General features: G+C 40.4%; 1 protein-coding gene across 2 annotated transcripts; it reads right to left on the bottom strand.

Annotated features, from left to right (window-relative positions):
* Positions 1 to 773: 773 nt before the first annotated feature.
* On the bottom strand, positions 774 to 89,233 carry ACTN2 (actinin alpha 2). Of its 2 annotated transcripts, none has more exons than XM_054022266.1 (21): positions 88,813 to 89,233; positions 56,385 to 56,499; positions 54,144 to 54,263; positions 46,852 to 46,938; positions 44,848 to 44,935; positions 43,505 to 43,583; positions 38,278 to 38,359; positions 35,960 to 36,045; positions 33,155 to 33,247; positions 31,302 to 31,532; positions 29,915 to 30,062; positions 26,919 to 27,069; positions 21,117 to 21,225; positions 20,058 to 20,198; positions 18,438 to 18,620; positions 16,616 to 16,750; positions 15,878 to 16,057; positions 14,158 to 14,304; positions 6,108 to 6,173; positions 4,269 to 4,427; positions 774 to 2,135 (listed from the first exon to the last, which is right to left on the bottom strand). In XM_054022266.1, exons 1-21 carry the CDS (start codon positions 88,936 to 88,938, stop codon positions 1,977 to 1,979), a joined length of 2,685 nt encoding a protein of 894 aa, XP_053878241.1. In that variant the 5' UTR covers positions 88,939 to 89,233; the 3' UTR covers positions 774 to 1,976. The 2 variants fall into 2 exon arrangements, with proteins under 2 accessions (XP_053878241.1, XP_053878240.1); XM_054022265.1 differs by lacking the exon at positions 35,960 to 36,045 and adding an exon at positions 34,196 to 34,281 and having other exon boundaries at positions 88,813 to 89,232.
* Positions 89,234 to 108,979: the final 19,746 nt, after the last annotated feature.

A 108,979-nucleotide genomic window follows, 5' to 3' on the forward strand; every position in this document is an offset into this window, starting at 1 on the left:
CCTGCTGCCCTCTCCAACCCCTCCTCTCCTTCCTCACTGCCCCTTGGATCCCCTGCCCCATCCAACCATCCTTTCTCCCTGACCGTCCCCCAGAACCCCTGCCCCTGACTTCCCACCGCCCTCCCCATCCAACCCCCCATTTCTTTCCTGACTGCTCCTGCCCAAGACCCCTGCCCCCATTCAACCCCCCGTTACCTGGCCTCTGACCACCCTGACCCCTATCCACACCCCCGCCCCCTGACCACCACCCCAAACTCCCCTGCCCTCTATTCAACCCCCCCTGCTCCCTGCCCCCTTACTGCGCTGCCTGGAGCACCGTTGTCTGGTGGCGCTACAGCTATGCCGCCCAGAGCACCAGGTCAGGCCGCTCTGCAGCTGCGCTGCCGGGCAAGAGCTCACAGCCCCACCACCTAGAGCATTGCGCCGGCGGCGCAGTGAGCTGAGGCTGCTGGGGAGGGGGAACAGAAAGGGAGGGGCCACAGAAGGGGAGGGGCCTGGGGCTAGCCACCCGGGACAGGAGCTCAGGTGCCGGGCAGGAGGGTCCCGCAGGCCATAGTCTGCCCACCTCTGCACTACATCATAGCTGCCCCTCACCAATTAATTTGTTAGCCAGCCAAGACACTGACTCCAGCAATGTTGTGTGCATTGTTCCAACTGGGATAATGAATGGAATGTTTACTCTTTTAAGCAAATGGAGAAATCTATTTCATGCACAGAAAAATTTCTGGTTCTTTAGAGGAAACACTAGATGAATCTCAATGACTGAACCTTCATGAAGTTTCGAAAAGCAGAGTTTATTTAGTAGGCACATCATTGCTTTAGTAGCACTCGATTGTACAGTTCACAACTTCACCATTTGTGAATGTTTTGTTTGGTTACATTGCATTTTTCAGTGTCAGTTAGGATTCAAGTAAAAAAGTGATTGCTTTACTTCTCTACAGGTTGTCAAGATGGAAACATGACTCCGGTAAAACAAACTAGCATATGGTAGCAGAACTGCCATTCAACAGAAGTGAAGACAAACTATAATCTGAATTCTGTATGTGACATACAGTTAAAACTGCAACACAACCATACTCAGCTAGTTCAGATAGGATTTTGCATCTCGTGGGATGATGCAGGTTGTTCACTAAAACAAAGAACTGGCTTTCACACAGTGGAAAACAAAGAATCTATTCAAAATAGACATGACTGAGGGTTTCAAAATAATACAACTTACATGTATTAGCTTCCTTACTATTTCCTGATTGTGAAAGTTGTGCTCTCTCAGCTGCAAAGTAAAAGGCTTAAAAGGAAAAGTACTGCTTGTTGATTTATTACGATTATAATTATTATGAGTTTGCAGGATTATGCTTCTGATGTTACAGCTCTGTGTTAATAGAAAACAACCTTTAAAAGATATAAAAATACAGTTTGTGATTATTTTAGTGGTTAAGTATTTTACTTGATGGGTATTTTTCTTCTCTGAAAAGTTGCATTGTTCATTTTATTAAACTCCACCTGTGGAAGCATATAAAACCGTAAAATCTGTAAAGTAATATTTTTATATGAAAGAAAAAAGTATGACTTCTAACATGGAGCTCTATGAACATAGTAAAAGCAGCATATATAGGATGAAGAATTTTTGAAAATGGCAAAATATTTTGTTAGTCTTGATAGTTTCTATTTTCACAAGCTTTAATTTCTTTTATCTGAATGGGTCTCAAATTTAATACATTTTTTAAATTAGGGATTCACCTTTTCTTTAAAATACATTTTAATAATATATAGGCCAGATAAACTAATACCATCAATTCAGATACCTACTAGTGCTGCACACTGAAATATATGCTAGTTATTTGCATTCCTAATATTCGACACTGAATGTACCTACTATATTAGTAAAAATCATTTTGTCAAAGCTTTCAAGAAGCAAACTGGGAAATCAGGGTTGTTGTTTTTTCCAACGCAGACAATGAGTACAGCCAATTACTGAATTACAGGTCACTTTCTCCATACAATGCTGATGAAAATGAGGTATAATCCAGAGCTCCAGGAACAGCACCTGGACCAGAGTAGGCAGGCATTCTTCTGATGCAATACTGAGCTTGTTCAGAAGGCAGTTCTCTCCGCAGCTCCTCGGCGAGAATATAAGGCTGAAAAAAAAAGTTATTTTTTAAAAAACCCAGATACAGAACAGATTATTTAACAGATTTTTATTTGTGTATCTTATAGAACTAATATTAATAAACTAGGACTTCCTGCCTAACCAAGAATATTTCTCCTGCTGAGTCGTAACTTCAACCATTAGCTGGTAGGAATAATCCTCTCAGCAAACAGGCAGGGTCAAAGTCTAGCCTTAGTTATACACCGTTGACTTCAATATTATAATAAGTTTCTAGACAAACATTTTTATTATAATAATTACTGCTTTCAATTTAGAATGACATAAAAAAGCACCTATTTGCCACTCTGGACACCTGTGACATTATTTAAAACAACAGCAAAATGTCCATATCTCGCTTTCTTGGGAATTCGGTTTGATCTTCAGCACAAACTCCTATTTGAAATGTGTTTGGAATTCAAAGTCTAGTCCTTATTAGTCGAGATCACAAAATCAGTATCAGGGGCCAGACTGAGTCTGCCCCATGGTATTGCAGTCCTGTTCTCGCCTGAGCACAGAACTGCTTGCTGGCAGCACTCTCTGGGACACAGTCACAGACTACTCCAAAAGGGAGTGAGTTATGAAACACTTTTCTTCCCTATCACACGTTCCTCAACTCCTACTCTTGCATTGCCCTGGCCAGCAGAGCTGGCTGTGGAGAGGAGAACATGCTCCACATTCCTTGGGAGATGTGCAGCCATTTCATTCCCTGTATGTGCCCAGTGGCTGAAGGAAGGATAGTGCTTCCCAGAACTCTCCTGGGGGAGGCAGCTCCATATCACCCCATGGTATTTTGCTCAGCCAAAATTCTCATCTCAGCCACATCCAGGCAATGCCATGGAAGTCAGAAAAGGGTTTATGAAGAGGATTTTACCCCCTTAAATCAATACTGTTCCATGGATATGCATGAGCAGAGCACGACCACTGTATATGCAGCTGTGTCAGCTGAGCAAAAACTATTCAGTGCATCTTATCTTATCAGAGAATCACAGAAGTGTAGGACTAGAAGGGACCTCAATGGATCATCTAGTCCAGTCCCCTGCACTCAAGACAGGACTATATAATAACTAGACCACCCCTGACAGGTGTATGTCTAACATGTTCTTAAAAATCTCCAATGATGGAGATTCCACAACCTCCGTAGGCAATTTATTCCAGTGTTTAACCACCCTGACCATTAAGAAGTTTTTCCTAATGTCCAACCTAAACCTTCCTGGCTGCAATTTATGACCATTGCTTCTTGTCCTATCCTCAGAGGTTAACAAGAACAATTTTTATGCCTCCTCCTTGTCACAACCTTTTATGTACTTGAAAACTGTTATGTCCCCTCTCAGTCTTCTCTTTCCCAGACTAAACAAACCCAATTTTTTCAATCTTTCCTCTTAGGTCATGTTTCCTAGACCTTTAATCATTTTTGTTGCCCTTCTTTGGACTTTCTCCAATTTGTCCACATCTTTCCTGAAATGTGGCACCCAGAATTGGACACAATACTCCACTTGAGGCCTTATCAGTGTGAAGTAGAGCAGAAGAATTACTTCTTGTGTCTTCTTACAACACTCCTGCTAATACATCCCTGAATGATGTTCATTTTATTGCAACAGTGTTACACTACTGACCACATTTAACTTGTGATCCACTGTGACCCCCATCCCTTTCCACTGTAATCTTCCCATTTTGTATGTGTGCAATTGATTGTTCCTTCCTACGTGGAGTACTTTGCCTTTGTCCTTATTGAATTTCATCCTATTTCCTTAAGACCATTTCTCCAGATCATTTTGAATTTTAATCCTATCCTCCAAAGCACTTGCAACCCCTTCCAGCTTGGTATCATCCGCAAACTTTATAAGTGTACTCTCTGTGCCATTATCTACATGTTATGTTAGTTCTTTGTGATGTGAAGGAATAAAGACCCAGCTTTGAATTCCACTCACGTTCCTGTTAGAAGCTTGGGTCAAAGTACAAACCAGTACCACAAGAATGAATGGTGAGCGCTTTAGTCTTCTTAATGAAAAACAGACCCTAGATATACTAGGCATTTTGTGCAAGACTTTCATCAAAGGAAGGTTAAACAACACTGCTATTGAAATACAGGGAATTCCTTACAGCTAGGAACAAAAGGACAGACCTTATCTGAAGCTAGGATTCTGAAAGAAGCTATGACTTGCTCAGCTGTGTCTGTGTCCGCAGTCTCCCTGGTCATGAAGTCAATGAAGGACTGGAAAGAGACGGTTCCCTGTCCATTGGGATCAACCAGGGACATAATTCGGGCAAACTCTGCCTCACCCTTTGATGAAATTCAAAAAGAAAAAGACAGTAACTGTAAAACCAAACTTCAACATAATGTATCTCTATGACATACTACTAGAGGCTCTGGGTAAAAATTATAAAAATACTTAAGTGACTCAGAAGCCTAAGTCTCATTTTCAAAATTTATTTAGGAGCTTAAATGTGACTGAAAGTCAATAGGACTTAGGAGCAAAAGTTCCTACATCACTCTTGAAAATGGGATTTAGGCACTTTTGAAAATGTCCTAAAAGCATGGTATGTGCCCTTCAATTAACTTTCTGCTTCCTGAAATATTTTCTACACTAAATCTAAATTATTTTTAATAGATCACTAATTTCCATCTTTTTCAAAAATAGTGACATGATATAGTTTTGACTTAATCCTTTATTTAAAAAATCTTCTCTCTGTTTTTAGCACTCTATCAAGCTCCTCTCTTACTAGCGGCTCAGTCCTGAAAAGAGCTGAGCACTCTCGCCTCAGTCCAGTAAAGCACTTAATCAGCATATGCTGAACTTAAGTTGCACTGAGTCCTTGGCCTTGACCAGGGTAAGTGAAGCTGCCTGGGTATATGATACACATTCATACACCAGCGTCTCCCTTCTTACAAATGGAGTGAAAAGTTTGTTTATCTTTTCCATTTCTCTTCCTTTGTATAGTATGACTAGTCTCCAGAGGTTTCACTTTCTCTTTATAATTAGTATCACTTTCTGCACTACCATAACAAGGCTGTTGCATTTGGGACAACATTGAAGAGGAATGGTTAAACATATTCAAAAGTAATGAAAACATTTTGATTCTTATTACATTTGAAAAGTGCCCTCTCACACATTTTTTCAAACAGAATCTAAATTTGGGGCCTAAACTGAGCTGTTAGGTAATGCAAAGTGTTCAATTCATGTTCAATTCTGCTCAATGTCATACTGGTTTCTCTATTCTGTTCAAAGATATGTTAAATTCACATGTTCAAAGAATAAATTGATACTATCATCTCTTCTAAATCTGATCTTGCTCCCACTGAAGTATATGAATAAAAATTAACTCTGCACAGATGGACCCTTGCATCAGTGTGGTACGACAATGACATTAAAGAGGCTTTGACCCACACAGAGCAGCTTGCAGGATTCGGGCCTTTCTTAGCAATTAACATACACTTTGTTATTATGGTATCTACATTTGGCAGAAACAATTATTAAAATAATCTCCCTAATACATGGCAACAATTAAATTTATTCCTAAGATTTTTTTTCAGTAACAAGGGAATGAAAAATGTAGAGATCTTAAATAAATAAATCTCAACCCTGCAGTTTGCTTTCAAGAATTAGGAGTATTAAAAAGCCTCAGAATAATTCTCTCTCATGCAGACAAAAAGCTAATTTATACATCAATAAACTGAAAGGACTTAATTGTATATTTATTTGATACAATGTAAATTTCTTGGAATATACTTCATAAATCAAAGCTAAATGCATCAAACCATAAAATAGGTGTCTTCAGGGGGTATATTTTTACTTTTAATGTTTTTTACCTTTTTAAAGTATAGAAAAAAATTGGAATTGATAGGCAAAGTGTAAATATTATTGTTTGTAGTATGTGCAAACTATAGTAACCTTTAATGCTGACGGGGTTAGCATTATTACCGATATGCAAAACCAATTTCATTGTATCTTAAAATTCATACCAAATCATAACCCATTGAAATTAAGCAAGCTCTGAAATCATCATGGTCCATCAGCCCATTCTTCTTCTATTGATCCAAGTAGCATCAGGAATATATGAGGGAAGGTTTGAGATATCAAAGACAGGCAGGAGACCATCACCATTTCCATACAGATGACAAATGTGCATCATCAGAAGATTGGATCCATGGAACGAGAGGATGTTCATTGGAGGTATTGCCAAAACAGGTCATGAGGAGCACCATCAATTTAAAGGAGGAAGAAGTAGCTAACACATAACGCACATGAAACAGACACACCACAGAGAATGATACCAAAAAAGGGGTGGGTTGAGTACAACATATGAACAGACAGCGCACAACCAGAAAGGAGAGAGAGGCAAGGAGAAAAGTTTGTCACTGAACTAGCCAAAGTCAGGAAAGGCAGGCTGGTTCATTGTGATACACCATACTTTTTAGGTTTCAGTGTTGGAAGGTTTATTAGAAACTATAATACTTTTTAGTGACTAGCAGTCTAGAAATGTTTGCATTTTGAAAATACTGTACTCGTGAGCCAAGGCACACTGAGCTGTGTGCTGCCACATGGGAAGCGAATTCAAGAATTCTCTCTCCTCTGATCTCTAGCTAATGGGACTCTGAGTACAATAGAGATATTAACCAGTGGGGTCGATGGAGGAAAAGTGTACTGTTTTGTATCCAACAGAAGTTGGTCAATGGCAGATCTCTTGTTAAAGGAGGATGTCCATATTCTCAGCAGCAGGGTGAGTGGGGCATTCATGGCTAATTGCACAGAGTGGACATTAAAATGGGGTAGTGGTAGAAGACATGGGCAAAGGTCTATGTGTACTAAGAACACCCAAACAGCCAGTGAGGAACCCTGGTGTCATGGGTCCTCCTTGAGGGAGAGGGAGGGCTCCTGCTTGGAAGTATGAGCAGGAGACAATGGGCAACATGAACGTGTGATGGAAAAGGCAGCAGTGACCCACTGTGGCTCATTAGAATCCAAGTAGACTACCTTGGATCACACAAAAGCAGCAAAATGCAAACATTTTTTAAATCAGCTACATTTGAGTTTAAACCCAGGTCTCTTTAGGCTAGTATTATACCAGTCTATTTGAAAATAGTAATATGTTAGTTTTCTCTACCTGCAGGTCATTTCCAACCTGTCCTAGACTGATGAGGCAGGCTTTAAATGCATCAGGCTGTAGATCGCCAGATTCATCCTAGTATCACATCATGCATGCAGAATGTGCAAGGAGGAGGGAAAAGTCATAAAGTGGGTTAGTTGGCTAGTAAAGAACTCTGCAAAGTCATATCAATAATGAGTTGTTAAGATGGAATCTAACTAATAAAAAAAGGAAGATTCATTTTCATTGTTTACTTTTTTCAGGAGATCTTAGCTGTTGATATTATGTGGCTTGATCCATAGCTTGTTGAAGTCAATTGAAAGGCTCCCATTTGACTTTAATGAGCTTTGGATCAGACCCACTGTGTGCTTGTTTACTGGTGTATTATTTTGAATGATTTGATAGCCTCATTGGTTTCATGAGTTTGGGGATTTGTTTGTTTGGTTTTTTTTTTTACTCCAACTACAGTGTTGAAATGTTGCTTTTATACAAATACCATTATTTTTATTTTTTTCTGCATTTTCTCCGAAGAGGGATTTTTTGTTCTGTATTCTACCATTTTCATCCTTCATTTTCTGTTGCAATACAATTTGTGAGAGATAGTCAATGGATAACTTGATCTGGACAAAACTATTTTCCCACTGGATTAGGGTTGCTGCTTCTCCCTTGATCTGATAATATTTTTAAAAATTTGAGTAAGCATATCTTAGATAAAAGAGAAAAGAATTATATACTCATTAATTCATGGCCTAGATCAAAAAGAAAACCCTGATCAATGACATAACTTGTTTTAAACATTTGTCTTCTTATGACCCATTAAGATGAGGATCTTCTCTGAAAATTTATTATAAAAGTAAAACCATGGGATCCCACGTTTATTGTCTCCCAGTGATGCCAGATCAAATTTGCTCATTTTTTTCCAAGTACATTTTGTTTCTTTAATTACCAACCCAGCAAACTCACCCAGCATTCTCAAAACCAGACTGTTTTCTTTCCTTCCTGTTCACACCTCACCCATAACCCTGACCCAGCTGAGGCATATTATAGATTTAGTTAAGGGGCATGCAATTAAGGTCTGTCCCTAAAATCTGTAAATTGTTTCCCCTGCTGGTCTGACAAAGCCAGAGTTTGTACAACTTTAGATCACAGTTCAAGATCCAACTTTTTTCTGTGGCTTTTACACAAGAGAAAGGATCTCGGTCAGCTGATGAGTAATTTAAAAGGCGGGAGCCAAGCCTTTTTTTTTTTCCGACTCTTGTATAGTTATGTGTTTTGTTAATCATACATGGTATTAAGAGATGTACTGGGTGCATTTTATAAATTAAATAAATAAATTGGTGCCATAATCAGTTCCTGACCACCAACATTTTAAAGAGATAAGTAGGCGATTATGTTGGCTCTCTCTGCTGTCAACCTCCCACAGCTCCACTGTGTGAAGGTGAGAAAGAGCAGTACAATGCCGATAACCAGAGATAAAGCAGGATGAAAATTTCGAGGGGGGTTGTTGAAACTAGTAATTACCAGCAAATCCTTCCCTTAATTTCAGTCAGATTTTATGGGCTAGTATTTGCTGGACAGAATCAGATTTCAAACAATTCACAGAGCATTTCTCTTAGCATGTCAATCAGTGCTGGCTCATAACTCTCCAGACTCACCCCCCGTCAGCTCCAGGGCCAAGTTACACCAGGGAGCTGAGCTCATTTATTTATAAGGGCACAAATCACAGTGTTCCTTAAATCAAAACAATATGAAAATAGGAACGAACGGCCAAATCCAGTCCCTCTCTCTACAAGCATAAAGGATCTGGCCAGTGGAGGAACTAGGCCATTCGACCACACATGGTTTGGTGGGGGACAAAATTTGTGCAGGCACTCCTGCATGGTGTACAACCCAGCTGTTGCTGTGCAGCAGCTGTGTGGGGGCAGATTGAGGGAGGGGAAGTGTGAGGCTAGTGGATTCACTGCTACATGTATCTATCAATCATTCCTTCTGCAGAGGACAGGGAGAAGGTTGTACAACAGCTAGTATCCACTTCATCAGCTGGGTGGGATTCCCCAGTGTACGGCCCAGTTGCTTGTGCTATGTACTGGGGCAGGATCCGAGGCTTAGTTAATTTTGTAATATGCATCAGTCCTGGTCCAGGAAAGACATATCTGCCTCTGCCATACACCAAAGCCACATAACTGCATGGGATATGAAGATACTTTACAATTAAGTCATAGATTTCTTTATATTGCCTTCTTCATTTTAAAATAAAGTGCAAGGGGTTATTCACAGAGAAAAAGTTCTTTGTATTATTTATATTTTTGTTATGGGACAACATTAAATATTTAATTATGTTTTTAAAAGGATATAAAATAACTTTTCCTGTTCATCCTGTTTAGCCAACCCAGAAAAAACACACTGACGTTCCCCATCTAGTTTCACTACTAGCCCCCTGAAACTTGTCCTTTTCCCTCTGTAATTTATACACAGCTTTACACAAATACAAACTTCCAAGCCACAGTAATGCATTCTCAAATGTGTTCTTTGGTATCCTGAATGTTAATTTATCTATATAAGCTTGTTGATGTGAATCCTTTTATAGGGAGCTGTTGTTTTTACTGTTAGATAAACCTATACAATCATATCTTTCTACTGTTTTCCATGCAGAGCTCCCATTTGAAATCAATGGTTTCACAAAAATCGAAAGTAGAATATGGCCCACATTTACTGACATTAACACGGAACACAGCCAATTCAATATTTATGATATTGCAGGTGTAGCTGCAGTAGATATTTTATCATATGCTTTGCAATTAGGGTTTATTAAAACATATTGAATCTGAAAAAGTAATCTGGAAACCATAAAGGGATTGAGAAGCACTGATTGCCAACATACACATTTCATCTGTGCATGATAAATCAATTAGACACCATTTGGAGCATCCAAAAAAATCTTGTTATATTTCAAATAAATTGTACCCCATATCTCCTTTATGTCTTTCTATTGCAGTACAAGGAATATAACAGTTTGGCAGCAGATTCCTATATTATACTTGGAGCTTGATTGTGTCTTTAGTCATAGCCCTGAGCAAGGAGTGGTGTGCCTTCTCGGGTGCCCCAGGAGGTACCATGCCACAACAACAACTGTCTGAGACAGTAAATTATGACCTCTCCTGTAGCAAGGGGGAAGCAGGGAGGGAATTAGAAATAAATAAATTTATTTTAATTTATTTATTTCTAATTCCCTCCCTGCTTCCCCTTTGCTACAGGAGAGGTCATAATTTACTATTGGCCTATAGCTAAGGCAATTTATGACACCTGTATGGTTCAGCTGTGCTGGTTGATGCACTGGGGATGGATGGAAACTCTCTCTGCCCCTTTGCTTCAAGTGCATGTGACACACCTTACGCCAGCACACCCAGACCCAAAGCTCACTATTTCAGCAGACGTCTAAAGGGATAACTCACTTCTCCTAACTCCCCTGTGTGAGTCTGTAGTCCAAGACAAAATCTAGTCCTTTGCATTTTAAATAGTATGCAGTTTCTCTTTCCAATAGTCAAGACATACAGAGGCCACTTAAAATAATATGGGCCTGATCCTCATGCCCTTCCTCAAACAGATCAAGACTGGAGACTCAGGCCCTGTAATAGTAATGGAGTTTGAATGGTAAGATAATTATGATTTTGAATATTTGCCCTTTTTTTTTCTCCTGGAGAGGAAAAAAGGAGTTCCCCTCTCAAATTTATATCTCATTGAAGCGGTTCTTGGCAGTCATCTATAAACTGTTTAGTTTCATGCAGATCAAAATGAACTATTAAAAGTGGAGTTTTTAGTGATTCTGCACATTGATACTCTATTATATTCACGCACATGTGCACAGTTCCAAACATTAAGATCTGATTTAAACTGGAAAAGTGCCAGGAAACTTAGAGCTCAGGCATCCATAACTGACCCTGTTGTGTTAAAATAGTTAAAATCTACTTGTCAGGAATGGTTTTCAGTTTCTGGATTCTTGCTGATTGTTTGTCACTGAACTGCACTCTTTAATTCTATTTATTTTTCTAAATGCCCCATCCATTCAGTACCACGGTTAGCAACAATAGTCGATTACAGTAGTTATAAAGCTAACAACAAATCTATACTGTAACTCTTTCTTAACGGGAAGGAAAATACTGGCAGTACCTGTTTCAAATATGCACGTGTTTTAAAGATTTAGAAGCAAATATATTCATTTAGCTAAAGAAAATATGTCAGCAAACCTCAGAACATAATGTTTATTTTAAAGATCTCTACACCCATTTCTGCTCTCTGCCTCACAGGGGGAATATGATGCCTTTGATGTTACAGAAATACATTTGGATGATCCAATTTCATTCACCCCGATTCCAGATTTCATAGCAGAGTCCAAATCTGCCTTATCGCTGTAAACAGCCAGTTTAGAGGATTGATAATTGTGTGTACTTGAAGAAACTCTGAAGCAGAGTTGATACATTTTACTCTCTGACATTGAATGTTTAAGTTTGGTAGGATGAAGGGAAGGTATAAAATTGAAAAAGAAGCTTCAGTCTCTCACATGTGTTTGTTCAATGAAAAAGGTTTGCCTCCTTCTAGTCTGTGTAGACTGAGTCACATTTGCCCACTATTTTATACCTTAATAAGGGCTGGTCTACACTAACATTTAATTCACACCAAGCTGAGGTGTGAATCTAGCCTGAACTAGCCTACTGCGCACTAACTGTCTGTGTGGACCCTGCTACTGCGCATTAACAATTCTTTAGTGTGCTTTGAAACAGCTTCCCTTTTAGCACTATTTGTTGCACACAGGAAGCCTGACTTAGTAGCTGAGTTTTCAAATTTTGCCTCCTTTTCTTAAATTTGTACACTGGAGAATGTTAACTACTCTCTAGGCCTTCGGCCTTACCTTCTTTCTTAGGGTCACATGCTCCCCACCCTGACTAAAGTTGCGTGGAAGCACCACCTCTCTCCTACACCCTGTTATATAGGCTTTTCTACACTGCAGCTCTGCTATATTGTTTCCTCTGGGACCTGGGGGTGTCTCTGCCAGTTCATGGAAAGACTGCAGATCCATGAGAACAGGGCCAGCTGCCATAGACCTTAACTTGTGCATATCTAGGCCTTCTGCAGCACCAGAAGCATGACAGTCCATTCTGCTGGGCTGCCGCTGCCTGGCAACAGTACCCCCTCCATGGAAAGTTAAAGCCACAGAGCAGACATTCCTGCTCTGAAGGATTGAATAAAAGTTACGGAAGTGCTGGAAATGGCTACACAGTGTGAGTTGTACTATGGCATAGCCACCTTTATCCCTTACTTGCCATACCTCTTCCAAACCTTCTCCACGCTGCGTGAGGGGAGAATATGCTCTTTAAGGAGCTGTCGAATCTTTACACAAAGTTCCTGCTTCCCCATAATGGATTTTTCTGAATTGTAGGTTGTAATTTTTTTGTGGGCCTGATGCTCTGTCTGCTTTTAATGGCTCTAATTGCTCAATTATCTGCTCCAGTGCATTGGGAAAGCCTTTCAGCATATTACTTCTTTCTCACCCTGGGAAAAGCATCTCTGTCTCTATGATATTGTCTTCTCCTTCCTTAGTGAATACAAAGAGGAATTATACTACACTACAATTACATTTAGGGTCTCAATAAAATGAAGTACATCTGTCACTGACTCCTGTGGATCTACCCTCTCCTTGCTTCTATTGTAGATATATGAAAATTCTACTTTTTGTGTGAAGTGCCAGATAACAAATGTTGACTCTCAGGATCCAATATACACCAAGCACAAATCTAGATGCATGTAGCCACTTTGGAGTTGGGGAGCTAAGAAACGGAATATCAGGATGGAGATGAAAGGGAGGAGCTAGCATTGGGCATGGGGTGGACAGAGTCAGGCTGGGAGTCAGTGAAGCTCTCTGGAACCCAGGATAGTTTTCAGGGAATCCAGGTGGTAAGACGGAGAAGGTGAGGAATTCGTACAGAAAGAAGCCAGGGGAGGAGGGGGAGGAGGAAGGAGCAGACTGGTTCTATATTACAGCAGCCATTTTCAGTATTTAAGATTTGCACTGGATTTTGAAGACAGATTTGTATGAGCATCTACCCAGCAAAATTGTGTGTGAATATAGTTTTCCAACTGGGAATGTCATTCACATCCCTATTCTTATGTATGAAAATAACTCTGTTTGCATAAAATAGTTTTGTTTTGTTACTGCATCCATACCTATCTCTTTATTTACCTTTTACACATGCATTTTGATTACTCCTTTAATTTCTTTGATTGCACTGAGAATCACCAGTAGAGCGTGTTACATTCATCCATAAGGATATTTTCTTTCCTACTTTATTCATTTCTAACTAAGGAACTGAAACACACAATCCCTGTGCATAGAAAGGATTTTCTTTGAAAATGATCGCTGCCCCTACTGAGTTGCTTCCTTGAACAGAATATTTCTAGGGGGAAAAGTTATTGATTTTTTCCTTTTTTTCTTTTTGTTATAATGCAGGAGAAATCAAGCCTTACTATGTGACAGCAACCACTGTTGAGAGTGTGTAACAGGCCACTGCTTTACAGTATGGGACCACATCACTTTGTAGCATACACAAAAATATCCAGTCAGTCTCCTGCATTATTTTAACAGGTTGTTACAAGCACTCAATTAGCTGTCATTCTCTCTGAATTTTAATTCCACAGCAAAATTGAAGAGCAGAAATTAATCTTTAAATCATCTGCATAATAAATACTATAGTTTAAAAGAATATGCCTCCTCTTTTTATTTTAGCTTTTTTACTTCAAAAAAATTATCCATTTTTTAGTGCATCCTATTTTTTTTTTTAAAGAGACACTGGTATTTGGAATGCAAAGAAACAATGTTATACTGACTTGCTTTTGGAGAACTGTTAGATGAGAAAGAAGTTGGAGTACTGTACCCTATCAAAGTGATTGAACGATGCTCTGAATTCATTCATTTGTTCTTGGGTGATACCCTTGGCATCTCTTGTAAGGATCTGCGTCTCAATCTCATTGATAGTTCGGGCAATGGTGGTCAGTAAGAGTTCCCATCCAACACGGATATGCTATAGGAGAGAAAACATGGATTCTTTAGCCTGGTAATGAAACCTGAACTCCTAGCATGATAACAAAGACAGTAAGAGAGAAACCAACAATGCAATCTGAAATTATTTATATATTGTTATTGTTATTTGGTGCCACCGCCTGCATGCTACGATTATGGGTACTACAAATATAACAGCATGGGCAGTGGGTATCGTAGGCAGGGGGAGGCTGTGCCTCCCCAAACAGCCGGCGTGGCCCCACCCACAATATGCCCCCAGGCCTCCTTCTGCCTGCGGTTCCCTTCTGTGGCCAAGAGGCTGGGGCAGGCAGGCTGAGGGCCACGGTGTGCACAAGACTCCTGGGCTGGGTCCACACTGGGGCTGCGGGCGCTCTGGTTGCGCCACCTACATGCCCAGTGCCGGAGCTGGGGGCGTTCCAACCATGCTGCCTGCCCACTCGCCCAGCACTGGGGTTGGATGAGATATGGCTGCACCACCAGTGTTGGGACAGAATGCAATCTGGCCATGCCACCCGCCCAGCACTGGGGCTGGGGACGTGGAGGGGGGCAGTGGCCATGGAGGGGTGGGGAGATGTGCTCCAGGCTCCGGCGGGGGAGGGAGGCAAAAGGGGCTGGGCCTCGGGCAGAGCGGGAGGGGCTGTGGGCTAGCCTCCCCCAAGGGCGTGCTCACCTGCCGTCCATGTATACCAGACATGCAAAAAATATCAAATTAGTTCCTAAACTGACACTTGTTCATACCCTCTATTGGTTCTTGATCATAGTGTTCATGTTAGCCATAAAGTCTGATGTTGGCTTAGATGTCAACACTTGGATTCAAGAGCTGTTGTATTTTTGAGCATCAGTTTAATTCTGGACAGTATTTGGCTGACCCAACATGGTTCCCAAGCTTTCCAGTTATAGTCACTTTCCCACCTTGGGCTCCAACTCTTTGAACATTTAAAATCATGAGTTACTTTATACATGTGAGCAGTCTCATTTAGTTCAATGGGACTACTCCTATGTGTCAAGTGACTCATATATATGTGTCAACAGGATTGGAGGCTTGGTTGATAATCTGTCATGGCAAACATGCGGGAAAAGACATGGCTTTATCATGACAAAAATGCGACAACAGTCATAAAAAAAAGGAAAAGTCGTGGCAAACTATATTTAAGAGGAAATTAAGAGGAAAGTCAAATAAATATCTTTTTGTTCCAATTAAAACAATAATATTTAACAGTTCATACCCATATAACAATCCATGTTCCACCCTCCATGAACATATACAGAGTCCACAACGTAAAATGTATAAAGGAGTTTTATGCTCTGATCTTGCAATCAGCTCCATCCAGGACCGGGGTCTTTCTCAGCAGCAGCTGACCAGGTGACAAAGGCCATAAGGCTTCATAATAAAGACCAAAAGTCATGGTTTTGTCACAGGAGTTACAGCCAAGACAAACGGAGCCTTAGTAATGTATATCTTCTGCTGCAAATAAACTAGGAAGTCTGCCAAATTCTTTCCTCTGTTACAACTCCCTCAGACTGGGGGAAGTGGATACATGAACCTAAGAGCACAGAACTGAATTCATAAGTACCTCCATAGTATAACTTGTGTGCTTGTTATCAAACACCAGGGCTTCTTGTATAAGCTGATGGTCTCCTTCCAATTTGTCAATATTGGTTTTGTAGTTGATGATATTGTGTTCATGCTGCTTCAGTTGATTCATCTGGTCCTCCAAGGTCCCTGTCAACTCAATAGAGCTGCGGGCAATTTCCTGTCACACAAAAAGAAACAAAACAATCTAAGCTCCAGGTTTGTTAGTTTGCCACACATTTACATGGAAAACGTAAACTTTTTACACTAAGAATCAGTGGCAATCAAAACTTCCTCCAAACTAGAGAATGTTGTCTGTTGCACACTCATATCTCAGGACAACATTGGGACAATGGTATTTATATAGAAAGACCACAACCAAACTAATATTCATAATCTAGGAGAGGATTTCAAAGGTCCAGCTCCCATGGACTGTTAATGTGAGTCAGGTGCCTATCTGTTCTGTGTGCCTTTGAAAATCACCTCTCTAATGTCCCCATTCACTTCTCAAAAACCTATTCCGAAATGATTTCACCTTGTTAGACAGGTTTTTATTTGCTTTTATAAGCTCTGATTATTTTAGAACCCTTCTTTAAAAGACTTGATTACATTAATGTTGGAGTGCTGGTGCAGGGCACTGAAGGCCACTGATGTTCTGTGTGTACATCAGGGAGTATTCTGAGAAAAATGATATGTGTTCTATTCAACAGCCTCCTCTTGATGCCTCAGTGATACTTGCCTCCATCTTGGTCTGGATCCATGGCCCAACGACATTGGCCTGAGCAGCAAATTGGCGACGCAGACGTTCATTAGCATGCTGACGGGCTAGCTCCTCCTGCAAACATTGATCCCTCACGGGCACAAGTTGTTTCACCTGCCCGTGCACAAAAGAAATGAGGGTTGATAAGATTAGATCATACTTGTAAAAATAATGTAGCACAAACTGATGGTTTCCTAACCTCAGTTTCCCCCGCTTCCTCTGTCACCCCCTAGCGCTATTTAGTGAGCAGGTGTATTTCATTATCTGAAATGCTTATTTGCTTTCAATCATGAGAAAACTTTGTGGAGTCTTTGACTGTTTCAACTAATGTTTACATGTGGCCTGTTCTGTATTTCTTACTTGAATTTTTGTATGGTTCTTTAGGTAGTAGAACTATTGAAATGAAGAGATGTGCTGTACAATGAAACAACAGGTACTGACTTCTCTTTTTTAGTGAATATTAAGCATTATTGACCCACAAAATAAATACTGACTGAGGTGAAGCCATGCCCTTCCAGCTTGACTGTGAACCACTGATAACTGCTCTCTGGGAATGGTTTTCCAACTAGGCATGCACCCATCTTATAGTAGCTCCATCTAGGTTGTATTTCCCTAGTTTGTTTATGAGATGGTCATGTGAGACAGTATCAAAAGCCTAAAGTCAAGATATACCACATCTACCACTTCCCCTCTTCCATGAGGCTTTTTGCTCTGTTAAAAGCAAGCTGTTAGGTTGGCTTGATATGATTTATTCTTGACAAATCCATGCTGTTACTTATCACCTTATTATCTTCTAAAGGTGTTTGCTAACTGATTGCTTAATTATTTGCTCCAATATCTTTCTGGGCATATGCTTGAGCATTTTGAAACCAGTCAGGCTGGAAGTGTGACCAGAAAGAATGACTTTTAAGGAAAAGAAAATCTAATTTCTGACTAGATTTAAATTTCAGACTTTTTAACCTTGATCTAGTTACTACACTGTTTCTCCTGTTGAAAAAAAAAAACAGGCTATTTTAAGCATATTCAATTCTCTATTAGTCTCACTTAGCTTTAAACAGTAATTGACAGGCAACATTACATTCAAGCAGAGCCATGAAGGTAGATTCAAATGAGATGTGTTAGACCACCTCCACAATGTGGTTCTAAAAGCTTCAATGGGAGCAGAACTGGTTCCCTGACCTGTGTACTTTCAGTTATTAATTATATAGTCACGTGACTGGGAAGACCAGTTGCAATTCAGAGAACTGTAATGCTATTGTATAATTAAAATTAATATAACCCCATGAAAAACATTTAAAATGTTTTAAATATATCATAGAAACTAACACTGGGCCCAAATTTTCCTTGCAGTTGTACATCAGTTACCCCACAGACCTACTAAATATTGAGTTGAAACTTATTTAAAATGTTAAATGTGGCTGTAACTGTCATTTTGTATTTTTTCAATATCCTTCCGTACTACGTTTCTCCATAATACATAGGTAGGCTTTTTTTCTACACAAGCCATAATGATAACCATGCTTCTTCTAGCCAATAGCCTAATTTTATGTTGACATACCTTTCTGCTATCCAGACTAGCCAAGATTTTTAAGAAAGAGCTTTCATTATGGGGCTGTTCCTGTTTTTACTCATTGATTGCAGGGAGAGTTTTGCCTGAGTGAATGCTGTTGGATCAGCCCAGATATTAGACTTTTTTTCTCTTTTTGGTAATTCATGACAACTTCTGGACAGTCAGAGTGGGTCTCTGTTCCAACCAAAACATTATTCCTGCAATGTCATTTCCACCTTTAGCATACAATACCTTATCCCACTTGGCACGGATTTCATCCATAGTGATGGTGCTGTAAGGATTGCTTGCACTTATTCTGATGTTGTAACTCTGAATAACCTTCTCAACTTCATTCTGGATCGACAGGATAGCCTGTCTTTCACCGTCTGCCTCTGGCAGAGTGGCTTTAAACTGATCATGGGCAGTGATTAAACTCTGGAATCAGAAATAAAGGGGGAAAGAATAAGGATTTTTGTTGTAGTGTCAGTTCTATGATCTTGAGGACCTGATATAAATAATTGTATTTCCTCCCCAAATACATTGCACACATGGGGTGAAACCCTGACCCTATGGAAGTCAATGGCAAAATTCCAGTGGAGACAGAATTTCACCTATAGGATCACCTCAAAAAAGACAGAACTTGCAATAAGGTGATTTTTGGGGTAGCAGACCATATTTTGCTGGTTTTGAAGTATTTAAGAGACAATGTGAAGATGAAAATGATTCATTTCTGAAAAACATTTCTTTACCTGCGTTTCTAACAACATACGATATTAAGAATGCAAATGAAAAAAACTAATTTAATTTTCATACTGTGTTGCACTTCACTCACTCTGAATAGTAAAACCTGACAGATAAGTTTCACTTTGTTTTTCATGCTTCTTTTGATGGTTTTCAGTACTGTGCTATTTGGGTTTCCAATACTGCAAGTGAATATTATCCTCTTTCCTTTCCCCCACTAAATTTAAAAAAATTGACAAGTTTTCTACTCACCCTAACTTCGCCCTGTTTAAAAGTAAAAAGTAATTAGAGCCCTGACACTTCTTTGGAATGCTCTTACTTGGAGCCCTGTGTCCATATGGAGTCTCAATGAAGTCAGTGTGACTCCGCATAGGCAAAGGGGTCTGCCCTAGCGGTCATGATACAGCATCTGGGCCTAAATACTTGAGAGCATCCCTTTAAATACAACTGCACAAATATACCACTAATGTTGAATGCAACTGAACAAATGACAAAATTAATTCCTTTAATTACTTTCACAACAAGCCACCATGCACAATGAACAGCCTGATTCTCATTTATACTAAGACCCTTATACACTAATCTGGTAATATAAAGTGGTCTTAAAGTGGGTGGAAATGTAAATTATGCCTTGCCTTTAATGAGACACACCAGTAAAGTGTCAGGTTCCACAAAGTTGCCTTTATTATTAGGTTAACATTAGTGCAGTCAGATATGACTGTTCTGGGCCAAATCCCATACACTGTGACTACTCAAGGCCACCAATCCCACCTAGCTAGTGTCATAAAGCCCCAAACAACCACCAAGCGCCATATAATGAGAAATGCAAAGAGACACTGTGTTCCCAAGTTCTGCTTTCCACATGGTTTGCCTGCCTTCTTATCTCTGGCTAAGGGCTCCTTCCAAGGGGAGAAGTACTGCAGCCAGTTGCCTTAAAAGGCCATGTCTGCATATAGGTTATCACTTTTATGCTCACAGATGAGTGGGAAAGGACATTCTCTGCCAGAAAGATAGCTTATAGGCAGGATATGTTTTCATCTACACATGTTGACAATGTCCATTTAGTGAGAGGGAAGGCTTCCCTTTCTTGACTTCCTGAGGATGGCAAACCAAAAACATACTACCATTTACCTGAATTTCCTCTATGCTATGAACAATAAACATGTCCTGTAGGTCTTCCATAGCACCTTCCATCCAGTTGTTGAATGGAGCAGCTCTCTTGGCAAACTCCAGGTGAAGCTGATCAATTGTTTCCAGCAATTTCTCTGTCCTCTGTTAAGTCCAGTAAATGCACACAAACAAATTCATTGTTACCAAGTTGAAAGCTAATTCTATGCACATACAGATAGTATCCCTGTTACCTTGGGCATACATTTTCAAAAGTGACTGATGATTTTGGACGCCTTATTTGCTGGCTGCCCAACCTGAGATATCTTAAAAGATGCCACTGAAGTCAGTGAGACTACTCACATTAAAATTATTTTCATGTTAAACTTACATAAACTTAAGAATGTGCATAAGACTGTGTAGGATCAGGGCCTAAGTGCTTTTTTTTGCCATTTATTGCATTTTAAATATTTTCTGATAATCTGATCTATAAAATGAACAAATTAAATTGCACTAATTGTAAATGAATGGCCTGCTTTAATAATTTCTTTCATGTATGAAATGGAGCAGTAACATATACATGTCACATTTGAGCCCAGAGATGTATGTAGGTGGCTTCCACTGATCTCAGGGGAAGCCATGAAGATACATCCTAGGGCTTTTAGTAAATTGGATCTCACTGCTTTGGAACCTCCATCACCAGAGAGACTGGCCACTGGCCTACTGCTCAAACTGAGTTTTGCTGCAGTGAATAGGACAAGACAGCTTCCTAATTATATCACTGTTATGCATCAAATCCCCAAAGGGTGGGATTACAAGTCAACTCTTGATGACCAAATTCATTCTGCTGCTGCTTTATAGCTTCTAATTGCACCATAAACTTCTAAGAAACAAAGCACCATCCAGTCTATTACTGAGCAATTCAACCTATATTGCAAATGAACTCACAGCAACCTGAAATGGAGAGCTGACAAAAGGGTTTATTGCAGTCTGGATTTCAGGAATTAACACTCAACAATGTCTGTCATAAATCCCAAAGGATTCGTTTTTTAAAATGGAGCAGCTTATTGATATCAATTTTACCTCCAGTGCCTCTCTTCTTTTCTGAGTAAGTGTTCCCAGTTTGTCCCATTGGTCACATATCTTCTGGCATCGATCATTGACATTTGCAGCATCATAAAAGTCCAGTTCACTAGGAAAGAGCGAAGACAAAAACTGCTATAGCTTCTGAACAAACAGACAGGAAAACACTGTACGTTCTGCACCTGTGTACATGTTGCACTGGCCCTCAGTAACTATTCCTCCTCTTCTTTTTCCTCCCCTTGCTAAAAAAGTCAACTTGCAATCAGTTAGGCAGGGTAGTGGTATTATAATGTGTGGGATCTAGGCACTAAGGGCGGGATCCACAAAGATACCTAGGTGCTTAAACCCCAGATTTAGGTGCCTAAATTCCCATTTTGGTTCCATTATGATCTACAAAAGTCCCCCCTTGTAGGCACCTAAATTCACTCGGCACTTAAGTTTCCAGTGTAAAGGTTATCTCAGCACCTATGTTTCTGCTTCTAGGCATGCACGCTGCAGACTCCCTGTATGCATCTGGATGGCTATCTCCCAACTAAGCTCCAGAGTGATTCATGAACCTCAAGGAAAGACATGCGTTCAGCTACCTAAACCACCTGTGGGGCTTGACTGATAGGCACGCTCAGAGGCTGCCTACTGGATTGGGTCCCATTCAAAATCCGGCGTGAGGTAGTGGTGCTTAGCTTGTAACTTTTAGCCCAATGGTTAGAGCACTCGTCTGGGATGTGGGAAATCCAGGTTCAGTTCCCCCCTTAACTAGAGGAGGGCAAAAGGATCTGAACAGAGGCCTCCCACATCTCAGGAGAGTACCCTAGCCACTGAGCTATGGGATATTCAGATGTGGGGCACCCTCAATCTCTCCTGTTGAAGCTGTTGCACTGTAGATAAATAATGAAAGAGTGACTGGTGTAAGGGGATTGGACCCAGGGCCTCCAACCTACCAGGTAGGTGTCCTAACTACTGGTCTACCAGGTTCATTTTCACTCTCTCTGTGGCCTAATGACTGTTCCACTGTGGATAAATACTTATAGTCATTGGGACACAGAGAGTGTATGTGTGTGAGAGAATCACTTTGCAGTGGCTATGCAGCAAGAACCAATGAACTGTTGGAAACTAAGAGCTTTTTTGATAAAAGTGCCCTAATCATCAAAAAGTTAGAAAGAAACCATATGACATCTAAGCACATTATTTATATAAAGGAGAGGGAGCTGCTAGCAAGGCATTCTCCATGAGGGCCCTTTGATTCTGGAACTACTCCACACTTTGGTCTAAATCATTCCAGATTTGTTGACCTTCAGGGTATGCAGTAAAAGCTATCTAATTAATTAGACTTTGGGAGAGGTCTGAGGGTATGGGGCTGTGGGTGGAGTGGGATGGGACGTAATTTTGCTGTTTTGATGTACTGGCGGCAAGTTAATTTTTTGTATGTTATACTCCTACTGATAGATGATGTTCATACATGGATTGAGAGTTTAGTAAGGTGTCAGGGCACCAAGAGTTTCTGTATCAGTATCTTTTTGCACAATAAATACATACAAAGTGTTTTCCAAGTGGAACCTCTGAGACTATTGTGAATTTTATTTTTAGTCCAATTGATTGTCACTCATTTTTTTAGGATAAGGGCAAATGTCACTTTTGTGAAAGTTAGGGACTAATTGTACTGGCTATGGGTCAGTACTGGAAGATACTGTACTAACTTCGCCAAACAGCTCTTCCAACGTACCTGTCATGACTTGCAATATCCCTGCTATCCTATTCCTGGGCTTTTATTAAGCATAGACAGTTTATGTTGCATGTTTGGAATATGGATAAATAGGGAAGAGAACGAGATTATCAACGCTAATTTTAAAGGGGCACCTACAGTTTAAAAATAATAGGCCGGATCCTCAGCTAGTATAACTCAGTGTGACTCCAATGACTTCAGTGGAGCTATGCCAGTTTATCCCACATGAGGAGCTGGCACTATAAACTTCTAAGAAACAAATTTCCTTTAAAAAAAGTCACATTTTACAGGGAATTATTAAAAGGGAAAGAAATGTAAATACCTAGTTTACTTTTGCACTACTTGTGCTGTTTGCTTTTTGTGATTCTCTCACTATTATAAGTAAAAATGAGCCAAATTTGATCTGACAGTAGCTTTGATCCAGCAAAGCACTTAAGCATGTGCTTAACTTTAAGCACATGAGTAGTTCCATAGAAGCCATGTTAAGCGTGTACTTAAGTAATTCCTGGATCAGGGCTGGCCTCTTTGAAACTGTGCCCATAAACACAATTTGAACCCAGGTATCTAGAAGCAAAAGACTTTCTAGTCCATCTATGTTGGAGACTAATATAGCTGTTTGCCTGGCTGAAAATAAGTTTTTACACAAGGGGCGATAAATATTTTTAAAAAAATACATTCAGAAATTTTGATCCTGATTAGTGAAGATCTTGGAATTAGTGCATGGACCATAAATGAGTATAGTACCTTAGAGCACAATTTAGTCTAATTCTTTTTAGCATTTACAATGTATTAAATGGGAAATCCCTGATTCCTTCCCCCCCCCCCGAGGTTTATATAGTGCCCCATCCAAGATTTATGATGTCTCACAATCTGGCATACAATGACAGCATAACAGCTTCCAAACTGGAATGATCCTGCTCACACACACACACAAATCCTTTATCCAGACACCATCAATCAACAAGCTTTTAACAACTTTAACCTTTATGCTCTTAGTGGGCTCAGCTGCTGTAGCAGAAAATATCAGCGCTGACACTGAACTGTAACCAGTGCAGCTCAAGGTCACACAGCAATTGTTCTCCTTCAAAATAGCAACTGCAGACTACCAAAAAATATAGGGTGTGCTGACCTGAAGCACAGTCATACTGATCTTTTTAAGGACCTGATCAATGGCCAAAGAAGTCAAGAGAAAGATCCTTATTTATTTCAATGAGCTCTAGATCAGCTCCAACTACACCTTTCTTAGCATGAAAATTTTTACACAATCCTAAAAAAATATCACTGTCAAGAGGAACTAGGACTTTTCACCTCTAATTTCTATAATTTTGTGAGGAACTGTTGGTAAAATTATTAAAATCAATATCCAAAGGAGGCTGTCCATTTGCTTGCAGCTACTAATACTTGGCATTTATATATAGCGCCCTTCATTCAATGTCCTCCAAGGGTTTTAAGACTAATTGAGCCTCACAACCGCCCTACGCAACCGGGCAGAGATTTCTCCATTTTATAGGTAAGCACATGGAAGTTAATGCAGAGCACCTCTGAAGTCAACAGGTGTTCTTAGGGAGAAAAACTGTTCTCCTTAACCTCTCGATGTCCCTTCCAATCCTACGATTCTATGATTCATCACCTCTGAAAATCAGGCCACAAGTAGCTTGTCCAACATGACACAGCAAGTCAGTGGCAGAGTTCTCTCTCCCATCCAGCCCCATTCTAACCACCTGGCTATGTTCCCGTCAAGTTGGCAAAACACAGACTTAGAGGATGTAGCACTGACCCTGCCTGCATTAAGAATGCTATTTCAAAAATCTCACTTTGTTGCTAACACCAGTCCAACTTAATTGATGTTAACAGTGTTTGGAGCCGTAGTGTAGATGGCCAACCAGCCTTTTAAGGATTGTGTTCATTAGCCTGATCTGAACAGAGGTCAATGACACCTCTAAAACAATGGTGGTAATTGCCAGGCTGTCCGCACTCTGCTCTCAATGCTGCTAATATTGGTGGAGCTCAACCAACGTTAGACATTTTCAGAAATTGTCTCTAGAGAGAGCCATTGAGAGCTTCTGTACAAACAATTACACAATAGAAAGTCATTACCACCATACAGGTCAGGGTGAAAAGAAAGGCAAGTGTTTTATCAACTGATGAATTCACTGATATGTGCATCCTTTTAAGTTTCATGCTTTCTGGCATTAATTACTTCATCTTTTTTCCTCTAAATATACACATTCTCTCTTAAATAAACTGGAAAAAATAGACTTTTTCTATAATCTTTTCCAGTTAAAGTAATCTTGGGTGTTACTGCTAACAATAGTAGGTAAAACATTTTCAGAAAGTGCGATTTATAACTTGATGGATGTTTGGATTTATTTCTAAACAGAGGAGACTTCCATTGGATGAGGTGACAGAACTGGTGCCTGTGCTAGCCACATTCTGCCCCAGCACAAGAATGGAAGGCTCATGGCAAAGCTGTAAGGTCCCTCCTCCAGAGACATAAGTTAGGGTAGACTCCCAGATGCTCTAGACTGAGGCCAGGCACTACAGAATCACAGAGCCACGATTAAAGAAGAACAGGAGTACTTGTGGCACCTTAGAGAGCCACGATTGGAGCTAGTGGAGAATTAAGACCCAGGTGTTTCTGAGTTGTAGCCTTTTTCAAAAAAAATTGCACAATATTCTTTTGCAGTAGGTATTTAATCCATCAAAGAAATAAAGAACCTAAAACATGGAAAGGTAATAAAGGGTATATCTATACAGCAACTAGATACCCAGAGCTGGCCCATGCCAGCTGACTCAGGCTCTCGGGGCTCAGGCTGGAGCCCGGGCTCTAGGACCCTGCGAGGTGGGAGAGTCATAGAGCCCAGGCTGAAGCCTGAGCCCAGAAGTCTACACAGCAATGAAACAGCCCAGCAAGCATGAGTTGGTTGGCACGGGCCAGTCGTAGGAGTCTAGTTGCTGTGTAGACAAAGAGATTCGCCACAGGTGACGCAGAGAGTCAGAGACAGGGATGGGAACCGTGCTTAAATGTCCTAACTCCCAGACATCTGTTTTAACCACTAGTCCACACTGTCTTCGCTTAGCTTCATAAATGTATACTGTAAGTCAGCAATGCACTTAAGCACATGCTTAACATTAAGCACGGGAGTAGTACCACTGATTTCCAGTATAACAACATTAAATTCAATGGGACTTATCCAAACTCTTCAAATTAAGCATGTGTGTATGTATTTATGTATTATGTGTTTATGTGTACTGCTGAACTGGACCCTTAAGCTAATTTGTATTCTCTCTGTGTGTGCGCGCGCATGCATGTGTGTCTGTGTGTGTGTGTGCTGGTCCAATGGTTAAGGCATTGGTCTTGGTCGACTTGGTTTCAGGTCCATACCCTGCCACAGATTTCCTGTGTGACCTTGGGCAAGTGTCTGTGTGCCTCAGTTCCCGCTCTGTAAAACGAGGCTAACAACACGTCCTCACCTCACAGTATGGCTCGTGAGAATAAATACATTAAAGATTGTGAGGTCCTCACACACTACGGTAATGGGGGCCTGACAAGTACTTTAGACAGACCGAGACACACCGCTATACAGAAAAGGAATAGGAATTAGTTTTTTAAGTATATAAAGTACTGTGGGATGGGAGAAGTGATGCAAATGTAAGGAATTATTTTAGTATCAGCTTGTGATACTTGATCTATATTATACTCACATGGGTAAAATGAACGAAATAATTTTTATGAGAACGATTTCACATCTAGCATCTTGTAGCAGAACACATGAACTGGCAGACTAATTCCACACACCCCCACCCCGCCAGATACACAATTTACCCACCAGTAGATCTACAGAAACAAAAGCTTACTGTTAAGTCAATTTTGAAATGTTTGCCCTCAAACGATTGAATTCAGTTGCACGTCTATATTTAGTTCAATAAAAAAAAAGGAAAGGTGTCAATGACTAGCTCAGATAATATCCTTACGAAGCTATCTGTGGAATTCTTACATTGTACCTATGACACTATTGAATTCATTGGAAAGAGTTTATCAGTTAAATGTCAGCAGCTGCATGCCTCTAAATGGAACATACTTCAGCTCCTGGGCAATGGCTGCGATCTGTTCTACTCTGTCCTGGTGGGCAGCCAAGTCACTCTCAAAAGCTTCATGTTTCCTCAACATAGCGCGGAGTTCAGTCAGAGAAGCAGATTCATAATCCTTCTGGAGTAAGATCTGCTCTTTGCCTGAAAATAAAAACAAAAATATCAGTAATTCATTACTAATTCATTAATTACAACAAAAATGCACTCAAGTCAGTCATTTAAATTGGGGACCAGCTTTGTGGTGCTTTGATCAGTATCACCCACCCAGCGTGAAATCTGGCCCCACTGAAATCAATGACAAAACTCCCATTGATTTACTTCAATAGAGCTAAGATTTCATCCCTAGTGTAATGCCTTTATTAACAACTCACTGGAAAAGTCCTGTGGAATTTAATAGGGTGAAACAATAAATATTATATAGTAATAATTGTTTAAACCTGTAGAACGTAATAAGATCTTTTTTGTAGGTTGCTGAAACAATCCTATAGAATTCTATAACTGGGATGTGATTCTCTATAATGTTCCATGGAATCATTCATAAGCCTGTCTAAAGATTACTTTCTGTTCATTTCTAAAGGATTTTTCCTTGTGGGAATCAGCCTGTTTCACACAGACACATTGCAGTATTACATGGAATAAGTAGCAAGGTAATTCAGGCTCATTCCAACACAGGGCCAGATTGTCAACTCCCTACTTGCACTAGTGAAGAGTTACTTAACGAGTAGTTATTAACTTCAGTGGGACTACTTGGGTGAGTGACTCCTTCCCAATCTAAGTAATGGGGTTCTCATTACTTCGTTAACATTTAATTTATAAACCCAAAGATGTAATAAAGCAGAAACATCTAGGTTGCTGGTATGTTGATCAATGTACTGGTTATTCTTGGCTCAGTGAACCACTATCTGTGATGGTTTAAGGCAGGCCTGGTAACTCTATTTTTCGGTTCTTTATCTTTCAGGGACTGACAAGCACTTCAATGGCCTTTTTCACACCTAGCATTGAACTGCAATTTATTCTCACTGTCTGTGGATGTGTATGAATTTTGAAACTTTTGGTTTTGTTGTTGCTGTTTAGTTGTTATTGAAAGAGGAGGAGAGTAGAAAAACAAAAATAAGAGTGTGAGAAAGGGACACAAAAGAAGAAAGGGATGGAGGCAAAAAGCAACTATTCCCCTAAAAGGGTTGGGAAAAAAAGGGTGGAAAGAATAACTATGATTATACCCTCTCAAACCTCACACAATTCTGACCCACACTCAAAACTTTTGCCAATATAGCAATGTTGGCTAGGAGTATAATTTTTTGAGACATTTCTGTACCAAAAGAGGCCCTACTATAGATACAGTTATACCAGCATAAAAGTCCTTTTTCTGGTATATCTTATTTTGCTCAGGGAACTGGTATAAGTTATATGCCAAAAACAATTTTATGCCAGCACTGGGCAGGGTGGCTGGCATGGCTACACTGGCAAACCTTTTCTAGTGAAGACCTGGCTTATGTAGCCAGCAATCAGACCACTATGTTCAATGTAAGTTATGTTAACAATACTTTATCTTCTTTGAAATTTTGCCTTCAATCCATTATTCACTTTGGCCTCATGCCCAAAACCTCCACAAAAGGCTGAGATATGTGGCAGCCTTTTCAAACACTCTTGGTTTTTAAACAGAAAATGCCAAATCCTTACGACCCTATCCTAACTTACCAAAGGTTACAAAAGCAAGCAAATAAAATGGGAAACTGAAAGATTACCTCTCACTCATCAGGAACTCTTACCATTAGGAGAGAAAACTGAATTCATAAACAGCCACTTTAGCTTCAGTTCACCACATACTATTTCCTAGATTTTAAGGCCAGAGGGGACCATTATTTCTCTTGCTATATATTATCCTGTATCTGTCATGTATAATTTTTCCCTGTGTCATAGCTACAACACGTAGTCAGAGTAGCACATGCTCAGTAAAGAGGCTTTCAGAATTATCACAGCTTCACTTCTGGCATTTACTTGGCAGCCATTTACTGATTTGGGTGCTTCCAACCAGCTCACTATGGGCTTGACTCTGGTTTGAAACAGCCAGCACAGGGGCTGTGGTGGAGTGTGAGGGGCATGGTGGAGGCAAGCTAGGAGCATGGTGGGGTAGAGCTGTATTACGTAGATTCTCTACTGTGGTAAGGTCCTGAAAGAGACCTGATAGCAGTGCTGTGTGCGAGAGCAGCCCCTCAGCTGTTCTAAATTACAGTGGGGTTGGACTAGCAGTAGCACCCCTCCCCCTGTGCTAAAGTTTAATAAAAGCTGTGGCCTGCCGCTTAATTCCATGCAAGTGTCTGTCCTCATTTCGCTGCTGTGTCCACATCAAAGCAAGCCAGGTTTTTCATTCCCATCTTCTCCCTGAAATTCTGGGGAGGTAAGCTAAACTGTAGGATGTTGTTTGTTGAACTTGGCTAAGGAGAGCCACAATTTAATATAACTAGTTTTGGGACTTGGCTGGAACAAATCCTGGTTGTATTTATGTGTCATCCTTAAAGTGGAAGGATGCTTTTGTCTTTGCTGCTGTTCAGTAAAATCACTCTGCTGAAATCTGCCTTTTACCTAGATTCTTTCCTGGACTTACTGTAGCTCTGACTGGTTGGTCACAAGAACTGGATATGCAAATAAAACCATGATGCAATCTTCGCAAAAATGCTGGATGATACATTAAACCAGAAGCATGACATTGTTCTGCGGATCTTAAAAAACGGTAACAGGATTTCAACTTATTTCTCTATTGAATGGTCAGCCAATGTAGTTGAAAGATAAATCTCATTAACTACGTGGCCAAAAAGTTAAGATGAAGAGTGTAGGGGAAAAGGCTAGAAAGCTTGCAGAGTAAATGTTGTTAGTTTTAGGTTTATACAACTGTCCAAATTATTCAATAGCTGGTTTTGGTTTGTAAATACCCAGTACTGATTTACAGATAGATTTATCTGAAACACTTTAACCAAGGTCTGCTTACCATATGCCCAGGTTTCATGAGTAGAAGCCTTCTGTCTAAATTTCTCAGCCAGATGTTCAAGTCGTTCCAGTCTTCGTATTTCATTCAGCAACCATTCCTCATAGCCCTTCTCAGCTTGTTCAAGTCTCTGCCAAGCGCCAGCAATATCCTATGAGAAGTTTGGGGATGAATGAGGGAATGAGATTTTAATCATTACTCTGTATCTCCTCTGACTTTGCCCAAATTTGTGAACTCTACAAGAATTTACAATCTTGCTCCAAAAATGGAAATTTAGGTCCAAATTTTTCAGAAATAGGCACCTAAACTACACCAGACAAAATATGTGTAGGTGAGTGCAAACTGGAAACAATGTATACAAAATGTTATTGTCCATGCAAAGCAGTTATCTATTCACTGCCTCCATGCATATTTTATACTGTATCTTGTAATTTCAGTGAAGGTGATTTATAATATCCTTAAAGTGTACTGTTTTGTGCATCCATTATCAAAATAAAAATGTTTTGGTCTTAGAAGCTGGCAGTGATGGAACAACCAATATCAAAAGCAATCCAGTGTGCACTTTTGCTGGAATACGATGTCATTAAGCTTTCTGGTCTACGTACAAGGCTGACAAATAAAAAAAGCTTGATGCCTGTTGTGTGATCTTTGCAGAATATTTTGAACTTTTACAGATGCACAAAGGCACCATTTATAGCCAGTACTGCCAGGATCTATGATATTTGTAAGCCAGATAGATTTTTTTCAGCTAACAGTACTGCCTGTTTATAAAACCTAAACAGCTTAAAAACAAGATTACAGCACATTTGTTGGCTATATTCAACACTTAAAACACGTAAAGCTCATGACTCCAAAACTCTAATCAAGAGCTGAGAGTTAATTTGGAGGAACTATTGTTTGTCTTCACAGATTATAAGGCTCCATTCAATTAAGAACAATCTACTGCAAACTGAAGCTGAAAAAGGTACTGAAACTGTGCCAGGGCCAATCCTGGGCCAAATTCCGAGGTCCTGTGTTGAAGAAAACTCCAAATGAAATCAATGGTAGTATGCTTCAAACACAATCACACAATTTAGCTCCTTCAACAAAGCAGTACTGATCATGTTCCAAGAGAGGGATTTGTCTCTCACTCTCATGTCTGGAGAAGAATTACTGAAGTGGAGGCAGCCTTAAAAAGAGGAAGGACCATTGGTAGGGAGAAATGGTCCTAGAATGAAGTACTGAATAAAATAAGTATTGTTGATTTAGCACCGCTGATACTTAAGAACTAGATGTTGCAAGTTGAAATGAGTGAAGATGTTTTGGAATAATAATTGGATCCCATCTATTCACATATTACTGAGCATTTCCGGTGAAAGAAGAAAAGAGACTGGGCCCGTATTTTACTTACTGAAACCATTTTCCCCTCTGATGGCATGAAAGCTGGCCTATTGCTGATCCTCAGTTTTGTCTGCAAGGTGTTGAAATTGATCTCCAGTTGACATTTTTCCTGGACTTTGGGAGGCTTGTGCTTGCGGCGGTAGTCTCGGAAGTCCTCTAGCTTCTTCTGCATGGCCTGCATTGTTTTCTCGGGCGTTTTGTCTTCCAGCCAAGGGATCGTGCGACGAATCCATTCTAAAAGCTATCACATGCAGACACAAACAATTAAAATCCAAAGGAATGAAAAATGGAACCAAAAAAAGAAACCGATAATCCTGAATGTACAGACTCCAGTGTCTTTTCTTTAACAAGAGTGTCATTGCCAAAGTCAATGACTTAGTGACAACTAAGCACAAGATTTTCAAAAATGACTAGTAATTTTGCATACCTCAATTTATGCCTAATTTGAGATGCCCTAAAGGGCCCTGATTTTCTGAAGGTGTTGAGCACTTGGCTTTTTGAAAATCGGGTCCCTTCAAGGTATCTCAAGTTGGGTACCCAAAACCTGAGTTACCCCAAATCACCAGCTACTTTTAAAAATCTTGGCCTTAGCAACTCAAGTAGTCAAGGCCATGGAAGGAGTGCAGACACCAAGTATCTGACTCGTCACTTACAAAACTCCACACAAAAAAAACGGTTAGTACCAATACAGCATGTTTCTCCACAAAGCTATTTTGGTATCTAGGGAACGCCATATGTTATTGCAAGGTGTGCATTATTAGCATGGGCCAAACCCTGCTGTCCTTATTCACGCAAATTTCCCGGACTGCAGGATTTGACCCAGAATGTCTACAATATATTCAAGAAACTAACTAATATCACATGTAGTTTTAAAACAGAAAACCTTATGATAAGAGTCCATTGTAATCTAATCAGTAAAAGACTTGGGAAAGACAAAAAAAACAACATTAATTCAATTAACAAACAAAATATTGCTGTAGTTTATCTGATAAAATTCACATTTCAAATTCAGGGCACAGTTATAATCTGTTTCTCTTTCTAGGTAGGTAATTTCACTGCAGTATCTGAGAGCCTCACAATATTATTGGATTTATCCAGCAAAGGATCATTATCCCCCTTTTCCAAATGGGGAACCGAGTGGCTTGCCTCAGATCACACACAAAGCATGTGGCAGAGTTGAAAACTCTGATCTCCTGAGTCTCAGCCCTTCCAGAGATGCAGGGATGCATTATGATACACCTTGAAAAATACCTTTCTCTGGCCTGCCTGTGAAATATCTCAGACTTTATACCCTCATATTTCAGTTTGAAATAAAATCCTTATGGACCACTTTATACTTAAACATCTTATTTTTATCACTTAAAGATGTGTTTGTATTTATCTATCATGTTACTATTTTTGGCTGAGGGGAAAGAAACTTTTTTTAAACTGGAATTATGGAAAACAGTAAGTGAATTTAAGATTCCTTATTTGTGCAAGCAGTTATAATGTATAAACCCTCAAAGATCTCTCCCTCTCTGGTACTTAGATGGCCTCCATTACCACAGTATCTGAGTGCCTCACTAATGTGTCTATCCTCACAACACCCCTGAGCTATTATCCTCATTTTCCAGATGGGGAACTGAGGCAGAGAGAGGCTATGTGACTTGTTCAATGTTGCTCAGGAAGCTTGTAATGGAGAAAGGAATTGAGCTTGGCTCTTCCAAGTTCTAAGCGAATGCTCCAGCCACTGGACCATCCTTCCCCTCTGATAAAGATGACTGTGAGCTGTATGTGACTTTAATTTTGCTTTATTTTCATTGTAAATAATGCACTGAATTTATCATCATCCGTGTTCTATGAACCTCACTTGCTAGCCTTTACCTCACTTGCTAGCCTTTCATATTCTTCCATCAACTTTTCATTTTCTTGGTTCACAGCAAGCACTTTACATATCCTGTTAGCTGCAGTCTCAGCCTGTAAAATACAGAAAACAAACAGGACATAGCTGTCATCATGTTCACAAGCCGATACAAACTTTGAGTAAGCTGAATGTGACTGCTGAAAATAAAAATTGCATTTCTCATCACTGTTGGTTAGTGCTCATGACTCACATGTAAGTTCGCCCTTCTCAGAGTTATTCGGACAAATTCTGCAGTGAATCTCCCTGTAAAACTCTACTAACTTCAGTGTGCTGCATAGAGTATAAATCAACACAGAATTCATTCTGTTAAATGTTAAAGCCTTATTATATAGGCGGTAGTTTCATACTAATGTTAGGGTCATTTAATAAATCTTTACTTTGAAAGTGACTTAGACTATTGTTCAGGTTATGGTATTAGGTTAAAAAAATCATACTAGAAATCTATTAGGTTTGTTAGGAACATGCAAAAGAGGACCCAAGCAAATTAAGAGCCCAGTTCACACAGTTTCTACAAGTCATTTGCATTTATAACAGCCAGAATGTACACAACTGGTCAAAGTCTGCTCTTCTATGCAAGTGTAAATCTGGAGTAATTCTAATGAGTCAATTGAATATTGCATATTTATTCTGATTGTGCACCTGAGATCTGCTCCTGCAAGGAAAGTTGTGTATCAACTAGGCCTAAGGTCCATATGCAAAACAAGGTCTCGCTAAACTTACTTTTCCTGAAAATAGCCTTTTATAACCACTGAAGACCCTCAAAATAGAGATGTCAATAGTAATGCCTTTTGGAACCAAAAAAAAAAAAAATCCAATTTGCTACAGGGCTTTTAACTGAATCAGGATCAGAAGTTAGTTAAAAACAAGCATTCACATTCAAATAATACCTGGGAATGTTAATTAAAACCACAAAGATCTATATTCAGGTGAAAAAAATCCCATGGAAATGTGAAACAACCAACCAAAAAGCACAGCAACTCAAAGGGACCATTGATTAATACCTGCTCTGCTCCAGCAAAAGCATGGTAGAAGCAGGAAACATAAGTCATGATAGCTCTTTCATCAGGTTTGGGAGTGTTCACAATATCTACAAAAGGAAGCGGGGGAGGAAAGGAAAGAAAACAAAACAAAACAAAACAAAAATAGAGGAGTAGAAAGCAGGCTGAACAAAGAGAAGCACAAAATGGTTGTTACCCTGCCTTGTTTTCTGTATGCTAAGCAGCTGCTGGCCCACAGCTCTGTACTCTGGAGACAAAGCTGGAATAAACTGTGTGTGAGATTTATTGGTGTTGACAGGAAAAAAAATCGATATGCTGAAACTCAAACTGAGGTCTTGCAGACAATGAGGTGGAATTTTTTTTCTTTGCTGAAGGCTGGATCTTGCACCCTTATTCATGCACTGTAACTCACAGGAGTAAGCCCATTAACTTCAGTGAGCCCACCTGCGTGCATAAGGATTACTCACAACAGTAAAGGCTGCAGGATTGGGCTCACATTTAACAATTTAAAATCTGCCCTGTCAACTAAGATATGGAAAAGACAAGCTACATAACTCACAGAATTTTAGCTGTTTTGACCTGGGAAGAACCTCTCTACAGAAGAGTAGCTCAAGCTTGCAAAAGTATCTGTTAGCTTTTTAATACTATATATCAGTATTCCTAGAGTGAGCATGTGACACTTGAACTGTGTCCAATTCTGAGTTTCTCTTTACAGTAGAACCTCAGAGTTATGAACACCTGGGGAATGGAGGTTGTTCAGAACTCTGAAATATTCATAACTCTGAACAAATTGTTATGGTGGTTCTTTCAAAAGTTTACAGCTGAACATTGACTTAATACAGCTTTGAAACTTTACTATGCAGAAGAAAAATGCTGCTTTTAACCATCTTAATTGAAATGAAACAAACACAGAAATAGTTTCCTTACCTTGTCAAATCTTTTTTTTTAAATTTCCCTTTATTTTTTAGTAGTTTACGTTTAACACAATACCGTACTGTACAGTATTTGCTTTTTGACTTTTTTGTCTCTGCTGCCTGATTGCATACTTCCAGTTCCAAATGAGGTGTGTGATTGACCGATCAGTTTCTAACTCTGGTTTTCCTAACTCTGAGATTCTACTGTATTTATTTTTTTGCTTCTATTTGCTGAGATACAATTCCAGATTTCTACCTAGATGTCTGTATATGATATTTGTGTCTGCATCACATATAATAAATGTCTTATGCTGCTGTGCATTTGTACATACATTAAAAAGCTAACACTTAAAAAAATCATGAAAACCTAAAACTGGGGTGTATTTTCTGAGATTCTGCTATATTTTTGACATCTACAGCATGAATAATATCCAGGGTCTCTGGCATGGTGGTGGTGATCATATGACTGCTGTTAGGATCTCTTTTTTCCGTCTGAGTTTGTTATTTTCATCTTGCTCTTTAAACGTTGATTCAAGTCAATGCACAGAGGTTTCAATTAGAGGGAAGTATGTCTGCTATCCAGTTCAGTAACCAACTGTTGAGATCCTACTTGATACTACTAGTAAAGATACAGAAAAATATGTTTCTGGAAAACAAACAAATGGCTAAACTTCTATTGACTATACAGAGACAGTAGTGAACAGAGAAAATTAGACAAAAGGAAATGAGGTCTTGCTCAGGTCTAGGGTGCTCCCCTAGTAACTAGCGGGGGAAAGATCAGAAGAGAAAAAACGCTAAAAAAAAACCCACAGAAGGTGAAGGGTGAGATCTGATCCATCTTTTACAACCTCACCTTCTGAGCACCCGCAAATGCATGGTAGTAACAGGAAACATAAGTCATAATGGCTCTTTCATCAGGGCTGGCAGTGTTTACTACATCTGTGTAGAAAGAAGAAGGTTAACTGCTCAGATAGTCTAATGGCAATATACTTCCATCTGACGATGATTCCACCTCACATGCTGCAAGGATTTAAAAAAAAACAACAACAACAAAACCCAAGGTCATTCCGCTTGCTTTCATTCACTCATATCAATGCTGATCAGACTTTAGGAATCAATAAATGAACGAATTGCTCTACTTGAAATGTTAAAAATATCCGAATATCTAGGATGTACAGAAATAGCATTGCCACACTGCACTGTTTTGTACAAGATCCAATTTTCAAGAGCTATTGAGGAAGGCTGGCAGACGCAGACCTCCTGGGATCAATTCTGCTTTCATTTACACTTACGTAAATCCAGAGTAACTTCATTTAAGTCACTAGACTTACTCCAGAGTTAACCATGTGTGAATGTAAGTAGAGTTTGGCCTAGTAACTTGGTTATGGATGTAGAAGTGCATGTAAAGCATGTTAAAATTGTGTCCCTATATTCTGCCTGCCCTATGTTCTCACTAGTAGCAGAGTATTGAACTGTATCCGAAACCTGCAAAACAGGCATACATGTGCTGCTGTGATCCAAAATAAATCTAGCACTCAGAAAAGCTTTGATTTTTAACAGTTTTGCATCCTTTGAAACAGATTCTATTTTCAGTTAACCTCAACATAAATCATAACAGAGTTTAGCCTTTTATCTTGGAAGGCTGATGGGGTTTTCATCATTATGGGAGAAAATAACTAGAATGCCAGTTAGGATATGACTGATGTTTGGGCACATTGACAATGATGGTCCTTTTAACACTCTACAACAGATAAGGGCAGAAAGTGACCAAGCACTTCATACTGATTATCAGTGAAGAGGCTTTTTGAATGGCATTAGCACCAATGCAAAAATGCCCATAGTAGGGTTGGAGAGATGACCAGGGAAAGCAGATAAAATTTCTAAAGTTAGCTGTAGGATTTTATAACATAATAATCAATATATTTCATAATTCAGCATCAGTTTCTTTTATTTTACAGGGGTTAAGAATGAACTTTTGAAAAGGATATATTAAAAGAATCTGAAAATTGAAATAAAAGCTGACAGCATATATTTGGATGATTTCACATATTAATGATTATTCTAATAAAGTATCTTTTTTCTTTTAAGGTGTAAAATGGCAGGATATGGAATACAATATTTAAGGAAGCTGAACAAAAAGGAAAATGGTAATGGACATTCATATCTATGAATAAGGAGATGGTAGAGGTGTTGAATAATTACATTGCATCTTAGTTTACAGTAAGAAGGACAAGGTGTTGCTTAAAACAGGAGTCAGATTTCCAGGAACAAAGAGAGAATGAATTTTGAAGCATGAAATCAGTGTTAGAAATTACTGAGTAATTTAGGTGGGGTTTTCAAAAGCACCCAGTACTAACTCTACTGCCATTTATTTCAATGGGAGCAGGCAGGCCAAGACTGAGTGCTTGGGAACATTCCACCCTTTGAGACCAGTCAACTGACAAGATACCAGATCAGAATTAATATATTTAAAGCAGCAAATTTTCATATTTTGGCTCCATGCATGCCCAAACTACAGAAGATTAGTTAGTTCCAAGAGTTACTTTAACATCATATTAATATTGTTTATAGAAAGATTCTGAAGTCTTTTTAAAGGACTCAGATATGGGACTACTCATTAAAACTGATTGTTCGGAAAAAATACAAATAAAGTTTTGTTGTTGTTGTTTTAAACAACAGTAATTTCCTCAACTTCAGCTTCCAGCATGGGTGGCACATGTTACCAGCTGTATATTTGGGAAGGACTATACTAGCTATAGTTCTCCTTTTAAAGTCTTGATTTCAGCAGTATACAATGTTCATGTGTTTTTAAACTGTTAACATCTGTGCACCATCTTGTGTTACAGTTAGATTTTAAGCTCTTTGGGGCAGGGACAGTCTTTTTGTTCTGTTTGTATAACTCCTAGCACAATGGGGTCCTGATCTAAGATTGGGAACCTCAGTGCTACTGCAATACAAATAATAAATAATAATATTTAACAAAACAAAAAAGTGTGAAATTCTCCAGCACACAAGAAACTAAAAAGGAGGAATAATTTGAAAAGGAACCATAAGAAAGAGGCATCATTGTGATGATTCATGTATAAACAATCTTGAAAAAAATTATGTACAAGGTGACAGGTTTTACTGCCTACTTTTTATTCAAGGTACATAATAAATTTTAGCTCCCACCTTCTGCATCCAGCATCTTAGGGATATCCAGATGTTTTTCTGCAATTTCCATTGCAAGGTTAATATTTCTTAGAGGGTCATCCTGCATGAAAGCAAAAATTAGAACCAGTTAAACACCAGATGTTTTTCTCATAGCAAGAAGAAGGGTACAGTATGTATATTGAAGATTATTCTGCCTGATCCAAAGACTAGATTTTCCTCACTGGAAATGAGTCATAATTACTGCTTTCCAAAAAGCTGAGCTCATAGATATAGAGCAGCAGTTCTCAAACTGTGGATCGGGACCCCATTTTAATGGGGATGCCAGGGCTGGCTTAGACTTGCTGTGGCCTGGGGCTGAAGCTGAAGCCCGAATCGCACTGCCCAGGGCCAAAACGTTGGGGCTCAGGTTACAGGCTCCCTGCCTTGGGCTGAAGCCCTGGGTCTACGGCTTTGCCACTCCCTGGCCCAGGGCGGGGGGGCTCGGGCTTTGCTACCCCGCCCCACCCCCAACTTGGGGTGGTGGGACTCAGGCGGGTTCAGGCTTTGGTCCCCCCTCCTGGGGTCATGTAGTAATTTTTGTTGTCAGAAGGGGGTCACAGTGCAATGAAGTTTGAGAACCCCGATATAGAGCGAGTGAGTGAGTCTATGCATGTGTACACATGCACGTGCATATATATAATGTGTTTCTATCTTTTCAAGAGAAAACATTAATAAGCTATGAGATACAATTAGATATCCACTGTTAATTTGTTCTGCGGGGACACAAACATTATGTATTCAATATACACATATACTATGATGAAAATCCAACATATATGCAGAATAGCACAGAGACGTGAATTCTAGCAAGCTCATAAGCTGACTACTGGTCAAGCTCACATATAATGATGAACAAGCACAGAAAAACAAGACCAACTAGTCTCAGAAATTCACAGAGAAGCCACTTCAGGCATAGGAACCCTCCTAAAATCTAAGCTACTGTTCTAATGAGTAACACCTTTAGATCTTGGTTTGGATATGACTTGTTTTTATTGTGCATGTACATATAACATGGCTTTCAGAGGTGCTGAGAACCTACAGCTCCTATGGATCAAGCCAATGGTTTCCTTTTTGTTTTTTGAAGAAAAAGGAAGGGGAACAATAAGTGAACCCCAAATCAGAAGCATACATTCAATGTCTCAAATTTTATAAGTGATGATTACCGTTGGGCTTACTGTCTCAAATTAGGGGAACATGCTCCTTACGCTGCTTTGATATCTCAAATTGCAAAGAAAAACTGGTGGCATCAAGTCTCAGGTTAACGGGGCTCAGACTGCAGGGCTAAAAAAGCAGTCTAGATGTTCCCACGTGGGCTGGAGCATGGGCTCTGAGACCCTCTCCCTCACCAGGTTTCAGAGCCCTGGCTCCAGCCCAAGCAAGAATGCCTATTTTTAGCCCTGCAAGACCACGTCAATTGACCCAGCCTCTGTGACTCAGGGTATGTCTACACTATCCGCCGGATCGGCGGGCAGCGATCGATCCAGCGGGGATTGATTTATCGCATCTAGTCTAGACGTGATAAACCTACCCCCGAGAGCTCTCCCGTCGACTCCTGTACTCCACTGCCATGAAAGGCACAGGCAGAGTCAACAGGGGAGCGGCAGCAGTCGACTCACCACAGTGAAGACACCACGGTGAGTAGGTCTAAGTACATCGACTTCACCGACGTTATTCACGTAGCTGAAGTTGAGTAGCTTAGATCGATTCCCGTCCCCCTCCCCCCCCCCCCCCCAATGTAGACCAGGTCTCGGTGCTGCAGGTTTTACTTTGAAGTGTAGACATACCCTCAGTGTTTCACATTAGGGTGAAAACATTCTTTGTGAGAGGTCTTGGCTTCTGAAAATGCCATTACTGGTGGAAGACCTTGTCTTTAGAAGAGACACAGGTTTCCCAGTAGATAGATCTGTTCCTTGCAGGCAGTATCCAGGTCTCACGGTGGGATAGAACTGCTATCCTAGAGAGGGGTCTTGATGTCTCAAGTGGGCTTGGTTTTTTTTGTTAAATCAGTGAAAATAGTGAGATTTAACTGACAGTGATTATTCCAAGTTTCATAGAAGTCTGTACTTCACACCTCTTCTGAATATGAAGTATTTAATTTTCTGCACATTATGCATGTGTTTCCAAAACATAAGTAGTGTTCCCAATGGTACCTCTTTCTAGCAAATATATATCATACTAATCAGTCAATTTTAAAAACAATATGTTATGAAGAACAGTTTGCTTTTGCCTAGCCAATAGCTGCATTTTCTAACTTTACTATCAAGTGTATTTCATTTAGTAGGTTATATCAGCTGCATCATTTCAATTAAAAGGCACTTAAAATGTGGCCAATATTTAAAATCTATGGAACTTCATTTGTGGATATATATTTGTGTACATGCAACACCATGTATATACAACATGGGTTAATGGCATGTACAAAAACTATGTTACAGATATGAAATATATATAAAAACAAGACTAAATCTAAGTGAAACCTATTGACTAATTTGAGATACTTTTCTTATAGATGAGTGATAGACACCTCCCATTGGTATGTTCGTTGTTAAATCAATGATTGAGCAAAGTTCTGAAGATTTGGGAGAAGATCTGTTTAAAATTATAGTGAATCCTGAGATGCTGGGAGACATCCATCACCCATACCGTAAAATAAAGCTACAAGCCACAGTAGTTAAAAACCTCTGTTGCGGCTATAGAAATACCTCATCTAATTTGTCATAGTCAAGAAGATCAGGCCTGTGTCTATGAATAAGGGCACTGAGAGCCAGGCCATCTTTCCAGCTACAAGAAGTCCACACAAGATGCATAGATGAGAAAAGAAAAGAAGGCATGCAGGAGAAACAGATATGCGAAAAGAAAAAAACAAACACCAAGACAGTTGTTAATACACCGAAAACAAGTAGCCAGTCAAACACAGCCAGGACAGGAAACAAGCCCAATGTTAGGATCTTTCTGCACGTGATTGCCATGGCAGTCTCATCAAGGCACATTTGTTTGAGTTCTGTTCTATCTTCCCACCATACATACATAAATAAGATGGTTTTACTATGGAAGTTTTGTACACTGTGGGTCAAAGTTTCAGCAGGCCTTTCAGAAAGTTAGCATCTGTTATGCATAAGTACTTTTTAATGCATAAACAGGCTGTCTGTTTACATAGTGGTATGTTTGTGCCTAAAAAAATATTGCTGGTTGGCAATTTTGACATTTTGGTTTAGATTTGTAATTGGGATAGAATTGTTCTAGGAGCACTGTAAAGAACAAATAGGGGGGCAAACAGCTGTCAAAATCATTAACCATAAATAAGATGAAATGCCAAATCCTGCTCCTCCTACTCACCTAAGTAAGAAGAGTAGGACTGAGCTCAAAATTAATACTTTCTAAATGTCTTAGTGTTCAGATTAATACTGTATGAGTTAAAGTTAGCATTATAAATCGATTGACTATTTATTATTATGCACCTCGTAGGCCCCAGCATAACTTTTTAATACTTATAAAAAAGAACTAGCTTTATAAATCATTTCATTTTAGTTCTTTTTTTCTTCAAAGCTTTCCCATAACAGTCAATTCCTTTGTAGAATCTATTTACTATGGGGAGCAGGGAACGAAGAATCCAATCTATGATTTAACAGTCTCTTTCCCAAATGAGAAGTGTTTGGTAGCACCTAGCAAGTTAAGACAATGATGGGGTATGTTTACACTGCAATAAAAAGCCCACTACTCCAAGTCTCAGAGCCTGGATAAATTGACTTGGGCTGTCAGGGCTCAGGTTGCGGGGCTAACACTGCAATTTTTAGCCCTGCAGTCCAAACCAGCTGATCTGGGCCAGCCGCAAACATGTCGTGGATCTTTTGGAGCACTGCACACATGCCGATGAAGTCTTCTCCCTGGCTGGCGCTGAAGGAGACTTCTAGTTGTATTCTCATTTTAGAGCACAGGAAATTACGGTAAATCCCCACAAACTGGGATGAAACTACTGTATTCCTCTTTCTTTTCTTTTCATCTGTTACAATCTGGCAAATCTGAGGCACGTGATTGCCCCTCATCCTCACACCCCCTAACATAGTTATTCATGACCCCGATAGATGAGATTTTTAATTTATTTTCTTTTGAAGACTTTCTAAACTAGTAAAGCTACCAATTTCAACAGCAACACAATCAGGCCCCATTTGCTCCCTCTGTTCTGCTATGATCAGACTCATTGTGAGAATAACGTACTCCCCTTTTTCTGTAACCTAGTAACGTTAGGGCACTATGATGTTTATGCTTATAGGGGACATTGGTGGAATTCTGTTAAAAACAAAGTAACAAGAAATTAATATTTTCTTTGTGAACTTTAATTTGTAAGTCTTGTTCTTTCCTGCTATAGGTAATTTATTACCCATATCCAAGGGCAGAATTTGCGCTGCAGAATTGTATCTTTAGTCATTACTATGGGCATGATTCTCTATTGCAGTAGTCCTCAACCAGGGGTCTGGGGCCCACTGCAGGGCCATGAGCAGGTTTCAGGGCGAGGGGTGGCTCAGAAAAAAAAAGGTTGAGAACCTCTACTATACTGCTTTGTGCTTCCCTTTACACCAATGCAAGTGGGTGTAAAACACTACCACCAGCATGAGTGGGGAATTCTGTTTTATCAGAATTTTACACCCACTTTGCACGGTATAAATGAGTTCCCAAGATGCAAAGCAGTGGAGAATCAGGCCAAGTATATGTAACGTTAGCTGCTGAACTGGGGTAGGGGGAGGTGGAAGGGAGGAGGTAGAGGAGGGAGTGTCCTCCTTCCTCAGAAACAGTTTTGTCAGGAGCCTGGAAAGCCAGTCAGAGGGCTTGTCTACATTACCTGCTGGATTGATAGGCAGCGATCAATTCAGCGGGGGTCGATTTATCACATCTAATCTAGACACGATAAATCGACCGCTGAGCGCTCTCCCGTCGACTCCGGTACTCCACTGGAGCGAGAGGCGCAGGCGGAGTCGATGGGGAAGCATCAGCAGTCGACTCACCGCAGTGACACTGCGGTGAGTAGATCTAAGTACGTCGACTGGAAGTTGCGTAAGTTAGATCGACCCTTCTCCCTCCCCCCCCACAGCGTAGACCAGAACAAAGTTAGTATGCACTTCTCAGCTCATCCTTAAGGAAACATGCTAAGCAAATAGGAAGTGAACCAGATCACCGCAGATCAGCATGCTGTGTCACCCAGACTGATGACCTTATTTAGCTTGGAGTAGTCAATAAGATCAGGTCGGTGTCTGTGGATAAGTGCACAGAGTGCTAGGCCGTCTTTCCAGCTTTACAACAAACAATAGAAAATAAAATGGAAAAATAAGTTAATACAATCATTACATTGGACAGTTTGACCCTCGCTTAATGTTTTGCTACATGCATGAAGGCCAATGTTGCATCCAGATAACTAAATCTCATGGGTCCACCCTCACTGTGTGGTTCTGTTAGTAGTCTGTATACCCACTCTTCTATAACCCATATATTCCTGATTGCCCTACAGTCGTCTTTACACAGTGTATGTTATGTAAAATGCGACCTGAGTAGAAACTGGTTAGCTTCTGTGATGCTCCAGGACAAAAGAGGATATAGGTTCTGCTTTCAATGCATGTGCATAACCCTCCAATCTATTTATGGTCACATGCATATCAAGAGACGAATGAATCCCTGAAGACTCGGCTAACAGAACCTGCTTGTCCAAGAGTCTTTTTCAATGTCACTTATATCATGCAATGATAACACCACAACTGGGCTTTTCTCAATGGAACATACAGTAGCAACAGAAAAAAAGCTTAATTTATTTAAACACTTTCTCTATATCATGGGTCTCATTCTGAACGTTGCTGAGCACCTGCACTTCCCTCTGTCTTCAGTGGAAGTTTCAGATGCTCAGTACTTCTCCGGATCAGACCTTATGACAACGATCCCGGAGACAATAATGGAGCCGTCACTTAAATCTGTTTAGGGATCATGTCAAAACTAATTTACAGACATAGGCCCTGATCCTGCAAGATACTCCTTTCTGGTGGACCAATTGGACTCTGCATGGGCACAGGGATCAATTTGTGTACAGAAATTTGTAGGATTGGAGCCTTATACTGCACAAGACTTTTGTAATACTAAAAGCTTTTAGAGGTTCTGTTAACCTGACTTCAAAATGTACAAGCAAAGACAATTCCCAGATAAAGCTTCAATACAAGTGTTACACATAAAAACTTCTGTCATCCAAAAGGTAAAATTCAATCAAAATAAGCATCAATTATTTTAAGAAAACCTTTTCCCTCACCAAAGATACATGCAATAATAAAACAGTCTGGAACCTACTCTGTAAAACAAGAACTGAAGATAGCATAATCTATACTTTGAATATAAACTTGAACTTATGTCAGGGTTCTGCCGATAAAAACTTTTTTCTCCATACATTGAATGAGCCAGTATACACCAGTTTAAACATTAAGGGCCAAATTATGCTCTTAGTTACATCTGCACAACTGGGAGCAGAATCTGATACCAAACATTTGCATTTTATCCCTTGAAATAACATGATCTTACCTAAGATGGAAGTTCTGAATGTTCACATTTCTGTAAGGAGCAGTTTTCCTTTGACACCACAGCAGCAGACCTTCTTTGGCGGAAGTCTCTGTAAAGGACACCAGAGAGAAAAAGAAAGAATGAAAAGGAGCTCAGGTAGACAACTTACTCCCTATTATTTTAAATAACATTCACAAGCTGGAACTTGTTACCATCTGCTTGGGGGTGGCTGTGCAGTAGATGTTGATGGTCTCAGTTCGTTTCCCCAGGGTCAGCCGTCAACGTCACAAAATTGCCAGCACCACAATTGGCATCCTTGTTGGCAGTCTCAACACATAAATCAAGAACTAAATAGACCCTGGAGACTGAACTTCATCTCAGCACTAGAGGTGGTTCCTCCAGGTCTATCATGACACTCCTGGCAGGGCAGTGTGGGAAGCTTGCACTACCACTGCTTATACATTATATCCTTTCTGTGGAAAGTAGAGATTAGTTTCTAGAATTGTCAGTGACACTTTTCACAATTTAAAACTGATTTAAGTAGAGAAAAAAGAACAGGAGTACTTGTGGCACCTTAGAGACTAACAAATGTATTTGAGCATAAGCTTTTGGGCTACTGCCCATTTCATCAGATGCATAGAATGGAATATATAGTAAGAAGATATTTATACATACAGAGAACATGACAAAGTGGAAGTAGCCATACCAACTGTAAGAGGCTAATTAATTAAGATGAGCTATTATCAGCAGGAGAAAAAAAACTTTTGTAGTGATAATCAAGATGGCCCATTTTAGACAGTTGACAAGAAGGTGTGAGGATACTTAACATGGGGAAATAGATTCAATATGTGTAATGACCCAGCCACTCCCAGTTTCTATTCAAATCCAAGTTAATGGTATCTAGTTTGAATATTAATTCAAGTGCAACAGTTTCTTGTTGGAGTCTGTTTTTGAAGCTTTTCTGTTGCAAAATTGCCGCCTTTAAGTCTGTTACTGAGTGACCAGAGAGGTCGAAGTTTTCTCCTACTGGTTTTTGAATGTTATGATTCCTGGGGTCAGATTTGTGTCCATTTATTCTTTTGCGTAGAGACTGTCCAGTCTGGCCAATGTACATGGCAGAGGGGCATTGCTGGCACATGATGGCATATATCACATTGGTAGATGTGCAGGTGAACGAGCCCCTGATGGCGTGGCTAATGTGATTAGGTCCTATGATGGTGTCATTTGAATAAATATGTGGACAGAGTTGGCATTAATTAATTAGCTCTTACAGTTGGGTATGGCTACTTCCACTTTTTTATGTTCTCTGTATGTATATTTATCTTCTTACTATATGTTCCATTCTGTGCATCTGATGAAGTGGGCTGTAGCCCACGAAAGCTTATGCTCAAATAAATTTGTTAGTCTCTAAGGTGACACAAGTACTCCCGTTCTTTTTGCGGATACAGACTAACACGGCTGCTACTCTGAAACCTTTAAGTAGAGAGACATTTGACCAATAATACAGTACAGCCAACATGTGAAAATATCCTTCATACAAACTGCAAGACACCTTCCAGAGTTGAATACAATTACCTAGGGACAGTAAAACAAACAAACAAACAAAAACATAAAGCAGTAGAAGAAATTAAGAGGTACAGAGAAAGAAAAAAACATATGTACTCAGATCAGATTTGCAAAGAGGTGGAAAAGTGGACAGATCCTAGATGCTTGCTCCAAAAGGCAGGAAGTTCAGAGAGCTGGCAAAAGTGTACAGTGAAGAGGCAAAGATTAAGCTATGGCTTGATGTGTGGAGGCAGCAGAATTCGACCTAACTCTCTAGGTGTAGACCAGACCTGGGTTGCATATGGAAGCTGGCAGATCAGCAAGCTCAGGCAGACAAACAATCTCGTAAATCGGATGTCGCACCACTACACAGCGATCCAGCAATCTGACTAAAATAGATTTTTTACTTAATTTTAATGTCAACTCAGGTTGACGTGCTTTGCCCTAACTATTTTAGGATGTCCAGGGGTATATTCTTACCTTCTACTGAAATGTCCTGAATAGCAAAGCGAAGGATGATGGTCCATATCATACCCAGGGTCATTTTCACATTGCCATCAACAATTTCTAAGGTAAAAAAGGGAAACCAGAATTTACAAAGTACAGTTTGCAATGTGTCTTCTTACTTTCATCCTGCACATATGTTATACTGCAAGTTTTGTAATTCTTAACCTACACAGGATTTCTTCTAGTTGTTTTTTCAACAAACATGGTTCTGCTTAGGCTAATTAGGCTTGAAAATTACTTGCAGCTAAGGTCACCACTTCTATACTGAAGGGCTTCAATTGATTCTGATTTTCTCAAACTTTCACCATTCAGACTGACTTTTTTTCCCCCCTTAGGTAGAGACTGAACAGAAAATATTTCTCTAAAGGCTTGTCTACACTTAAAAATTAATCTGGAATAAATTAGTGTGTGAATTTAAAAAGGATTAACTGTTCCTGATTAACTCCATGTGTTCACACTCTTAGGCCAGTGTCTACTCTTACCGGTAGATCGGCTCTGCTGCAAGGATGTCGATTTAGCGGGTCTAGTGAAGACCCACTAAATCGATGGCAGAGCACTCTCCGGTCGACTCCAGTACTCCACTGGAAAGAGAAGAGTAAGGTAAGTCGACGGGAGAATGTCTTCCATCGACGCAACGCAGTGTAGACACTGCAGTAAATTGACCTAAGCTACATCAACTAATGTAGTGTAACTTGGGTCGACTTACCGCAGTAGTGTAGACAAGGTCTTATTCTGCACTCTTACTCCAGAATAAGAGCGTTCACACATGGAGTTAATCAGGAATAACTATTCCAGAATAGCTATCCAGGTAGACAAGCACTAAAGTTTGAGCAAAATCAGTCTTGCTGTTTTCAAATACAAAGCAAGTGAACAATTTTTTGCTTTTTTTAACAGCTCTCATGCATTAGTGGGGTACAAACTTCAAATCTGACCTAGAGATGGGGGTAAATTTTTTTAAGTGCCTACATGACTTAGGAACCAAAGTTCCATTTTCAAAAGTGACTTTGGCACTTTGGAGCCTAAGTTCCATTGATTTTTCAATAAGACTTCAGAAAATGGGACTTCGGCTCCTAAGCTTAAGACAGGTTTGAAAATTTTACCCATCGTCCTTAGGTAGGATCAGATTTTCAAAAGTGGTCAACAGGCAGCAGCGCCCATTAAGAACAATGAAAGCTGCTTGTTACTGAGTACTTGAAAACTTGGTCATAGGTTACATGTGCACCTTTTGGTTGTCTGATGAAAATTCAATTTGATTTGGCCAAGTTATAAGGAATTTTTTAAAAAGCACCTTGTGTATGTACACTGATTTGTTACTAAAGATTAACATTCAGCTATAGTTTAAGTCACATTCTTCTAAATATATACTGGCAATACACACATTACATAAGTAATTTCAATGGCATTTTTTATCCCTGATGTTTGAACGTGATTCAAGGCACCAATACTATTTGAGCTGACCCACAACAAAATTTGCAACCCAATCAGAGGATTTTCTCCCTCTTTCCATGCGGTTTGTGGAAGTAACTCCCAAGGTAAACCCCAGCATAGTGACATTGTAACTGGAGCAGCAGAAGGTCCCTAATAGTGGGGGGACCACCGGCACCCAAACCGAGGCCCCAGTCTCATGCCGCCCCTTCTCCTGGAGGCCCTGCCCTCTGCTCACTCCTCTGCAACCCATCCCCTGCATCGCTCACCCTTACGGCCAGTAAAAAGTGAAAGAGCACAGCCCTCCTACTTTTAAAAGTTGGGCGGCCATGGACACCTGGATCCCTCTGTTCCGGTGCTCCTGCATTGTAACATTTATTTTTACAGTGCAATGATCAGAGTTAAGAAGATAACTGGTTTCTCATTTTTCCTCTTCACTCTGAGGGGGTTCCACCTAATTTTTCCAAGATTTCTCTTCTCAGGACTCCATGTGGCATTGCTACCACCCCTGTATAGGCCCTGGAGGATCATGGCCCTCCTGAAGTTTACCATGAATTATACCAAAACTGAACTTTCTTTATCAATCAGAGAAGATTTAATAGTAACTGGTGCATATCTCAATTGTTTTTTCCTCACATACGCATTTCCTTGCACTTTGATTGGTTGTGGATGTCTGATGTACTAATCACTATACAGTCATTTCTCAAACTGTACAATATCTGAATTGCAATACTCATGGGGCATGCAGATTGTCAGCCAATTAGTGTATTTGCATAATCACTGCGTTCAGATCTGCAAACGAATTTAGGCTCCTAAACCAATTGAAACCAATGGAAGTCAGGAGTCTAAACAATTTTGTGGATCCGGGCCTGTGTGATTAGTTCATAACAGCTACACTGCAAATATACAAATCTTGCTATTCTGACTGGCTTCTACAATCCCGTTCCAAGGGCTCTTGACAGAACTTTCAAGTTATTTGCCAGCAATAAAGTAGATGCTTCAGCTCCTCAGTCTCCTTAGCTAAAACATTGTATGAAACAGCCAAAACATATCTGACATACATAGAAAAAATACCAAAAAGCAAGGAGAACAAAGCTGCTAAACTGCTGAAAGTGATTAAAGCATACTTTGCTTCATTCCTTTCTCCCTCCTCTATAATCCATCAGGGATATTATGCCCACTTCTTTTAGTCTCAAAAGTGCCACAGAACCCTCTGTTGCTTTTCTCATATTTGTGTTTTCATTGCCTGGGTACTTTGGGAGAACTGCAGCCCCTACCTTTCAATTCATCTCAAAACCCAACATAAGCTAAACTACATCCATAATTATTCTGGGGAGAAGAAGACGGAGAAGGGATAAAAATTGGGGGCGGGGTGAGGAGGAGAGGTTGACTGAAGGCCCAAAATGTGGTGGTGTTTTCTTATTGTACTTTGTTATTTGTCTTTCAGCAGATTCAGCAGCCCACTTCATTTTTTGTAATTTTTTTCTTCTCATCTAACAAACAACTCCTTGGAGGTCCTTCCTATTAATGATCTTCTGTACTACCAATCTCCTCAATTTCTTAGTTTATTCAGCCCAGGGTACAACACAAAGCACCCTCAATTTATTTGATTTTTTTTTCTTTAAACCCACTGTGACTCATGGCTAGAAAGGGTTAAAACATCCTGCAAAATAAATAACCCTCATAAGACATGTGGGGAGATAATGTTTGTGTTTTTGTGTATTTACATATGTATGAGTAGGGTGGATAATGCAGTCCCTGTCTATGCTGTATTCTGATAATTCAGAGGTCAAAAGAACATCCTATCATTTAAATGAATTGTAAACACGGGTTATCTCGGTATTCATCTCTCTTTGAAATGTCCTGTGAATGGTGCAGGAACAAGCAAATGGCCTTATGTTAATTCGTAGAGCTACGTACCAGTGATGGACCTCCTTCAAAGTCATGCTAATTACCTTTTGAACTTGTCAAAAGACATGAAATTGTATAAAAGATCCTTGGGTCCTGATTCTGTCATCTCAGATCTGCTTAGGCTTCATCAGGGGAAGTTTGAGTTGCAAGACTGAGGTCCCAGTTATGCTGGTATGCCCTGAATATGAGATTTGGACATTGGACTATAACCTATGAACTATTTCTGAAAGAACTCTTTGCAACTACAAAGCTCACCATCTATGCTATGAATCTGCACCTCAATTAATTGAGCTCATGTCTGTACGTATATTGATCTTTTAACCATACTCTCTCTCTTTTGTTTTTTAATAAAGTTTAGTTTAGTTAATAAGAATTGGCTGTAGCATATATTTGGGTAAGGTCTGAAACATTCATTAACCTGGGAGATAATGTGTCCAATCCTTTGGGATCGGTAGAACCTTTTCTTTTATATGATGAAATAAAATTTACAGAAATGTTCGTCATATTTGATGTGGGTACCTGGATGGAGGCCTGAGGCTGGATCACTTTAAGGGAACTGTATTGTTTGGACTTCTGAGTAACCAGTAAGGTAACAAAGAAACTGTTTTATGCTGGCTTGGTAAATCTAAGTATTAGAATATCCAACAGCTTTTTGGGGTTTGGCTGCCCATTCTTTTCAGTTCACCCTAATTGAGTGACTATAGCTGGCTCCCCATAAAGACCCTGGTCACACCGACCCAAAAACAAAAACAAACAAACAAAAACTGTGATTTGCCATTTCCTGGGCTATGAACACCACACATTTACTGAATAGAGACAACTCATAAATACATTAAATAGAGCTTTGCACTAGAGCTCCACAGAACTAGTGGTTTAATCTTTATTCTGGGCCTCTGGTTTAAATCACAGTTGGTGGCACTAGGATCACTACAGATTCTTCATTGCTCAGAGTGTCAGAAAATTAAACATGATCCTCAACAGATGTAGAGACAGTGACTTCACAGTTTGGAAATTAAAAGGCATCCCAAAAATGTTTATGCAAGATTAGGTGACTTACAGCCACCAGTAGCCATAGCTGAAACACCACAATTTGACCTGTTTTAATTTATATGTTCCTCTTTGTGTCAAAATAAATATTATTATTATATTATTATAATAAATAATAATGATAATACTTGGCTTTTCTTTTGTACCTTCCACCCAAGAATCTAAAAAGCTTTCCAAACATTAATGAATCAAGCTTTGCAACTATTATCTCCCATTTTACAGATGAGGAATCTGAAGCACAAAAGTTAAGTGACTTGCCCAATGTTACACAAGAAGTCTGCCGCAAAGCTGGGAACATACCCTAGATCTCCAGACTCCTCGGCCCGGACCTGCTTCTCATTTACATTAAGGCCCAATTAACCTTTCTGTGCTTCAATTTTCCCATCAGTAAAACAGGGTTGATACTTTACCTCACAGGGGTATTGTAAGGATAAATTCCTTAATTCATTCATGTACGTCTGAGATCTTCATGTGGAAAATAGTATATACAGGGGTCAATATATTAAAAAATGGGTACTTAGGAGCCTAGCTTTAAGTCCATACTTAGAGATCTAAATAAGTGACCTGATTTTCAGAAGTGTTGTGCACTCAGCAGCTCCCACAAATCAATGAGCGATCCCTGGGGGCTTCTTTAAGTCCCTAATTATGGATTTAGGAACCTAACATTAAGCACCTAGAAAATCTTGGTCCGTATGTATAAAATATTATCAGGTAGAGTAATCTTCACCTCAGCCAGTGAATTTAAGATTCCCATGTGACAGTGAAAAGCATTACTCACCAGACCATTTGTTTGATCCATTTTAATTCTAACTTTGGTCTGTTTGTTCAGTATTTCTCTACCAGGTCTGCAAACAGTCTGCCTTACGCTTGATTTCTATTTCCACATGTAAATTGTCTCTTTGATGCCCTCTGCTGTCCATAGAATACAATATTGCTCTCAGGATAGCACACTTCTAGAGTATTACCGGGGGGGCGGTGTCACTTTCCCCCCCCATTTCTGCTGCATAGTTTGTCCACCTTGCTCTCCTTGTTCTATTCAGTAGCTGAAGAACAGCAAAACATTAATTAAAGTAGCACTTTGATATTAGCTTTGATTTGGGGAGAGACTGCCAAACCACAAATACCCAAAGATGACCAATTAAAATCAATATTTTAAAAGCGCTACGCACACATCTAAGCACCCATGCAGTTCAGTCTAATCTAAGTCAGAGTAGAGTCCACCAAAAACTCAGCTTTGACACATCCGTTCTCTGATGCTGCTGGAAATCTGAACCTAGATCTGGATTTGAATTTGGCAAATGACACCTGTTTATAACAGACGAAATGAACACCTCCAGCTCTGAAACACCAATCCAAACCTTAACTATACCTCTGAACTGTGGCTCCAATTCAGATATTTCTTTGGTGCGGGAGGAATTCCATGTCCCTCCCACACACACACACTGGCAGGGACCCCTTTCCAGTCCCTGTTTATCTCCCCTCCTTCCCTCACAGGGACCCCAGGTGTCCTTGTCTCTGACCCACATAGTGTATGAGCCAGTGCCACCAGGAGTCAAGTTCTTGATGGACTCTCCTGTGCTCTGTCTTACAGGAACAGTTTCCCTATACGCCCAGTTGCAACACTATTTGGCCCAGCTACTCCTCCATCTGAATGGAGGGGCAGCTTGGCCAAATCTGAATGATGCTCCAGCAGCAGCCCTACTAATTTAGTATAGGACCGTGGCTTAAAAGTGGTCAGGCCATAGCTCACCCCCCACCAGCTATATGGCCTATGGATCTTTGAGCAAGTGCAAAAAACCTTAGGGAAAATATTCGTTCCCCCCCGCCCCCGAACCTCACCTAATTGGCGCTATTGCCTCTGAAGCCATGAAGGCTGTTCCCCCACTCACTCCTACCTAAATATCCTTCCTCTCTCTAATCCAGTTACCCTCCCCCCCACACTAAGCCCCCTGAGGAGAAGGGTTGGAGGCTGGAGTAAGGATAAAAACATGGGGGTGGAGCAACTAGATCAAGGGTGGAAACCATGTATCTATCTAATTTAGACAGCACAAATCACTGTACTGTCTAGATGCTGAATTGGAGTCAATGGGAAGCTGCATTTGGCAAATCCCACCTGCTGTGAGATCCTGCTCATTTCAGCAGCCAGATTATGTTTCCCAAAATCCAACCAGCCAGTCGTGCATTTTAATGTAATTACAGTGACTATTTGGAGCAGAACAACAAAATAATCATGTCACTATGCTACATCTAGTTCCACTTCATTCTTGGGTTCAGTATCCAACCAGCTCCAGCCACCACTTTTTCCATTGTCCACTCTTTTAACTGCATCTAGAATGTTGAACCTTGGTGTTAAAAATGTAGTAACTGTGTACAGTCACCATGGTAACAATATGGGAATAGGTCTCAACACCCAAGCAATTACATCAAAAGAAGTCTGCTATACATTATACTCGCTAAAGAGATAAACAAAGATCCAAGGCTTTCTGAGGTACATTCTAGACTCCTATCTGATTTCTAAAGTTACTGGTTTTTAATAGCATGTTGGAATAAAAGAAGGCACTGAAAGAACCAAATGTTGTCCTAATCTTTAGGAAAAGGAATGGGCAGACACTAAGAAATTATAGACCATTAAACCTAACCATGGAGAGAAGCAAATTCTAGAGTCATCAAGCCGTTCCACAGCCCACATCTCCCCGCACCCAAAACCTTTCCAATTCTTGTCTTCCCACCTCTGCAGAGAAACCATCACGATGCATCAGGGGCCTTGGCCTTCCATGGCCAAGGAGGCGCCAGGACAATTTGGCCCCTGATCTCTGCTGTTTAGCTTCTTTGGGATATGTATGCCTAGAGACCAAGGCCTATTGTCAAGTGTTTCCACATACCTTCTGCACCAATTGACACAAGTTTCACTCCTTTGCTGGCGATATAATCCAGGGCTTTGTTGACATTAGCAATTTTATGGAAGCGCATTTTTCCTCTGTCTGGTTTTGGTAGTCTTTCCCCTGTAGTACAACAAATTGAATGCAATTATACTTACAGGCACCTGGCAACAGACATAGAAGTGACTAGAAAACTCAGAATTTATGTAGTACATTTTCTAAAACCTAACAGTTATTCTGGAGGTATTTTTCTGAAAGAATGTCAAGTGCCTTTGAACAAACCCACAAAAATCAAAGAAGTGACTTACCTTGATCTTCCGGTACAGCAGTGAAACCTGAATAAAATGTTATGTTTGCCAAACATAAGAGCTATATACATGGATACACTTTTCATATTTTATTGTGCTACTAGTGTCTGCTTTATAGTTGAAAGGAAGTAAAAAGGAAGTGAACAGGTCCTTCCTCATAGCTCATCATCCTTTCCTGCCTGATTACAAGAGGAGAAAGTCATATAAATCAGACAGCCATGTCATCCCTTGCTTTCTGTGTAAAATCTCCCCAAATCCATGGCATTTGAACAGCTGCTATCAGACAGCAGGATTGGCAGAGATGCACAAGAGGAAAGAGGAGTATCCTGGGGAAAATGCAGAATCTGAGGATTGGTGTGGTTAAATGAGGCCAAATCCCAGACGTCAGAACCTTGTGGGCATCCCTGCCACCTCTGGACTTATCCCAACCTCATCCATCACTGGCAGACTGGCTAATTTCAGAGCCATGTTGCAACTGTCTGGTACCAAAGGCTGCATGACTATGTCTTCTCAAATGGTCAAGAGAGTAACTATACGTGAATAAATCCCCCATGCACAAATTCAAAGCCTTCCACACAAAAACATGACTTAGAAATGCTCCTTCCCTTGATCCTTTCCCTTTATCATCCAATATGCCCCTCCTAACCATCCCCTCTTCTCAGGGACATCCTCGGCTAATCACACAGTCTGTTGGTGACTGCTCCCCACCTTTAAATGGCAGAGGAAATGGATGATTTAACTGGTTTGCATAAATAAGTCAATAGGAACGGTTCGGTGCTCAGAAGTTTTGAAGATCAGGCCACTAATTATTTAAGGTCTCTAAATATGGATTTCGGAGCCTGATTTTAGGCACCAACTTTTGAAAAGCTTGACCAATAATTAAAAAAATAAAAGAAAAAACTTGGAGTACTCATACTAAGGGGTTAAAAACTGAATAAAATAAATTTGTGACCTACACATGGAGAGGAAAGGTAAACTAAAAGACTCTTAATTTCAGGGCCTGAGGACTGGTCCTTCAGGTTCCATGTCCCTCCAACAGCAGTTTGTGATATCACCCAAAGCCAAACGGTTCAGACAGCTGCAGTCATAGTATGGCTTTGGGACATCATCAGCTCAGAAGCACAGAACCTTGAACACCAGACTTTGCAGGTAAGGAAAAGCAGAGCCAGTTTTCAGCTCCTTTGTTTTAAAATGTATTCATCTGTAACTCTTTAAGCTCACTCATGCATTGTGCTCAGTTTTTTGGATCTTTAACAATCTTCATTCTTTTAAGAGAGTATTCACTTATTTTTTCCTACTGATGACACCTCAACCTGAGGCAGGCTAAGAAAAAAACTTTTTTTTTAATTGGCCAGTTCAAGGATAACCAGGATCTCAGATCTTGTTGTCCAACAAGAAGATGTGGTTATTTCAAAGGTTTTTATTTATTCATTTTCTGGTTTTGTTTCTGTAGGAATTAGGCAGGTGCACAATTTCCAATAGGAATATGCAGGAGGGGGACAAAAATGTGCGCACAATTCCTGATTGTGTGCAGTAGGATTCAGAACTGGAGGAATGGAGGCAGAAAAGGAATTTAACAAAGCAGTAAGTGCCTGGTGTATAAATCATCCACTTCCTTTACTGTTCAAGAATATTTACAAAAAAACTGAGGTGAGAAACCACTTTTTATTTTCAGCCTCAGGTCAGATGCAGTGGTCCATCAACTTGCTCAGGATTCTTAAAAATAGGTCAGCAGCTCCTCCAATGGACAGCGAACAGATCACTTGTCAGACTGGAGCTTTGCTGTCCCATGCAACTGGAAAACAAGATTGCTCCTAACCCTCCTGAAGGTCGAGGATTAACTTCTGCTATAGTTTTGCACTACAAAATCTCTACGAGGTTCTAGAGTCAGGCGCAGTGTCTACTAAATGCATTAGACATTTTGTTTCTAACAAACCTGAAATGACTTCCAAGAGGAGCATCAGTTTAAGGCCATTCCTGAAGTCCTCTTCAATGTTCTCAATCTGTGTGCCTGCTTTCCTGAGGTGGGAATTGCACCAAGCTGTAAAGGTCTGTAACAGCAGAAGAAAAACAAAATACTTGTCACCATGGCATCTTTCAAAGCAACTGCTGAACCATCTGAGTGAGCAAACACTGCAGATGAGACTGTCAAGACTGCCTGGGGCTTCTAGTAATATTGATAATCCTGGGGCTTACTAGTAATATTGATAAGAAACAAAGTGCCTTTTTAAACACAGACTTTTTGAAAAAGAAATACAGCCCAATCTCTTGGAAGCTTTACAATGAGCCATGAGCAGCCATTACAGAATCTGCATGACTTCTGTATTTCAATATGGCCTGATTCTTCATGGATTTATTTTTTTTTAAATTTGGCTTCCTCCTTGTATTAACTTCCAGACTGTGACAACAATCTTGTGAAACACGCAAGTGCAGAGATGGAAGTTTTCATGGTTAAATTCATCATGAAAGACAACATACCTTTCTTTTTCTCTCGCTCTGTAAAACCACTGAGCCTGATTATTTTGTCCTGTTCTCACTGCTAAGGCAGCGCCAGCCTAGACCAGACCTTACTAACCCCCAGTTTTGAGGCAGGCTGTTGAGCCTACCTTCACAGCATGGTCTCAGCAGGGGTTTCAGTCCTTCAACCACTACCAGGGGGAGTTGGGTCAGTGGCTGAAACAATGTTCCGTTCTTTTCCAACATTTCAGCCAGGGCCGGCTCCAGGCACCAGCCGACCAAGCATGTGCTTGGGGCGGCACCTTGTAAGGGGTGGCCAAACTTGGGGTGGCGGGGCGGCACTCAGATTTTTGTTTGTTTGTTTGTTTGTTTTGTGTCAGCAGGGCGGTGCTCGGGGTTTTTGTTGTTTCTGTTTTTGGTTCGGCGGGGCGGCGGTCGGGGGGGTTGTTTTTGGTTCGGCAGGGTGGCGCTGGTGGGAGGTTGTTTTTGGTTTGGCGGGGCAGTGCTGGGCGGGAGGGGGTGTTATGGCAGGGTGGGGTTTTTTTTGTTTTGTTTTGTTTTTTTGCTTGGGGCGGCAAAAAAGTTAGAGCCGGCCCTGATTTCAGCAAGCACCCTCCCTTCCCTCAGCTCCTCCTTCCTGCTCCAGTCGGAGAGGACATGAGAGGAGGGAGCACTTGGTAGAAGGTGGTAAGCTGTGGCAGTTGCTGAAAAGAAAAGACTTTGAGGTACTTGTGGCAGGACAGGGGGAGAGCTGACAAGTGGGTAGAGACAAACTGGTGGCTTCACTGCGGGAAACGAGTAGAGCCCTACTAAATTCACAGTCCATTTTGCTCAATTTCACAGTCAGAGGATTTTAAAAATTGTAAATTTCATGATTTCAGCTATTTAAATTTGAAATTTCATGGTGTTGTAACTATAGGGGTCCTGACCCAAAAAGGAGTTGTGTGTGTGGGGTGGGAGGGGTTTGCAAGGTTATTGTAGGGGGGTTGCGGAACTGCCACCCTTACTTCTACACTGATGTTGGCAGTGGCCTCTGGCCAGGCACCAAGCTCTGAAGGCAGCACCGTCGCCAGCAGCAACACAGAAGTAAGGATGGCATGGTATGGTATTGCCACCCTTACTTCTGCGCTGCTCCCTTCAGAGCTGAGCCCTTGGTCACCAGTCGCCACTCTCTGGCCATCCAGCTCTGAAGGCAGCAGTGCAGAAATAAGGGTAGCAATATTGAGACCCCCCTACAATAACATCTTTTCCTGCCTGATTACAAGAGGAGAAAGTCATATAAATCAGACAACCATGTCATCCCTTGCTTTCTGTGTAAAATCTCCCCAAATCCATGGCATTTGAAGAGTTGCTATCAGACAGCAGTCAGGACTGTGGTGTGCATGCCTGTGCATTGTTGGAAAAAAGGTAGGTGTGTGTGTGCGCGCGTGTGTGTGCATTGTAGCAACCTGTATGGACTTGGAGGAAGGAGCCCAGGTTGCAGAAGAGAAGAGTCTGGAGAAAGCACCAGGACGTCAGTCTGTGTGCATATGGCTAGAATGTTAGCTGTAGCATCTCTGTACATAGTTCTCCTAATGAAGAGCCAGTTGAATTTTACAAGCCTGGACTCTTGGGTGTTATTACCCAGCATATGAAACGACAAGGTGTTTTACAGGCCTGGTAGGTGCTGCAACACCCAAATGCTATAGTGTTGACAAGCCTTAAGAGCTATATTATGGCTTTCAGGCACAGCTCTGCACTGGGAGCAGTGTACTTGCACACTACACAAACAAGGGCTCTCAAAGCCTGTCCTATCAGATTCAGACACAGTGCCCCCTCTCCTTTTTTTGAGGGTTATGTTGATCACTTACTACGCACGTCAATGAATTCATCTCTCACCATCGCCACTAACTCCATAATGAAATTAACAATGATACCAGTAACTACAGGCCATGAAACCCAAATTGGATCTCCAGAATAAATAATTAACTTCTGATTCCAATTTCTGAAGGTGGAGGTCAGGACTTTTTTGCTGCTGAGCAAAGATTAATCTGATACTTGTGATCATTATCCAAGCAAATTAAAATATCGCCCACCTCTAATTCCTCTGTTGGCCTCTCTACTTTGTACTTACACCGGGTTTAAATGCCCCAATGATCAGCACAGTATAAGAACCTGAACAGAATATTCTAAAATAAAGTTCCATCAGAGGATCCCAAAGAGGTTTGAAAACATTAACTAATTCAAACAACATCCCTTAGAGATGGATACTTCTTATATTAAGTTTACAGATGGATAAACTGTTATGTGACTTGCTCACAGTAACTCAGTGGCAAAGCTAGACATAGAAGCTGGATGTTCTAGAACTCAGCCCCCGTAATCTAACCACTAGATCACACTATCTTTTTATTTCCGCTCATTTCTTCTGCTCTACCTACCTTCTCTTTTTTCTCATGTTATTGTTCATTTTATAAAGATTTTGAAGATACTGAGCAGCTGATGTTGCTATTCTATACAGAAATCAAAGATGCTACTTTGGCCCAATCAAACTGTTTTAAATGAGCAGACTGACAAGGGATCTGTTCATCTTCACTTTTATAGATTGTCCCACAAAGCCTTTTCTGGGCTGATTTTTGCTTTCCTTTTTATTACATTTGTGTGTGTCTGAACATTAAATCAAAATTGATCCACAAACTGAAAATTACCAACATAAGACATGGACTCACACCTGTAGTCTCTCAAAAATGGTAAACTTAAAAAAAAACTATTGGATTACTACCCACAAAACCTATACAATGGGCGACATGAAGTTCTGTTGAAGCACTATTCTTTTTTATGGTATTAAACCCATTTACACCCGGTCTCAGTTTGTTCTGATTGGTCAAGTGAAGCTAGAGACAACTACAGCTTCTCACAGGAACATTTTTTTCCAGTGCGATTCCTTTGTTATGTTGGTTCATGAAATGCTGTTATCTGTATTTCAGTTGTCTTGTGCCTCATTGAAAGCACAGCTAATGTACATTCCAGCAGACTATCTGCATGTGACTTTATAATTCAATGGCCTCAAAAAACTGGCTTGTTTCCCTAGAACTAAACACGGCTATATGGACATCATTTAATTTCAAAGGAGAGTCTATTACTGATTTCACTAATGCCACAGATAAGAAGTTGCTGAACAAAATTCACTACACATTAACCTTGCAATGCCTTCCATAGTCCACATTTTGTTTAATCCTCATTTTTTCGCTCTCTCATTGTGATCCCATTTGTTGAGAGCATAAATTGGCATTGCTCTGGCTCTGACTAATAATTCTAAAAAAAGTTGTTAAGCAGTAATTCAAAGAAAGCTCCAGTCCTGGAGATCAAAACACAACCAGCCTATAACACTATATCCTTCCGATCTTAAATCCTTTGGGATTGAAATTAGGATGAACTAGGAAAAGCGAATTATTTTCACTGCTGACCTGTTGGGAGCATATCAGAGTAGCAGACTGCCATGATGAGCAGGGTGGAACTGACATCACAGAGCAATAGTATATGCTAAAATAGGTGCAAATAAATGCCTGGAACATTGGCCTTTTCCGGTTTGAATTTATTTGCAAAACGCAGACTCTAAATTTAAAAAAAAATGCCCATCACAAAAACCACCAGTACAAGGAAACCGGTGTTGTCACTTTAAGCAGAGAGAGCAGTGAAAGAAAGGGGGGGCAAGGACTTTGAACTACTCTCTTACCCCTATAGGAAACTTCCCCATAACACACCACCAATCGTGTCAATCCTGATTTGGAAAGCCTATTTTGAGGGATTACAGAGTAATTCAGGTTTTATGCAGGCAGCGCTTGGCCTCTCTGTGAAGACCACCAACAGGGTTGTCTGTCATTTCTGATGTAAAAATATGTTCACTGAAAACTGGCCTGAAGACAAAAATTGATTTCATGTAGGCTACTGAATCGCCATGAACATGTGGATTTGCAATCATCAGGATAACCCTAACTTGCAGTCCTAGAGCAAGTAACTCCCAAAAACTGTGTGTACTTTCGTAAGGATGCAAATTGAAGGACATAGTATTTCTGATTGAATAAACAACATGTATGAAGGCAGAAAAGGTCCTACAGTCATAGGAAAGCCCACATATGTTGCATATGTTAGAGTACTGATAAAAATTTAACTTTCTTTTGATGCTGCTTCAGAGTTATAAAAGGCGAACACTACTGTAATTATGAGTCTTTGGTCCTGTTGTAACATTTGAGATATTTAATTGAGAAAGTGCCAGTTGTTTCTCACAAAAAGGCTAACGCTCCCTTTGACTGATTCAATGGAACCAAAGAAAGATGGGTCAGAATAACTTTCTTAAGTTTCCTATACTAATTACACCACCTATTTAAAATTCAAACTGATTTTAAAAGAGTTCTTGCTTTCTCTCCCAAAACAGCTACTGGCCTTCCTGAATCATTTCTTTTTGTTTCTAACCCTATGCATGATTATTCCATAAGATAAAAATAGACAGTGCTCAATGGCAATCGAGTAATGATAGATCAAAATATACATACATACACAGTGCAACACTAGTAAGAAACTTAATACTTTATATTTCTGTTTTGTGAAGCAGCACAACTGCCTCGTGGACCTTGCAGTCTACTGAACACGGGACAGAGGAGCAAGCTCAGTTAAAGTGATCTTTATAACTAGATCTTCAGGCCTGTCAGAGAATTGGAAAATATAAGCTGGCAGTGCTTCCTAAAAGGGTGTGCATTTATGTGTTAATACACACACTTGGGTGACTCCTGCTACTTACTTCAAAGGGGCAATTGCTTAAAACTGACAATTATTTTGCTTCACAGCACTGATCCTGATATATCCCCGCTTTCTCAAATGGTGGCAATTTGGATTGTTCATTACTTCAAGCCTAAATGGGATTCAATGACTCACTCTGTAGCTATAAGTGGTATTTCTGTGCTCTGAGTATATGACGAGAGTGCTGCAGAGAGAAAGCCAGCCAGAACATTCCTACTAGAGGAGACTGAAATCTCTCTTTGAAGCACAGCCAGTTTCTGCCTATTATCCATATTTCAAAATGTAAGCCCTGATCCTGCAATGTGACCTGCCAGCATGGACTCCTATCCCCATGGGACTTCAGCATCAGGGCCTTTCTCTCCACTTGAGACACAATCTGCATGCTAGCTGTATGCATGTAACAAAGAAACTTTACTGTTATTTTTAGTTTAAAAAGAGAAAGAGAAAGAGAGAGAGAGAACAGTTTCCCTATTGGCACAACTTATACTTGTTGCATAGCTGTCATACAACACGCACATTGGGCCAAATTCAGAGGTATCGTAGGCAGGTCAATGAAGCTGCACTCTTATCTCAGGGATGAATCTAGCCCATTACTGTTATCATATCTGAGTAAGAATATAGAAATCAAGATAGATAACAAAAACAATTAGGTCATTTGATTCATCCGCCTGCCAGTGCAGAAAGACTTCCTACACAGTATCTGCTAAACCTATTTTAGCTGTGACAAAAGATGGTGTTCCTGTCACTCTCCCTGGAGGACAATTCAACAGTCTAAGAAATCTCACCTTTAGGATATTCTCCCTTCCCCTCTAATATTTAACTTAAATTCTCATTTTCTCTCTCTTGTCCTGTTACTCCCAGTTATAAACCTCTTGGATGGCTCTAAACAAAACCTCATTACTAAAGTATAAATTAAAAAAACACACGCACACTCAGCAAACTACGTGATCTGGTCTTCCTTTAACAAGTATATATGGGAATTACTAGTATCCTTATCAATTAGGATGGAATAAGAAATTAAAGTGTTGATTCATTTCAGCTTACAGTCAGACATACAGTACTGTGGAGTCTGTTTTTTTAATGTAGTGGTGATTGCTTGCCACAATAATTTGTAATAATTTTATTTATAAATGAACTCTTGATCCCCCACCTAATGGCACAGGATGATGGGAAAACCACAATGGGGGTTCTTATGGCTAATGCAAAAGTACTTAGAGTGAGGAGATCATTAAGAGCTCAGAAACAACTCTCAGCAATTTTTGCAGCACTGTAAAATATTTTGCAACTTCTAAGTTGTCTTTTAAAAAAAAAATCAAAGTAAGTGTTTTTCACTGCTAAGATCTATCCCTCATAATAGAACAGTTACCCTGTTAAACTGTCTTGCAGAAAATTGTATCAAGTAGACAGTAGCCAAGGCCAAGTGTATGCGGGGTGAGAAGAAAGGGAAAATGGGTTAAAAAGAAACACACGGTGTATGAAATTCTGTTCCCACTCAAGTCAATGGAAAAAGTACCATTGACTTTAGTGAGGTCAGGATTTCACTGTTTTTTATCAGGTTATTCCATAATTTTCCACCCTGGGGTTTCTTCCATCTTGCTCTGAAGCATCTGGTATTCACCATTGTCAGAGACAGGATACTGGATTGAAATGATCATTGATATACTCTCCTATCACAATTCTTATTCTTATGCATAGCAAGGTCACCTCAGCCACATGGCATATATATTACTGTTTTCTATTTTGTTTTCCCAGGTAAGCATGCAGATTAATATATTACTTAATAGTTTACTATTTATGCTGTAAAATGAATACCATGCAAACATATAGGAGATGAAACACAGACAAGTTGATATCATTGGAACGTTGACGTCTGCATTTTTCGCCTTTGTGATTTTAACTGTGCAAGTGTAAAATGTTAGGAAAAATGCTGAAAAGCCAAAGTGACAATATTTAAAATGGCAAGAGAGTTCCACAGTTTAGGGGCCACTAGAACAAAGGCTTTGTCACCCATTGACTTAAAGTGTGATAGTGGAACTGTAAATGGGGGACTGATTTCCAGAGGTGCTGAACACCTACACTTCTTCCAGCTGAAGCCAGTGGGAGCTGCAGGCCCTCAGAATGCAAATACCCATAAGCCAGGAATAAATGACAGAAAACAGGCCAGCCCTGTGGAGCCATGTGATAATATGTGGCAAGTGCAGTGAAACTGCCTATCACCATTTTATTGAACTTGCAGTTTTAAATGTACCCTTATGGATATTAATTGAAGTGTGGGGGGGTTTCTACACATGTGTAGAAACAGCTGCACCATTACTGAGTTGGTATGAACTAGAAATAATAAATAAAGCATTAGATTTTTTTTTCCAGTTGTTTGAACTCGAGTTTGTATTTTACCCCTTTTCTTTTTTTTCACCCCAAAACAAAAGCCAAAATGCACCTGGTACAATTTAATAAAATAACTAGGGTGACCTACAGTTCTGGAGCCTTAAATCCTACCTTTTCTGGAAGTGTCATTTTTACAGGAACTTAATGTTATTCAATCACTGAGTGATAGGAAGTTCTCTACTGGCCAAGTGAAATGTTAAGGCTAACAGAACATAGCACAGCAAGTTGCTAACTGAATTTGATTATGTGAAGAATGTAAATATTTGAAGTGGGTGAACTATCTAGGGTGGTCCAAGGGATTATGTACCATACGTAGGAGTCATTGGAAGAAATCAAGAAAAGGAAAATCTAGGCTAAATATCATGGAAAAATTCCTGAAAGTGAGGTCATTTAAACTGCAGAACCATCTTACATGGGAAAACTAGAAAAGGCACTAGAAAATAAAGAGTCACAAGGTCACAGAATTCAGAGATGGAAAAGCCCTACTAAGCTCCAGCCCCTCTGTCTGAAAGTGCAGTAGTGGTCATATCAGAGATTAAATTGATACCACACTGGATCATAGTACTGAACAGTCCATCCTACAAGGGGATCAACTCCATAAACTGAAAGGTCTTTTCTCATCTCTGATTCCCACAACTGTATTATTACTGGGGTGTATAATTAAAGAGGCACATTCCCCACGCAGTAGACAAAATGTAAGTTCCACTAGCATTAATGGGAATTCTACTCACACAGAACAGCCAGGGAAGACTTTAGCCCTTCCAAAGCAGGTGGTCTAATCCTATGTGAGGATAGGGTTTCTTGGAAAATACGCAGCCCCCATCACTGTGTGACTACATGTCCATTTCACAGGCCTGATTATTGCCAAAAAAAGCTGAAGATTCTAAAGCATTTAAATATCACTTTAAGAATAACTTTAGGAGATCACCACCAAGGCTGGACATTGGCAAATGTCAAGAAGATCATCAAGCATTTTGTTACAGTTACATTAATGCTTTCTTTTAGTGGAGTCAACAGGAAAAGGGCTGCATTGCCCCACCAGTGTGTAAGCCCATCAGGCAGAGACGTTACAAGGGAAATTGCATGTGGATCACTGTATACACTGTTCCCAACTCATTGTCATCTCCTTGTGAGGGAAGGGTTTTTCAGGACTATTACAGAAGTGGGTGGGTGAGGTTCTGTGGCCTGCAGTGTGCAGGAGGTCAGACTAGAATCTAGTCACTAGGTGATCATGATGGTCCCTTCTGACCTTAAAGTCTATGAGACTGTAGAAGGGATAAGACTATCAATACAAGTGTGGATATTCCAGTAGATCCACAGGGAAATCCAGTAACTTAGGAGCATCCCGCAAAGAGCCTGCATGATTCGTTCTGAACTCTGGAAGCCGCACTGATATTGGCTCCCCTCCTAGACCTCCAAACTATCCCTACTCCAAGCCCTGATCCAAAGCCAGTTGAAAGCAATAGGTGTTTTTCCATTGACTTAATTGGGTTTTGGATCAGGCCTCAGATTTGGAAGAAGGCCTGGAGCAAGAGTTAATACTGCAACTGTCAGCATTAACTCCTAATATAAACTCCATGGCGATGCCAAGGACGATACCATCCAGCTAGAGCACTATTAAATATTTTAATTAATATAGATACTATAAATTGAAGTATAAAATAATGAAAAACAAGGAAGCCATATTGTCAGCCTGATTACCTGTAGCAAGACAAGACGATTGGTGCTGCAGCCTGAGACAAAGGATGCTGCAGCTAGAGACACAAGGGAACAAACCCAGAAATGACACAGCCGCCTAAATTCCTACTGTAACGTGCAGTCTAGTGTTTGTGTTCGGTATTACCCTCTATTGGCTGGAACTGCTTAGTTGCATTTCATAGGTCCTACTATTGTAAAAATCACCAGCCTAAATCTGTGTGAATTTGCAGATAAGGCCACAGAATACAGTTCAATATACAGTCAATCTAGCTTGAAAAAGATGGCCAGTATACAGAATTTCATTCCTTTCACCAATTTCTACAGGGGCTTTTGCTGTGAGAGCCAAAACAATGTGCCAGCTCCATTATAGTTCATTAGCTCTCGCTCTCTCACACCAACAGCCCTGTTCTAGCAAACAAAAATAATAAATTCATATGGTCTCAGAGCTAGTAAATAAAGCTGCAGCAGCACAGGACTGGTAATGGTATTCTTACGCATAAGCTTGTCACCTCAGGATGGACAGCGGCAGTTTAGACATGGTCATCTAGAAATCCTGGCTCCACCAACCATACCTGGTGCTCAGAGATGGTACATTGGCTGCCCACCTTCCTAGGGCATTGCGTCCTTCACAAGTTAATCTGACTCTCTGATTACACCATAGGGACCTACAACTTCAATTAACAGCAGGTATAATGTTCCAAGTGCCCTCTCTCCTGCGGAAAGTTTCATTACCACTGATGACACAGGCCTTGTTACAAGACAAGTTTGATTGCAGCAGGCATCTAGGCAATCCATCACAACCAGGAGAGTTCTCAACTTTTATGCAATATCAAAAAAACCTGCCTGATTTCCAATTTTAAAGTGCTTTAATTATTAAATAGAAGAGAATCAAAGGCTGCAAAGTTTGGATTCTTATCTAGAGCTGAAAAAAGTTCATGATCCAAGGATTTGGTTCAGGACCACCTCTATTTTTAACAGCATTCAAGAATGAAAGCTAGATGTGCAAATAGACCCTTTACAGTAACAGAATACTCACCAAAAAAACCCCGAGAAGATTCCAATAGAAACCTTCATTCAAAGAAGGCATGCATCTCAGTCATTAAAAAAAGTGCAAGTGGATTTTCATCTTCAGTGTCATTACAGTCAATTTTGTTATCCCAGAGATAAATTTGGCCCATTCAATTGAAGGAATTGAAAAAAACTAAGTAAACTGTCGGCAAAAGTAGGCTCTGTTTCTAATGTATTTTTTATTCTGATTAATTTCCAGTGCATTATGACTGTGCAAATCTGGCAAAGCATGCTGAAGTAAAGTTACTAGTGAAGAGAAAGGATGGTCATATGGGTAATGCAAGGGTTGAAGTTGTGAAGATAACTGTCTAAACACAAGCGAGTGTAAATAGATGCAGTGCTGACTTTGTGAAATTGCAGACACATAGCTCCATTGCCTCTGCTATTAGCTTTGCCCAATTAATTAAACTACGAAGATTAGTATCAGTCTTATTTTAAATCAGAACTCTACGGGGGGCAATGAAACTCTCAAGAAGCAGGTCAGTCTCATGTTGCTGCTGCCTAGGAAAGCAATGAGCACCAGCAGAGGGAGGCACGGGACCTATTTACTTGGTAGAACTAAAAACAAAAACTGAGGCTGGGAAAGAGGTGGATTAGCAGAAACTCCCAGCTTCATCACCATCCATGCAGGTTCTAGGGTGGGAGTAGAAAACAGAGAGAGAGAATGCTCCTTTTTCTTTCCAGGTACCAGAGGAGTTGTGGGGCAGGGGGGCCTTCAAATTTACCAAACATCTGCTAGCCAGAGACTACAAAAAATGGAGCCCCTCAGCAGCATCCAGGGTCAACGCCCTCCATGCACCAACTGGTACTGGATCTTGGCTTCTTATCTGTGGGCTGCCCCAGGACAGTTCCCTCTTCCCCATTTTTGTATTATCCCCTGATTTAAGTTACAAAAGAGAAGTAGATATTGGGGGACGCTTAGAGTGGAATGGGGGGAGGGGAAAGAACATTAAACAGAAAGAAAATACAGGGGAAAAGAGAGAATACAATGTAGGAAAATGATACACCATGAACTATTATAGGAAAGGCATGGAGTAAAGAGGAGGCAAACCTGGAAAGGGAACAATATAAACCAAAAGCAAGAGTAATAAAGGAAATTATGTATTTTAAAATGTATTAAATAGAAATTTGATTGCCATATTACAATTAAATACAGTCCTAATATTTCTTCCTTTAAATTGAAATGAACACTGCAGGGAGTAGATATCTTCCACCCTGGCTAGTAGTCATTAAATTTTCCAAGGCCTGGGTTATGGCCCTGAATTAAAAATTATGAGATCCAGGTTCTGTTCCCGGTTTTGCCACTAACTTTAGCAAATTACTGAGGGTGGAGATTTCAAAAATGTTCAACATTGGCCTCACTCTGCTGAGCATTTTTGCAAATTCCTCCCATGACTCCTAGTCCAGGCCATAACCCATTTGACACCAATGAGAGCAGGGCGAGGCCAATGCTGAGTGCTTTGGAAAATATAAATGTTCATCTTTCTGTACCTCAGTTGGTCACCTGTAAAATGGGGATAATAAAACTTCCCTATCTCAAAGGAATATTGTGAGGATAAAGTCATCAGTATTTGTGAGGTGATCAGACACAAGAGCAATGAGCACCGTAAAAAAGCCTAATAAATAAAAGGCAGTGGAGGAGGTTAGAAAGTTCACAAAGCTATACATATGTTGTAATAAACATATTCTAAATTAAATCAAATTCAATACCTATCACAAACGGATGGAAGACAACTCATAATAATTACAAACATTTAAAAAGCTGGTCTCCATTATCTAAATGGAATCTTGAATTGAAAAATCAAAAGCTAGCTATTCAGCCTAAGCCCATTTACTACTATTGTAAGTCTAGTTGCATGCTAGCAGGGCCATTCCTAGCCATTTTGGTGCCCTACACAGCCCCCTACGGAGGGTGGAAGGTGGCCCCAGGCCTCCGCAGGGGGGCAGGAGCAGGTTTGGGGGGTACGGGGGAACCGCCCTCCAGCACAATCCGGCGGAGTGGGTTGGGGCCGGTGATTGCAGGGCGGGCCCAACCCCGCACAGACGCGGCGGCGGGAAGTGGAGTGATCCGGCCCCAGCCTGCTCCACTCTGCTCCCCTGGATCCCAGCCTTGGGACTTGGGGGGTAGGGAGGAACTGCTCCCCAGCACTCACTGGTGGTGCGGAGCGGGCTGGGTCGCTGCACTTACCGCCATCTGGTGAGTGCAGGGCATGCCAGACCCCTGCTGCAGTCCTCAGGGGAAGAGGTGGAGTGGGGGACATGGCTGGGTTGGAGCAGGGGCGGGAAGAGGTGGGGCTGGGGTGGAGCACAGGCAGGGGCTTTGGGGAAGGGGTGGAGTGGAGTGGGGGGGCTGGGCCGGAGGCCATGGGGAAGAGGTGGAGCAGGGGCTGGAGCAGCATGCAGCTGTGTAGAGCACCAGGAAATTTGGTGCCCCAAATTTTCTGGTGCCCTACACAGCTGCGTACTTTGCGTATGGGTAAGGATGGCCCTGCGTGCTAGTTATCTTCCCACTACCCCCTTGACATTTTTAGTGAATGCTTTTCCTTGTGAAATGTGCCAGAGTGACAGCTCTGGAGACAGAAGTAATCTTTCTATCCACAGCATGGAGAATGGTTGTGCAAATGGTCCTTAACTGCCCCCCAAATGTCCCCTTCAGATTATTTCTATGAGTGAAGTAGTGATTTAGCTTTTCTGTCCATTACACCTGTGTTGGTATTGATATTATAAGCTGAGCCCCATTATGCAAGGCACAGTTCAGAAAGCCCACAACCTAGGATCAATCTTTGGCCTCTCCAGTGAGGCTGCCAAGTGTGATGATTTATGCAATGTGGACAGCTGTCCACTGAGAGTGAAACTGAGCATGCCAATTCATTTCACACCGGCTACTAAACAGCTTCCAAGTCTTAACAACTTTGTAACTATCCACATGGCCTCTGGATTCAAAACTGTGACCTAAAACTGAAAGGCTCCACATCTACAGTTTCCTGAGCTATCCAATCCCCAGTACACAAATTAATTTCCAGGCTCTTGTTAATATTGAAATAGGGAGTTCAATTCCTTAATATGGTCACTACCCTGCTGATTAGTAGTAGATTTCAGGGTCTTGCAGGTTGGTTTCCTGTTGGAGAAGACATCAGTGATGTGGAGTCTGGGTATTTTCATAGTATAGCTTGTTTATATACACTATACACACCCATCTTTGAACAGAGTTGGTCATAAATGGCATACAGGTAATTCCTGCTTTCAGAAACCCCAGTCCAACACCAATGCCCTGCCTCAGGAAGCAACTCTGCACAAAGAATTGATTCTAGCTAGACAAGGTAAAGCAGAAAGCAAACTCTCCAGCTGTTGGCAACAGCTCCCCCAAAAAGACTATGCATCACAAAACTTACAACAATATGTATATCTTCAAAGACCAAACACTGCTTGCATGCTAAGAAAACAAACTGGTAATACTTTGTGTAACAACGTCCCCCAGTGACTCCCACCATAACAATATTAAGATCTTAATTTTTTTTTAGTATTGAAGACTGTACTTTTAATCTGTGTTAACTGCTTAGGGTATAACATTAGCACCATAACAGTTAAATAAATATTATCTCTTATGCCAATACACAGTATCTACAATACTATCAAATTTCCCACATACATTAGCCCCCATATTAAATTGCTATACTGATCAGAAAAGAAGCATGATCCAGTGGCTAAGGTGTTAACTTTAGACTTGGGAGACATGGTTTTGAGTCCCTACTACACCACAGACTTCCTGTAGGGCCAGGCAAGTTCCTCAGGATACATCTACACAGCAAAGAAAAACCTGCAGCTGGTGCGGGCTCATGGGGACTCAAGCTGCGGGGCTGTTTCATTGCTGTGTAGACTTCTGGGGTCAGGCTGGAGCCTGGATGGGAGGGTCCCAGAACTCTGACTCCAGCCCGAGCCTGGAAATCTACACAGCAATGAAACAGCCCCACAGCCTGAGTCAGCTGGCATGGGCCAGATGCGGGTTTTTCTTTGCTGTGTAGACAGACCCTTAGTCTCTCTATGCTTCAGTGCCCATCCATAGACTACTTCCTTACATCACTGGAGTGCTGGGAGGATAAATATATTAAAGATTGTGAGATCCTCAGATACCATAGTGATAGAGGCCACTTAAGTATCTAAAATAGATAAATTAAGGACCCTTTTGTGTTACTCAAACATGCTGGTTGTGTAAATATAAAATATGTTACAAAAAGTGAATGAAACTGGATAATTTATTAAAGTTACAAGTGTTCTCATGCTGAAAGTACTATTGAGTGAAAAACAACCGCTTGACACACATAACTTGTGAGAAGACCAAATCCACACCTAAACTTGCTAAATTAGGTTAAAGTTTTGGGCAGGGCAGGCGGGAGGGGGGAGATAGGAAAAAAGGACTGATGGAACAAAACAATACCTACGTTTGAATGCTTTGTTTTTGACAATATGGCCCTTTGATGCCTTTTATTTTTACAAGGTTAATTTTGTATTTCCCCTTGGAGCAAAAATTCATTAACACATTGATCTCTTCCAGTAAGCCATATTGTTCTAGCATTTAATAATTTAACAATTAAGACATTATAGTGCTTTGTTTTACATATAGTACAATGCCAAATTCTGCATTTATATGTGAATCCCATTTAAGTAAATGGAAACCATGCATGCATCTGGGGGCCCAAACCTGCAAGGTGCTGTACCCTCAACTCCCAGTGATATAAATAGGATTGATGGTACTCAGCAGTTCTCAGTCAATACTCAGCACCTTGCAGGATCAAGCCCTCGAGCACAGAATTTGGCATTTGTGCTGCTGAAGAAAACATTTCCTTCTCTCAGGGTCATCTAGCTTTGTATCAGATATATTTTAGCATGCACAGTGTACTGGTGCTTTTTGGATCACTGTAGAGCACGGGGACATCTGAGATGTCTCTATGCCCCCAAACAGATTTGTGCTGCACTGGAATAAACAGCAGGATGTGGGGAAGCTTTTGGAGTTCAACTCCTGCATAACTGAAACAGCAAGATAGACAAGAACATAGTATGTAGTATGGGAACAAACAAATCTGGTGAGATTTTTGAGTTGCTATGCCAAGGCATCAAGTCACAAAGGAGGGAAGTAATCGGTCCTCTATACAGTTCAAGTGAAATCATGTCTGGAATATTACATTCAGGACTGGCCACCTTCATAACAGAAGGATATCAAAGAGCTGGAGGCTATTCCAAGAAAAGTAACTACACAGTATTAAAGGGGCTGGGGGCAACTGAAGACGGGTAGCTTGGCAGAGTGATGACGAAGAGTGTGAATATAGAGATCTAACAAAGGAGATGTCATTCTGTTTTCTGTGTACTGCACCTTACATGTAGGTTCTATTCCAGTTGCATGGCCAGTCTCCTATGGCAAGCCCCTTGTAGAGAAGAACAGCATAAGCTCTGCTATGACTGTCTGCCTCTAGAATTGAGAAAAGAGAGAACTGAGACAGTATGAAAGAGGAAGGTGCCAGAGGAAGCTTCTCCTTAGCTATTCTGGTGGTTCGACAGAGGCACTTCTACACCTGTGTTACACAGGTGGACTCTGAGGCGGAGCACATGCCCATTGCACTGGATGAAGTTCTCCACCAAGTCAGTTAAGCAGAAGGAATCAACATGACCAATGCTCCATCATCAGCACATGAACATTCATATCATTGAATTTTATTCCTGGTTCCCTTTTCCAGTCTCAGATCCCACTCACTGCTCTTCCACCATCAACAGCGTCATCTGATCCCCAACACCCTCCTTCCGGCATCTCATTGCCTCCTGAACCACCAATGTAGATGCTGGCTGACTTTTTTCCTACAGACATATTTTTAAATGATCCTTAGCTATTTAAGATAATGTGAAGGAAACAATTACATCCAAATGATAGTGTGGGTGAAACGGAGGGTATGCCCTCTGGATAGTAGGATTAATTGAAGTAGGCTAATCCAAGATTTAGTGGACTGGATTTCCAACTGTCTCCCCTGCTTTCTCTGAGGCTTTTTCTTCACAGTGCTATCTTTACCTGTTAATTATATGCGACACTGCCGCTACCCTGCCCCCCACCCCAGATTATGATACAGCCAGTTATAGAGTAGATAGAAAAGTTTTCATAATTCAGTTTATCAATATGCTTTAGAAATGTTCACAAGTGTAAGATCATGTCTTCCACACTGATAAAGTGAGAAGAGACTCCGAAGAGACAATGCAGTCTGAAGACCTTTTGGTGTTTCAATATCCTTTTACCAGCAAGTAATCATAAGAAGAAATATTTACAGTCAGACATCAGAGTATTTTTGAACAGTAAATTAATGCATATGTACGCTGTTAGATAACAGATTTGAAGCCCACCAAATTCAGTTTCTCTAAACCAAGATTTCAACTGAGGTCCCTTTACCAGAAGTGAAAGCCTTGTGCACTAGCTCACTATGTAACCTAACCCACTTGTGTGTATTAAATGCAGTATTTCTCAGCACACAAAGCATATACTTAATCTACTGAAAGTTAATTTCTCTGCTGAGTCACAGTTGCTGACTGAGAAATAAAAAAGTATTCATTTTAGATTTAATACATTAAAGGTTTTGTCTTTTTCATTATTATTAGAACACAACTGCATAAATATAAGAGGTGCTTTAAAAATGTATTGTTTGTGCTTGATTATTTTTAACCTCAGTAACACGATTGCTCGGTGACAAATTAGACAGAGGGTAAAATTTTCAAAGCACCAATGTATGTAGGCGACTAAGTCCCACTGACTTTCAAGAGGACTAAAATGCCTAATCATTTTTGAAAATGGGACTTATGTGCCAAAGTCACTAAGGTGCTTTTAAATATCTTACTCAGACTATAAATAGATATCATTATATATGCACACAAAATGGCATTAAATAACTTGTTTTTGCTTAAGAACCTAACCAAAATAAATAGAAAAAAAATAATAAACAGTGACAGCTCAAATGCAGGGAGCAGGAACATCTGTTTTAGAGTGAGCACTGAATTTGTAATGAGCAAATGCTTTGTCAACTAAACATAGAAGTTCTTTGTTAAAATGTTTTATGCCCAGAAAATATGCACTTTGACTATGGGGCCTGCTTTGGGTCATGGAAACACAGGCCACAAGGCAAAGGCAGAAAGTATAATCTTGGAACTATTTGTATGATGTTTTGTTTGTTTGTTTTTAATAATTCTAGTAGCTCTCAGAAACCCTGGTGACGTGGATGCATAATATACTATGTGTAGATAAAGACATTAAACAGAATAGATAGATAGGGCCAAACTGATTCCTGACGTAACTCCACTGAAGTTAATCTAGCTACAACTGGGATTGAAATTTGACTCTACAGGTTTTCAACAGCCTGAAGAAAGACCCATATCTTAAAAAAATCCCTCAAAGCTGCACCAGCATTTATGTTTTCTTCGCTCACACACCATGCAGGTGATTGCTGGTTTTCTACAAACGGTAAGTTCTTTGTAGTCTCACATACAAATGTGCAAATGATTAGCCCTTCCAGCACCAGAAAGCTTTTCAAAAATGTTTGCCCAAAGATAGGCTCCGAAACCCTGTGCCCTGATTTTCAGAAGTGCTGCACAGCCTGCAGTTCCTATTGAATTCAGTGGGAACTGCTGAGTCTGGGTGTTCAATACTTTTGAAAAATCAGCGCAACTATTTTAGGTACCAGTTTAGGAAAGCATCCCCAGCCAGGGCAGCACTTAGACACATGCTTAACTGTAGGCATGTGCTTGTCCTATGTAAGGATGGACTTAAGCACACGCAGAAGTGTTTTCCTGAACCAGGCCCCTAAATAAGAACTGAGAGCCTAATTTTTAGGCACCTATTTCTGAAAATGGGGTTGAAATTTGGCCTGGGTTTCTGGATAACCATTCATTTGTCCTCTAATGTACTCTGAGCTTACCTTGACTTAAGCATATTGTACTACTCTTTTAAAAAAACAATACACCACTGAGGGACATTTACTGCGTCAAGGATAACACAGTTGTCATCTAATCATGTCAAAGTAATAGATTTTTAAGGCCCAAGGGACCATTAGATCCCTTCTGACCTCCTATGCAACACAAGCCATCAAATTTCATCCAGTTGCCCCTATTTTGTTAGAATGCATTACTGACAGGACTGTAACACAATTCAGTAATGTGGCTAAAATATGGTTCGGTTCCATCTACACAGACAGGACCAAAACAGGTAAAATCGTTGGGACAGGTACTGTCTTTTAGTTCTGTGTTTATATAGCACCAAGCACAATGGGATCCTGGGCCATGTCTAGGGCTTCTAGCTGCTACAATAATTCAAATAATAAACAACAACATAATCCAACAACAAGCTTTAATTGCCTATGTAGACAGCCCCAAATCAGAGGTATTGGTAAGTGTGACTCCAAAAACAATGACAGGAATTTATCATAGAGATATGAAAAATACTGTCAATATTTAACTCCTACTGTAATTTTCTAAAATTCTACTTATCCACTCATCCTCGAGAAGTAATTTTTTAACGTAAAATATTATTCTTTTCATGATTATCAATTATCATGGTAAAGTGGGGCAAGCAAGTAGATTTTGTTGTTCAATTTTCGTGACAGTGTTCTGTCTACTATGTAACTTCACAATTTGAAGTATTAAAAAGTTTGGTTTTTTGGAAGAACTGCTTGAGTTAGCCAATGGAGGGTGAACTATTCACACTCCACCCTCTCTTTTCATGATAAACACTGAAGGATGTTTCTCACTACTAATTCAAGATTTATCATCTTTGATCTTTCTTTCTGTAATGTGGCATGGTAGCTGAAAAGGTTGGAAGAAAAAAATCTGATGGAAAAGGAAGCATGCATTTGCATTATAGGGCAAGGCCGTGGAGTTGTTGGCACAGTGGTTTTTATCTTTAAAGATCTAGATTTAATGTTTGGTCTTTCTAGCTTCCGTTGTTTTTCAGTTATGTGCGTGCAAAATATTTGATCAAAACGTGTGAAAGTGCTAGGTATTTTTCAAACAATTTAGAAGTGGCTAGACTGATTTTGCTCCAACTTTCTAAAACAAAAATAAAAAAAATAAAAACACTTTTGCATTGTCTAAGACCAATCATAGAACATTTCAGCTCAAGGGGAATTTATTTGACACTGTTAGGACCAAGTGAAAAGCAGCATTTTAAAGTAAGTTGGAACTCATTTTAACCGACAAAGTATAACAAACAACAATGCTTAGCATTTATTCAGCACTTTTAACACACAAAGCATTTTATAAATATTAATCATCAATAGATCCCTGTAAGATAGTTAAGTACAATCACCATTTTACAGCTGGAGAAACAGGCAAAGAGGTTATCTCTTATGTCTAAGGTCACAAAGGAAATTAATACCAGAGCTGTGTAAGAACACGTGAGTTCTAGGCACCCAATCTCAAGCTGGGATCCTAGCTCTCAATTTTCTTCTCTCACACATTTGGGTGCATGAGGATTGGGTCAAGATGCAGTCCTTAACAGAATTAGATCCAAGCCACCGCTGGTAGTCAGCCATAGGATAGGCCTGGTAGAGGAATAACATAGGTGTTACAGGTCTGAAGTGCAAAGGCAGGGCCCAGTACTTTACTTTCATTTGTGTCTGTTCTATTACTGTCTTCCACTATCATTTCAAATGGGAGATTTAATTGTAAAGGCGGGGCACATTTTTTTCAGAGGTTTATTTAGTTACTCTCTACTACCACTTCTATATCCGCCTCTTTTTCTCTAACTCTTCTTTTCCATGTGTCTGTCTCTTCTCCTACCCTGATTATATTCTCAAACCACTCACCACACAAAGAGCCAGCTTCCTCCAAGACACAACCAACTTCCTCCAGATAGTCTGCAACATTAACAACCAGGGGCGTAGCCAGGTAGAGGGAACAGGGGGAGCGATCAAAAAAAAAAGGTGCCACCCTCTGCGGCGCTTTTATTTTACTCACCCGGCGGCGCTCCGGGTCTTTGGCAGCACTTTGGCGGCGGGACCTTCACTCGCTCCAGGTGTCTTCGGCGGCACTGAAGGATCCACCACCGAAATGCCACCAAAGACCTGCAGAGCGAGTGACGGTCCCGCCGCCAAAGTGCTGCCAAAGACCCGGAGCGCCGCCGGGTGAGTAAAATAAAAGCGCCGCAGTGGGTGGCACCTTTTTTTTTTTTTTTTGATCGCTCCCCCGGGTGAGTAAAAAGGCGCCAAGAAATTGACAAGGCGCCACTTGTGCTCAGTAGGGGAGTGGCTGCTGCCCTGCTCCCACCCTAGCTACACTCCTGTTAACAACATCCCTCAGAACACCATCCTTTCTACCATGCATATCACCTCCCTATACTCCAACATCGCTCACAATGACGGCATCGCTACTGGCGTCAAATATCTACAAGACAATGGACAACACTCAGATATCCTTCCCAAACACACATCACTAAACTCATCCATTTCATTCTCACCCATAACAATTTTATATTCAACAACAAATATTTTGTCCATACCATGGGAACAGCCCTGGGTACTAGGATGTCTCTCCAATAGGTCACCCTCTTCATGGGCCACCTCGAGAAAGAATTTCTGGACAAATGCACCACAAAACCAATGATATACCTGAGATACCTTGATGATATTTTCATCCTCTGGACAGACGACCTAAACTTTTTCGAATTTCCATCACAATCTCAACAATCACCATCAATCCATCAAATTCTCTTTAGAACACTCCTGCACCAGCACCAACTTCAGCAATGGAACCCTAGAGACAACTATATACAAGAAATCCCCAGATCACCACAGTTACTTTCACAGATCCAGTAACCACTCCAAAATATCTGTTATCTACAGCCAGGCACTCAGATACCACAGAATATGCTCTGAGGAGAATGTCCAGGGTACACACCTTTGCACACTTAAAGCTGTCTTCACCAAATAACGCCACTTCACCAGAGAAGTACATTGCATCCACCAAACTACCCCAAGAGAACCTGCTTCAATACAGAAAAGACCCCCTCTGATTGCACACCCCTAGTTGGCACCTACCCCACCACATTGAAATCCATAGAGGGTATCATTAAACAATTACAACTCATACTCGATGGGGACCACATCCTGAAAAAATCTTTCTCAGACCCTTTCTTCTGGCCTTCAAACAACTACCCAACACCTCCAAGCTCATCATCAGAAACAAGTTCCCCATAAACCATGACCTATCAACCCAAAGCGACACCAGACTCTGCCATAACAACAGATGCAAAATCTGCAAACATGTCTCCACTGCCACAATGATCATTATCCCCCGCAACACATATTTCAAAAACTGTGGGTCATATTTGTGCCTTATCACGATATATGGTGTATCTCATCTGGTGCACTAAATGCCCTGATAACAACTATGTGGGTGAAACAAGTCAATCACCAAGCTCTCGAATAAATTCGCACAGAAAAATGATAAAAGACAAAAACATCATATCACCTGTAGGTGAACACGTCACAAAATGATCAATCCGTATCTAATCGATCAGTCGTCATCCTCAAAGGAAACCTGCAGAACACCTTCAAAAGATGAGCCTGGGAGCTTGAAGTCATAGCTTTGCTAGACACTAAAAATCATGGTCTTCATAAAGATGCCAGCTTTATGTCTTATTACAGCAATTTGCAACTCACTAACCTCACTTTTTTTTCCTATGACTGGAGAGGTGTTAACAGGTCACTTCATCTTGAACGGTCTCTTACAATATGTGTTAGGTACTTATACTAAACAATCTGTTTTACCTTGTATTTGGCTGTGACACACTGAGTACCTTTCCCTGACCTGCGGAAGAGCTCTGTGTAGCTCAAAAGCTTGTCTCTTTCACCAACAGAGAAGTTGGTCCAATAAAAGATATTGCCCTATTCACCTTGTCTCTTATATCCCTACATTTCTTTCTTACACTTCTCAGGTTGTGTGTGTTTCTAGCAAGGTGACGCATGGGGAGGGGGCGCATGCAGGGTCACATGCCCCTCCAGGTTTGCTGCTTGGCTTGTATTGAGCATGCTCACACAGACTGAGCATGATCAGTAACACTGCTGACACCAGCTGCCCCTCACTCTGTGATTCCCCCCACCTCCCATCAGCAGGCACAGCTGGTCTCTGGTTTCTAGTCTCCCTTCAAGCTGTTTGGTATCTGTCCTTAGTCTCAATCTCCATCTCCCTCCCTCTCATCCCCTTTTGTTTCAATTCTCTCTCTTTTCATGTCATTCTCCTTCCCTCTCCTCCACCTGGTTTATTCAGTGTCTTTCTCCTGTTCCAACATCCCCAGCAGCAGAGGAAAGTCATCACTGACAGTAACTGAACCTCTGGTCCTGCACCAGTAGTTTTCCCACCAGTAGTTTGAGAATTATTAAAATCATGCCACCCTAGTTAGTTTCAAAAAGAGTTGCTTCCAGTACCACTGGGAAAAGTTACTCTATAGGAACAGAAGCACAGTCGCAGAGGGTGATCATTCTGTTGTATTTTCCTGTTAAATAATGTGGTATAAGTAATTTTCTTAAATTCATGCCTGATTTTATAAACTGAAAAGGGACCATTGCATAGTACCTGATGACATTGTGAATGGCTCTACCCAATGGTCTCAGTTTGATGTATACCAAAATCCATCAATGCGTTTTCTTTTAGAGAGCTTCCATGCAATTAATAACAACCTTGGTTGGCCCAAGGTGGTATAGGTGCAAATCTGTTTGCAAATGCAAATATTATCAGTGCATTATTACACCACCCTGAGGTGCATATATTTCCTAGAAACCAGACCAAGATGAAAAAAATATCTTTCTGATCATCCCATATTTTTCAATGTATTTCAATTAACTTTAAAAAACAGAAAATTAATTTTTGATCAATATTAACTTGACTGAGATGTTCACAAAGTTATGTTCCTTATCAGGAACCATTTTAGGCAATTCTACTTCGTTTAAATTCTTCTCTCTGTAGTGTATCATATATACATGCCAGAAAAATTAATAATCTAATATATTCCTCTGTAACCAAGTTCAGTCTAGAATGCTTAAATGTAGCCAGCTGTGTTATAAAGGACATTGAGTATTTTTAAAATCCAGTCATTCAGTCCCAGTGTAATGAATTCAGTAGAACTGCATAGTGTAATACAGATTTTGACCATTAGAAAGCAAAAGTGCTACATTCAGATTATAGGATGACTATAAATTAAAAGGAAAAAAATAAATGAATAAATATTGGTACTGCACCAATGCACTTATTTCTTAAAATAAAATGCTGTTTTGTTTGGGTTTTTTTAAAGGGATATTTCCCAATAGAACTCTAAAATTCTGCCACCATGAAATATTTCTGGTTGAGATAGTTTCATAAAAGTGCTGTTTAATTTTATTTTATATTCTGGGTACATATGGCCACAATTTTCATGTATTTCTCCCTCAGAGCAGAGTTTATTGATAATATTTAGATAAAATATAAAACACGCTGACAAAATATGGTCATTCTACCACTGCTTCAGTGTCCTCTCTCAGACACAATTCCATACAAGTCACGTCAGCAAAAGGAATTCAGCATGTTACTATTTTAACCTAAAACCAATCTCTAAGGGACCAATCCTGCAAAATAATTCACATACACAGCCCTTACTCCTACATGGAGCCCTACTACTTTCCGCAGGATGCTGCAAAAGAGTAGGGCGCTCTGTTTGTGGGTCAGAATCTACAATTCAAGGCATAATACTAGAAAATAGTTAATATATAATAACTTCTTAACAACCTACATGATTATATGATAGCAAAGAGAAGACTCTACGGGTGCCTGATCCAAACCTAGCTGAAGTCAACTGGAGTCTTTCCATTGACTTCAGTGGGCTTTGATTCAGGCTCTCTATGGAGCCATCTGCCATCCAAAGTGTGGCTTTCATAGGAAACAGTATTTTATAAGGAGAGGTCAGAACTTTTGTTACCTACTGTTTAATGTTAAAACTTTCAATGTCTGTTTAAAAAAAAAAAAAAAAAGGAAATCTCTGACCGATTTGAGAAAAACACTTAGCCTCGGGGTGTTGAAAGTTTAGTATGCGAAGATCCATGTTGGATGCTTGCCCGGAGCCCAGTGGCTGCATCTAATTTTCATATTATAGGCACATCATTCTTTTTTAATGCATGCAACCATAATATCCACTTGAACCTGTTGATAAATAAACCTGATAAACATAAATTGTTTGCTGCTTTCATTCACCAGCAATGAAAACCCTGCAGTTTATCAACTGTGTCCTCACCCAGCAGATACAGGGAGAGGGTGGCTGGGAGTTGCATTTTAGGACTCAGCAGGTCATATGAGACATGGTCTGCCACAACTGTCTTTGTACTTCTTTCCATGGCACTCCTTACAAATGAATCCCTTCCCTAAGTTAGTCTCTAAATCCACTAACCTAGAGACCCACATCTACTGTGATGCTGACAAGAAATTGCCAATTAATATTGACTAGGCAGTGAAGCAGCGGGAATGCTGATATTTATTTTTAAAGATGGTATGTTTTCATCCCTCTTCCTTACACTGTTTCCTTAGGCCCTGGCCCTACAGTGCCTGTCTAGAGCCCCATTAAATTCAATGGGATTCCATGTGGGCATAAGGAGACCCTGCTGTATGTATCAGGTTGCTGGAAATTCTTCGGGGCAGAGATCATCTTCATATACTATATGTCCTCGACTCTTCATGCAGATGCATAGAGCCATTTATTTCAATGGGGCTCTGCACAGGCACAGGTCTGCCTACCTGGCTCTCAATGCAAGGTTGACCTGTAATTGGAAAGTGCTTATCACAATCTGTGGATGCTATTATACTCCAAATAACAACAGTGGTGTCCTGGGGCACCTTAAGTATAACAGTAATGTTTCTACACTTCCTAATGTTCCTAGTGATCTCCAGCCAGTCCTGGCACCCATTTAATTTATTTTTCCTATTTTATCCACAGAGTGTGCAACCCAGGCTTGATCACCTCTCTCTCTCTCTCATCCCAGAGGTGAGGAATGGGGTTGCTGCCATCACTTTAAACTTCTCCTCACCCTGTCAGACTTTCCAAGAAGGAGCGGTATTTCTACTGAGGCTACACTGGTGGAAGCCAGCATGGACTCTGGAGTGAAATTTACTGTAACTATTTACAGATGTTGCCTGCAGATTTATAGAGTCAATTTCTCTTAATTCCTGTTCATCAGTGCAACTCCACTGAACTCAATTAAGTTGCACACATTTAACTAGATGGATAATTTGGTCCATAATGGTGACTAGTCTTTCCTAAGAGTCTTCTGTGCCTATACATCTAAAATGCAAACTTTTCTTATTTTCTAGTATGATGGAGGCTGTAATTACAGGATTTACATGCCAAATTAATGCATCATAAAGGAAAAATTAATCTGTATATTGCCAAAGATTGGATATTTAGTAGGATACAAAACAACATGTGTTTTTCCTGATGAGCCTGTTCTGTTCTGGCAGTCTTCACACATGCATACTTCCCAGTGAAATCAAAAGGAGTTTTGCATGCAAGAGGAGTACAGGGTTTAGCCTAAATAAATACTTTGAGATTTATTCTTGTTTACATTTGGCACTACTCTAGCAATGTAAAAAGGTCCTAAATTAAGCAGAGATAAAATTTACATGCACCTTAAAAGAACCCTTTATACCGTCAGTGTAAAGAAGATTAAGGCTCTTTGTGCTGGCTTTGTATAATAGTATAACTAAGGCCAGAAATCTCGTTCCAGTACACTTTCTATTAATTTATAGGACTACAATAGATAATCATGCCTGAAGTACTGCAAAAGATGGTATGAGACATACAGAATTCTGGCATACACACTGCCCTAGTCTGCATATTCCCTGGCATTACAGATATCCTGAAGAGTGAATTGCACCTGTCCACAATCTTCAGCTCTTTTCTTTATCCCAAAGGCTTAAGATTTCTTTTAATAACAAACAAGAATGTTTTATGTCAAGGTTTTAAAACACCATAGCAATAAATCATTATATGACAAAAGCCATCTAAAAATAAAACTTAGGTATCAGATAAATCTTACTGTCCTCTACTTAGAAGGTGGCAATGTTTCTACTCAAAAGAATCATGAATTTCCATGCATCTATCTTCCTAGGTAGCCACTAGATCAGGAGCACAAAGATTTCTAGATGCTCCTCCCCCACCCCGTCCCCAACACACAACTTCTCCCTCTTCCCTATATTTCAGGTCTTCTTGTTTATCTGTCACTGTCAAAACAGACATCCACTCTCAGCCCTGCACTCCCAGTAGGAGGCACTGATGGAGAGATGACTCTGCACACGAGCCCCCCGGAGTCACACACTTATCACCCACTTCTGAGATAGTCTCTAGAATGCACCATTCTGATGTCCTGGACACAGAAAATAAAGTAAAAACAGTCTTGGGGTTACGCATTGTATTTTAATATCACATTGAACAGGTTAATATAATAAAAATTCCAATACATGAAGTATCAATAACAGCTTATTACCCCATGAACTATTATAATTCTGTAAACACAAGATAAGAATATTCAATAAAACAGTTTGTTTTCTTACTTAAATATATCTGAAGTCAATATATACTTTCTGCCAGGTTTGGGGTTTTAACCAAATACATCTTTATATCTGGTTAATAAATGCAGAAAAGACCAGCATTTCTCCTATTAATACACAATATGAAAGATCATAAGTGTGACCAAAGCAGTGTCCATTATGGGTCATTCCATTTTTCTACTCTCATAACTTTTCCAATACATTCATCCTTTGAGAAGAAATTATCTATTCTTGGTCTCTGGTCAAAGATAATTTGTTTTTAAGTTTGAGCAAAATCTTTCTGACACACTGTCTTTATAGTGAGAATGCGGGGAAGAAAAATAAACTTTTTCCAATGTAAAACAATTCCAACCACATATTTTAAAAGCAGGGATACAGCAAGCAGGGTTATAGGATTACCTTTTGGATCTCCTCACTTGCTAATGTTGAATATCTTAACTCATAGTATTCAATACATATCAATATATTCCTTTAAATAAACAATGTCTCTGGGGCCCAGAAAGCAATTGTAATACAAGCAGTGTTTAACTATATGAAATTAAGTATTTAAATTCCATATATGTTAAAGGTTGAAATAATATGGATGAACCTAATTATTCAATAGAGGTTTGCATACTTGGAGTTACAGTTTGCTCTCAGTTCACATGTATAATTCCCATTAATATTAAATAGGAGTTACAGGGGCACCTCAGGACAAAAATGTGTGCCCTCAGAATTTTAAAAAGCCAGTTTAATATACCTCCCTGAGTGGCAACCCACCCTAATTTAGAATTGCAAATACTATTCTCAGCAGCAGACTCTTGCTTTGTTAAGATAAAAGATAAGCATTGAATTTTCCATAACATTTGAAGGTGTTATTCATAAGAGCACCAATTCTTCACTCTCATTTGTGGGAGTGAACTGCTGCATCCATGCAGAAACACATTGACTCCAGTGAGACTCTGCACAGATGCAAGGATCTGCCCAAATGGATTGCCCTGCACAGCTGCGTCAATGACAGCCACGCATCCATTTTTACCATTGATTTCAAGGGGAGTAAATGAGTGCTTTGAAAACCTCACTTTATGTGAAATATTTTAACTGGAATGAAACAAACGAAAAATAGACGTCTGCAAGCACAGTGTTAAGTAGTTGGCGTTAGAGACAGCTAGTAGGAAACAAACAAGCAAATTAGCTAAAAAAAGGAATAAATGAAGCAATAGTGCTATAGCTTTGTACAAATGAAAACAAATTTACTAGAGTAACAAAATACTGCCCCTGTAAATTACTACCCCTGGAGCCCTCAGCACTCAGACACAACCCCATCAGTGTTAGGACTGTAGGTTTCTTGAGGCAGGAATCTTATTAATAATTATTATTTACATTGTGGTAGTGCCTATGAGCCCTAGTCAAGGACCAGAACTCCACTGTGCTAGGCACTGTACAAACACAGAACCAAAAGATTGACCTTTGTCTTCCTACCTATGTCTAAAAATTCTAGAGCACTTGTTTCTATATATGACATAAATAATAAAAGGCAATAGAATTTATTTTAAAAAGCCACCTATAATTTTAATCCAATTAATGAACATGAAATATCAACATAATGCCCTTTGTGGGGAAACCAGGGCTCAAGGGATGTAATGCCTTTCACCTCAATGTCTTCAACATACATGTAATGTCTTTTCACCCAAGCCTCAGCCTGAGAATTCTCCAAAAGCCTTTGAGACTGACTCCAGAATCTCAAGACATTTGGTGATGCCACAGTCGTCGGTGTCACAGGATCAGATGCCAGTTATAAAGATGACATTCATTAAAACCAAAGGGGCAGGCTGCAAAGAATACAGGACTTCAGTTCTTGAGTTTACCATTGCCCCAATTTGCCTAACGTAAATTGATATAGTCTTTTCCCGACTGAATTATTACTGAAATATTTTATTGAAATGTATTAGATGTCAGGTTTTTGTTTTGAAACAGCAGAAATCAGTAGGGAAATCTCAGGCTTTTAAATTTTCCATAGTCAGCAAGTATGGCCTTCAGTTCACATACAGCCCAGCTTGGCAGTGACTGAAAGGTATTATCTCCCATGACTAGTAAGTGGCCCAATATGAACTGTGCTTGATGGCTTCCTTTTAGGTTCAAATGAACAAGTGTCTACATCCACATCACTTGTAGAATATTTTTTAAACAATGAAACAAGCAAAGTGCATATTGACAATGACAATGCACTGTGTTTTTATTAAGCAGTAAACTTCCGAAGTACTAATTGATCCTGTTCACTTTCTCCTGAAGATGAAAACAAGACACAAAAATTGAACATGTATTGGAAGCGTCTCTACACAGGCCATAATGAAGACATATTAATAGTCTCATCATTTAATCCTTCTTTCAAACCTCTGTTTGAAATTCAAACCCTACAATCCCAAATTATGTTTTACACCATTAGCATCTAATATTGTATACTGCCAACTGCTGCACGTTAGTGGTGTTCTTTAACACTGGTTCAACTTTGCGCCAACTGAAACTTTCAATTTGCAGTTCAAGTTCACAACAGATACAGCAAAGCTACTCCCCAGCTTCCTTTTGTACAATGTACATCATATTTAACTGAGACTTCTGCAACAAAGAATTCCACAGCAAGAGCCCGGATTACTGCGGATCATAATACCCTATGAGCTGTGGTTATAATTAGCGTCATATCCATTGTAATCCTATGGACGTCATCGTGTGTTACCAGCATCTGTTGACAGATCTCATACCATGCATATCAGTGAAATGGCAAGTCTGGAGAGGGCAGCCCACAATAGAAACAATGGCATTTATTTTTGTCCTCTTCCAAGATTGTCTCATAGAACATATATGCTGCCAACTGCCAGTGTTGCACTGAGATCACTATTCATTATTATATTTGAACAAAGCTTTGTGCCCATGCATTTACAGTCTTCTCCTGGTAAATATGGAAATGGACTTTCCGTAACTTATTTTAGCACCCTGAAAAAACGATTTTGACACCCTTAGATCACTTCAGATCCATCAGGCCATCTACTGAGATATTATTAACCCAGGGGAAAATATACTATCAGACTCCTTTCCAAGCCAAGGAATAAGAATGCCCTCTCTTAGTTATTTTTAACTATATGTATCACTTTGGCATTTCTTTTAAATGCACGTGGCAGACAAAGTAACAAAGCCACAATATAGCTAATCTATTGATGTGCTCTGAACTGCTAACTTTCCACTGAAGCATTGTCTAACTGGAGTGAAAAATCAAACTGGTTTAGAACAAGGGATAGAAATGTAGAGTCCACTGTTGGTGACTCACATGAGCTTTTCCCTGTCCTACTCCCTCCACCCTCCAAACAAATGTTAAAAATGTGCAACAGATTAACTGCTAACAAAAATAAACCCAGATTCTCTGCATATCTGGTTTTCACTCTAGGAAAACTCCTCTGGAGTGTCCAAGAGTTATTCAACTGCCACACTATTAAAAAACCCTCAGTACTTTGTCTTCTTACTACAGCATTCTGTGCATCTGCCCACTCTGCCAAGAACATAGACTCAAATGTGGCACAAGATCGGTTTTATCCTGGATGCTGCAGTCTTATGAATTCAATATTTTCAAGGAAAGTAAATCCGGTTGATGCTATTTGGAAATACAAAACTGTTGTGCAAAACTGAAGTTGTTATGCAATGTGGTATTTTGCTGCATAAGAAACTGTGTTAGGTCCTCAGAGGAACTATAAACAACATACTTTACAAAATGAACAATCTCAATTTTCTAATACTTCCATGCTTTAATTGCCACATAGGTGCAGTACATCAAAATCACTTGCTCACCAGGTAAAACGAATGTCCAGCTAAAATAAATCTCAATGATGACTGGTGTAGTTTTATTACTGGTTCAGAGGATACAACTGAAATAACAGATTCAAGTATTCAAGATATGCCCACAGAGTGCACATTACCTACACACAGTAGTGTCTGAACAGATGGTACCATGCCAGGTCCTGAAAACTAAACAAACAAAAACAACAAAATAAAGGGAGGAGAAAGGTTTGCAATTTTGCTAGAAGTAGAAATTTAGGGTGAAATCCTTGCCCTATTGAATTTAATGGGGAAAAAAGACCCATCAACCTATGGTTAGGATTTCATCCTTAGTTTCCTGCTAAAAGCAAATAATTGCTCTTACCCTGACAGGGAGGTTATATATAGAAGGTAGGTGTTCAATAGGCTGAATTCTGCCTTCAGATACACATATGCAACTTCCACTGAAATTTTCAACGGGAGCTCTTCACACATAGCAAAGGACAGAATTTGGCCCAATTGCCTGATGGATACCACATATTTTATTTCTGCAATTAGCAGATGACCTCATAACTCCAGATCTTACAGCTATGAATTTCAACATTATCTGTTACTTTAGGAAATAACAGAAATATTTCACGTGATCATCCCTTTCTCATGTGCTGCTTATGCAACAGCTTAGGTGATTTCTACTTTTTCATGTTTTAATGAAGCCGTATTAGTAATTATCGAGTGGAGTATCAAAACTGTTAACCAAGTTGCTGATAAGATTATAAATGCCACCTGTACTCAGCAACAGAGCATCAGCAGCCTCTATGCTGGTACAACTGTTTTTCAAAATTCAGAAGGTAAGAAGCATTTCCTCCACAGTGGGATGCTCAGCGTGTTTACAGAGTTGTTTCTGTAAGTTGGTAGGATGACAGCTGGGTACCTTTCAGTCCCTAACTCAGTAAATAAAGAGATTTTTTAAACCACAGCCTGAACATTTCTCAAGACTATATTTTCTTAACCACACTATTCCACTGGATTTGACAGTAAGTTCAAATACGAGTCAACTCAGAGGACCACAATTTCAAAAGTGGTCTTTCAGTTTGTTCCTGGAAATATATGGTTGCATGTGCATTTTGGGTATCTGCAGGCGTAGCGCTTCTCATTTACACTTTCAATTACCTTATTTTTACAGGCAATCAGGTGCACACACAAATTCAGAGGCCACTTTTTGAAAATATGGCCCAGAAAGTGATTTTAAGAATGGTTAAAATCTCTGCCAAAAGCCAGTGTGAGCATGAAAAATATTGAACCAATATTTTGTCAGCAAAGCGTATCAAAAAACTTTCATGATGTTCATTTAATTTCATATACAGCCTCCATTTACATAAAAGAATTCTAAAAGTGAAAGTGAAGGACTATTTCATAAGCTATATATAACAACATAGCTAAAAATGTTTATATAAAGAGTAAAACTGATCATAGATTCCTTTGCAAAAATTATAGCGGTTGAATTCACTAGTGCACATGCATTTACAACTGCAAGATAAAGTGTTATAATAAGGTGGTGATGATTATTCCACAGATACACATTGACAGACACACAGTTTATTTTCTTTCCTGACCTTCCTTTGCTGTTTCTCCCATGCTGGGTCCAGGAGCATGTCCCTATCCCATTCTTCCTCTTGGATCATATACTCATCATCTTCATACTCGTAGCTGTACTGCATACTTGTTTCTATCTGGTTCATATTGCTCAAGGACCAGATTCAACTCTACACTTGCTGTGGCTTTTATTACTTGATTTTTATTATTATTTTTTACTTTTTTTCTTTGAGTTCAGGCAGTGGTGTTTTTCCCTGCTTCCTTCTTTCTTTTTTTCTTTTTTCAAGGTGAGAGGGTGTTAATATTGATGAGTCTTGCTGGCAAGACAGGTTGAAGCTGTCAGGATACAGGTATGAGCTGAACTGTGATGACCTTCACTCCCCTCCCTCCCTCTCTGCTGCTGCAGGTTCCTTTGGCTGAGTCTCCAGAGAAGCCCCGGCTCCAGCTCACTGCTGCTGCTTATTATCCCCACTGTGTCACGTGGCTCCGCAGCCTGGACTATCCCCCACCTTTCTCAGTCTCTCTTTGTAAGTTGCAAGGCAGACCTTCAGCCTGATCAGCAGAAGCAGAATGATCTGTTGGTATACAGAAGACTATGCAATTTTGCATTTGCTAGTAAGTGTTATTAAACCGTTACACAAATACATGTAAGTATTTACTGTGCAGAGAAGAGCAATGATTTATCTACAGGAGCGAAGTCTAATCAAGGAAATTCACCTCTGTATACAGTCTCTGTTCAGTGGCTTTGAACATTTTCTGTGGTTTGCATTATTGTCTTTTTTCTTTTAATTGCACTCAGAAACTGTTGAAGTTTCATCTTTTTATATTCGGTTCATGCATCTGTAGTTTGGAGAGCTGGTTACAATTTATAAATTAAAAAACAGAATCAAGATATATTACACACACACATAAACACCACATTACTTACCGTTGGTCCAAAGCTTCAAGGCCCTTGATTCATTTCTCACTTCACCTCCTCTCCCTTTTTGAAAAGATTCTCATGAGTCACTAAAGAAAAGCATTTATCAAGAGAAAACAAAATTACTAAATAGATCAGGACTGGAATATAAACTAGAGAGAATAAAAGCCAGATCTAGCAAAGCGCTGAGCACTCTCAACTCCCACAGAAATCGATGGGAGGCAGAGAATGTTCAGCACTTTGCAGGATCTGGCCCCCTGGTTAGAATGAGACAATTATAAATTAATGACTGCTAAGGCAATAATTTGGAAAAAAAGTCTTTTGGAAAATTCCCTGGGGAAACTTTTTGTTCTCTGTATGGTGCATTGTGAACAATGAAAACACAATACAGACAGGCACATCCCATGCTTTCCATGTCATATCATTTTAATTTTCCTGGGAGGGAACATTTCTCTTGGGAACTGGCAAGCAGGTTTACTTTGTTCTTCATCTAGTCTATTATTAAACATTCACCTAAGTATTGCCAGCTAAGGTCATCCCTGTGCTAGTGCTTGTATTGGATACAAACCTATCCTCATCTACGAATCATAGAATTATAGAATATTAGGGTTGAAAGATACCTCAGGAGGTCATCTAGTCCAATCCCCTGCTCAAAGCAGGACCAACACCAATTAAATCATCCCAGCCAGGGCTTTGTCAAAGCCCTTTATCAAAGAGAGAATGCTCCGCAAAATTGACCCCAAATAAACAAGGTCAGATTTGGGGCCACTGAGATGCTATGAGTGAACTACAAGGGTGTATGTAACATTAGGAAGTCCACAGCCTATAGTCAGTTATCCCAAAGGAACACAGTTTAGAAATATGCACATTATTACTATGCTGACATATTTTTTGATCATTTTATTTATAAATATACACATACACACACACACACAATTTGTGTAGTCATCTGGGTTTTGGTATTTACATGGTAACTTTAAATATTTCAAAACCCAAACGAAAAGCACTTTTTTCTAGTCATTAAACACTACAGGAGAAGGTTGATGTTTACAGATGAAAAGTAGGCAAAAATTCTATTAGGAAATTCTTTTTAATAAGCAAATTATGGGAAATGTTGACACCCCGTGTTTTTAAAACTTCTCAGTAATTTGTATCAATCTTTCCAGAAAACATCTTCCCTTGGATAAAATGTAGCAAGTGAAATTTCTGGTGAAGTTAGGGGGTGAGTTTTTAACATCAGGCTAATGGCTCTGACTCAAAGTACTTAGTGTTTGTTTTAATAATTTGCTGTCTTAGGACCTTCATCAGGAAGCTAGCTTCAGTCTTCATTACGGTGAGTCTAGTAGTGCCCCTTAATAATTCTACAATTAAACTATTTTTTTAAAATATTTTAAATAACTTTATATGACATACAATAAAAGTAGGTGAATAAATAGCGACAAATATTTGTATTGAGAATATTAGGTACAGTCATTAACTATATGCAATTGCTTAACTGTATACAGAAATCATTAGAATGCTGTATATACAAAAGTAACAGACAAACTGTATTACAAGAGAAATGGGGAGTCATCCATCAAGAACTAAACTAGGGTCTCTGAAGGTCCTTGCATGTTGGTGGTATAGTCAGCTGTGTTCTACAGTCTCGATTGGAGCAGATGGAAATTTTTCTTTCTAAACTTTTACAACAGAAAATTGGAGTTTCCGACAAAACCATTTTCCCCCCACAACAAGTACCTGCTTTCTGTGGACATTTTTGATTTTTTATAGAAAAAGCAAATACCCCTCCCCCCCCCAAAAAAAATATTTTTATTCCGATATCCTACTGTGGTGTTTCATGGGAGTTGCAGATCTATTTCTTCATGTCCCCATTCACCTCCATGGGCTAGGCTACCTAGCCAGACTACATCTCCCATGATGTACTATGGCCAGGGACTCCCAGTACAACCACTTCCCCTTACATGAAAGGAGACTACGGTGCTTCATAGGAGATAGGGTAACCAGACAGGAAGTGTGAAAAATTGGGACAGGGGTGGTGGTGGGGTAATAAGAGTTCATATCCAAATCAAAATATTTTTGGTTTTGATTTTTTGCCAAAAATTAAATTTCCAGCTAAAAAAAGTCTATTTTGTGACCAGTTCTAGTCGCCATTGATAGAATCAGAATGAACAGATATCATGACTTGGAATAAGGTGACCTAAAAATGTGATACGCTGGATCTGGGAATTAAATTTTATATCTAATAACAGAAGGCAACTGTTTTGTGTTTGATGTAACTGAAAAAGTAGAATTACCATATCCTTGTCTTTTTAATCTTTGTAACAATCATCCATCATCATTTATAAAGCACCCTCTGCAAAGGCACTCAGGGTGCTGAACAACAATCTTAAAAACAATTTCTCATTAATAAAAAGAGGGTTACATCGGATCATGATTCCCCTGGCTGCTTGATATGGAAGAAATGAAAGAATGGAATGTGCTCACAGTACCGTTGAAGGCAGAGTGGAACCAACACACCAGTGCCCAGGCCTTATCTGAATTTGCAGAAGCCCTCCAAACAAACGCCACATGGCGGGGACCGCAGGTCGGAGGGCCAGACAGGCAAAAAACCCACCCTGTCTCCATGGCTGTGAGGCAGGGTGCAGGTACCTATGGAAACAGCACCTGGAGGTGTTGGTTCTAATCACAGAAAGCCCATGCTTTAGAAAGCTGAGATAAATTCCCCCAGGATATGAGGGGTTTCAAGGCAATGACTTATGACTCCTACACAAGGCTTTAAGTACTTTACCTCCTGAAGGGAGCATGCCTGACAGATTCCACAAGTTTCATCTTGTTGTGTTCCCCCTTCCTCTGGGTTTTACCCCACAGAGGTACATTTAGCCACTACCGGTATGTCTGTGTAATGAAAGTCTGCAAGATGGGCTGGGTGATGCATTAATTTAGTACAATAGGCTTTAACTTTTGGAGACTTAGGTTCAAATCATCCCACTTTGTCTTCTGCATTGAACCATGTAATAATTTGGCATGAATGGGAGCATCTGTTAAAGAGAGGCCTAGGAACAGAATAGTAGTGAATTGGATGTTTTAGGTACAGGATTAATTTTTGTGGTCAGAAATATATGGGTAGTATGTAGTGTAGGCCAGATAAAATGGGGAGGGTTGGGCACACAACTAACCACTTAGCCCCATTAAAAAAAAAAAAAAAAATGCACAAAAAAAACCCTTCCTGGTTATAGAAACGGAACCAGGCTACCATTCTGGTAAAAATGTCTGTTTAACAGAGACCACCACTGATCCCTCATGCTGCATGAAGGCTCCTTGTGAAAGTCTGGAAGCCAGAACCCTGCAAAGTTTGATGCTGGCAGCAAGAAAACACTTTAAAGTTAGTTACTGGAACACAAGAACAATGTTTTAAACATCTTGCAGATCATGAGGGAGATGGACAATTAATTATAGACTTCTTGGAATTCTAGGCATCAGTGAAAGAACGTATTTGGGGCATGTACTCTGGATGCCAACATACAGACTCCCACATGAAGCTGTCAAGTAGGAACCAACTGGTGTGAGGAAATGAGGGTGGCTCAAGAGAATCCTAACAAAGAACCCTTAGCGGGGAGGGCAGAACAGTCAGTCAATCTCAACAATATAGAGCAGATGGAAGCAGCAGGAAATGTCAGAGAAGAATGGAAGAGACTAGTGTGACGGGTTCTCCCTGGGGTGCCACCTGGAACTGGGGTATCGCTGAGCCCTCTGACCCACCAGCCTGAGCTCCCTCTCACATTGTGTTGCCGTGACAAGTTGCAAAGCCCTCCAAGCTTGCTCTTTCACCAGCATTCACATAGGTAGGAACACACCCAGCTGCAGTCACATGCAGACTCTCTAACCACCAGGCTCCCAGCCTAGGACCCCAAAGCAGTACCATCCTGCCCTGGTTTAACACCCAGTCTGCCTCTCCCTCAATGTGAAGAGGACCATGCACACTTGTGGTAACCAAGCTGAGATTTTCCCTAGACACCTTAGTCAAATGCACACTGTTTTGGATTAAAACATAAAATAAGTTTAACTACAAAAGGATAGATTCTGTGTACAGTTCTGGTCTCCCATGTTTAAAAAAGATGAACTCAAACTGGAATGGGTGCAGAGAAGGGCGACTAGGATGATTAGAGGAATGGAAAACCTGTCGTATGAAAGGAGACTAGAGGAGCTTGGGTTGTTTAGTCTGACAAAACGAAGGCTGAGGGGGGATATGATTGCTATCTTTAAATATATCAGAGGGGTAAATACAAGGGAGGGAGAGGAATTATTCCAGTTTAGTACTAATCTGGACACAAGAACGAATGGATATAAACTGGCCGTGGGGAAGTTCAGGCTTGAAATTAGACGAAGGTTTCTGACCATCAGAGGGGTGAAATATTGGAACGGCCTTCCGAGGGAAACGGTGGGGGCGACGGACCTGTCTGGTTTTAAGATTAAGTTAGATAAGTTTATAGAGGGAATGGTTTAATGGTTAAACATAGTAGCCAAAGAATACCAAGCAATGGTAGGTAAATAATATAATGGCTAACAGGGGTCAGGCTGGAGACTCTTGCCTAAATGCTCGGGGTCTTACTGATCGCCATATTTGGGGTCGGGAAGGAATTTTCCTCCAGGGTAGATTGGCTGAGCCCTGGAGGTTTTTCGCCTTCCTCCGCAGCATGGGGCAGGGATCACTAGCAGGAGGGTCTCTGCCAACTGAAGTCACTAAACCCCAGGATTGGGGACTTCAACAGCAGAGCCCAGGGAAGGGGTAGGGACGATTTTGTGGCCTGCAGCATGCAGGGGGTCAGACCAGATGATCATAATTGGTCCCTTCTGACCTTAAAGTCTATGAGTCTATGAGATTTTAAGTAATTATAAGTGATAGCAAACAGATCAAAGCAGATTACCCAGTGAATAAACAAAACCGCAAACTGAGCTTAAAATACTAGATAGCGTGAGAATTTGCTAATTCATATCCTACCTGAGTAATAAACAGGCTGGCAGATTCTTAAGGTACAAGCTGCCTTGGCTTTGCAGCTTGGGTTTCCCAGGTTTTCATACACAGGCTAGAAATCCCTTTAGCTTGGAGTCCCAGGCTTCCCCCAATTCAGTCTTTATTCCTCAGATGTTTCCAGGTGTGTTGTTGTAGGGAGAGTGAGGTCCCATCATGATATCATTTCCCCCCTTTTATATCTTCTTCCCACTTGCTGGAAAGCAGTTTTGCTGTGACCTGGGTCAAACCATTCCCATTGTGTAGTGCTATCTCTGAGAGGTTTCTATTGTACACAGTTCCTGGGGTAATCCTTGTGCTTGTGTGCATTTCCTCAATGAGCCATTAACATGGTTTGGCCTTTTTACTGTTCTACCTGAAAGGCTGCTTGTGGGTGTTTACAACCTCACAACATGTTTCAGTGACACATACATAGCCAAACTTCATAAGTTCACATACGATGATAGCACATACAATCCAACAAGATATTAATGTCTAGCCAATCAAGACTTTTAGAAGGATACCTCACAAGGCATACTTTGTACAAAACATTTCCTAATTATATGACAGTGGTGAATATTGGAGTGCCAGGGTGTCACAACTAGTTTCCACCCTGAGATCTAACACTGGCATAGGAAGGATGTAATGTAATGATGTAATGTAAAATGAACTATTATTATTTAATGTATATATCAGTGGCTCTCAAACTTTTTTACTGGTGACCCCTTTCACATAGCAAGCCTCTGAGTGCAACCCCCCCTTATAAATTAAACACATTTTATATATTTAATACCATTATAAATGCAAAGCGGGATTTGGGGTGGAGGTTGATAGCTCGTGACCCCCCCCCGTGTAATAACCTCATGACCCCCTTAGGTGTCCCAACACCCAGTTTGAGAACCCATGGTATATATAGTGCCAGATGCAAGCAAAAAGACAAGGTTATTATCCCAAGGAATTTACAGTCTAATATTCAGCTAGCACAGATTAAAGCCAACATCAATGGGAGGTTGGGCGGGGTATCAATAGTGAAAGAGAAAGAGCTCTTGGGGGCAGCATTTGATGTTTATTTTGTATTGCACACAGATTTCTTGATTTTTAATAGAGAAAATCATCATATTATGTTACAAAACTTTCATTTATTTTTATAAATAAATTGTGCAGATGATAATGGGGAGCACCTGAGAAGTTAGTAGTAGAATGTTAGCCAAAAATGTGAGTTTTGAGGCAGAATTGATGGAGACGAGGGAGCCCTCTCAGTGTATCATGAGACAAGGGAAGCTGTGGCCGGCAAATGAAGTGGCATGAAAGAAGGTGGAGTCATGAGTGGGAGATGATAAGCTTGATTGTGCTTTTAATCTGTGCTGGGGTAGATCAGCAGTGGCTCCACTAAAGTTGCGGGAGTCACACAGCCATAAAGCTGGTGTCAGTGAGGGAAGAGTCAGACCAAAAGTGAGCATTGAAGCAAGTGGAGCCAGAGAGAAAGACGTATGGAACAGGAAACAAGAACCCAGCTACAGGCAGGCTCAGTTTCAATAAACCTTGAGAGGGAGGATGAGGAATTTGAATGTGATGTGGAAAGGGACTTAAAGCCAGTAGCCAGACTTAAAGTGAAAGTGACATACTTTAGCCATAATGTGAGGAGATGAGATGATTTTCAGAGTGGTGTTTTGGACAAATTGGATTAAATGAGATGTGTGTCAGGGAGGTCAGAGATGGAGAATGTAGCAGTAAATTGTCAGGGCCTAGCCAGAAGACAGGCCCTCCCCCTCCAACCTTAATCCTCTCCCAGGAAGATGCTGAAATGGTAGAATGTGACTGCCACCTCCCTTGCTCCAGTGTGGTACAGGAAAACAACATATTCCAAATAAGTAAGTAAAATATAAAGCCTCTCTCTTCCACCTCCATCTATAGACACTACCCCCAAGCAACTGAAGCACTCAAAGGGGAGAGCCTGACTGAAGGGCAACCAGCCAGCTTGTGATGAGAAGGATCTATGTTTGTAAGGGCACTGAAAGTGTTAAGATCAGCTTAGAATGCATTTTGCTTTTATTTCATTTGACCAAATCTGACTTCTTGTGCTTTGACTTATAATCACTTAAAATCTAGCTTTTGTAGTTAATAAATTTGTTTGTTTATTCTACCTGAAGCCAGGGCAGGTGCTTCCACTAGGCGACCCTAAGGTGGCAGGTTTTGGGGGGTGGCATTTTGCCGCCCTCGGCGGAAATTTGGCGGTGGGGGGTCCTTCCGCTCCGGGTCTTCGGCAGAAATTCGGTGGTGGGTCCTTCATTTGCTCCGGGACCTGCCGCCAAAGTGCCCCAAAGACACAGAGCAGAAGGACCCCCGCTGCCGAATGCTCAGAGGAGGAACACTGCTGCCTAGGGCGGCAAAAACCCTGGCACCGCTCCTGCCTGAAGCAGTGCGTTTGGTTTGAAGTGTGTCAGAGACTCCCCTTGGGATAACAAGCCTGGTACATATCAATTTCTTTGTTAAACTGATGAACTCATATAAGCTTGCAGCGTCCAGCGGGCATAACTGGACACTGCAAGACAGAGGTTCCTAGGGTTGTGTCTGGGACCGGAGATATTGGCTAGTGTTATTTGGTTGCACGATCCAAGTAGCTTACATGCTAGAGGCTGTGCGTGAACAGCCCAGGAGTGGGGGTTCTCACAGCAGAGCAGGGTAGGGCTGGCTCCCAGAGTCGAGGATTGGAGTGACCTATCAGATCACTGGTCCAGATAACACCAGGGGAACGTCACACTGGGTAATGCTATTTAAAGTAATAAACTGGCAAATATTATTTCCTTAAAGAAATAATGGACTTAATATATGTGGACTGTCCAGGAGAGAGCTGGGCCATATAAGTCGTACATTTTGGGGGGAAATCTGGAATTGAGAGTGTGTTTGGGTCACCCTGCAGGGTAAGCCAGGCTCATAAAAGCCAGAGGATAACCCAAGTGTGGCTGGCAGGTTGCAGTTACACACAGGCAGTCAGGGTGTGGCTTGCATGCTGGAAGGCTGATTGAGAGCGCCCCAGGGACCTACTGCAGCAAGACATTGTAAAGCACCCAAGGTTGCAGGCCAGGGCTGACATAGCTCCTCCCTGGTTTGGATTGAACCCCAGTATGTCACACCTCCCCACAGTCAAAGGGCTGTTCTTGCTGAGATAGATGCAATTTTCACTTCCCTGCACCAGCTTTAAACAAACTGGCTCATTGTATCATTTTAAATGAAACAGACATCATATTTCACTTAGCTCATTTTAAAAATCCTCTTCAACCTTACTGAGATTTCTCATTCCCCCCATCAATAACATCCCCCAGAAAACTCCCAATGTTCACTAGGCCTTTCAATTCACTTCATCTTTTTCTCATCGTCTCACCCCCAGAATCCTCTCCTATTCTATACTTTTGTTAGAATTTTAAAAACAGTAAACCTTGTAACCTTATTCCTATGGATCATTCTTTCAAATTAACCAAAATATAGAGACAAAGAAATTAATTATACATTTCTACTAAATCAATCAGCAATGAAACAGTTAACAGCGTTGACATTTAAATCACCCTCATTATGTTTCAGAGTCAACACCCCAGATTGTGAATGGAGCACTTCACATTTGTCAGAGCGGTTTCAGACAAATCCTACAGGAAGACAAAAGATCCTCTAAATTTGCACTTGAATTTTGAAGGAATCTTCTAGCCAGGGGCAGGGCTTATCTCTCTCTAACAAAAATCTGGGCTTTCCAATCCCATGAACTATCATCTCAAGGAGAAAGGGCAATTTCACAGAGGGCTAACACTTCAACCCTACGCCCTGAATCCCCCATCTTCATGTCTGGGTACTAACTCCCAAATAGAAAACCCTTGGGAATAAGTGCTGACAGGGTTATCATTCATTCCCATGTATTTCCTCTATGGTTTTCCAGAAGATGCTGCTACGGAGATTGAGTCTCTCCATGCCATGCTACCACTAAGCCTAGGGAGCCACGTATGCCTTGTCTACACTTATGGTGATGTGTAGAGTATTACACGACAAGCACAGGCACAAGTGTGTAACTACACATGGCAGTGAAAGACTAGCAAGGTGGAGGCAAAGGGAAAGGCTCTGGGAGCTGCTGGAGCCTTTCCCCGCTTTCTTCCCCCAGCCAGAGCCTTTCACTGGCGGGAGCAGGGGTAGGTCCAGCAGCATACACGGCTAAAAATAGGAGGGAGGCACTGCTTGAGCATGTGGAGAGATGAGCAGGGTGTATACCCTAAGGTTTAGGTATGTAAGGCACTCTGTTCTACTCACCTAAGCTGTGCCTTACCGTCCACATTGCTATTTACACCTATGCTAGCTGGGTGGCCAGTGTCTCTACTCTACAGGCTGCCCTAAGTGTAGACGTACCCGTTTATGTGTAGGGGCTTCTATGGAGGCAGAAGGAAAGGCGATGATGACTCTCTCTGACAAATATAGTGGCATTTTTGTGAGTTTTCCCCTATTTTCATTCCTTTTGCAGTGAAATGGAGATGAATTTGCAGACTTGGTAAGATAGGCCTGCAATGAGTCACATAAGGAGAGAGAGCTTTCCAACCAGAAGGGCTGGAAACTGCTTTTTAAAAAAATAATTGAAAATCTCAATTCCACAGAAAACTTTGGAAATACCAAAAATCCTAGAGAGAGGGAGAATTCATGACATGTGTTAAAATCTTAAGTGCTAATTCCACTGGCTCACATTTCACTCACAAAAGAGTAAGGGCTTGGCTACACTCGAAACTCCAAAGCGCTGCTGTGGGAGCGCTCCCGTGGCAGCGCTTTGAAGTGCGAGTGTGGTCGCAGCGGGAGAGAACTCTCCCAGCGCTGCAAGTACTCCACCTTCCTGAGGGGATTAGCTTACAGCGTGCTCCCAGCGCTGGGGCACTGTTTACACTGGCGCTTTACAGCGCTGTAACTTGCTGCACTCAGGGGGGTGTTTTTTCACACCCTTGAGCGAGAAACTTGCAGCGCTCTAAAGCGCCAGTGTAGCCAAAGAGAAGAAATCCTCAAAGTTAAAGTGACCCCAAGTCTTGGGTCAACTGCCAATATAAGCCTGAACCAGTGACCAAAAACAAAAAGCCATTTTATTTTCAACATTGATTATAGGTGTGGTTTCCAGAAGCCTTTCACTTGTGACAAATATTAGCTCTAAATTTGTTTGGTTTTTTTAAAGTTTAAATTACAAAATTTAAGATTATTTTAAATGAATTTAAAGCAGACATTGTCAATGTAGCTTAGGCTAAAATTCTGGATTTGGTTAAAAATGGTGAGGGGCTGACAAAGGCAAATATAAGTGGAAAGAAGTTGCATATTATATATGTAATTTTAAATTAAAAATAAATAAGAGAACAAAGTTTAATGGAATATTTAGGCTCTCTTCTTCAGGGCTGATCTATACTACAAAGTTAGGTCAGCTTAACTATATTGTGAAAAATGTCATGTACTGATGTAATTAAGCTGACCTGAGCCCCAGTATAGACACTGCTGTCTCGACGGAAGAATTCTTCCATTGATCTTGCTACCACCTCTTGGAGAGGAGGATTTACTACAGTGACAGAAGAACCCCTCTGTCACTGTAATAAGTGTCTACACTACAGCAGCACAGCAGCAGCTGTAGCATTTCTAGTGTAGACATACCCTCATTTTTGTGACCCCAAACACCACCCCATTTTGCTAGTGCAGAAGACCCAAGAGGTGAAGTAGAATACACAACAGTAAATACGTGTTAAATTGGTTTCATTGTCTTAGTTGAGCAAAATAGTAATTAAAAAGAGCATATATTCTGAAAAATAAGGCCCAGATCCTGCACTGACCTCCATTCAGGTGGACACTTTTGTATGCGTACACAGGCCCAGGAGCTCTCTTTTACAGAGCTCACCGCAGAGTCTGGCCCTGTTTGATTTCTGAAATCAGTTTTAACGAGCTAAGGTCTTATTAGCTATGTAAAAGCCAAGTATTATTATAACCAGGGACGGTGTGTCTTTAAAAAGTGAAAAATAAACAGAGCATGATTATAAAGAGTCTAATAGAAAAACTTTTGAAGTTAAGAAAATGATATTTGAAGGAAGAGTAGGTAATTTATCAACACAACAGGGATATATATGAATGATACTATTCTTATTAAAAAGAGTTATAATACTTAAAACATGTTTCAAAGTAAAAAAAAAAAGAAATATAGAGTATTGAAAGACATGTCTGGTTTCATAACAACTGACCTTGTCAAAGGATCCCAAAGTGTTTCACAATCTATATATAGGAATAACTTCTTCTGCCACTGAAACACAACCATGGATGAAATGCAGCAGGAAACATTTATAGAATATACAAATACTACCAAGCATGGCAGCTTTATGAGTACAGAGAAGATGCTGATGAGACTGCCATCATCAAGTTTTGCCAACTGTTTTGACAGAGAGGAAGGAAGGTTGTGTGGTTAAGGCTCTGGACTGGGACTCAGGAAATCTGGCTCTGCTTGAGACTGTGTGATATTGAGCAGGTAGAGTGAGATTTTCAAAAGAGCTCGGTACTGGCCTAACTGCTTCCATGGAAATAAGTGATCTCTCTGTGCCTCCATTCCTCAACCTGTAAAATAGGGTAAATTATGTTTCTATTCTCCCACTATTTGTCATGTCCATTTAGATTATGAGAAATGTGGGGCAGAGACTTTCTTTCACTGTATGTTTGTAACTTGCCTATGCACTACTCTAATACATAATAATAATAATAAATAATAATAATAATAATAAACAAACTGCACTGTGAATGTTGAAAGATTTAATATAATGCAGGACAGACCCCTTAATAGTGACTGGACCTGTTGCCAATTTAGAACCTAGATTAAACAAATATTGCTACTTTCATGAATCACAGGAACTCTCGGCTCTTAAATTTCTCTCTGCTCCCTTCTAAAATTCCACTCAAGAGAGGCCATGACACCTGCATCCCTAGCTCCACTAGGAGACTGCCTCCTTGTTTCCATGGGTCCTACCTCGGTGACTATAGAGGTATCTCAGAATAGTGACGTGAATTAGTGAAGTGATAGTCAAAGGGTCTTTGTGCATATTGGAACTATAATACCAAAGGAAAAGCTGGGAAATGTATATAGTAATTTATACACAGCATACCTAGTCTGTTAAAGTACTAGAACTGCAGCAGCACTAGACAGACGTTACAATGTAATACACATGATGACAGGTGGGAAACTACAAATAGTGCTGGCATACGATTGGAAAAAATGGTCAGACAGATCCAGGATTTTAAAAATGATTCAGTGATGAGAATGCATGGGGCAGGAGTAGGGGTATAGAATAGCCTATTACAAACTTTCAGAAGAACAGACATGTGTTCTCAGAACTTTGGCTGTGTTCCTGTATCATGCTGGCTTAGTCCCATCTCACATAGATATTAAGTAAGGAAGAAATTATAGTTCTAGTGCAATGCTAAAACCTGTAATAGGCCCATAGAACATGGATTTCAGGAATGTCAGCAGCTAAAAAAATCCATCTAAGAGCTATATTATGGGCTGTACCTGATTTAACCAGAATAGTTTCAAAGATGTGCTATATTGTTTAGCAATGGTTTGGGTATTGCTGAACAAAGAGAACAGGCATGTGTATCAGGTAACGAGGACATGAATAATTCCATAAACTTTGCTGTACCTAGAATAAATTGGCAACAAACACTGACTAAAACAGAATTCCCAGATAATAACTAACTATGATGATAAGTACCAGAGGGCTGGACTTGGAATTATTGCAGTGTGATCTAGAGGTTAGTAGTGGGTGTGGGGGGGAGACGCTGGAAATTAGACACTGCTGAGTTCTAAACCCAGCTCTTATACTGAATCCCTCAGTGACCTTAGCCAAGCTGTGATATCTCTGATCCAAATTCTCTCAGATACACCAATGCAACCCCACTGAAGTAAATGAGAAGCTAACGTGCCTTGTAAATCCAAAATGGATATGACTATTTCTAACATATTCGACAGGGATGATGTGAGGATCAGTTCATGGGTCAAATTCACCTTGGGTAAATGCCACCAAAGTCAACTGAGTTACAGAGGGCTGAATTTGAATCATTATCTAGCATTTGGAGGCATGAGGTTTTATTTTCTCTTTGGAACATGTATGTAGTACAAGATGCTGTTGTCCAAAGATGCTGCTCTTACATTTGGCCTTGGAGAATGTTACTTGGACACTCAGCTGCATCCTTTTAATAGTCAGTGAAGAGAACTAAGCAATCCTGCTGGACGTAGTGGATAAAATTTCTCAGGGCTCGAGTTCTCCAATATCTCTTTTGATAAGCAAGGGAAGATGAGTCAGGAGGGGGTTGTCTGTCCAGTAATTATCAATCCCACTAGTCTTATTCATGTTCCCATCTCAGGAGCAGTGGGCATCAGCTGATACCTCACATTGCCCTTCATGCTGTCCAGTGCAAGTGTGGTAGCTAATAAGTTCACTATCCCCAACTATAATCCATTCATGCAGGAGGCTCTTGGCTTTGCTTGTAAAACCAAGCCCTGTCTGCATGAGTCACCTGGTCCTTTATTGGCTTTATTGAGGAGAATATATTATTTGTATATAATGTCAGCTGTAGGAAGTGGTTTGTTCACTTTGGATCAAATTCATACAGAGTGTAAATGCACTGACTTCAGTGAGGTGACACCAATCATGAATCTGGTCTCTTATCTGTGGGACACGACATAGGATTACATTTGGAATAGCAGTGATATGCAGGTCTCCTCAGATTTCATATCTGAGCTGCCTGAGGCTTTTTGCTGATCAGACTCTTTGTTTTATGTGATTTTAATGTCCAGAGGGACAATAGTTCCTATGGCTTGACCCAAGGTCTGATACCTAACATGACAATTGTAAGCCAATCCCTGGGGGTTTCAGGCTCTTCACATATATGTGAGCAAACTGCAGAACTCATTTCTGAACTGAGATGGGGAATTATGATCATACCATGGTCTCCTTACTCACTGAAGTAAAGGGGCCATTTTTGCTCCCATCAAGAAATGTTGTAAGGACTAAAATTTGTAAAGCATTTTGGAAGTAGCACTGAGTATATTTGTTTAAAATTTACATGAATAAAGCATGGGTTAAGGCCAGGTATAGATTATTCATGAATGCAAATCTCACAGTGGGAATTAATACCATAGCTCTCAGAAGAATTTTAATCCTAAAAAAGGTATTAACTTTAAATGTAGTCTTCTGTTGGCCTTCCCATGTTTTTTTGTTTAAATAGTCTTTTCAAAAGTGAGCAAATGTCTGAGCAGTGGAAAAGGGATCATAATACAGGAGGGAATCTATACATTAGATATGATCTATCACAGAATATAGACATTGTTTCTACGTTCTTAGATGTCTTACTGCTAATATCTAAAAATTACTAAAGCATGGGGGGAAATTGCACAAATAGGACTTAAACTAATATAAAAGTATATTTTATTTACTATGTACTACATATTAAATTGGATTACTATATTTATGATTAATCTGTTAAATTTGCACTGTGGATGATACCTAAAAAATTAAAATTGTAGTCAAAAATATTCAAAAGTAACTAGTGATTATGGGTGTGCAATCTGAGACATCTTAAAGGGGCTTGATTTTCACAGGGTGGGTGCTCTATACTTTCAGAACATGAGACTCATTTTAGGAGTCAAGCTGAGCACCCAAAATTTGGGGCACACAGAATCCAGTCATTAACGAAAATTTTGGCCTTGAAATCTGAATCTGCAACCCTTACTCACATGGATAATCCTTACTGACACTCACATTCAGTGGGACTACTCATGTAAACAAAGGCTGCAGGACTGACACCTTAATTTGTATTTGTTCTGCTCTCCGTGATAGGACAGAGCTAGGACAAACCGCTTCAACTTCTTGTTCCATGTTTTGAAATATCGAGTGACTAAATTTCTTCATCCCCTGTCACCTTGCTGACAAGCTGCCCATTCTTCCAGAGCATGGTGGGGACATGCTTAAAGAATAGCTGGTTTATTCCATGAAGTTTATCTACCAACATGTTTACACATTAGTCAGGCAAAGCTGAAGAAGATATCAGCCAATATTTTGGAAAGATTGTTTCAGCAAATTAATCTAATTACTGCTTTCCCCACAACACATTGCTTGAAATTTGATGAACACGTTGATTAAGGTAGCACCACCTATTATGAAAGTTGCCCAACATTTATCATTAAAAAGCCCTGTTTTCAGTTGCTTATGACTTTGCTAAACTTTAAGCACATGGGCTGAAATTTTACATGCTGGGTGTCTCCCTCAATTTCAATTTTTTTTCCAGAAAATTTCAGCTAAAACAGTTTAGCCGTTTCCAAGAATGAGGCTAGCGAAAGATATGCTGTTTTGCCCTTGTTAAAAAAAAAATCTAGTAAGCTTCTCTTTGAAAAGCTCTAGAGTTCCATTCTTTGGAGCAGGGACATGAAATTTGGCCAGGGGTGGCCTTTGTATCAGGGATGTGCCTTTTGCTGCCTCTGTGAAAACCAGTCTAAATTTGGCCAAGTTATGAGTCTTGCGGGGGGAGGGGAGAGAGGGGATGACAGTTTGCATATGCGTAGTAGAGACTTGCTGGAGCTTCACGTCTAAATTCTCTCTAAATTCTGTTTGCATTGAGCGTGTTCCAGCCCAGGGCTGAACTGGACTTTCACTACAATTGCAGTTCTGGGCTCCTGCAGGCTGTGGTGAATCCAACCACCTAAAATTTGGGCAAAGAATTTCTCTCCTCTGTTCTTAATGACACCCCTTCTAGACCCAAACATTAATCAGGAAGCTGCCTGATTCAAAAGTAGAGAACCAGACCTACTGGGACAAGGAGCCTGGGACTGACTGGGCAGAGACGGGGACATGGTCAGACTGTTGTAACTCTTCAATGGGGCAAGCACTGGATACCTTCCTCTCTCCTTAGTGACTCAAAATGAACCATAGGACCTTCAAGAATGAAATATGTTGGAGCAGGTAGTATCGCCTATGCTGAACTTCTAGCTCAATCTCTCTGCTGACCAGTTATGGAAAAGTCTGAGGAATCAGACAGAGACTACTGCAGTTGAAGGAATGAGAGATGGTAATGGTTTGAACAACCAGTCTGACAAGAAGGACCATTATTTATATTTAGCACCTATAGATATAGAGAACACTATTTCTCTTTCATGGAAAGAACTGTGGTTCATCCTAACCCTTCGAAATATCTGGCAACTGGCTGGCTGGGTAGTAAATAGAAGCTCAAACAGCTGTGTCCTAGGAATGGACAGCTGTACCATATGAGATCTGCTGCTGAGCCATATGTTATGAACACGTGACCACTGGTTGCTTGGATTACTGGTGGGGTGAAATATGGTTTTGGGTACAGAGGGCAGAAAAAACTAGAAACCTGAAATGTTATATTATAGAAGACCTAAACTACATAGTAAAGTTACATTCTTCACCTCTTTCCCTTCAATTGCTGTAATTTATATATTGTTTCAGTGACTGTAAGTGGCATCTTCTACTTGACTATGTCCAGGAGATAACAGATGTGTGCCAACTAAGAACAATAAATCTGCCATTCAAAGCTAATCTATACGCAACAGACTACAAAAAAAAATCACCAACATTTTTAGATACTTATACATAGCACAATAAATGGCAAAACAAAATATATTCTTCAACTAGATGTTTACCTTATCTTGCAGGAAATTTACCTGTTCAATCCATTATTCGAGAACATGGATCAGCTTACAATTCAGTTATCGTACTAACGATACATACATTAATTCAAACATGCACAACAGTTAACATGCACTCTTGCTTTCTAAAATACTTCTGTATATTTTAGTAACCACAAAAATTGATAAGAAACATGATAGATGTTAAAGAGGTTACAATCCCTTTAGCACAAAGGTGGGAAAACTATGGCGCGGGACCATCCTGCCTGGCCCTTGAGCTCCCCCCAGCTCCTCCTCTACTGTCCTCCCCCTCCACCCCCCCGCAGCCATAGCTCACCATGCCACCAGTGCTCTGGGCGGCGGTGCTGCGAGCTCCTGCCGGGCAGCGTGGTGGCGGGGCTGGCTCTGGCCGGACAGCGCGGCTGCCAGTCCTGCTGCTTTGAGCAGCATGGTAACGAGGTTGAGGGCGGGGTGGATAAGGGGCAGGAGGTCCCTAGGGGCAGTCAGGGGACAGGGAGCAAGGGTCAGTTGGATGGGGGTGGAGGTTCTGGGGTGGGGCGGTCAGGGGACGGGGAACAGGGGCGGTTGGATAGGTGTGGAAGTCCCAGGGGGGTCTGTCAGGAGGCAAAGCTGTGGATAGGGGTAGGGGCAGTCAGGGGACAAGGAGCAGGGGGGCTTGGATAGGGGGTAAGGTCCCTGGAGGGGGTTGTCAGGGGACAAGAAGCAGGGGGTTTGGATGGGTTGGGAGTTCTGAGGGGGGCAATCGGGGTGGGAGGGGCAGATAGGGGGTGGGGGCCAGGCTGTTTGGGGAGGCACAGCCTTCCCTACCCGGCCCTCCATACAATTTGGGAAACCCCGATGTGGCCCTCAGACCAAACATTTTGCCCACCCCTGCTTTAGCATCTCCTAAAAAGACTCATTATTACCTTGTTATCCTGTCAAATTTCAGAAGCTATTCAGGGTCACATTCAATAAGCAATGGCCTTGGAAATCTCATGGACGTATAGGGAATACAGCGGTGATGATGATTAAAGTAGGTAGCACTTTTCCTTCTGTGACAGCACTGTTTTAGTGCTCCAAAATGATCTGGAGATAATGTGCTGGAGCAGGAGAAACACAAAAATAAGATATTAGCTACTTAAACTCATTAAAAAGATTCTGACCAATTTCATCAGAGTAGGGTACATAACTCGGACATCCTGGTCAAATTCTAACTTGAAGAGTTACTTTCTACCTACTTAAATTCCCTCTGTAGTTTTAGCAGAATACGTATTCACAGATTCCTCTCCTCCATTGTTATGCATTGTCATTGCATACTCTTAAACAGCTGTTGCATAATACCCCAGAAGTGATTGCATTTCAGATGCACAGATGAACAGACTCCCTCTCTGTAGTTTGAAAGTCAGTACAGTTTGTGAAATGCTTGGGGAGGAAAGGGATGGTGTAAGGAAAGACATTAATAGACATTCTCAAGAAAAACAAGGAGTCCGGTGGCACCGTAAAGACTAACCGATTTATTTGGGCATAAGTTTTCATGGGTTAAAAACCCACTTCTTCAGATGCATGGAGAGAAAATTCACCCATGTATCAGGAATGAGATCAGCCTTCAGTTGCTCTTTGTGGCCCGAGTCCTATAAAGTTTTACACACATGGTTGACTTTACACATGTGCATAGTCCCACTGAAGTCAGTATTAAAATTAAGCATGTGCATAAATCTTTCCTGGATATGGGGCTATACCTGTATTGGTTGTTTGTATTTACATTGCATGGCAAGTTATTGTTGCCTAAGGTAGCATTAGTGGGCAATAAATTTGTCACTGTCTTAATTGTAGAGGAAAATAATTTCACAAAAATGTTCTCAGACTTTCAAAATTAAAAAAGGAAACCATTTCCATTGTTTGAATTTTGACTTCCCCCATATTTCTCCCATTTTATTACAAAACACTTTGGCTTTGAGTACATTATTCCTGAGTGTAACAAATAAGGGTTTTTAAATGGCCAGTGGCATTATATTAAACAGCACAGGACCTTCTGAAGCAATCTGGTATTAAGAGGGGTCATTCTTCAGCATTGCCAACCCCAAGCACTCAAAAATCAGGAGCCACTATTAAAAGTAATGAGATTTCACATTAATAATTATTTTCAGTAGGGCTTAGAAGCCCCTGCTGTGCTAGGTGCTGTACAATCACAGGACAAAAGAATGGTCCCTCTCCCATGCAGCTTACAAGCTGACGAAGTGGAAAGCTTACGTTCCAATACATCTGTTAGTCTATAAGGTGCCACAGGACGCTTTGTTGCTTTTTACAGATCCAAACTAACACGGCTACCCCTCTGAAGCTGAGGAAAGTGAACATTATGGGCTGTTCTTATTTGCTCTCTGGTCTTGGGGCCCTGGGGCTTCACAGCTGCAATGGTCCCCGCACCAGCACGCGAGCTGGCAGCTTGCTTCAAAACGTCCCGCAAGTTCCTTCTAAATGACAGAACTGGCCGCGAAGCCTCCCGTCGCTAGGGGCGCGGCGCCGCACAGCCAAGGCGGAGCAGGGACCGACGCCGGCTTAGACACAGCGGACCCCCGGCAGCGC

This window comes from Malaclemys terrapin, chromosome 3, assembly GCF_027887155.1.
Source record: "Malaclemys terrapin pileata isolate rMalTer1 chromosome 3, rMalTer1.hap1, whole genome shotgun sequence".
NCBI classification, from domain to species: domain Eukaryota; kingdom Metazoa; phylum Chordata; order Testudines; family Emydidae; genus Malaclemys; species Malaclemys terrapin.

Excerpts from the sequence above, each read along its gene's own strand:
- ACTN2 (XM_054022266.1), bottom strand. The coding sequence starts at position 88,938 with ATGAACCAGATAGAAACAAGTATGCAGTACAGCTACGAGTATGAAGAT. Across the intron at positions 36,046-38,277 it reads TAAGATGCTGGATGCAGAAG|ATGTAGTAAACACTGCCAGC; the intron begins GTGGGAGCTAAA and ends CTTTCTACACAG. Across the intron at positions 14,305-15,877 it reads ACACAAGTTATACTATGGAG|CATATCCGTGTTGGATGGGA; the intron begins GTACTTATGAAT and ends TCTCTCCTATAG.